This window comes from Leopardus geoffroyi, chromosome A2 (genome assembly GCF_018350155.1).
Source record: "Leopardus geoffroyi isolate Oge1 chromosome A2, O.geoffroyi_Oge1_pat1.0, whole genome shotgun sequence".
Lineage (NCBI taxonomy): Eukaryota > Metazoa > Chordata > Mammalia > Carnivora > Felidae > Leopardus > Leopardus geoffroyi.
The window spans coordinates 146,363,182-146,507,360 of NC_059331.1; the positions used below are offsets into that span (position 1 = coordinate 146,363,182).

The 144,179-nt window shown below is 42.6% G+C and overlaps 1 protein-coding gene across 5 annotated transcripts; it reads right to left on the reverse strand.

Annotated features, from left to right (window-relative positions):
* Nucleotides 1–14,443: 14,443 nt before the first annotated feature.
* UBE2H (ubiquitin conjugating enzyme E2 H) lies at nt 14,444–117,512 on the reverse strand. 5 transcript variants are annotated; one of them, XM_045495625.1, is made up of 8 exons: nt 116,993–117,508; nt 64,810–64,851; nt 60,250–60,326; nt 59,058–59,132; nt 39,735–39,774; nt 38,232–38,284; nt 23,304–23,432; nt 14,444–18,734 (listed from the first exon to the last, which is right to left on the reverse strand). In XM_045495625.1, the coding sequence occupies exons 1-8, from the start codon at nt 117,043–117,045 to the stop codon at nt 18,610–18,612; spliced, it is 594 nt and encodes a 197-aa protein (XP_045351581.1). In that variant the 5' UTR covers nt 117,046–117,508; the 3' UTR covers nt 14,444–18,609. The 5 variants fall into 5 exon arrangements, with proteins under 5 accessions (XP_045351581.1, XP_045351582.1, XP_045351583.1 ...); XM_045495626.1 differs by lacking the exons at nt 64,810–64,851; nt 116,993–117,508 and adding exons at nt 86,464–86,517; nt 86,596–86,648; XM_045495627.1 differs by lacking the exon at nt 64,810–64,851 and having other exon boundaries at nt 116,993–117,506.
* Nucleotides 117,513–144,179: the final 26,667 nt, after the last annotated feature.

The window sequence follows — 144,179 nt, forward strand, 5'->3', positions numbered from 1 at the left end:
TTCCAGTGCTTAATTTTTCCTTTTTTTTTTTTTTTTTTTTAAGAGAGAGAGAGAGAGAGAGAGAGAGAGTGCCTGCGCACACATGTGCAAGCCGGGGAGGGGCAGAGAGGGGAACAGAGGGTCTGAAGCGGGCTCTGTGCTGACAGCAGAGAGCTGATGCAGGGCTTGAACTCGCGAACTGTGAGATCATGACCTGAGCCGAAGTCTAGGACGCTTAAGCACCCGAGCTACCCACATGCCCCAACAATTCAGTGATTTTTAGTATATTCACAAAGTCAGGCAATTGTGACCAGTATCTAGTTTTATTTAAAAAAATTTTTTAAAGTAGGCTCCATGTTCAACACGGGGCCCCAACTCACTACCCCAAGATCAAGAGTCACAAGGCTCTACCACCTGAGCCAGCAACTGATGACCAGTATCTAGTTTTAGAACATTTTTATCACCCCCTAAAACACCTCTTATCCATTGATAGTCATCTCCCACTGCCCCCTCAACCCAGCCCCTGATGACCACTAACCTACTTTCTGTCCCTATGGATCTGCCTGTTCTGGACATTTCATTACGATATGTGGCCTTTTGTGGTCTGGCTTCTTTCCTCAGCACAATATTTGCAAGTTTCATCCATGTCGTAGCATGCGGCAATATCTCATTCTTTTTCACATCTGATACTATTCCACTGCATGAATATATATCACATGTGGTCCTTCCTTTCACCAGCTGATGGACGTTTGAGTTGTTTCTGCTTATGCGCTATTATAAATAATGCTGCTGTGAACATTCCTTCTGAGTTTTTATGTGAACACGTTTTCATTTCTCCTGGGTATACATCTAGGCGTGGACTTACTGGAACAATAAGGTTAAGCGTAACTCTGTGCTTAACCTTTTGAGGGACTGCCAGGCTGTTTTCCAAAGTGGTTACAACATTTTACATTCCCACCAACCGCTGCCTGAGGGCTCCCTCTGCTTGACCAACACTAGTTATTGCCCACCTTTTCTTTCTTTCTTTCTTTCTTTCTTTCTTTCTTTCTTTCTTTCTTCTTTCTTTCTTTCTTTCTTTCCTTCCTTCTTTCTTTTTTTTCTTTCTTCTTTCTTTCTTTCTTTCTTTTCTTTCTCTCTTTCTTTCTTCTTTCTTTTCTTTCTTTCTTTCTTTCTTTCTTCTTTCTTTCCTTCTTTCTTTCCTTCTTTCCTTCTTTCTTTATTTCTTTCTTCTTTCTTTCTCTTCTTTCTTTCTTTCCTTCTTTCTCTTCTTTCTTTTCTTTTTTCCTTCCTTCTTTCTTTCTTTCTTTCTTTCTTTCCTTCTTTCTTTATTTCTTTTCTTTCTTTCCTTTCTTTCTTTCAAATGTTTATTTTGGGGACAGCACAAGCTGGGGAGGAGCAAAGAGTGGGGACAGAAGATCCAAAGTCAAAGTCGAAGTCTGAAGCTCAAAGACTGAGCCACCCAGACGCCCCACCCACCTTTTCTATTAGAGCCTCTACGGCCATTCTCCCAGTTATGAGTGGTATCTTATGGTTTTCATATGCATTTCCCTAATGACTCATGATGTTGAGCGTATTTTCATGTCCTTATTGGTCATTTGCATGTCTTCTTTGGAGAAATGTCTAATCAAGTCTTTGCCCACTTTTAAATTAGGTTATTTATCTTTTTTTTAATGTTTATTTATTTTTGAGAGAGAGCATTAGAGAGGGGCAGAAAGGGGGGAGGGGGACAGAAGATCCAAAGCGGACCTGCTGCTGTCAGTACAGCGTCCGTTTCGGATCTTCTGTGGGGCTCGAACTCACAAACTGCGAGATCATGATCTGAGCTGAAGTTGGACGCATAAACAACTGAGCCACAGACGCGTCCCAGGTTATTTGTCTTTTTATTGTCGGGTTATAACGGTTCTTTATATATTCTGGGCACTAAACCCCTATCAAATATATGATTTGCAAGCATTCCTCTCGTTCTGTGAGTTGTCTTTTCATTTTGGTAAAATCAAAACTTACTGAGATATAATTGACATGCAAAATTGTGTGAAGTGTCATTTTCTTTTGTGATGTCTTTATCTGGTTTTTGTATCATGATAATGTTGGCTTCATCAAATGAGTTGAGAAGTGTTTCCCTTCTTTACTATTTTTTGGTAAGAATTTTAAAAATTGGTATTAATTTCTCTTTTTTTTTTTTAAAGTGTATTTATTTATTTTGAGAGAGAGAGCACGCGCACATGAGAGAGAGTGAGGGAGGGAGGGGCAGAGAGAGAGAGGAGAGAGAATTCCAAGCAGGCTCCCTGCTGTCAGCACAGAGCTGGACAAAGGGCTCCATGTCAGGAATCATGAGATCTGACCTGAGCCGAAATCAAGAGTTGGATATTAACCAACTGAGCCACCCAGGCGCCTTATGTATCAATTTCTCTTTAAGTGCTTCATAGAATTCACCAGTGAAGCTGGTTGGACCTGAGCTTTACTTTGTGGGTATTTTTGTTTGTTTGTTTTATTTTGTTTAATGTTTATTTTTGAGAGAGAGAGAGACAGAGACAGAGACAGAGACAGAGCATAAACAGGGGAGGGGCAGAGAGAGAGGGAAACACAGAATCTGAAGCAGGCTCCAGGCTCTGAGCTGTCAGCTGTCAGGGCTGGAACCCACGAACCGGGTGATCCTGACCTGGGCCAAGAGTTGGATGCTTAACCGACTGAGCCACCCAGGTGTCCCTTGTGGGTGATTTTACAACGACCGTTTCAAGTCTTTTGTTTTAGGTCTGTTCAGATTTTTATTTCTTCTTGACGCAGTAGTTTGGGTCTTTTCAGGAATTTCTCCACTTCATCTAATGATCTAATTTGTTGTTGACAGTATTCCTTCCAAATCTTTTTTCTTTCTCTGAAGTCAATAGTAATGTCCCCTCTTTCATCTCTGATTTTAGTGATTTGACTCTACTCTCGAGTTTGCTCAGTTAATCTAGCTGCAAGTGTGTCCATTTTGTTGATCTTTCGAAGAACCGGCTTTTTTTAAGGATTTTATTTTTAAGTAATCCCTGTACTCACGTGGGGCTCGAACTTAGCCCTGAGATCAAGAGTCACATGCTCTTTCTACTGAGCCAGCCAAGCGCCCCAAAAGAACCAACTTGTGTGGGTGATTTTCTCTACGATTTTTCCATTGTCTGTATCATTACTTTCGGCTCTAATCTTTATTATTTCCTTCTGTTTGCTTCGAGTTTAGCTTGCTCTTTTTTTCAGCGTTTTATGGTGGAAGCTCAGGTGATTGGTTTGAGATCGTTCTTCCTTTTTAACGTAGACATTTACAGCTAAAATTTTTCCTCTGAGTACTGCTTTACTACTTCTCGTAAGTTCCAGCATGTTGTGTCATCATGTTCATTCATCTTAAAAAATTTCCTAATTTCCCTTGTTATTTATTCTTTGATCCATTTGTTAGTTAGGAGAGTGTTGTTTAATTTTCACTATGTATCCATTTCCCAAATTTCTTTCTGTTATTAATTTTTAATTTTTGTTATTATTTTTAAATGTTTACTTGTTTCTTGAGAGAGAGAGAGAAACAGAGAGCGAGCAGGGGAGGGGCAGAGACAGAGAGAGACACAGAATTTGGAGCAGGCTCCAGGCTCCGAGCTGTCAGCACAGAGCCCGACGTGGGGCTTGAACCCATGAACCGTGAGATCACGACCCCGGCCAAAGTTGGACACTTAACCAACTGAGCCACTCATGCGCCCTTCTGTTATTAATTTTTAAAATTCACTATATTGTGATTGGAGGGCATGCAATTTTAATCCTCTTAAATTTATGAAGGCTGTTTTACAGCCTAGTCTGTGGGCTACCCTTGACAATGTTCCGCGTACATTTGAGGAGAATCTGTGTTCGGCTGTTGTTGGCTGGGGGCTCTATTGATGGCTGATAGGTCTGGTTGGTTTATAGTGTTGTTAAAGTCCTCTACTTCCGTGTGGATCTTCTGCCTTCTTATTCTACCCCTTATGGAAAGAGGAGTATTGAAGTCGCCAACTGTTACTGTCAAATCGTCTCTTTCCCCCTTCATTTCTGTTCGTTTTTTTTCCCTTCACGTTATCGCCTTCTGATGGATGGACTCTTTTATCATTGCAAAATGTCCCTCGTTATCTCTAGTAACATGTTTTGTTTGAAAGTCTGTTTTGTTCACGAACAAGCAAAGGGACAGGGCACCTGGGCGGCTCTGTCATTTAAGTGACCGACTCTTGATTTCAGCTCAGGTCATGGTCTCGTGGTTCCTGGGATTGAGCCTTTTGCGTCAGACTCTGTGCTCACAGGGTGGAGCCTGCTTCAGACTCTCTCCCTCTCTCTCTGCCCCTCCCCTGCTCAAATGCTCGCCCGCGCTCTCTTTCCCTCTCTTTCAAAATAAATAAATAAGTAAACATGAAAAAAAGGCAAAGGGGAAAAAAATCAGAGAGAGAGAGACAACCCAAGACACAGACTCTTAATTACAGAGAACAAACCGATGGTGACCAGAGGGGAGGTGGGGGGGGGGGGGTAGGTGATGGGGATTAAGGAGAGCGAGCACTTATGATGAGCCTCAGGTGATATACGGAAGTGCTCAATCACTATGCTGTATGCCTGAAACCAACTTAACACCGCAGGTCAACCAACTGGAATTAAAATAAGAACTTAACAAAAATAAAGTCTATTTTGTCTGATATTAACAGAGTCACTCTGGGGCGCCTGGGTGGCGCAGTCGGTTAAGCGTCCGACTTCAGCCAGGTCACGATCTCGCGGTCCGTGAGTTCGAGCCCCGCGTCAGGCTCTGGGCTGATGGCTCAGAGCCTGGAGCCTGTTTCCGATTCTGTGTCTCCCTCTCTCTCTGCCCCTCCCCCGTTCATGCTCTGTCTCTCTCTGTCCCAAAAATAAATAAACGTTGAAAAAAAATATTAAAAAAAAAAAAAAAAAAAAACAGAGTCACTCTAGTTTTCTTTCGGTTGCTGCTTGCATGATGTATCTTTTCCCTTGCTTTTCTTTTTTTTTTTTTTTTCAACGTTTATTTATTTTTGGGACAGAGAGAGACAGAGCATGAATGGGGGAGGGGCAGAGAGAGAGGGAAACACAGAATCGGAAACAGGCTCCAGGCTCTGAGCCATCAGCCCAGAGCCTGACGCGGGGCTCGAACCCACAGACCGCGAGATCGTGACCTGGCTGAAGTCGGACGCTTAACCGACTGCGCCACCCAGGCGCCCCTCCCTTGCTTTTCAACCTGTTTGTATCTTTGAATCCTAGTGTGTTTCCTGTCGATGGTATATAGTTGGCCTTTGTTCGGTTCACGTTTAAAAGAGGGACGTTACGCTGGTTAGAAGCTCCACGTGCACGGGTAAGCTTGACAGTCGGTGGCCTTTCCCACTTGTGATCTAACTGGGCCATTTCACTGGGAGGCTCCCAGTGTTCGTGTCTTTGGGCTCCTTCCTCTTGAGAGTGTGTGTTCATGGAGGAATCCTCCCATTTTCTGCCTGGATCCAACAAGCTGCTGGGCTTCGGGGGGGGGGGGCTGAGGGGAGGAAAAAGGGGGAGGTTCAGTTCCGTATGTTAACTTTCACTTACGCCCTGGTTTTCAGTACAGCGATTTCCCCTCAGCTGTGCTTGTAACCCCCTGGTTTGCTCTCTCCCTCGGCAAAACCCTCTGATCTGTCCAGTGGAAAGGGCCAGCCGCCTGGGGGGACAGAACTAGGGACGCGATCTCAAGCTCTCCGTGTCCAACACTTCCAACCCTGTCTCCTTTTACAGCCTTCAGTCACTCCCAAGATCAAAAGGGACCTGGAGCCACCAGCCATGGGTGGGGAGCGGCGTGCGGCTCTGAAGTGCCAATTGGGTCGCTTGTTCATTTCCCTCCCTTCTGGCTCAGGAACAGGGTTTTGATGAGACAAGGTCCATGTTGTTGTTTTGTTTTGCTTTGAATCTATCATATGAGTTACCATGCTGACACGTCTTTTCCAGTTTCCAACAATGTTGTTGTGTTCTTCTTCTTTGCTGTCTACACTTCCTTTTTTTTTTGTTCCTGTGGTTATGGCCCTTCCCCCTTCTGTGACCCTTATACTCTCATTTTTAGGGGCTTTGGTAGGGAGTGAGTTAACTTGTATGACCGCTTGGTCATCTTAATGGGAGGCCATCCTCTTCTATATAAGGCTTTGGCTTAAACCTATTCTTTTTGCTGCATTTTCAGAATTCTGTCTTCTAAGACTCAGGGAATGGCTTCTAAGAAAATGGCTTCTAAGCAGACACGGTAACCTCGGGCTTGTAACTGCACCTTCTAGTTTCCTCACCTGAATAATGGAGGTGCGTATCAGTCAGGATTCTTGAGTGCAAATGACAGAAAGCCAGCATGATCTGGCTTCAATAAAAACGGGGCTTCATGTTCTCATCTAAAGGAAAAGTCTAGGGGCAGCTGGGTGGTTCAGTCAGTTCAGCGTCCGACTTCAGCTCAGTTCATGATCTCCCAGTTCGTGGGTTCAAGCCCCGCGTTGGGCTCTGTGTTGACAGCTCAGAGACTGGAGTCTGCTTCAGATTCTGTGTCTCCTGTCTCTGCCCCTCTCTCGTTCGTGCTCTGTCTCTCGCTCAAAAATAAACATTAAAAATTTTTTTTATGAATGAATGAATGAGTGAATGAAAAGTCCAGGGAGGAGGTTCTTAGGCAGGCTGTCTAGCCTTGTTCCAGGCTCACCTCCTACCAGCTCGGCAACCCTAGAGGGAAACGTATCTGTTCGTCAGTGGTCTGTGCAGAAATCCCGGTCCTGGGCTCCTCCTGGAACTCAGAGCAGGATGTCTGACTGGCGGCAGGGTCAAAGGGGCCCACGTTGGAGGGAGGGGGGGAAGAAGGAGTTAGCTTCCAAAAACCACATGGAAGAGAGTGAGCAAGGAGGGGTAGACCCTGCCAAGGAGCATGGTGGGACTGATTCCAGAAGGAGAAGGAACAGATGCTGGGCAGGTGAAAGTAACAGGTGTCTACTGCAGGGAGATCACACCAGCCTCACAGACTTGACGTGAATTAAAACCCTCAGCTCAGGGGTGCCTGGGTGGCTCAGTCGGTTAAGCGTCCGACTTCGGCTTAGGTCATGATCTCACGGTCCGTGAGTTCAAGCCCCGCGTTGGGCTCTGGGCTGACTGCTCAGAGCCTGGAGCCTGTTTCAGATTCTGTGTCTCCCTCTCTCTCTGACCCTCCCCCGTTCATGCTCTGTCTCTCTCTGTCTCAAAAATAAATAAACGTTAAAAAAAAAAAATTAAAAAAAAAAAAAGGAAAAAAAAAAAAAACCCAGCTCGATGCTGGGAACCTTCAAACATTAGTTGTTGCGGTTGCTGTCATTGTCACTGTGCACGGGAGACTTTGTGACTTGGCATTTTATCCTTAAGAACGAATTCCTGGGGCACCTGGGTGGCTCAGTCGGTTAAGCATCCGACTCTTGGTTTCAGCTCAGGCCATGACCTCCTGGTTCATGAGTTCAAGCCCGCTGTTAGCCTCTGCGCTGACCGTGCGGGGCCTGCTTGGGATTCTCCCCCTCTCTCTGCCCGTCCCCCACTCGTGCTGTCTCTGTCTCTCTCCAAATAGATAAATAAACTAAAAACAAAACAAAACAAGAACAAAAACCGAATTCCTTGCCGGGGCCAGGAAGAGGCATGGAGTTGTAGTTTCCTCCAGCCCCTGAGACAGGCAGTGTCTCCTCTTACCACATTCGCCTCGTCCCCTTATCAAGTAAAGCCAAGGCCCTGTTCCAACCTGCCACCTATGGGTCTCCTATCCTGGCGTCATTACGTGGAGCGTGGGGGTCCTTCAATTCACGCTGTCTGCTCAAATAAATCATAAACTGCTGGGGACGAGGGCCTGGATCTCACACGCCTTTGGTTCTGCCCCCTTCCTCTCAGGCCTATAATGCAAATCTGGGCATTCAGCAGGATCCAGGAAGTGCCAGGCAACCGAGGAGGCTACTGGTACCACGGCCTAGAGGACAGGTCGCAAGCCTGTCGGAGGATACCAGATCATGGAACATTCGGACAATCTCTGTCAGTTAGGAATTGAGCTTAATTGCTAGTGACTGGCGGAGACTGTGTGTGCCCCCAAAGCCATCCTCCACTATTTTTTCATAACAGAACACCAATGTTTTAGAACCCCGGTTTTAAAAATATAAATCTCAATACTTTTACTTCATAGCAGGACTTTAAAGGAAATTTTATAACCTATTCAAAAATCCCTTCCCCTCCCACCCTTGGATTATTATTGTTTTTCTCGGGGGGGTGTATGTGTGTGTGTGTGTGTGTGTGTGTGTGTGTGTTTAAGAGAGAGAAAGAGAGAGAGAGAGTGCGCATGAGTGGGGGAAGGGAAGAGAGAGAGGGAGAAAGACTCCCAAGCAGGCTCCAAGCTGTCAGCACAGAGCCTGATGTGGGGCTCGATTTCGTGAACTGTGAGATCATGACCTGAGCAGAAATCAAGAGTTGGACACCTAGCCAACTGAGCCACCCAGGCGCCCCTTCCCTTGGATTATTGTGAAACAAATCCAGACATCATATCATTTCATCCATAAAGTCAGTATGTAAAGGTGGTCTTTGAACACACACACACACACACACACACACACACACGCAGCATAAAACACGATACCTTTATCACCCATAAAAAAGCAACGATGACTTCATGATAATTTCTTCATCATATATCCATTCATTGTTTACATTTCTCCAGTTGTCTCCTAATTTAAGAGCTGACTTGTTCCAACAGTTTCTAAATATACAAGATCCATACATTGTATCAGCAGAATCCCAATTTTACTCAAGGGGGGAGGGGGGGGTAATACAGAATATTAGACATCTATGTCCGTGTAACTAATTACACACCAAACTTAGAAGCTTAATACAATTGATCATCTGTTTCCGTTTCTGGGGGTCAGGAATCTGGGATTCCAGAAGCCTGAGCTGCAGTCATTACCAGCTTGCGTGAGTCTGTAGGAGCCGCTGGTTCAGGGCTTCAATTCCCAGCCATGTGGGTCTCTCTCTAGGGCAGCTCAAAGCCTATCTGGACTCAAGACTGAACGAGGCAGCAAGGGAGAGTGCACTCAATGCAGAAGCTGCTGTCTTCCACTCAGTCTCAGGACGGAAAACCCCCTTGGCTGTTTTACCCGTCGTGCCCTTGTGCTCCACCCCCCATCCCTCTTGCCTAGCTGCCCTGCCTCCCCACCCCACCCCCCCCCCCCCACTCGCCCCCGTGTCCCTCCCCGCCCAGCTCTCTTGCTTCTGGAGAACACGTCAGGTCCCCATCCGCTTCCCTGTCTCCCTCTCTCTGTTTCTCCTCTGTACCCTTGCTATGCCTCTGATGCCGGACATGGCCCCAAGCCACCATTCAACCTCCCTTCCCACCACGACCTCCAGGCCAGCCAGAATCCTTCACCTTCCCCTCTGACCCGCTCCCCACTCCCCTCCTCTCCGCCCCTGGGCAGACTCCTGGCCTCTCTCCTACCTGGACTGCCCAGCCCCCTTCTCCCTTAATACTGTTCCTTCCCGTCCAGCCAGGCCCTGATCAAGCCCCCTCCTCCAGGAAGCCCCTCCCTGTGGTCTGTGGTGCTTTCAGGACTTTTAGTGCACCTTGCCTGAAAGTTGGGTTGGGGAGGCGGGGTCAGGAGGGATGAGCCGCCTCCCCCTGCCCCGGACTTTGCGGTGGGCTTGGTAGAGGGGCTGGCACAGAGGTAGTGAGCGTGTAGGCTCCGGCTCCCTTTCCGTCCTGGGGGCTCTTTTCCCAGAGGGATCACATGGAAGAGGTCTACCGCCCTCTTCTCTGGTTTCCCACCCGCAGAACGGGGGTCCTGGCTCCCGCTGGGACTTCATCTTTCCCACGTGATGCAGAGAGGAAGGATTGTGAGGTGCATGCAGGGTGGCCTTGTTCTGGCCCGACTGTCCCGAGGCGGCCGGGTCTCCAGAGTCCCTCAGCTCCTCTCCTTTTCCAAATCTTGTCGTACAGCCTCCTCGGAATTCTGGGGCCCCATTTTGACCTTCCAACAAGCCCCTGCTTGCTTCTGCAGCCACTTCTGTCGCTGGCCACCCCGGCCGAGGACGCGGTCAGGCTGAGAGGCCGTGTCTCCGGAGATGGGCACGGAAGGTCAAGGCCGGTGACTCTGGGTGGGGCCGCTTCCCCGGGCTCGGCGTTCGCTGGCCTCGGGGTTTTCTCTCCCGCAGCTGCCGGGCCCCGCGGGCGGGGCGGAGGGTCTCCGGCGGGAGAGACGCCCCAGGCCCCCGGGGCCAGCCCCGCCCGGCTCGGGGGGCTCACGCGCCGAGGGCTGGGGCAGCCCGGGAGCTCGGGGGCTGCCGCGCGAGGCTCCGGCGCCCCCTGGTGTCCGAGGCAGGGACGGCCGCCGCGCAAGATGGCCGGGGGTGGGCCACGCCTCTCTCCGCGCGCCCTAGATCCTTCGCCCCGCCGACCCCGGGAAGAGCCCTCCCGACTCCTGGGTGGGCCACTTCCGTTTCCGCAGACGACGGCCGGGATCCCCCGAGTGCGTGCGGCGGGGAGCTCGCGGGCTCCAGGCTGCACGCGCGGCTGGGCCTCGGGGGTCCGCCCCCCCCCCCACCTCGACGGCCCAGCTGCACCGACGAACTGGGTGCGCTTCCCGCCCCTCCGAGCCCCTCCGAGCGGAACGGCCTCTGCGGAGTGGGAGCGTCTGGGTTCTGTCCCCATTCCCAGTAACTGTCGCTCCGGTGATTTATTTGCTTCGCCAAGAAGTTGCTGCTCTACCTAGAGGCTTCCAGGGCTTGCGCTGCCCAGTAGGCAGCCACGAGCCGCGTGTGGCTATTGAGCCCTTGAAGAGTGGCAACCGAAGACACCGATTCTTCATCTTATTTAGTTTCAATTACATTTAAAAACGAGCCGTGTAAAATTTTTCCGTAACGCAACTGTGTCTTGGTAGGATGACGTGCCCCCTTTAAATGTCGAAAATGCAGTATCCAAATTGAGATGCGCTGGGTACACTGCACACTGGATTTCAGAGTTCGTGCAAAAATGAGAACGCTGAATATTCATTTTTAAGTAGTAATTACACACTGAAATATTTCGGATATGTTGAGGTAAATAGAACATTAATTTTACCTTGTTTTATTTATTTTTTAATTTTTTTTTTTTTTTAACATTTATTTATTTTTGAGACAGAGAGGGACAGAGCATGAACGGGGGAGGGTCAGAGAGAGAGGGAGACACAGAATCGGAAACAGGCTCCAGGCTCTGGGCAGTCAGCACAGAGCCCGACGTGGGGCTGGAACTCACGGACCATGAGATCATGACCTGAGCCGAAGTCGGACGCTCAACCGACTGAGCCACCCAGGCGCCCCTAATTTTACCTTGTTTTAAAAGAAATACCGCTACTAGGAAGTTTTGTGGGGTTTTCTTTTGTTTTTGTTTTTTTAATGGTTGAGAGAGAGCGCAAACAGGGAAGGCCAGAGAGAGGAAGAGGGAGAATCTCAAGCAGGCTCTGCCCTGTCAGAGCCCGAGGAGGGGGGCCTGAACTCACAAACCGACCAGCTACCCAGGCGCCCTTAGGAAGTTTTAAATTGTGTCCCTGGCATTCTAATTCTATATTTGCTCTAGGGAGTGGGTTGGGCTAACTTGGCGTTTTGCATATTGTGACTCCTTGGCAGCCCCAGTGAACCGTGGGCATGTGTGTGGGCAAAGACCTGACCTTCAGGACCCAAGCCCGTGGGAGTGATCCCTTGACAGAAATCGCAGCGTTAGGCTCACTGGGTCAACCTGGAGGCATCTCACAGGGGCCCCCAATGGTGGGAGGAGGCTCACACAGACACTGGTGCCCACGGTCCCCACGGGTGTGGCACCAGGCTTGGCACAGTGTGAACACACGGAAAGAATACTCGCTTAGGGCCTCAAGACTTGGCCAGCATTGCTTGGGCCACTCGCTATCTGTGTGCTTGTCTCTTGGTGCCTCACAAGCAGCTCCTGTGAAACGGGGCCAAGTCCGGGTCTACTTCCCTAGGGGCTCCCAAGGCCAGGGGGAGGCTCGTAAGGGAAAGCCCTCTTCAGCCAAGGCTGAGGTCACCATTATCTTTGCGTTATCGCCGGAGGAAGGCTTTATGGAAGACTTTCACACGTTTCTGGAATGATTTGTTACCAGGACACAATTCTTTTGAAATCTTTAGAACTGCGTCTTTAAAAGCTTCGTTCCACACATTTTAAGTGCGTATTAATGGACTAGAGCAGGCACTTGATTCACTGTTTATAGAACTGAAGAGAACAGAATCTGGGCTGAAGCTTCTTAAAGGGAGCTGCTTGTTGTGTTCTTAGCTGGGAGGGGCCACAGGAAGTGAAGCGAGCGAGACCCAAAGGTTCCTTCTCCTGGTTAATCATCAATGGTTGGCCAGCCAGGAGGGCCATTTCTCTTGTAGGGAGCCCAAGTCTGACCCTGCCTGCCCTGGCCACTTGACATCAGGTCCTAGGAGCCGAAGGGAAATATCCCTGTATCTTTAGCCTACCATTAAATCCCTTGTCAGGGCAACCCTTCAGTTCTAAGAAGTTCTGAATGCACAAACCCTACACGAGGCACAGGGGAGCAGGGCTGGCCCCAGGTGGATCATGCTGGGTTCATCTGGGGATCTGGCTCTCCGAGAAGCCTGTGGTCGCCTCATAAACAAGTCTGCTCAGTCTATCAGGCGGCTCCGGGAACTCTGCAGAGCCAGGGATTGTGGGATCCACAAAAACTTTCTTTGCCCTGGTTCCGGATGGGGAGCAAGAAATACCAGGGTCTAGAGTCACGGGAACTCATTCCCTGGGATAGAAAGCAGGCTTCTGAGATGGCAAGAGAATTTAAGGGGATAAAAAGTTCTGGGGCTCTGAGCCCACAGTTCTTTTCTAGGACAATATACCTCAGAAAGCCTGGGTCCCCCATCCCAGGAAAGGGGTAATGCCTTAGGCAGGCAGTGGAAAGCCAGCTGCTGCCTGGGAAACAGCTGGGCTGGGCTAGACTGAGGCAGAGGCAAGAGTGGCACTGGGTGAGATTACTGGGGAACAAGGGAGGGACCCAAACCCCAGCAAGTGCACTGAGACGCCTCAGGGAGTTTTTAAAGCAGCTCCCTTGTGTGAGGATAGACTAGACCGTTCATAGGACCGATACATCTCTTACTTCTCCTTTCAAGTGAAAATGGATGTTCTAAACTCCCAAAGAAAGCCGTTTGGGTCCCCAAACTGTCTGATCTTGAAACATCAGTGTTTCATGGGTTGCCAGAATATCCTCTCAGGACACCATATCCCGATATATTGTAACCATATCCGTATTGTTTCAGAGACTGGATGGAATTCTGAGTTGCAGACGGGTGGGAGTCAGAACTTACCAGTTGAGGCTCATTTTAAAAACGAACCGGAGGCCAGGCCGGCAGAGCTCAGAGACCCCGGAGCTAGTGACTGAAAAGGCGGGACGGGAACTCAGAGCACTGGTTGACCCACTACACCCGGCTGAGGGGTCAGTGAGCATCACCTACAAACCTGTGGAATGTTTTGCTTCTGAGCACTGGAGGCATGTTGAGGGCTTCCTTGTCCCAGGAGAGCTTAGTGTGCTTACTCCCAGCAGAGCACCATTCCTAGGTGGCCTTACCCTCCCTCTCCCAGGCAGATATAAAGCTCGACCTACTGGAGAACACATTAGGATTCAGTGAGGAATAAAACTTTTCTGGGGAAAGTGAGGAAGCAGAAGAAAACAGAAGAGGGCTGGGGGAGTAAAAGCATGTGACCAAGTCTTCCCTTTGTCTTAAATCCGGCACAAGACCATTTTCCGGGAGACTAGGCAACATCGCCACCTGGTGGCCATTGAGGGCGCATGCTTTAGAAAGGAGTAGAAATGCTGAGCCAGGGCTCCCCTTCTGATGCAAAACCCACCGTGCCCACTCTTCCCTCACCCCTTGGAGGGGGGGGGTTCAGTGGCACTTGGCACAGCGGGGCACCTGTTTAGGCAGCAGGAAGCTACAGTGCCTGTGAACTCCAGGCCAAGTGGGCACCCTTCACTCGGCATTAGCTGACAGTGTCTAGAAGGTTTGGGCTGACCAGCAAAATGGAAGCCATGCGTGCTGATCCACATGAGGGCAGGTGGGGTCTTTTAGGCTCCAAGACCTTCGAGAAGACATGGCCTTTCAAGGCCTTCAAGGCTGTGAAGAAGCCTCACAGCCAGCCCTGTTTGTAGTCATCAGTCACCTGCCACTCCAGGTACTGAGGACTCCGGAGGTGGGGGCCTCCTACTGTCTATAAAGGCGACACTCCTTTCCCAAACTAATCCAGTCATCTGCCTGTGTAAGAGCTTCTCAGTCAATGGCGGGGGGTAGGTGGGGGGGGGGGGGAGCTTCTCAGTAAAAAAAAAAAAAAGAAAAAAAAAAAAGGAAAAAGAAAAGCCAACTTCTGCTGCTCAGTCATCAGATGAACAGGGAGAGTGTTTTTAAAAGTAGTCACGGAGGCTATTATCTTATTGATCAAAGTCCAGCCATTTGCCAAGGTATATACACATTTTATTTAAAAAAGTTTACAGTTTTCATTATACACAACTATTAAGAGGTTATAGTCAGAGGAGGCATTTGTCCTGTTGACAGAAGTGCCCGCTAGATCATCACAATGCAAGGAAAAAGGTGGAAGGGAGGAGATAGGGCAAGGAAAAAAAAATAAGCGATAAAAAGCTTAGATTTCAATTAAGGGCTGGTAAGTCCCTTTTATCTCTTCAAGTATCACACAATATGTACCAAATACAATCAGTAAATAATGGCCATTTCTTCCCAAGCCCACAGCCAAGACAGTATTTGCTGAATGGAGTCCTGGCCCCTCCTCAGGTTGCGTGGAGAACCTGAACAGCCGAGGGCCGCTAACTCCCCCTCCCCAAGGGGCCTCCACGCCAATCCCTGACAGAACCACCAAGGTGTTCAGTGGCCAGAGAAATGCAGGTCTTTGCGCCCAATCAGAAAGGATTTGATTTTAGTCAAGGCGGCTATGAACCCGGTTAGGAAGTTGATGAAATAAAAAAGAACTCTTGCTAACTTTTGTTAATGGCTTTCACTCTTCTAATTGAGTCCCTAGAACATAGAAGGGCCGTCTGCCATTCAAAATCAAACACCAGTTCCCAGAAAGCTGGGGTCTAGAAACTTCACCCATGAAGGCTAGCAGAGGACCTGTCTTTCATGATTCTCAGCCATCATAACAGGAGGCCTAATAAAAAGCAAGTGTCAGGCCAAGGCCGACCAGGGCTTGAGAGAGCATTTCGAGGGGAGACACTCCTCAGGAGCCTAGATCAGCCGGTTGGCAATGAGAACGGCTTCTCAAGTGGAACAACGTTAGGTACTGGAGACAGATACGGCAACTTCTGGTAACGATCTCACTAGTATAAAATGCTGGTTGAAACCGCACAGGAACCTCAGGGAGGGCGAGAAGGTTGAAAACACACGAGCAAACTGCCAGCATCCAGCTTGGCTACCACTGAATGCAACCCACCAGGCCCCCGCGCTGGGGTTGCAGGACGGCAGCGGTCACGTGCTGCGGGCTGCGGCCACCTCGCTCGTCGCTTTTGGCGCGAGCTTGAGCTCAGCCATTTGAACAGGGGCAAAGGATGGCTTGCGCTGGTCAAACCACAAGGTAAGACTTCAAAATGAACCATGGGTACGCTAAGAAAGGGAGGGAACCTGCCAGAAGCAACTCCGACCTACCACCACCACCTTTAAAAGCAGTAATGTTCAGCCTTTCTGAGGGGCTCTGGGTGCTTTTCTGAGCATTATGATGGGAAACCTGGAAAAGCTTTTGGTGCTGTGACACCCCCTGCCTTACGGCATCTCATCTATTACTGGGGGCCCAGAGTCCTGATTCACAGCCAGGCCTCCTCCTAGCTCCCGCTGTACCTAGAAGCATGGTCTCTGCCTCCAGCCTCCCTCTCCCAGGTACAGGAAGGGACAAAAGTTAGCATAGAAAGGGATTCTGTCCGACTTATCAAAAACCGGTTTCTCAGAGGAGAGGGAAAGCCCCACACAGAGCCCAAAACATGCACGGGACCAAGGTGAGTGCCCAGAAAGGACAGATTTGCACAGAATGAGAGGGTACAGCGTGATTTGGGTAGCAATTCCAGGAGCCTCCTTGTGCTAACAGGGAGCCTCATCACATCTTCATCAGACAGACTTGGATGGACAAACACACACGCACACATGCTACAGCCATGCTACACTCAGATCTGCTCCTTAAGCCCTGCAACCTCCCCAACACGTCTTCGTCTGAGAATTCCACACCACCAGGCTCCCAGTGCCAGAGCGCTCCGTCGGCGGGGAGCTGTGATGTCTTTTTATTCGAGAAAAGCGGATCTAGTTGGGGAGCAGAGCTGTGGCTCACACACATTCCCCTAAACTTGGCTCTACTAGCTTGTTTTTTGTTTTTTTTGACAAGATTAAAAGTAATTATTATCTGGACATTATTTTTTTTGAAAGGTAATTAGAACACTATTGTTTATACAATATTGAAAAAATACAATTTTTTATTGTTTGAACTCAAATCACCACCCAGCACTTTAAAGCCTACCCTAAGTCGCACCTACAATTTAAACGGTTATAGCACAAGCAAGCTGCTAATTCAGCAGGTAAGCAGGTTAGTGCCAGCAGAGACCCTCCCTCCCCCAAAGTAATGAGAAGACAACGCGCTAGAAAAGAGTTAAAGCACACCATTCCATGTTAAATAGTTAACACTACCCCTCCAACAAGCCACAAATGCTAGATAGATAACTCAGTACGGTTAACTAACCACAGCCCTACATAACTGCACTTTAAAAAAAATTTCTTTTTTAAGGAAACCTTTTGCTTCATGCCCGTAATTAACATAAGTAAATTCTTTGTCTTTTATTTAGGAAAATAATCATGCTAAGAGCAAGTTGTACTTTATATAGCTTTTTAAAGAAAAGACTGATTGTGCTTTTTGAATAAAAAAAGATAGGGTATCTTCCAACCTCACTGACTCAAACCTTGTGAAATAGTTAGCACTTCTAAACTAAGACACACATCAGAAAAAAAAACCATCCCGGTGGGACACTCAAAAATTGTCTTGAGAAAGTTTTAGGATTGGCTAATTCTGCTATTGTCCTATTGGTTGTGGCAAAAAAGGGATACAGACTTGCTGTCTAAAGTTCTCCAAATTCAGCAGGCAACACTCCTGTTTGAAGAAAACCCTGCCGGCAACCTGGACCTATGGTTAGCTGAGCAAACATTTGATTAGCAGGCATTTTCAACGGTCTGATTTCCTCTTAACGCTTACAGGAGAGAACATTTTCCTCCTTCAAAACCTGTTCTACCACATCGCATTTCCGAATCTTCCCTCCTATCCAGTCACACTCTGAAAACAGCGTTTTTTTTTTCCCATGCAGAGTCACTCTGGGTACAAGGACCTTTATTTGTTCCAATTATTACTCATTTTAAATTTAGAATGTGTGTTGGGTCTAAAATACCCATTTCCCACTCCCACAAGCAGATGATGACCAGGCTGCTGCCAAGAGCGGCAGCAGAAGAGAAAACAAACCCAAAACATGAACGAGAGCACCCAGGAGTCACAGCCACCGGACGGGTCTTCTTGCCGAGTCTAATGGTCCACTGAGTGGCTGCCCAAGGAGGAGGCCATCTCTTGGTGAAGATTAAATTTGCACCTTGTCTAAGCACGATTCACACACACACACACACACACACACACACACCAAAAAAAAAAAAAAAAAAAAAAGCCCCAACCACAACAACAACATAAAAACACCCACAACCACCCTCCACTTTAAAGCTCTCAGTCCAGGGTAGCAGTCCCAAAGTGGCCAACAGGATGGGGATGTGACTCTGCACGTGTTGGATGAGACGAAACAACTTCTCTTCTCCTCCTGTCCTGTCCTCTCAAAAAGGTATGGATTATAAGCTCTACCCCCAAGAAAAAGAATCAGGTTCAGAAAACACTTCCAAAAGGTTCTCCAAAGCAAAACACTTGCGGCTGCGGGGCCTGGTAGCGAGAAGGGCAGGAATCTACATATAAAAATGTACTTAAAATCCAGAGTCAAAAAATTGTTGTTAGGTTTCAATACTCCAATTAGCTCCCTGTTTTAAACTGTTACTCCGCGGAAACGGGGCCACCGAGGCTTCCCGGGAAGGAGCGGCTGGGGATCTGCCGTGGCGGCTCTAGGCGATCCCACGGCAGGTGCAGGCCTTCCTCCCCGCCCAGTTCCTCCCGACCGTTTTTGAAAAAGCGCTATATTCTAGCTTCACGTCCAAGAGCTGGTTGGTTTGGTTTGTTTCTTTGGAACCATCAGTAAAAGAAGCCACTTTTTCCTGTTATTTTTACTCACGTCTATCTATCAGAGCGGCTGTTTCTTTCGACAGTTCAGTAGCACACAGGCTGACTTGGCCAAATGGACTTATGAATGCATGCATTCGGACCGCATATTGCTACCAAAATGGAATGTGGGGATATGCTATGCACCTCAGGTTGAGAAATGACCAGGAAATCAAGATCTAAAGGGTGATATATAATATATATATATCAATGCTATTATTCATAAAAACCTTGTTTAGTAATAAAAAAAATTGCTTTGTTTAAATATGAATATTATAGTCTGCTTCTCATGGTTAGGAAATAATAGTCTTTCTGAAAAGCAGGTGCTTTTTCTACTACAACTCCATATCCTGGGCCTCATCTTCCGAAAAGTCAGACATCGAACTCTCCGACGAGCTGTCACCGGTGCCCTCTTCCTGCTCTTTCAGTGCCTCCTCCGTCGCGTATTTCTGGATGTACTCTGCACAGAGGGCGGGGAGAAAGAAAACACAGGGGTAGTGAGCGGGCAGCCGCGCGCTTCAGTGACCCCCAAACTGGCAAAGTCCCAGGGAAGTCTGAGCTTTCCTTACCTGCCAGGGGGCGGGGGGAAGAAAAGAGGCCAGTTATTATGGTCACTAAAAACTAAAGGGAAAATCCCTCGGAAGGCGTCTTTGGAGTTCGTGCGTTCTGCCCCCTTAGTAAGGGAGGCAAAGCAGAAACCTGACTTGCAGAAATCTGAATCTCCATCCTAGGACTCCCTTGGGCCATCACCTCCCAGGTGGACGTGTACAAGGCAGCCGGCCACCCTGGGTCTTGGCCGCAGGGCACGGGAGAGCCGGCAGACATCTGGGATGGTGTCGGTGCGAACCGGCCTCCGGTTCTGCTGCCGGGGCGCCCTCGTTCTTGCCTTGTTGGGGTGTCCACGTGCTTGCACTCCTCCAAACTTGCAGAACTGGGGAAACGTGAACCTCACGCTTTCTCTTTATCTCCGTGTTAATAAAACTATTCACCTCCCAGGTAGAACAGGACTAGGTATGATTCCATGGTAATTTATGAGGAAATCCCCCATCATTTTTAGACTTGCAGTTATATAATTATAGTCAGCCCAAATCTATTATTTTAAGAATAGATTTTAGTCTAAACAGATCCTGCCTGTCAGGTTTTTGAAGCAGCTGGTAAAACAGTCTCTCAATCTGCTCAGGAATGAGCTGCTATCTGGAGACACGGCTCACCCGAGTGACTTTATCATCTACTATTTACCTGAAGATTTATGCTGCTGTAGTCTAGGCTGAATCTGCTGGCTGAAAATTTTAAGAGCTGCTGAACAAGCAAACAAACTTGTCCCTAAAAACTCGAAGTGCACACTGTTTTTAAGTAAATAGCTCACACATGATACGAAGAGACAAGACAGAACCCTGTTCAGAATGCCAGCAGGAGAGAAACACATCCTCACGTCCTTATGCTTTGTTTTTCTTCCTACGGAGTTGCAGGGATATAGCACGAGAGGAAGAGAAGGAAATTTGAATAATGTAATGCAGGGGCCTAGCGAGGAGTATTTTTTTATATTTTTAAAGGGTTGTTTAAAAAGAAAAAAAAGAATGCGTGACAGAGACTCTATGTGGCCAAATCTGGCCCTATTTACAGAAAAAGTCTGCGGACTTCTGACTTAGAGCCCTACGGATTCCTCATAATGAAGCTTGATGGGGAGATGAGGTTTCAAAAGCTCCTGACTAGGTAAGAACTTACCTTATCTTTTAGGCAGAGAGAATGGTTTATTAGTCTTAGAAATTTTATTTTTACCCTCTAGTGGGTCAGTTCCTTTGCTTCATTTGTAGAAAGCAGTGGCTGCGCTTTGACATTGTTGACACTGTAACGTGATACTTATTAGCTCTCTTCAGTATATTCAAGGGAACAAATATGTTTTAAGTGCTTACTAGGTCAAGGCCTTTCAGGAGATAGAAAAATGGAAGAGCAAGGTCAGTGATGAGCAGGAGACAAAGACGCAGATAAAAGCAGTTTGCTGCCAAGTGCCATCGGAGAGAAGCCTGGAGGAAGGGGCTCCAGCCTCTGAGAGCCAGGAAGGCAGGCACGCGTGCGCTGACCCTTGAGGGAACTGTCAGCTGCAGCGAAGGAGACACCATTCCAGGGGGGAAGCACAGGGGAGAAGGAAGTGGCTGGGATGGTAAAACGCAACACTGAGAACTACACTTGTAGCTGAAGCACATAAGGCAAAATGTATAGGTCTTGTAATAGGCTGTATGGTGGGTATATGGTTAAGTTACTCTGTTCCATTTTTGTTTTTTTTTTGTAGGGTTGAAACTTCCCTGAAATAGGGTATACTGTAATATGTACTGTAATAATAGATAGTTGGGTATCTGAAACTCATCCAATTTGATGGTCACATATTGATACATTTAGGAGTGCAGGCACAGATGTAGATCACACAGAGTGAGAGAGAGCCCTGAACAGCAGGCCAAGATGCCACGCAGTCAAGGTTTTAAGCAGAAAGTGCCCCATCTTTAGACAGCTCCACTGGTGCCCGTCTGTCCTACAGGCAGTTCATATTTACCTGATAAAAAAGCATCAACTATATATGAATGCTGACTAATATCCATGGTAAGAAAGGTTACATACCCTGACCTCTAAGGCTAGGCATGGAAATGTCTGGTAAGGCAGCCTGGGAGAGAGGTCACATCTAGGCACACTTTTGGAAATCGTCTACTTGGAGGGAAGTATCTACAGCTGTGAAGGGTGAATTAGCTCCCCAAGTGGTGACTGAGGATGAGAGAGGGCTGAAGAACTGGATCTTAAGAGAATGACCATGTGTAGGAATGGAATGAGAAAAGTTGTCAGGAAGGGAAGGGACAAAATACCAAAGCTGCAGAGAAGTCAGGATAACGGGTCTTTTTTTTTTTTTTTTAATTTTTTTTTTTTAATGTTTTTATTTATTTTTGCGACAGAGAGAGACAGAACATGAGCAGGGGAGGGCCAGAGAGAGAGGAAGACACAGAATTGGAAGCAGGCTCCAGGCTCTGAGCTGTCAGCACAGAGCCCGATGCGGGGCTCGAACTCACAGACTGTGAGATCATGACCTGAGCCGAAGTCGGACGCTCCATCGACGAGCCACCCAGGCGCCCCAGGATAATGGGTCTTAAGAAGGGTCCAAATGACTAGGAAGAAATGAGTTCACAGATTACCAGTAGAGGAGGGAACACAAACTAGACCTCAGGGGTTTAGGGCAAGGGAGAGAGAACTTTGAAAAAGGCTTCTGAAACGGGGGTGCCTCTGATAGGCTAGGGGTGGAGGAAACCCAGGAGGAAGAGGAAGACCAACAGGCTGGGGGCCAGAGGAGTGAGTCTAAGCAATTAGGATAGTTCTTCTAGCCCTGATTTTCAGATTACGAAGGAAGACAAATGATAGCCAACACTGACATTTCAGCAAGCTAAAATGCCCTAAAAGCTAGAGCTTGTCATTCTGAAATAAAAATGTAAATCAGGTTTCTTTTGTAACTGGAACTACAGCGGGTTTGTACTAAAACAGGAATGGTGCTAAAGTGCTGAGGCACAATGAATGTACGAACCATAGAAATCCGCTCCACACCGAGGTATCTGTGGGTTGCAGACACGGTTAAGTGATTCCTATGCCATAATTTTAATAGAGTCTCATAATAGAATTTTATCTGCTTGAAACGGACTGCTCTTTTTTCCTTGAAATACAGGTTTATTTGGCTTTACAGATACTTTGCTACATAAATTAGATTTTAATTTGCAAAATACTTGAGAATTAATTGGTGTAGATTTATTTCTGTTTTATCTCAACAAAAGTACCAAACAATACCCGACAGAGATCAGAGCAGGAGGAGAAAACAAAGAAAAGGTAAGCTATTGTTCAAAAAACAGCCTCAAACGCACCTGTCTCATACCTACACGGTGTAGAGTGAAGGCCTATATAGTCCAGGCTCTTATAAACTGTTTCTACTGCCACCTCTTGCAGACGGACCTCACAGGGGACACACAATTGGCAGGAGGTGACATTCCGAACTGCTATACAGACGGGCAAGTCACGCTCAAAATTAGGTGATACCAAAGCCTGCCATCTGGTTAAAGAGCAGGCCTACTTTCATGGACTCTGAATTCCTTCCCTTTCGGGGGGGGGGGGGGGGGGGGGGCGGGGCGGGCGGGGGGGACTTTATCTAGACTCTTCACTATGAAGGTTCTCAAGCACACAGTGAGGTAAAAACGAACACCAGAAAACCTCTGTGGGGTTTTAGAGGTTCTTTCGAAACTGTAAGTTCGTTTCCGTGAACGTCACGTCTTATTAGCAGGTAAGCTGTTTAACCAAGAGGAAGCGGGGTTTTACCTCCTGAAGGATGAGCAAGCTAGAGCTACTGCCACTGGTACCTTTCTAACTCAAAGAGCACATTTCAAGTTTTACTAGAAAACTGGGTCCTGGGGCCAGGTATCTGCAGCAGATAAGAAATGGGCCCAGATGTAAAGTCTCCAAAGTCAAAGAAAACTAGTATGGGGCCAAGAAAAGAAGCCAGTTGGGTCTTCTTAATTCAATATGTAAAATTATACCAAAAAAAAAAAAAAAAGTATAAGGATAAAGTTGGCGTTTCTCAACTTCCAGTTAACTGCTTTCCTAAGGGGCCAGGATGACACTGTCTGGAAACAAATGTGAGGTTATGCCTTTCAGTTAATACTTAACTATCCAGTCCAACTTTCTAATTTTACAAGACAAGAGGAAGCAAATGAAGGCCGAAGTTCTTTTGCACGGGTATCCACAGGGATTTCTGGCAGCGCCCAACACGTGCCTCCTGCTTTCTCATCCTCCCTTCTGCGCTCTCTCTCCTCTTCCTCCTTGCTGGGACCTTCAGCCTCCAGAGGTGTCCATGACCCTCGGAACTGTAGGGGCTAGTGAGCTCTGCTCCAACCCCCAGATGGCAGTCTCTTTTTAGGCCTGTTTCAGTAACTAAGGGCTCTTCTTTTAATGATCTCAAAGCCCTAAAGACAGAACTTCTGTCTCCAGTTGAAACCATTTGCCTTCTTACCTTTAATTTTCTGCTTGTATTCTTCTGGTCGATGGAGGTACATGGCTGCAGCATCACCATTGAGAGGATCTATGGGGTTGGGATAGGCCAACAACTGGGGCAGGAAGGACTCAAATATATTGGTAAGATCTGAAAAAACAAACAGAAATATGTCACGCATAGAAAAAACAAGTTCTCCTAAATTTACTTGAATTCAGTAGTCAAAACTGCTTATCTTCCTAAATAACCGTATCGAAGTTTTCCATAAAAGTGTGCTCTGTTATACATATGACCTATATCACATATTCCTTTCAATACCAATTGAAAACATTTTAATTTCATTTTAATTTGAAGAATCAGAAAAAAGGTATACCTGATATTCGCTTTCAAAGGCAATTGTCCCAATTCTAATTCACTCCACATTTTAAACCAAGAATTCAGAAATAGTACATTTGTTTAATTAAAATGTGTGTCCCCATACTCAACATTCTTACAAAATGAGTATCTCTTAATATCGCCTTTTTCGACAGCTTTGAAAATCCCCGCTCTGAAAAGTATTCAAGCACCAGATCTTACAAAGAATTTTATACGCCTTGACGTTTAATTCAATTCTCATCAGCTTTAATGGACATAAATATAACCAGGTTTTTTTTTTTTATAACCAGTTTTTCAATTATTCTGGCTGATGAAGGCAGGAACCTACATAGACCACTTAAAATCATAGATAATTGTAAGACAGAGAAATATCAATTTATTGAATTTATTAACAATCATTTTAGTAAACATTTATTGACTCCCGTCTTGCCACGTGCAGCACAAGGTGGCGGGTATACACATGACATTTACACACACAGCAAAGTCAACAAGAGCCCTGCAGTCACAGTGTTTTATAAAGGGAACAGGCCTTGTAAACCTGTGAAATAAACCACACGTTCCCGCCACTTCGGTGATGCTATGACTCCAGTCCATTTGCTCCTCAGTTCACAGACCGTGAAGTGTGGATCTTAGAGCTTCCAGCTCTCTGCCCTGCGCCAGCTCCTGTGCCACGTTTGGTAGAGAAATTTCTCTTTCTGGAGGGAATGCTAAAGTATAGCATAAAAACTACTCTTTCATTTATTCTGCTCTTTTCACGTATTTTCTTTCCCTTTAGAGTGAGCACTCTTATGCAGTATTTTAAATGAGCGTTTGGTCAAAGCCAAATCACTTTAGATTAGTGGTTCTCAGCCAGCGAGGATTTGGCGTCTGGAGAAAAATCTGGTTGTCACATCTGGATGGGGGAGGAGGACAGGTGATGCCACCAGCACTCATGGACAGAGGCAGGGCTGCTGCTAAACATACTACAATGTACAGGACATCCCTTTACAACAAATAATTATCTGAGCCAAAATGTCAACAGTGTTGGGTTGCCTGGGTGGCTCAGTCAGTTAAGCATCCAACTTCAGCTCAGGTCATGATCTGACGGTTCGAGAGTTCAAGCCCCCTTTCAGGCTCTGTGCTGACAGCTTAGAGCCTGAAGCCTCCTTCAGATCTGTGTCTCCCTCTCTCTCTGCCCCTCCCCCACTTGCTCTCTTTCTCTCTCTCTCAAAAATAAATATAAAAAATATATATATATTTTTTAATGTCAACGGTGCTGAGGTTGAGAAATCCTGGTCTAGATAAAAGGGGTTGACAAACTTTTTCATAAAGGGCCAAAGTAAATACTTCAGACTCTGGGGGCCACATTAAGTCTCTGTTGTAACTATTCAACACTTAGCTCTACCACTGTGGCTCAAGAGCAGCCACAGACAATAGGTAAACAAATGGGTGTGGCGGTGTTCCAATAAAACTTCATATACAAAAACCAGGCTGCCAATGTTTGTCATCCTCTGCTTTAGAAAACCCTATGAATAAGGGACAACTCTTCCTTGTCAGCGTAAGGCTTCCTAACAGAGTGAGCAGTTGGGAGGATAAGCTAGAGCCACACTATTTAACAGAACTTTCTACAATAATGAAAATGTCCTGTATCTGCGCTGTCCAATATGGTAGCTGCTAGCCACATGTGGCTGTTGAGGCACTGTGGCTGGTGGGACTGAAGAACTGAATTTTTATTTCATTCTAGTTAATTGAAATTTATAGAACTACACATGACTAGTAGACCCCACACTGGACAGTTCAGGTATCGATAGTGATGTCAAGGACAGTCCCAGGACAGTTAGCACAGTGTTGCTCCCGGGGAGCAGGTATTGACAGAGCACGTTCATCTTGAACCCCAAGTTATGGGGCCTTGGTATTACTATATGGACTGGAGCTATGTCACCTTCAATAGACTAACTTCCCAAAGAACAGCGTTATTATAAGATTCTCCGATACCAGGAAATGAGTGCAGAGATTCCTAGTCAAAAGAGCAAAACAGAAATAATCTTTCAAGGTAACCCCAATCACCTGCAATAAGGTTTTCCCTGTTATCTTACTTACAATTTTTTTTTTTTAAAAAGGAAGCAACAACAAAAAAAGGAAGCAACATCAACATAGTCAATAAACCAACTGAAAACTACTCAAAGCTCAAAGGCTGATAGAGAAATAGAGGAAAATAGAGAATTAAAAATAGAGGAAAATATTTATGCTGTAATGATGGAAGGAAAAAGTCCATAAAATGGCATTTGTCTAGAACTGGAAGTATGTACAGTACATATAATAAAAGTATTTAAAAAAGTCATCTTAAGGCAATAGGCTTACAACTTCTACTTTCACACTTCAAGTGACACTTTGCTTTTTTACCTTTAAAACGGCATTTTCCTATAAACGTGTCCTTTCTACTTTTGCACGTTTGAAATGTTTAAATAAAACACAAGTCTAAAAATTAAGGTAAATAAATTCTGAAGAAAAAACAAGGTGTGGAAGTTTTACAAACTGAACACGATCCCAGAGAAGAGTTAACAAGAGTTACATCAACACTAATAATAGTAACAGGAATGGTAGCAGCCAGTGTGCTTACAAGCCAGGCCCTGGTAAACACTTCACACGTACACTCTTAGTTTCGCTGCAGCCAAAGAGCTAATTACCATCTCCATTCTGCATATGGGGAAACTGCGGCACAAAGAGGTTATGCAACTTGTCCAAAGAGCAGATATCAAACCTGGGCTTATCTACCATGCTGCCTTTGTCGGTAGATGAAATGAACGCTGTCTAAATTTTCATGACGGCACGAGCTACCACATCTGGGCATTCAAACTGCATATCCTCAGAGATGGCCACCCCCTACCTCAAAGTGTTGTTCCGTTCTCACAAGTTCAAGGCCAGTAGAATGATCTGAGCAGAGAATGTTAAGGCATTTCTGTGGCTGAACTGTCTGATACTTCACAGAAGCAACGTGCTTGTTTTCAAGTAGCTCAATCACAGAAAAGTAGCCCACGGCTCTTCACGGATATCCGCATGTGGTGACCTGGGAGGTCTCCTGTCGCATCGTCATTATAGGTGCTACTCAAAAAGGTTAGCAGCTGGGGTGCTTGGGTGGCTCAGCAGGTGGTGTGTCCGACTCTTGGTTTAGGCTCAGGTCACGGTCCCAGGGTCGTGGAATCGAGCCCCATGTTAGGCTCCACGCTGATCATGGAGCCTGCTGAAGATTCTCTCTCCCTGCCTCTCCCTTTGCCCCTCTCCCCTGCTCCCCCCATGCTCTTGCTTTAAAATTTAAAAAAAGGTTATATATATATAATATAAAGATTAGCAGCTGAATATTCCTATCAACAACAAAAACCTTAAAAAAAGTGTATTTTTATTCTCTTTAAGTAACTTCCAGAAGTGCTTTAGGACTTGAGAAATATGGCAGACAACATGTTTCATAACTAGGTGTTTTATGTGTTCCAGGAAGGGATTTTTACACCCTTTCCCCACTACTTTTAAGTTTCTCAAGCTACCAATAAGTGGCTCTGCCTAGGTATTTGTTCCCAACAAGTAAAAGAACCCTCAATTATTTGTTCTACCTTCCTGCGTTCTCCTGTCCTCCTGCATTAACACAGTTCTGATCCATTTTACAGATGTGCTGAGTCACACCTGTAAAACAGAAGAGCAGAAAAGGAAAAGTACACAGCCCATTCCAGGCAAAGAGGGCAGATTGTAAAGACCAGGATGCTGTGGCTATGGGCATTTTAAAGTAGTAACACGACCCTGAAAGTGGCCGACAGAGTGATTACTATTGAGAGGGTCCTCCCCCACAAAACATCTCTACCAAATTGCAGATAAAAATGGTCTTTCAAGATAAATACTGGCAGAAAAGACCTAAACTACAAACCAAGAGTGAAACAAAGATACTCATCTTTGGAAAAATCCATCATAAAATGAATATTTTCCCCTAGAATTTAATAATAATAATAATAATTATTATTATTATTATAATAATCAATAACAGTTCAAAATCTTTTCAAAAAAAATTAATCTTGGGGCGACTGGCTGGCTCAGTCGGTTAAGCGGCCGACTTCGCCTCAGGTCACGATCTCTTGGTCCATGAGTTCAAGCCCCGCGTCGGGCCCTGTGCTGACAGTTCAGAGCCTGGAGCCTGTTTCAGATTCTGTGTCTCCCTCTCTCTGACCCTCCCCTGTTCATGCTCTGTCTCTCCCTGTCTCAAAAATAAATAAAACGTTAAGAAAAAAAATGAAAAAAAATTAATCTTCTACTTTTTGAAAGGGAGAGAGCCAGACACAGGTTACGCAGTATAGAGATTATAGTCAGCTGGCTCCATTATTGGCTGCCTTAATTTTTCAAGGAAATCCAAAGATCCCAGAGAAGTATTTTTTTTTTAAGTTTATTTAGAGAGCACATGAGTGAGTAGGGGAGGGGCAGAGGGAGAGGGAGAGAGAGAATCCTAAGCAGGCTCCACACTGTTAGCACAGAGCCCAATGTGGGGCTCGATCTCATGGACCAGGAGATCATGACCTGAACCAATATCAAGAGTCAGATGCTTAACCCACTGAGCCACCTTGAAAAGTATGGTTTTTGATGAGCTTTGGACTAAATCAGCATTTATAAAAATGCAGTCCATTAAGACAGATTCTTCAGCCTGATCTTAGAGTAACAATATTAGAATACTCAGTCCTCAGTTTAGGCACTTAAACTAGTAATTTATATTCATATTTAATTTTTAAAAACACTCAAATCATACTGATCTCTCATCAAAAGAAGCACCATTTACCCCCTTCGGTCCAGAGCAATGGTTCCTAGGTAAGTCTAGGTCCTGGCTGTTTGTCCATCAGAATTACCTGTGGAGTTTTTTCAAAACATGCATGCTGAGACCTCATACCTACCCCATGGACCCTGACTTAGGATAGGCTCGCATCCGTGTGTATGGAAATGCATAGCCAGGAAACACTACCTACACTATATACCCATATCCATAGAGAACAAATGGGAAGAGGGCCCTCTGCGTGTGGTTTCTCCGAAAATATTCAGGGCTCTCAGCTAAGTTGCTCAGGAGGCTCTAGTGGAACCACTCCCTGACCCTTTCAAGCATTCCTTCCTGCACACTGCTGTCACTGTCACTTCCTCCAGGTGGAGGTATTCTGAACTAACGGTTAGAGAGAGTGGATCCATTTTAGAGGGGCAAGAAAGGGCTGCTTTAGAGCAGAAGAGGCAGCGATGTGTATCACCTAACACACTGTGGACATCGGGTAGACTAGTAAATTCCATTAGACCAGACGCTCTCCAGCAAAATGGCAAACCACAGATGGAAAACCTACAAGACCACAAGCCTAATCTCAGGCCTTCCACTGACTTGTTCTTTGACCTCGGGCAGGTCTCTTCCTCTCTGCATCTCAGTTTCTTCATCTGCAAAAAGGGAAGTATAATACTGCAGTTCCTCACAAGGAAGGATTACACATCACTAAAAAGGGCTGTAGAATAGGCTTCATAGGGCATCAAAGGACTAGACTAAAATATTTCTAAAAATACGCCACCTTCTTAGAGTAGAAATTTCAGCTACCTGTATCCCTCAAGGAATACATGTCAATTAAAATGAGTCACACAGGGGGAAAAAAAAGGCACCAATGGTTAAAGTAAAGCCACCCTACTCCAGGTGACTCACAAAAAGACAGTATATGACTTAGAAGAGAAAACACAGGAGGGGATGAATCACATATCATGTTTTATTCTTGGCTGTTTACAAACCAGTGACCAAAAGTTATTTCTTCTTCCTCTATTTCCTCTGAACATTAAAATGAAAACTTTGGTCAAGCATGCTGCTATCTTCAGGTTAAAACCCTGTGGATGCCCAAAGCTTGATGTGGTCTGGCCCACCAGGAACTAGAATTGCCAGGCAGGCAGTTCCCCCAGAGACATTAACTTGCCTAATACTCATTTGTTTTGTAGCTTTAACACCCAAAATGCTGTAACTTAGAAAGCACCATGAATATACACGCACAGTCATGACTAGGTGTCGAGAATCATCAAAGCCACTCCCCCTCTCCTCACAGGCCACCTATCCCTCTCCCCCCTTTTGTAATCTACGCCTTGTCTCCCACATGCCCAAAGCCCTTTTAAAGACCTTTTAAAGCCAAATAACATACAGAAATAAAAATCTGCTCGGAAAGACATCATTCATTTGCACAGCAGTGTGAACTCTGAGGTGTTTGTAATTTTGGAAGTAGCTCCATATATGCTTACTCGGGGAAGCTCATCATCTTGCAATTTTAAAGAAACAAGTCTGTGCTGGTAACTACCAAATCTTTCTAATCAGCCCTTTATATTTCTGGTCTTATCAAACTTGATATGCCTGAAATTACTTCCCAGAAAACTTAATCTTTTTTTCCTGATACCTAAGTAGACTCTAACACCCTTGTCCCTAAGGCTGCAGACCCCCAGAAGGACTTTGGTTATGCCTTTTCCTCCTTTATTCCATGTACTACTCATGTATTCGGGCAGTTTTCCAGACTCGCTACCTGTCTAAAAACGGCTCTGGTTCTTCTGTTTTCCCTGGTGGGCAACTACACCAAGTCCATTGTAGCATTCCACCCCAGATCAGGGCAACCACCCTCCTCGGTGGCTTTCCAGGCTCCAAACTCTTGCTCTGTAACCAAAGAAGCTTCCTTAAAACAATCACTCAGGTCATTTCCCATCAAGATCAAGTCCCTCTTGTTTTCTTTCCAAACTCTTCATATTCCAGAAGCATGCTATCCAAACAAACTTAGAGTTCATTGGTCCCCTCCCCTCTGATGGAGGATCTCTGGCTTCTCAAGTTGAAATTCACTGTGTTAACCACAACTCCTTACAGTATTTATCTGTCCCATAATTCAACAGCGCGGAGGGCTGAGAAGAAGAAAATAAAAGTTCCACTCACAATTAGAGGTAAAAATGTGGAGAAAAATCACAAATTGTTGATTCTAGTGGGTTAGAACTAATGATTCTCTAGGACTTACACAGATCTCTGTCCATGGACTTTCAGCCATTATGGTTGAAGCTAATGGCTAAATAGTTGAGATCAATGGAAAATTTCAACCATGTTATTCATATCCTTGATTTATTAGAGAAAACTAGCAGCCGACCTTTCAAAACCCCATTAATTGACTTTAGCTCATCTTACATGCAACTGTAGTTAATCCATCATAAACTGCTAAGCCAGTCATAAATTTATATGCATTCAGAGGAAAACCAACCATAAAATCCATTTCATTCAATTATTTTTTTGTAGGGGCGAGACGGTAACTACTATATGTATAAAAAATACATATAATGTACATGTAGTCATATTTTTATCAGACTGAAACAGGGCAGATAAGATCTCCAGATTTCTTTATTTAATAATTTGGGTTAACTGATAGATGTTAGCTAGCTAGCTCCTCAGAAGTTGGAATATTAATGATGGATTTTTAAATTTCTCCTGCTTACAGTCTGTGAACACTAAAAAACGTAAAATTCTACCCTCACAAACAAAGAGGAGTCAGAAACCTATAAACTTCTTCAACCTGAGGAACGGCATTTCTTAGGCTCAAGCAGTAGTTCTATGTGCAGGACTTGGTAAGCAGGGACCGTAAAAGGTGACAGACATCTTGAGGAAAACTTCAAAAATGCTGCTCAGGAGGAGTGCCCTCAGATAGGTAGGTGGACTTAAAGAAGAAATGGCTTTGAGATTAAAAATAATATTCTCTAGGGGCGCCTGGGTGGCTCGGTCGGTTGAGTGTCCGACTTCAGCTCAGGTCACGATCTCACGGTCCGTGAGTTCGAGCCCCGCGTCGGGCTCTGTGCTGACAGCTCAAAGCCTGGAGCCTGTTTCAGATTCTGTGTCTCCCTCTCTCTCTGCCCCTCCCCTGTTCATGCTCTCTCTCTGTCTCAAAAATAAATAAACGTTAAAAAAAAAATTTTTTTTAAATAATAATATTCTCTAAAGAACTAATTCAAATCCCACTTCAGTGAGGAAAACCTATTCCTGCAGCTGTTCTGAGGGCACACACACGGCGAGCAGAAGCAGACCACCCCACAAAGACTTCCTGTGGTGCCGTGGCACAGGACCAGCTGGCCACAAGGCTTGCCACACCACACTTGGTTTACTGAATGCTGACACGCTGCTAACGGAATCATATATCAAGCCACCAATCTGCTGGAGGATGAATTCAAGAATGTATCCAATTACTTCACCGAGAGGGTCTCCTGTGTTTATGTGGATAAAATATATAAAAGGTCTGAATTCATCAGATTTACAAATGTTCTCGAGTTAGTCCATGGGGATCTTTTAAAGACAGAATAAGGTCTTATGAAGAGGGTCATGCAAGCAAAAAGCCAAACGCTTCCCTCCTCACACCTTTCAAAAAAAAAAAAAAAAGTGCAATTAGTAGGAATAACAATTAATGAACAAAAAATTTTTGCAATACGATACACTGAATCTCACCAGTGGTAGCATTATAATTTTTAAGTATTCCAAAGTAAAAACAGGTATTTTGGTTATATGTTGGAAAGGGCAACGTCAAAGACATAGGGAACTAAACCCTGGACGAACACCAGATACGTTCCACTAAGTGCCAGATCGCCAGGCCACCAACCAGAGGTGTGTAGTTACAGAACATGGAACGTTTTGTGGCACGCTGCCAGACTTAGAAAAATCATCTCCCGTCCACTGCAGTTCCCTCCCCCAGCGTACTTAAACTGTAGACATCTACAGAAGAACATGAACACTGCTAGAGATCGGAAGGAAGAAAACAGGTTCCTGTTCACCAGAGACACGTCCTTTGTTGCCATGTCGGTCTCAAACACTTTCCGCCTTACTCGGGTGCTCTTTAGAGGGTTCATCCTAATTCCAACCTGGTAGGACCCTGCTTACCTTAAAAGACTGCCAGCTGAAACAGTAATAGGATTTGTTATTTTCAGAAATGAGGGCAATTAATGTATAATTAGCTAGCTGGTATTCTTACAGTCACACCAAAACTCATTTTTAAAGTTTTTAATTACTAGATAATAATTTAGTTTGTCTTTGAGGTCAGGAGCAAAGATATCTTCATGCAATTACAAGATAAGTGGCCACACATGGCAAAGACTACCTCCATGCAGTGATCACAAGCAAATGAAGAGAAAACAAATCTGTATCATCACGACTGGGCCCTAAAACTGAAGCCTCAAAAAAGCTAGAACATAGCTGTGTCTCTCTGGAAGGGCCACAGCCTGGCTCATGTCCTACCCTCTGCAAAGCCTGACCACTCCATGATCCTGATACCACCACTGAACACGAATGTGGGTTTTTTAAGGAGTTTCTGCAAGTTTTTAAATTCAATTCTTAAATTCTGTGCATAGTTAATTAATCTCTTGGGCCACATACCAACACCACATCTGAATATCTCCAAGCAGACAGACAGAGGAGGTAGACCATGGAGCTAGCTAAGCACTGTTGAAGCCATCAAATACCAAACTCGGCATGTTTCTTTATCTCCTACAGTTGACATTTCCCCCACAGCACTGGAAAGAAACTGCTCTACCTGGCCTCTAAGAGACTTACAATGACATCCAGCTGTTGCAAAGGCAGGATGATGTTTATGATTCCACCATGGACAGATCAATACTGAGTTCTCAAGCCTGTTCTCAAATGTTAGTTGTTGGCCAATCATCCATGCAGACAAATGCATGTATCTCTTGTCTGCGTAGCTACATTAAAGTGGCTAGAAAACGCAGTTAGCAAGCACTAGTGAACACAAAGCATTATTTTGAGACACAGTTACCTTTAGCCAGAATTTTAATTGTTTGGAAAGATTCACAGGCTACCTGACTGAAAAGAGGGATGGAATAAATATTTCCAGCAGGAGAAAGCTTAAATTCATTAGGCCCACAGTATAGTACTATTAAATAAACTTATAGTTTAAAATTGTTCTAAATGCTTAGGAAAAGAAACTTCGTTTCTCTTGTCTATTTTTAATCTCAAAGTCCCTGAAGTACTCCTTTTGTTGTAGGCAACTTCATTTGTCTGTGATTGACTCCCCAGACGACTCTAGGGGAAGTAATTTCCCAAATGTTGATTTTTCTCACCAGCAAAATTAGAGGAGTATCCAGTCCATTGGCTAGCAACCCTAAAGGTGAGAAAGAATAAAATTGTAAACTGCCCAATTTTATAAGAAAATTGTCTTTGACCTTACTTGTCCACAACTTAATCCACAAAATAAGTCATTTACCAAGTCAGTTGAGAAATGAGTAAAATTAAACCGGAGAGAAACACAACTGACAGAGGTCAAGAATGCATGGCCCAGAACGGTGGGAAAGAAATTAAAGCTGAATTGCAGTGGCGGTACCGGGGCCTCCAAGAGTGTGGGTAGAAAAGCCAACTGTGGATAAAACATATTTGGGAAAAAGGGAAACTGGAAAATAGTAGGAATGCTTAAAAAGCTACCTGTGGCTTAATGAACTTTCCTTCCATCAATTTTTAAAATTACAGTTGTTTCTGAAACTAAAATTCAGATCCCCTTGGCTGCATTTTAAATTTTCCAGAGCTTTTATCATTGTGTCTGGAAGAGCAGGAAGGGATACAAAAAAAGAAAGCAAGAAAAAGATGTTATCACACAGGAAATCAAAACGAATCAATTTTGTGATGGCATCTGCTACTCTCCTCTTAATGGCACAAGAGTAACAATAGTAACTTCATACTCAGTGACTTCATATGATGACAAGCATCTTTAGGAAATTAACCATATTACCCACTATAATTAGCTCTCTTGCAAGGTTAAATAATAAAAAATTGAAAATTACTGGGTGATTACACTATAATCACACCAATTCTAAGTTTCTGAATGAACAAACTGCACGGAAACTTGGCAAAGGGAAACAAATGACAATAGAGGCCATGAGTCAAAATGGGCTACCAGAAATCAATGGTCTTTTTTTTGGGGGGGTGGGGGGACGAGAGGATTAAATCTGCTGGAAACAAGAACACTGACTGGTAGCAGGTTACGAGAAGTGTAAATCTGAAATTTCAACTGGGAAGTGCTGTTATACTACAAATATGTACATCCATTGCACAGTGCATGCCTTGGGGCAAAGTTAATTGCAGGAAATTTCACAAGTCACTCCCTGCTCCGTACTATATTATATGGTAGAGGTGTTGAGACAAGTTTTGGTTGCCAGGCTAAGCCTTTTGGTTTTCAGCTGAATATTTGTATTAACATGCCAACTTTCTCCTATTAGTTGTTTTATATTAAATTAGGTTTTTTGTCCTTTGAACTAAGATTCTCTCAAGAATCACAGCAGGAAACGGAATGACTCCAAATTTACCAATTGTAGACTAACCTCCAATGCCAGAGTCTTTAGCAGTTTGTAATAAAAATTTAGTTCACATTTCAGGGATCAGGAAGGTCTAAAAGAAACTTCAAGGTCATCGGTGCCAATCATTACTATGTACTTTTACAATAAATTGTAATTACCTGCTCCTAAAACTGCCCATGAAAGAAATGTTGAATCTTCTTGAGGAGCAGTTTCGGTCTGAGCAAAATGTCAGAACAATTCTCCCATGCTGAGTACATTTTTGACTACACTCACTCCTTCATGGGTCCCTGCACTTATCTACAGTGTTAGTGTTCTCCATGTTCATATGTTACAGAACACTTAATGATAACTTATACACATGTAAGAGGGAAATAAAAGTTCACTTTGACCAATGTAATTTAATCCTTGTTACTAAGTGCTTCACCAAGTAATGCTTTACACCAACATTCCATACATGTGATGAAATAAATCTTAAGTCACGTTGGGCTTCTGCTTCCAAATCTGCTCTGAACTTCAAACACCCTCTGGTAGGAAAGTAAAATGGTACGACCACTTTGGAAAATAGTCTGTCACTTCCTCAAAGGTTTGCCCAGAGTTACCATGTCACTCAGCAGTTCTACTCCTAGGTACACACCCAAGAAAAATGAAAACATATGCCCGCATAGAAACTTTTGTGCACGAACATTTACATAGGCATTATTCAAAACAGCTGAATGGTAGAAACAACCCAAATGTCCATCATCTGACAAATGGATAAAGACGTAATAGCTGGGGCGCCTGGGTGGCGCCGTCGGTTAAGCGTCCGACTTCAGCCAGGTCACGGTCTCGCGGTCCGTGAGTTCGAGCCCCGCGTCAGGCTCTGGGCTGATGGCTCAGAGCCTGGAGCCTGTTTCCGATTCTGTGTCTCCCTCTCTCTCTGCCCCTCCCCCGTTCATGCTCTGTCTCTCTCTGTCCCAAAAATAAATAAAAACGTTGAAAAAAAAAATTTAAAAAAAAAAAAAAAAAAAAAAAAAGACGTAATAGCTGTAAAATGGAGTATTATCTGGCCATGAAAGGTATGAAGTACTGATTCGTGCTACAACATGGATGAATCTTAAAAACATTACGTGAACTCAAAAAAGCCAGTCACAAAAGACAACATATCATAGATTCCATTATAAAAATTCCAGAATAGGCAAATCTGTAGAGACAAAAAGTAGATCAGTCATTACCTAGGGTTCGGGGAGGAAGGTTAAGGGGATGAGGGGGTGACAGCTGAAGGGTATGGGTTTTTTTTTTGTTTGTTTTGTTTTTAAGGTGAAGAAAATCTTCTTTGACAAGAATGTGGTGATGGCTGTACGTAATTGTGACTTTGTTTAAAAACTATCAAATTACATGCTCTAAATGGGTGAATATCATGTATGTGAGTTATAATTCAATAAGCTGTTGTTTTTCAAAAATCTGTTCTGAGATGTGAAGTACCTGAGAATCAGCAAATCTCTTCCACAAAGCTTTTCTGGTCAACAGTAAAAGAATTAGTTGAAGTCCAATTTACTTTACTGTAATTGGAACCAGCTCGTAGTATTTTGTTATGTACATTTCTAAAATGTGAATGCAGTTTAAGAAAATACATCATTACATCAGCTATTCCAGGCAGTCTGCCATGAGACATTTTTACCAAAAACACATCTTGAAAGGAATCCATTTAACCAACCTCAGAGTATATGTTCTTTCTTGTTGCCTCATCTCCTCATAAGCCGTTGTATCCCTAAAATTCTCATGTTTCACAGTACTAGGCGTGATTAATTCAGTCAATAATTCCACAAATATCTGAACCCTTATTGTACACCAGGCACTGTTTCAGGCACTTGTATACATGTGTGTACACACACAGCCCCTGCTCTTGTGGAGCTTACAGTCTAATAAGATAAACGATAAACAAATGCTGGCTTTAAACACAGGTTTTTAAAACAGGCTGCTATGCTATGGAGGAACGTTGTTTTAGATGGAGTAGCTAGGAAAGGAGGCTTCTCTGAGAGATGATTGAGGTGAGAAAAGAAGGTGCCAGCCATACAAAGACCAGGGAGGGTAACTCCAGACAGAGGAAATGATTCTTAAATGGCAGAATCAGGAGGAGAAAACACGAAAGAAGGATTAACTGTGTGCTGCTGGTGACCAGCCTTCCACTGTGAGTCTCATGCACCGTCCTAGTACAGGGATGTCTGGCAAAGAAGTCTGCAGACTGTGGCTGGAATAAAAAAGTCTCCTAATTCTTCAGTAAGAAAGGCTCCCTCCGGTCAAGCCCTGCCTAAGGTGACTTTCTTGAACCTCTTGGGGACTGTGTGTTGCCTGCACCACTGACTCTTTCACCGCATATGGGTACGAGGCTCTGCTAGGGAGTGCTGGGACACGGACAGCAGACGTGCACCCCAGAGACCCCTATGACTGGAAACAATCTAGTGGCACAAAAAAGTAGGCATGAACGACACACACAGATAAGAAGTAAAAATGGGCCACAAAAAGCTATCAAATGTAGGGGTGTGCAGGGATCAATTGCAGCTGGAGCATCAGGGGAAGCCTCACGGGGTGGGGAGGGGGGCACGAGAGCAGAGAGGCCCATGGCGCCTGACAACCTGGACACGTGGGGGAATACAGACTGATCTGTTGTATCCCTAATTAACTTACATAGATTTCCACATATTTGTAGCTCCCCAACCAAGTTACAAGCTCAGGCAGAAAGGGCCTGATATTCCTTACATATCTCTGTGATGCTGAGCATTGTACTGCATAAAGCTGTGCAATTCACAGGTTGGTTCACTATAAGAGAGGAGATGTTGATTTCAGCACTGAGGCAAGGCTTCATAATGAGGTTTTGGCCTTCAAAACAGAGGACTCCCCAAACCTGTTAATGCACCATCTCACTTCACAGGGATATTGCTAGGAGTTTTCCCAAAAGTCAAAGGGATTACAGGTAAACATGTATACAATGTGCTTCTGAACACACACATATGTTTACATGTTTATTTGTATGTCTGCATATGTACATCACTATACCTTAAGTTCAAAATCTCACAAGATTATTTTAAACTTCCGTTGCTAAGTCAAAGTTTGTACTTGAGAGAAAATATTTTTTTCACTGATCAAACATTCCCATCCAGGCCCTCTTAATCCCTTCCCATTCCCAACAAAACATCTTAAACCAAAGAAAAGGCAAACAACATTTTTTAGGCAGTGTCTCAACATCTCTAAAAAATATTCCATGGCCAAACTCACCATAGAGAGCTGTCCAAGTTTGATTAATTACATCTAGACACACAGTTCCTGACCTGAAACAGATGGAAAGAATGGCATTTTTTTAAAAATTAGAAAGCTAGTTGCATGTACCTGGCAACTAATTTTATTTATCAAGAATAGTACGAAAGAAAGAAAGAAAGAAAGAAAGAAAGAAAGAAAGAAAGAAAGAAAGAAAAGAAGGAAGGAAGGAAGGAAGGAAGGAAGGAAGGAAGGAAGGAAGGAAGGAAGGAAGGAAAAAACATCCCAATTAGGGAAGTATGATGAAGAGCAGAATATATACAAAGTCTTACTGTTTCCTTAGAGATTAAAAGGAAAAATCAGCAAGTATACAACGGTGAAATCAGACAACACCTTCACCAGGTGATTGGAATTAACACTGGCAACCAGGGGCAGACAAACCTGTGTACCTCCTCAGTAGCCTGAGGACACAATTACACTTTGTGGTTTTCTGGTCTTAAGTACATATTCTGAATCTAATGATGAGGAAACATATCAGACAACCCCAAATTGAGGGATGGTCTTTAAAATAACCGATCTATATTCTTTTTTAAAATGTCAACTTTATAAAAGCTGAGGAACAATTCCAGATTAAAGTATTTTAAAGAAACGTGTAATTAAAGTAGTTTAAGGAAACAAGTAAATGCAATACATGATCACGGACTGGATATTTTACTTACGGGGGGAAAAATAAGTGCCAAAAAGGTACACCGCTGGAATGTGGCAGTAGATTAAAACTGACACTCAATTCCTGAACCTAGCGAGTACACTGTGCTTATGTAACAAAACATCTTTGTTGTTAGGATGACTGATACACACAAGTATAAAAAGGCAGTAGGGCATGATGTGTGTATACAACCTACTCACACAGAGTTCAGAATACCTCGTGTGTGTGTGTGTGTGTGTGTGTGTGTGTGTGTGTGTAACAGCAAAATTTAGCCACAAGACTGCAGAACAAAAAAAGCATGTATTGTAAACAGCATCAGAAATACACAATAGGAGGCACATTTTAAAATATCACTAATAAAATATTAGAAGGAAAGAAAGGGTACGTAAGACTCATTAACTGAAATGAAACCACAGTCATTCATGTTTGCTTTACTCTCAAGAACTAAGAAACACTTTAAGGGCTGAAAATAGTGAATCTGTATACAGAAAACTTAGATCTCTGAATTGTGTCTATGCAAAGAGAAAAGAGATGTGGAATATTACACATGCTAGCTGGGTATCAGGGGGAATAAAGGACCTACTCACGGCAATGGGAAAACTAAGCAGCCCAACAGCAGAATGTGCACTAAAGTGGTTTAAAATATCATATCCCTGGGACTCTATAGTTTAAGTGACCATATGGTCCTCTCTGTTGATAACATCTAGAAAGATAATTGAGGCGCTTTTTTTTTTTTTTTTAAATAATGGAGAGAGAGAGATGAATGCTAGTAAGGGCAGTTGCTGCTAAGATTTAAACATTTTTAAATAGTTACTTACGCTTCATCAATGTTGGGATGGAAAATTTTATTCATGAATCCTGTAAAAAGAGATGTTAATTAGCAGCAAAAAGTATCCAGAGAACAATTCGTTTTAAAGTATTTTAGTACTGGAAACAATTTCATTATTAGAAAAAGGTGATGATACCCATAACTCATTACTTTTAATCTTAGATGTTTGGTTACTGTTAATACTATATGATCTGACAGTGTCACTTACTTAAAACACAGGGTTCTATGAGAGTTCTATTAAAAAACAATGAGCAAACTTTGAAAGCAATGCAGCTTCTTATCCAAAATAATCATTAAGAGAAATTGTTTTCTGAGCTATGTATGAAGGTACTTGCGAAGAAAATTTGTAGTTCTAAGTGGGTTATACCTAGTACTGATTACTTTTATCAGCAAGTTAAGAAAGCTACCCTGACTTCCCGCCCAAGTTTTATTGTTCAGTCTCTAAATTTGGAGGTTCTGCATTTAAACTTCTCCTTCTGAAGCTCAGTTACCGGTATCATACCACCACACTGGGTGCGGAACATGAATGAAGCTGTTGAAACACTAAAGGAATACCGCTACCAAACCACAAAGGATTTCATCACAGTGACCAAAATATTTAACTTTAGTCTACTCATTCCAGGAAACCCAGTTTTGACTAAAATTGGGGCAACCAAGAAATGAGGCAAGGAATTAAAAGAGAAATCTGTAAGATGGCTGTATCTGTCAGGGATTCAAGTTTTTTGATATATCCCTAGAAGAACAAGTAGAGACTAACAAAAGTAAGTAGGGACTTATAAAGAGTTTATTTTTAAGCAATCTCCACACCCAACGTGGTGCTCAAACTCACAACCCTGAGATCAAGAATCGCATGTGTTACTGACTGAGTCGGCCAGGCGCCCCTAGACTTTAACATATATATTGACGTTTAAATTCCAAGGAGAAATTAGTTTTAGTCTAATTAAAACCAGTGACTGAATCAGTTTGTATATATGCAAATGACAATACGCGAAAGCAGAGGTCCACTGTCAGAGCCATCATTTTATCCTCCATATCAAGACTTTATTCCATTCCATACTTTTGATAAACTGAAGTTCCCTACTGAAGTGACTATCATTGTGTCCCTCTCAATCCCACCCTCCCTCACCCCCACCTCGTATGTTTCTCTTTCCCTCATTCACAATGTATTCGGTCAACACCTACGTGTCAGGCACTGTGCTTGTTCAGGGTATGAGATAAGTAAGGCAGTACACTGTTCTCCTGGACGTCAGCGCAGCACTGAGACAAGACACAAGGAAGCAAGTGCAATATGCACAAAGAACGGACACAGCTGGAGGGAAAGAGGAAGGTACCAGGAGAGATGCAGAGAAGTGGCATCAGAGGAGGATCCTCAGGGACGAGTTCCAACAAAGGTCATTACCTGGGAAAATCTAACAACTTCTCTAGACTTAGAAAACGGGGTTAATAGTACAAAATTCCAGGTATTCCATAGTCTTCACTTGCTCTAGTCACTCTAATACTAACTACGTTTCTACTTTTTTTAATTGTTTTTACATTTTTTTGTGTTGGAATGGCTTCATGTTCTTACTGCTGTTGAGAGCTCAAGCAATGTTTAAATTACTCTAATGCAAAAAGAAATGCCTTGTGTCCAATTACTATTTCATATTAATTTTTCATTAAGGAAATAAGATGCTTCCAAGTCTAGATTTAAGAAGTCTGTGTTTACTGAAGAGATTAAACTAAGCCAATACAAACGTTCATGTCTTAATGTTAAGAGGATAAAAATTCTGTATGACCCTAGAAAAACACTAATAAATGTGTTCAAGAAGACCCATGAGGATATTCATTGCAGCTTTATTTATAAAAGCCAAAACCCTAATGCAATCCTATCAAAAGGGACTATGGGAACTGTAGTAATATCCACATGTTGGGAGTCCGATAAAGCCAAGGTAATGAACTAGATCAGTAAGTATCAACTTGGATAGATCCATCGCTAAGGGGAGAAAAAAAAAAGCTGTATGAATTTACAGCATGATAACATTTAGATGAACTAAAACAAAGCAACACTACATATCTCTATGGTAACAAGTATAGAAAACTGTACTGAAGCAACATATATACTAAACTTAAAAAGTAATTATTTCAGTGAGGGTGCAGGGTCAAGGTCATGGTGGGAACAGGGAACAGAATGGGAATGGTGATTAAAGATGAATCTATCTGTAACACTATATTCCTTTTAAAAAGAGATAAAGAGAGAAAGTATTTGTATTTTTTTTTTTTTTCAAAGTCTGCACATAGGAAACTGGAAGCAAACATCTACAACTGTTAACAGCACTTAATTCTTTGTGGTGGGAATATTTTCTCCATTACACTTTTCAGATTACATCACTACCCCCACCCCCATCCTGTACCAGAAATGGGATCACAGCAATGTAAAAAATAGAAGGAAACAATCAAGTGTCAACAGTAGTCAACTTTGAGAGACTCCCACATTCTATTATTCTCCTGAATTTCCAAAATTTCTATACTGTGTAATTTTAATAATTGAAAAAAAACCTTAACAATTGAGAAAAAAATGTTAAAAAATTAAAAATGTAGGAAACACTTTTTTTTTTTTTTTTACATTTATTTATTTTTTTGAGAGACATAGAGAGACAGAACACAAGTTGGGGAGGGGCAGAGAGAGAAGGAGACACAGAATCCGAAGCAGGCTCTGGGCTCCGGGCTGTCAGCACAGAGCCTGACGCAGGGTTCGAACTCACAGACTGTGAGATCATGACCTGAGCCGAAGTCGGACGCTTAACCGACTAAGCCAATCAGGCACCCCAATGTAGGAAACATTCTAAAGTGGACCAAATTATACACAGGTTATCCAGTGCTGAACCATTTTTAAGGAGGAAGGTCACTAAAATCAACTATTTAATTTTCTCTCAAATCTTAAACACTTTTCTGTTTAAATATTACAAGTTCAATACAAAAAAAAAAATCAAAAGATCTTCAGATTATAAGACATATGGTCCTCAAGATTAGTTACATACAGGAATATACTGCTATTACAACTGCCAAGAACCTTTCTGATGAGTGGGAAACAATGTTTAGCCACTAGATGGTTTAATTCAAGAGAGTTGTTCTATTATGTGAAAAGTATTTTGGCTTGAAGCTACAACAAAGAACTCACAATTCATTCTTGATGCTGAAAATCCTGCTTCTGCTAGATGTCTCCTAAGTAACACCTCGTAAAGCAACATGTATGGCAGAGGTCCCCAGTGCTACAGGTAAGAATCACCTGGAGAGCTCTTTAAAAACAAGTGCTCCGCTAGAATGTGGCAAGTGTTATGGAGGAAGAACAGCAGAGAAGGGGACTCAGGACAGGAATGCTTGGGTGGGAGCTGCAATTTTAAATGGGATTGGCAGGGAGGGCCTTATGGAGAAGCGGACAATCGGAAGGAGTGAAGGAGGTAAGGGAGGAATCATTCAGTATCTAGGGGAAGAGTGTCTATATAACACGAACAGCCAAGTGCAAAATGCATCAGGAGCTCAGCAAAGGGAGTATGAGGAGACCAGCAAAGGGAGTGGTGAGGCTGAAGCGTGATGAATAAGGAGAAGCCTAGAAGTGAGGTCAGAGAGGTGAGGAGCATTTGTGGGCCCTTTCAAGGATGCTGATTTCCATTCTGAGTGAGGTGGGAAGCCAGAGACTATGCTAGAATGGTGTTACATACAATCCCTCCTTAAGATTTTTTGTTGGTTTTTAACACAAGCCTTATCTCCGGGCAGGGGGGAGGGGGTGGGGGCTAATAAGGGAACAGCTCAGTAAGGTCACAGCACCAGCACATCAGTGCTGGGGACAGAACAAAGGTCCCGAGCAAAATGAGTGAGCTGTGTTCTGCTTTAGAATGTTTCCTACATTTATAATTTTTTTTTAACTTGAAGGTTTTTTTTTTTCAATTATTAAAATTCACAATGCAGAAATTTTGGAAAGTCAGAAGAGTGAGAACGGAACTTCAACAATTTCATGTCATAGGAACCTCAAAGGTGTAAGTTGAGAAAATAGCTAGAGTCAAAAGAGATTTAAATGTTTACCAAAAACGGTCTCTGAAAGATTAAAGTGCCTCCCTTCTGGTACAAGGCCCAGAGATCCCATTTGGAATCAATACAGCTTCCACACTGTTTTCAATTAAGTCGAAATTCTGGCTTGGTTGAATCCAAGAGTACATAACAGGGAGGGCCAAAAAGGACTCAGTAAACATACTCTTAGTAACAAATGGGTTGGGGGTGCCTCGGTGGCTCTGTCGGTTAAGCATCCAATTTTGGCTCAGGTCATGATCTCACAGTTGGTGAGTTCGAGGCCCATGTCGGGCTCTCTGCTATCAGCACAGAGCTTTGGATCCTCTGTCTACCTCCCGCCCCACTCATGCACATGTACTCTCTCTCTCTCTCAAAAATAAACAAGGAAAGAAGGAAGGAAAGAAGAAAGAAAAAGAAATGGGTTGGAGCCCAGACCCCAGTGCCCCTGCTAAGTATAAAACATCATCTAAGCTCTGAGACAGAGGGCAAAATCAGACTGGAAAAAGAAAAGTATTAACAGGGGCTTGAGGTCTAGTCCCAACCCTGCTAGTAACTGCAGACCTTGGGAAGGTCCCTTCACTTCTCAGCCTGTTCCTTTACCTGAAATAGCTAGACTGTATGATCTCCAAAACCTCCATTCTTATTCTGTTTATAAAGGAACTATCAGCACTAAAAATCTAGGATTTAATAACAATGGCCAGAGCTCTGACAACAGAGGACTTTAGAGGAAATGTCTAAAGTTAAGTCCATAAAGGAAATTAATTCTGCAGGGCACATTTTTAGGTACAGAAATATTCTAGAGAATACAAAGCTAACAACATGCTAAAATACCACAAAGAGACACAGAATCCACTGACTGGTCCAAAGTAGGCAGAAACAGTTTATACCTTTGCCTTTGAGGAACAAGTTTAACCAGACCAATTCTGCCCAAAAAACAATCTCCAGACTACAACGATCTCTTCCAATACCAGGCATTTTCAATGGTTAGAAAAATACCCAAAGTAAGTAAACAGAACGGAGTATATATCCTTTAACATTTGCTCTTGGACAAGCTGTGGGCAGTATTTCTGGCAAAGTCCTTTACACGCTGAACGATGATGGCAACAATAGCACTTCTGGACGAGGAGGGGAGGAGACACAGAAAGAACAGGCCAGGAATTCAGAGAAGGAACATTCTCAGGACTCAGCGTGTTTGCCCTGGCATGTCCTCCTTCCTTTTGGCAATGCGATCACCACACTAACGAATACGTCTGCGACAAGAGAATTTTCCCAACGCTTGTTTCCATTCAACCAGGAACTAGCTTGAAGATATTTTAAGAAAACATATTTTGAAAACTGCTTTTGTGAAAACATGATAGGCGGAAGCAAGTCATTTTTAATCTACATGATTTAAGATTTTATTCACAACCAGACATTTTCTAATGATATATATATTTCAGTGATTTGACCAGATAAAATCCACAACTCCTTCAAATCTCTGAGACAATTATCCTCTGGCACGACCCAACACTTATAAAAGGGAAGGCAACAGGATCAAACGTTTGGCTAAAAAGCTCACCACCTCTGTCCTCTATGTTTTAGCAGAGGGGAATGAGGTGATTTATAATTCTGGAGGAGGAATCCAAATCATGCTTAGTTGATGTGAAAAACTGCATTATCTCATAAAATGAGAGATTATTAAAAAGGAAAAATATGCCACGCTTTAGCTTGTGACACTCCCAATACTCAACTGTTCTAGACTAACACATCTTTTGACCCATAGGCTAATAGGCAGAGGAAGTAAATAACATCATGCCGAGTCATGCTGAAAACCGGTGTTTATTTCAGCCCGTTTCTGTGTCTAATCCCAGCAGGGGATCTGTATAAAGTTGTACACGCTTTCCAGTAACTTCAGATACTGGGGTCAATATGTAAATAAAGGTGGCAAAAATTAATCACCTTTGTTTTACTTGTGAGGATATTTTTAATGATCAAATGTGTGGACACAATGAAATACCTAGGTCCAGTCATCTATACAGAAATTTCCTTCAGAATAATCTTGAGAAATGAGAGGTCCGACAAGTGACTCATGAAACAAGGTAAATCCACCCTAAGGTGAGGAGGTGAAAAACGCCGAAGGCAAAAATAGAGGAGCTCCATTCCAGGGATAAAATGAGCTGGGACTGCAGACGGCTAAGGCGGCTGTGGCTGATGCAATTTAATTACGAGTTTATGAATCCCTGTGAGAAAAGGGTAAGTGAAAACATTAAGCCATTCTGATATTCCGTCTTCATGATAGATGCCCACACAAGGTAGACCACTCAGAACCAACCTGATGGATTCGTTTCTTAGGCAGATATAATTGTTTCGAATCTATTTATTAAAGACTGGATCTTATCACTCCTAGCAGCATCTCGGACTGTACATTTTTTAAGGGTAGTAACTTGGATCTCCATTCCTAGCATGCAGGAGGCGACCAGGGTTGGGATGTTCCAGCTAAAAGAGGGGTGGGGGGTGGCGCTGCTGCTGGCTTCACCAGTGACGGCCATGCCGCCAGCTCTGTGCATTAGCGCACACTCAGAGATTTTCATCTTACCTCAGACGGCCAGGCCCAGCCTGTGGCAGCCCGCACCCAGGCAGAGGCCTCTTCCGAGAGCCGAGCCTTTCCTACTCAGGAGAGATGGACCTGGGCCGGTCTCTTCTTGGGTGAGGAACCCAGCAAGGAGCTCACTCTCAATGCCCTGTGTCATGGGAACTTCTGAACTGATCCTGTGTGTGTTCAGGAGATCTAAACTCAACAAGGGGTCGTCTTTTCTGTTTCTTCCTTTCTCTCTGATAATATGGAATCTGAGGGATGGGCTGGATGGATAAGAAGAGTTCATTTATAACTAAGAAAAGGTGAAGTGTTATCCTTCAACAGCCTAACCCTGCTACCAACCTAGCAGCCTACCAAAACCTGCGAGCCTTAAATCTACTCTCCTGTAGTTTCATTTGCGGAAGACTGTAACGCTCTCTTTCCTGTCTCCACAGGGTCTCTTTCACTCTCCTGATCATTCATATAACCACACTGTCTGAATCTGGAGGACTCTGTTCTCATGGTCATTACTCCCTGCCTCAGTAGAGGCAGTATAGAACACAGTTGGCCACTCTTCTTAAATAAAGTCGTGGTTAAAAGATCAGACTCCAGTCACACGGCCCAAGTTTCACTCTGCAAGCCTCAAGCAAGTTAAGAGTCACTGAATCTCTTTGCCTTTGTTATGAATAAAGCTAAGTTAAATTTTGGTATCTGCACATCATAGGACTGTTATGAAGATTAAATGAGTATATGTATAGCATTTGACCAGCAACTGGCACACAGTAAGTACTCAACGTTATTATAAGCCTCATGAGCTCAGGCAAGTAATTTCACCTCACTCTCCTCATCCTAAAGATGAAAGTATCTGCCCCTACCTACTCCTCTCTCAATCCTTTAGAAGTGTCCAGAGCATTAGAGTATATTTTGATTAGTGGGTATTAGGCTTCCTATAACCCCATCACACTGGAAATAGAAAATACAGGTACTCTAACATTTATCATGAAGAAGACCATTCTAATTGCATTTGGTTTGGGGGGAAAAGACCAGACTGGAAACCAGAAGGCAGACTCTGCAATCAGTTAGTAGTCAGTCATTTATCTCCACCTTCCTGAGTCTCAGTTTTACTATCCTTAAACTGAGACAACTGGATGATATCATCTTTGACGTTCCTTCTAGCATTATGTTTTCACCAACACCAGAAATATGAACAAACCTTAAATTGTGGTGAACAAGCTTTTCAAAGGGAACTAAGACACTACTCTTACTTGTTTTTAAAAGGATCGCAGTTTAACTAAAGAGGAAGCCAAAAATACATGTTTTCATTACGATAACAATCCAAAAAGGAGGAAAGGAGTTAATGCCAAAAAGATGTCAGAATAACCAGCTCAAAAGCTACAGGTCAGCTACTATAATTAAAGTAGGAACTAACCTAAAGAGTAAGCTAGATGGAATTATTATGTAGCAAATGGAAAGATTCTCTAATAACGAATTGCCAAAGGCAGAATTGAGACTGACATAAGCCAGCTTCTAGAAGGAAATGGACAAATCTTCTGACAGAAGCAAGCATGTACAAAGGCAAGGTTCCCCTTAGAGGTGGCCTGGGGGAGGGAAAGCCAACTACTATTTTTACTCTGGCTAATAGCAAGATGAAGGTCAATGAATTTAAATATTATAGACTGCCAACAGGAGGTGTTTCATTTAACAGGGCCGATATGACCACTGGCTTCTTCCATTACTGAGAACTTTAGCACCTGGCGTCCAAGTCTCTTTCTTGTCATTTTTAGTGACATTATCACCCACACAGATCACACTCCTGACACCCTGTCTTCTCAATCCCTGAAGCTTCTTCTCAGTGACTTTTCCTCTATCACATCTCATTCACACTCCCATCACACTCCCAGGACATACCTGGGATTTGTCATCTTATAAACAGCTTCACCTCCAAAATCACAGACCACCCCCACCCACCACAGTCCCTAAGAACTCTAATCCACTGACCCTCCCTTTTCTTCCCACCCACCAGCCCTCCTATCTTCACTCCTCTCCTTGCTTAATTTAAGATTTGAGGCGCCTGGATGGCTCAGTCGGTTAAGCATCCGACTTCAGTTCAGGTCATGATCTCGCAGTTCATGGGTTCGAGCCCCGCATCGGGTTCTGTGCTGACAGTTCAGAGCCTGGAACCTGCTTTGGATTCTGGGTCTCCTATTCTCTCTGCCCCTCCCCCACTCACACTCTGTCTTTCAAAAAAAATAAACGTTAAAAAAAAAAAAGATTTAAGACTCATTGCCATCATTGCTTTGCAGCAACCTTCTGCAAACCCCATGCACTCTCTCCTCAGAAATACCCATCTGCAACTGGAGGAAACCAATCATTCATATTCGCTGTACTTGGACTTGAAGGTGTCACTAAACACTGATTCATTCATCTACTCCCTCACCTCAGTACAGAGCAGGCAATGTACCAGGCCCTGAGGTGGGGAGAAGGAATGTTTAGCAGAACAGACCCAGGGTCTGCCTTCATGGAGTTTATATCTACTGGGCTGGCAGGGAGGAAAGACATTATGCAAATGCACCAACTTTAAAAAGTATGCTCAATAACCTTTTGTGGATTCAACATCACAGATAATTTTCCTTTCTCCTTTCACTAGTAGCCTGTCCCCGATTCTCCAACGGCTTGTGCATTTTCCTCATTATTCTATAAATCTCCAGTCCCCTTTGCTCCTCTATTTCTCACTTTGACTTAAAAGCTCTGCCTATTTTGAGAGGATGGGGGCTGGTGGGCAGGATCTCTCACTCTCCCCATCAAAATCCTCCCTGCACACACGCTAATTTTTCCTGCCTCAAGAGCTCATTCAAATGTTTAAGGTCTTCCTACTGTCTCAAAGGCACTGTGCCTTCAATCCTCATCCTGATGCCCAGCATCACCAAGCTTTCCCTCTTTTCTAGACAACTGCCCCTACAATGAGCACATCAACAACCTTCAGAATCTCCCATTTCAGAAGTAAAAACTGAAACCTTCCTTTTATCTCCGCCCGCCATTTGCGTGCCCTCCTTCACACAGCCAAATTTCTTCAAGGCAATGGTTTATAGACACGAGAGTTTCTCAATGTTGGCACCTGTTCCAAACCACCAGTATTTCTACTCTTCCCCTATAACAATACAGTGATCACGAAAACCTGCTTAAAACCTTTCAATGATTTTTCCATTGCATTAAAAAGAAAACTCATGCTGGGGCATGTGGGTGTTTCAGTCGGTTGGTTATACACGCGACTCTTGGTTTCGGCTCAGGTCATGATCTTGCGGTTTCATGGGTTCGAGCCCCACGTCGGGCGCCGTGCTGGCAGCTTGGAGCTTGCTTGGCATTCTCTCTCTCCTCCTCAATCTGTCCCTCCCCCACTCACATTGTCTTGGTCTCTCTCTCAAAATAATTACAAATACATTTTTTAAAAATTCTCTAAAAAATAAAATAAAACCAAGACTCAAGCCTTTAATCTCACCTACAAAGCCCTATGGGACCTGACCCTGCATGCCACTTGGAGCCTCTCTCTTATTTCACTGCTCACCCAGTCTCCCAGCCTTATTCCTCTTCCTTGAGCATGCTAAGCTCCTATCTGCCTCAGGGCCTTTCTGCTCACAATTTCTTCTGCCTAGAATGCCCTCATCCCTGATCTTGGAGGATCAGGGCTGGGGTTTTTTGTTTTTGTTTTTTCCTTTTCATTTAAACCTTAAGCTTGGGGCACCCAGGTGGCTCAGTCGGTTGGGCGGACCACTTCAGCCCAGGTCATGATCCCCGCACTTCGTGGGTTCCAGCCCTGTGTCGGGCTCTGTGCTGACAGCTCAGAGCCTGGAGCCTGCTTCAGATTCTGTGTCTCCCTCTCTCTCTGCCCCTCCCCTGCTTCCACGCTCTCAAAAATAAATAAACATTTAAAAAAAAACCCTAAACCTCAAGCTTAAGTTTGTCTGAGAAACCCTTCCTGAACACCTAATCTAAGATATCCATATGTCAATTTCACCACATCAATCTCTGCATAAAGCTATCAGACATTTTAATTTTTTGCTTCATCTTTTTTCCTCAAAGAATTTGTTCAACCTCTGTTCCCCTGGCACCTGGAATAATGAATGCCCTGCATATATTCGGTATCTAGTAAATTTGTGAAGCTGATTAGAAAAAAATGGTATAAAAATGTATCAGTTTTCCGAGAAAGTAAATTCTGCTTCAGCTGCCAGACATATTCTTTAAAAAAAAAAAAAATCCACCCTGGAAAATTTCATTTTCAGAACAGCAGTAAAAAGAGAGCTTTTAACAATGGCTTACATTCTCATAGCATTATCTAAAAAAAAACTTTTATGAAACTTTCCTGCTAGAACCTTGTTTCTCTCTACTGGAATTCAAAAGACATAGATCGCTACATAGTAGCAATTATGTATCTTCTTGAGACAGAAACCAAATTCAAAACCACAGTCATGAAAGCCAAGAAGAAAGGAGGTGATGGAATTTTGCTTCCTTGGTCTCAGAATTCATTGTTTGTGAAAATGCAGTGGTCCAAACAGGCCTCTGTTAAATAACTAACCCCCAAACCTTTCAGAAATGACTCTACTCCAAATCCTCGTCCACCCCTGACAACACTGCTCCCTTAGCTTCCTCGCTAGCTCCCAGGAGGTAATTATACAATGTTTCCAGCCAGGAAGGTACACAACGAAATGGTAAATATTCTAAACTCTGTATTTTAGTCATACCCTATTATAAAATTCCATTCCAAAAATATTGTGATGTAATTTCTGGCCATAGTGAAATAAAATTTTACAATGCCGGAGGTGTCTGGTATTCTGACAATGAAAAAGGTTAAATCACTTTCCTTAATCGCTGGCAAGGTAAAAAGAATAAGGTGCACTGATCATCAGAGTATCTTCTGATTAAGAACCTATGGTAGACTGGGAGATTCAGAAAGTACTCTGACAGGTTATCTAATCTAGTTTCCCTTGAAGTAGGAAGATCTAAACTGCTCTATTGAGAGGATACCCGACCTAGCAGTAAAGGCCACTGGTAGAGCTCAATACAGTATTCCAGCTACTGTTAATTGCCCATGACCTTTCCTTTTTGTCTCCATTTACGGATATGGGTTTGGCTAGCTCTTGCTATATGCCCACTGACATCAAATTCCATTGCACAACGAGAGTGGTTTTTTTCCCTGACCATTCTATCAACATTAAGCAAATTATTAAACCACTCCCTCCAGAATCTTGTTCTCAATCAACCATTTCTCTTACTCTGCTTTGGCATAATCAAATTTGCAATCCAGACACACAGTACATGCAGCCTGCTCCTGTGAGAGTCTTCCTCACTGTTAAGATGGATATGTATATAGATAGTGTTTCAAAAGTTAGTTTCTAGACTTGTTAGGTGGATGTTAAAACAGTGTTCTATTTGTAAAAAGTATAAATGAAAAAAAAATTTTTTAAATACAAACAATGGGGTGCCTGGGTGGCTCAGCTGGTTAAGCGTCTGACTCTTGATTGAAGGTTATTTACAAAAGACTCTAAAATACTCTACAGTTCTCTCTGAAATTAGTAGAATGAAGTTTTATTAATATACTACCCAGTAATCATTTAAAAATATAAAGGCCAAATTCTTCATTTTCTCTTGAATGCTACTGTTTAAGTAGCTATGGTGTGATGGAGACTACTGTAGATCCTGAAGGAGACTTCATGATATTTTCAAGACCTTTAGAGGTGGAAAGACTTAAATCTAACATTTTATGCCTGTATTTTATTAGAAGACATAATCCTCCCCACCCCCCCCCCCGGCTTAAGTTTATCAAAAATGTTATTATTTATGAGTTATGAAACAGGAATCTTTTTTGGTTCATAGGAGAAAAATGGAGCAAGGGGAAACACATGTGAAAGAGTCAGATTGGAAAGAGAAGTAGGTAAGAATTGTTAGAGGTAGCAGCCCAAGAAAAGGGAGAAAAGGGAAAGAAAGAAAAGGAGTGAAAAAGAGTTTTGTGTAAAGGTGTAAAGATAGTACCCAAGATGGTATAAACTAAATTATAAGCAGAAAAACAGAGAGAACGGTATGTAACCCTTATACACACACATAATTAAAATTGAAAGGAAATAAGAAAGGAAACTGGTGGAAACTTGGGGGCCAGCAGGGCCTTAGCAAGCTACCAGGTGAGAATTCTGGCCAAGGATATAATGGCTTTCTAGAACAAAAGACAGGAAAAAGTATAGACGCAGACAGGACATCTGAAAGACATGCATTTGCCATATGTTTAAAAATATAAACTTTTAGGGGCGCCTGGGTGGCTCAGTTGGTTATGCATCCAACTCTTGATTTCAGCTCAGGTCATGATGGCACGGTTCATGGGCTTGAGCCCCATGTTGGGCTCCACAGTGACAGAGCAGAGCCTGCTTGGGATTCTCTCTCTGGCCTTCCCTGACTCGCACATGCGTGTTCTCTCTCAAAATAAATAAAGAAAAACTTATATAAAAAAAATATATATATATATATATTACATATAAATAATTTATATATGATATATATAATTCATATATATATAGTATAAAGGAACTTACTATTATTTAGAAGTTATAGAAAAATGTTTTTAATCCCTTTTTTAAGTTTTTTTTTTTTTTTTTTTGAGAGAGTGAGAGAGAGTGAGCATGAGAGGGGGAAGGGCAGAGAAAGAAGGAAAGAGAATAAATCCCAAACAGGCTCCATGCTGTCAGTGCAGAGCCCAATGTGGGGCTCAAACTCACAAACCATGAGATCATGACGTGAGTCTAAATCAAGAGTTGGCCTCTTAACCAACTGAGTCACTCAGGCACCCCCCAAAACGTTTTTAATCCCTTTTATAGCCATGGATAACTGTAACAATATTTTGGCATTCATACTTGGAATTTCATGGAAAAAATTAGAGTTAATGCTATACAAGATTACCATTTTCCTGTGTGTTCCTTTAAAGACAGAGTTAAAACATTAGTCATGACTAAAGCATTTTGTCCATTAAGACGTACCATAATTTAACTACTTTATGATCTACTGGGTCATTTAGATTGCTTCAAACTTTTTAAAATAAACGTTTTTAAAGTAACACTGCAATTTGCATACTTACACATTAGTTTTAGTGCACAATTCTGAATCTTAGGATAATTTAAGTAAAATCACTCAAAGAATATAAAATCTTCAATTAGTATATACTAAGTTGGCTATATCATAATACCTTTGCCAACAATGCTTAACCTGCCAATGTGTTAAGTCCTGTATCTCTCATTTTAAGTTTATTTTGAGAGAGAGAGAGAGAGAGAGGGAGAAACAAAAACAAGAGAACGAGTTGGGGAGGGGGTAGAAAGGGAGAGAGAGAATCCCAGGTGGGTTTGACTCTGTGCTATCAGCACACGGGGCTCTCTCTCACAACCGACCTTGAGATCGTGACCTGACCTAAAAATCAAGACTTGGACGATTGACCACTTAACCAACTGGGCTACCCAGGCACCCCCTCACCTTTTTTTTTTTTTTTTTTAAATATTTTTAATGTTTATTTATTTTTGAGACAGAGAGAGACAGAGCATGAACGGGGGAGGGGCAGAGAGAGAGGGAGACACAGAATCTGAAGCAGGCTCCAGGCTCTGAGCCATCAGCCCAGAGCCCGACGCGGGGCTCGAACTCACGGACCGCGAGATCATGACCCGAGCTGAAGTCAGATGCTTAACCGACTGAGCCACCCAGGCGCCCCCCTCTCACTTTTTTAATAAGCATTCTCTGCAGTAGACATAAAACCATTTTGTACCCTACGCTTATTGGTTACTTTTGAATTTTTATTCAAAGCTGCTCTATTTTACCCTCTTTAAACGGCATCACTCATCTTTATTTCACCCCCTCATCAACTACAAGTCTGTTTCCTTTGGTAAAAACATTCTCTTAATAGACGAGCACATGCTGGAAACTGAATCTAGAGAAATATGGCATACTCTCTGTAGCAACTTCTCTGCAAAAAAACCTAAAATCTTCATGGACTGGGGATTACTTGGGGTTTTGAAACAGTGTTCTAAACTCCTTATGCACACCTTCACATCTCTGAAGCTCTGTAAAAACTGTATTCTCAAAAAAGAAACTCACCTTTCTTGTAAAAGCCTATCTTTTCCATACACTCTCTCTCAGCCACTAACCCACACCTCTCCTAAAAAGCAATCAAGTGTTGTCACTAAAGTCTATGCAATATTTTATTTATATTGACCTTCTAAATAGTGAGAGCCTTACATGATCTTCCTAATTGCCTAGTAGAATGCCATCTATCCTGAGTATTTAGCATATTGGTCAATATCAAACATGCAGAGTTCATTTAACTCCATGATCTCATTTTTTAGAAGAACAACAGTTGAGTATCAGTCTCATGGTCAAGGAGAATGAGGGCCAGAAGTACTCTTTCCTGATATCCACACCACTGATCAAGCACACTCTCCTAACTCTACACAGTTGGCGACTAAGCATTCTAGGAATGTTTCTGAATGAAAAATACAAAAAGTCTGAACTTTCAAATAAATCTGAACTTCAAGATTCTGAGCCTGGGTGGCTCAGTCGGTTATGCGTCCAACTACGATCAGGCCATGATTTCGCGTTCCGTGAGTTCGAGCCCGGGGTCAGGCTCTGTGCTGACAGCTCAGAGCCTCGAGCCTGCTTTGGATTCTGTGTCTCCCTCTCTCTCTCTGCCCCTCCCCTGCTGACACTGTCTCCCTCTCTCTCAAAAATAAATAAAACATTAAACATTTTTTTAAAATTCAAATATGATTTATTTCAAAGCAGTCTCTCTGGAAAGCTATGCAAATACTTACTTCAATGATGTTACAACTGATTAGGAGTTTTATAAATTCTCTTTGAAAGTGCTGTTAGGGCCAGCTCACAAGAAAATCATAATTCTTAAGCCAATTTCATAATCATATATCATTTTACACTCCGATTGATGTTACTCAGTTTTTCCATCATCTTATTCTGTGAAATTAAATGATCTTTAGCCATCTCAAAAATTTATATCCAGCCTCAAAGCATCAAGATGATTTCATAAACATCATTGCTTATGATACTCAAAGAGAATATAAAATTCCAAAAGACCAGCTTAAGATGATGGCATTTAAAAAGTCAGTTCATAACCTGCTTATATTCCTTCTATATATATTGTCTGTTTATATTCCTTCTCTTCCAAAGATAATTTGAGATAGCTTTATTGCTATTTTCAAAAAAAACCAACACTTATATAATGATATAAATTGTTTTCAAAGAACATTTTTACTTATAACTCAGGCAATCATGTAACTTCTGAAAAACTCTCTAAAACTTATTTTTATTAATGTTTTATTTATTTTTGAGAGAGATACAGAATATGAGTGGGGAGAGAGCAGAAAGAGAGACACACAGAATCTGAAGCAGGCTCCAGGCTCTGAGCTGTCAGCACAGAGCCCCATGCGGGGCTCGAACTCACGAACCGTGAGATCATGACCTGAGCCAAATTTGGACGCTCAACCCACTGAGCCACCCAGGTACCCCTCTCTAAAATTTATTTAAAGGATACTCTGAAAGATAAGTATGTCAAATTATATTGAATATAAACTTAAATGTGCATAGAAAACTGTCTTAAAGTACATATACCAGGATGTAATGATGATATCCATTGAGGGACAGGATTATGAGACATTTTTAATTTTTCTTTATTTTTGGTCACCTGGACCTTCTTACATTCATACTAAGAATATGGAGCATTTATACAATCAATCAATCAGTCAATCAATCAACCAATTGGGGCACCTGGGTGGCTCAGCTAGTTGAGTGTCAGATTCTTGATTTCGGCTCAGGTCATGATCTCACAGTTTGTGAGATTGAACTCCAGTCGGGCTCTGCACTGACAGCATGGAACCTGCTTGGGATTCTCTCTCAATCTCAATCTCTCTCTCTCTCTCTCTCTGTCTGCCCCTCACCCACATGCATGCATGCTTTCTCTCAAAATAAATAAACATTTACAAAAAATCAATAAATACCAAACATATATATATAAATTTTTTTTTTTTTAACATTCCAGGATCTAAGCATTAAGGATGCTTAATCCTGCATATCTTAATATTTAAGAGCTCAAAATTTGGCTCAGGAAGAAGGGTATGCCTGCCTAGATACTACAGAGGCAGGGTTTAAAAAGAACCTTAAGTCTGGGTTTATCTCATCTCCTTGCCCTTCTGCATAATTCTACAACTATCTATACAACTCAAAAAGGAAACCTGGCCTATTCTAAATGAGCTACTACCTCTCAAAATGTTTAAGGCAAATTCAACAATTACATTGCCGATGACCTGAAAATGGGTCACCACACACAACTGATTATAACTCCCTTATGCAATCCTTCCTTTGGAGGAAACAAACACAGCTTGTACAAATATTTCAACTAGACCTACTTCCCTAAGAGAAGATGGTACACATCTGTAAGCATTACCAAGTTCTAAAAGCGCACAGCAAGGCAAAGGAAAAATTATGAAGAAGTTGAATCAGCCTAGTCATTTGTCCCAAGCAATTTCATATTACATCATTAATTTAAGAAAGTACATAGGCTTCTATTGCGTCATTAGTTAATAAACAAACCAGGCCAAGTTAAGACATTTTTACTTTGAAAGTTATGATGAAACAGATTATCTGGAAAAATAAGATAAGGTATGAGAAATAACTACGTTTCTACAGGATATGTAATTGTTTTCTATAGTTGCCTGTTAAACAGCTATACTATTTTCTTTCTAACTAGGAATTTAGGGCTCAAAACTATATCCAGCATGCTTTTAGTCTTTAAGCAAACAGACACTTATGAAATATATCTGAATGAATTTATATGGTGTGGACATTCCACATGTAAAGATTTGAAGATCATACCACTCAACTACACACAAGTTCGGATGCCTGTATCAAAAGAAGAGATGAATGGGGGACAGGCAACCACAAGGTGAAAGAAAAGCCCTCCCAAACTGAGTAACACCACATTCCATCTCCCTGGGATGGAACTAGGAAGGGGTGCTGCCCCAACTATACGGGCATTAAATCAGATATACTTGGGGATTATCTCAAAAATGCAACACCTCACAGCTCCCTTCCTATTTCACCATCTGAGAACCCTACACCTCAGAGGCCCTTGTAGCAAGAGGGAAATTTCCAATTCAATCATTCATAAAGTATCTTCTCCCTCCCTGAGTTTAGAAAAATCAGCCCAGAGACCTTAAAAGGAAATCACCAATTTATTCTTAAAATGAACACCGAGAGTTCCCAGCCTAAGAAGGAGTTATAGGTGCTCTGCAGTGTTTTTAAGGCACAAAGCTTGAGAGCAGGAAGTAGCTAGATGGTGCGGGAGAAGCCGCTGCGTTTGAATGAAAATTAGTCTGTAACGATCCTATCTTTTTCACATTACTTATCCTAGACAGAAAGGTGGGAGCCTAGAATCAAAACATAAAGCTTAGGATGTCTTTGGTCCACCTCTTTGGGGGAGGGGGGCGGAGAAAGAAAACTTTTGTTGAAGGGTGGGCATGGTGTGTGGTATCTAAACTCCAAGAGACCTAGCATTACTTCCAGAAACAAGCCCATAGCAGTAGCAAGATGTATGAACTCTGGCAATCTGAACATGAGGATCAGTGTGACTATCAAAAAATATATAATATATTCCAATTTTATTTTTTTCTTTCCTAAAATTGGTCAATATTTTAGAATATTTCAAAATCATCTTTAGAATGAAAATTTTAAAACCTAGGTTAAATTAGCTGAGTTACTACCATTACACCATCTCAAAATTTTTACAAGTGTCAACCTTCAGGGCACCCAGGTGGCTCAGTCAGTTAAGCGTCCGACTCTTGATTTCGGCTCAGGTCATGATATCACGGTTCATCAGTTCAAGCCCTACATTGGGCTCTGCGCTAACAGTGTGGAGCCTGCTTGGGATTCTCTCTCTCCCCCTCTCTCTGGCCCTCCCCCACTTATACTCTCTCTCTCTATCTCTCTCAAAATAAGTAACTTAAAAAAAAAGTGTCAACCTTCAATCCAATATACATCTTTAGCATCTGATGCTAAAACGCCTAAATTGTCACTAAGTGCCTTAATGGGGGTGCCGGGTTAATAATATCACCAATTAGGGCAGAAAGAAGATGAAGGTGAAGAAAAAGTACCTCTTTATACAATCCCACTGAGGCTCCTACTCTACTCTCTTCAGCTGCTCAGGGGGCTAAAACGATGAGGAGTGGAGAGAACGGAAAAGGGTGATTTCACTGCTAGGTACCCAGAGTTGGAGTGAACAAAAAGCAAAGGAGGATCTAAAGAGGATTTTTAAATGACAGAATTAGAATAGACACTACATAACATTAACTCCAATAATCTAGCAATTAAAATGAGACTTAAGACATGTTTATTATTTTGCTACTTAGCCTGAATGGACAGTGGGCCTTTAAGATTATTTAATCTTACCCTGACAGAAAAATCTAGAGTTATGATCATTACAATCATGCAAAGGGTTCATTTCACCATCTTCTGTCACACTAGGAAGTCCCACAGAAAGTCACTAATTAATTAACCAAAGCCCAAAAAGGAAAAATTCAGTTAAGTAACCATTTCTGGAATTATCTCCCATAAAATGTAGGCTTTTTTTCCCTCTTTTTCTCTTTGATTTCAAAACTCTCTAATGAGACAAATTGAGTAGTTACATACCTATAGATGGAGATTTGAAAGGGTATTTATCAGGAAGATCCACTCTAACTTTCCATACTCCACCTTCATATGGTGCTGAAATACAAGCAAAAATGTTAAACATTGTAACTGTGTGTTTCCACATTAAAAAACAAATCTGAGTAAAGGTGAAACATTAAATCCTAATCTCTTTCGAAAACCTTGTAAATTAATTCCTTCAAGAGTCAGGGACCCCATAATTAGTGCTATTAATATGTTCAGATTAAAATACTTTTCTTTTTAAAAAAAAATTTTTTTTTTAACGTTTATTTGTTTTTGAGACAGAGGGAGACAGAGCATGAATGGGGGAGGGTCAGAGAGAGGGAGACACAGAATCCGAAACAGGCTCCAGGCTCTGAGCTGTCAGCACAGAGCGCGACGCGGGGCTCGAACTCACGGGCTGTGAGATCATGACCTGAGCTGAAGTCGGCCGCTTAACCGACTGAGCCACCCAGGTGCCGCTAAAATACTTTTCTTTAACAGATCTAGAGTTGTGGGCACTGGGATGGCTCAGTTGGCTAAACGTCTGACTTTGACTCAGGTCACGATCTCATGGCTCGTGGGTTTGTGGGTTTGAGCCCTGCATCAGGCTCTGTGTTGACAGCTCAGAGCCTGGAGCCTGCTTCACATTCTGTGTCTCCCTCTCTCTCTCTCTGCCCCTCCCTGGCTCTTGATTGGTCCCTCTCTCTACCAAAAATAAATAAATATTAAGAAATATATATTTTTTAAAGATCTAGACTTGGAAAATAAGCAAAGACTCATTTCTCCCCTACATTTACCTGATTCTGTAAAGTATTAAGCACTATTCAATTAATTGGTAAATAACAGCCTCCTATTTCAATCTACCCTGTTGACCACCCCTAAGCAAACCCAAAAACAGAAATAGAAAAAATACATGAAACTTTCCCCCAAACCATCCACTGAGTAGCCACTCATTAAAAAATAAATAAACAAGAGTATTCACAATTCATGTTTAATACTGTCGCATGGAGATAAAAAGAGAAAAGCATATAAAGAGTTATGATAAAAGCAAGACTGCCTCACTGGTTCTACAGTTGCATTAAATTTACTGTTCAAATACTACCCCGCCACCACCTGTCACTGATATTCTCATTACTTATTAAGGAGTAGAGAAAAAAGAAAAAGACGAGCGCACATCAACATGTGTACTTACTTCCTTGTGGTCCATAAAACTTCACTACAAATTCATTGAGTCCTCCCAGGATCGTAACCTCATGCTTACTCTCAATGCTAAGGCAGAAGGTAAAGGAAAGTACACAGGCTTTATATTACCTAGAACTAAAGATGATATCCCCAAGATATGCTATGTAAAGTGTTACCAACATATGATATGAAACTGACAATATAAAATATACATAGTCATTCTGGTCACTTAGAAGGCAATATATACTCTTGTGAAAAGAAAGGGAATGAGCTTTAGATTCAGAGGCTGGAGTTCAAATCCCAGGACCGCCATTTGCTGGTTTTGCGGGCCCATGCAGAATAACATGAACTCACTCTTTGACAACCAGGAAACATCACTTCATAGAATTTCTGTAAGGACTGAATGGGTCAAATATGTCAAATGTGTAAGACTGCATTTTGTATGTACATAATGTATATGTATATACAATACATAATGTATACTGGATATAATGCATGTACATAATGTATATACATAAATGAAAAACAGGCACTTAGTTTTAGTTTTTCTCTCCTCTGTGAGCTCTCTTTCCCAACCTACTCCCAGTGACCCTTTAACATAAACTCCATTATTCCCTTTAGTCAAATTCAAATACTCAGCATAGCACTGATTCTCCTAAACTATAAATGCTGTGCTCCTAAAATTATGGATTTACTAATAAGCCAAGTCCCCACCCGTTCTCCTCCTGGCTTGGAGAATAATCAAATAATTAGTGATGCCACCTTGCTAACAAGTACTGTTAAATGCAAAAGACCAGCAAAAATATTTAAAAAAACAAAAACCAAAATGTTGTCTGTAGTATTTCCTTTCACCTATGCTTTCTCTCCCTTCCAAATCTCTCTGCCCCTTAGACTGGCCTCTGGGTTCGGGTGCATGACAGGGCTCTCCTCACAGGAGCAACACTTCTGTGGTCTCTTCCTCAAAAACTTGCCTGTCCCTGAGACTCTCAGCTCTTTTAGGTACTAATATTCAGCTACAGGAACCAAACCAACCCGAATCAGAAAAGAGAGCTACTGGTTTAATATGTACCTGTTTTATGTTTCTGTTTTGTAGTTCAAACAAATAATGACTCAGGCATTTTAGGTGCTGGGCTTTGGAGGGCCCTCAAATCTCACAATGAAATTAAACAACAACTAAACCCCTAACAACCAGTTATGATAAACTGGTCTTATCTTTCTCCCTCAGCAATGCCAATTACATTTTAATTACATGTACTATTATACAAAGGGAAAGAACTGAAAGAAATGTAAAAACATTCTCTTATATAAAGAAATATGGTCTTTTTAAAAGATTTGAAATTACATATTTGGCTTTCTTATTTTGTGGTCCTACGGGCCACAAAACAGAGGGGCTGGGTGTATTTTTGGGAAAGTGCCTTGCTGAAGAGCCTTGAACAATCTCCGCTGAAGACATGTAACAAGACAATTTAGTTTATGCTACTTTGATCTCATTCTTTTCTAAATGAAAACTATTTTAATAACATGCACACTGAAAGGACTCAAATAGTATCCGCATTGTAAAATGGGCTTCATTTCTCGCTTGGTCAAATGAGACATTCATGGATGCTTTGGGGTAAATTCTACCTGACTAGTCACCTTCTGTCACCTGGCAAAATATTCCAAAGCTAATGCTTATGTAATAAATAAATGTACAACAGGTTTAAATTGTCTTAAAACAAACAAAAGAGCCAAAAGAGCACCTTGTGTTGTAAGTTAAACCTAGTTACAATAAACAAAATTAAACAGAATAAAGCCCTTGAAGGAAACAGACTTTTTAAAAAATAATCTTGGGGGCTCCTGGGTGGCTCAGTAGGTTAAGCATCTGACTTCAGCTGTGCTGACAGCTCAGAGCCTGGAGCCTGCTTCAGATTCTGTGTCTCCCTCTCTCTCCGCCTCTCCCCCACTTGTGCCCTCTCTCAAAAATAAACACTTAAAAATAAAAAAATAATCTCGGGGCAAAAAGGCTTTCCTAAGAATGACACCAAAGCCAGAAACCAGAAAGGAAAAGATTAGCAGATACAAGCACAAACACACATGTAAAACTTTTGTATTGTAAAAGACAAAAAAATAGGTATGTATATGTTTTTTTAAGCAGGCATCAAGCCCGGCATGGAGCCGAACGCAGGGCTTGAACTCATGACCCAGAATCAAGACCTGAGGGAAAATGAGACTCAACTGACTGAACCACCCAGGCGCCCCATAAAAGGCAAAATTAAAACAAAGGACAACCTAGGAAGGAAAAAAAACTATAGCATATGACCAAAAAGTGTGAATTAAAATATATAAGGTTATTACAAAGCAATAAGAAACATGAGAAACACCTTGACAAAGAAAAGACAAGAACAGCCAAGAAAACTGAATGAGCATAATTAAGCTAAAAAAATGTCAACTCATTAGTTTAAAAATCACACATTTTCCACTCTTTTCCACTATACACTGATAAAGACGAAAGAGCTGATGAAAACCTCGTGTTCAGTGGAATACAAATTAGTATTCCTGAGGGTAAATTTAAAACTATATTCCAAAACTCAAACTGCATTTATCTTTTATTCAAATTTCCCTTTTATGAAGTTATTTTATAAAAAAAATAACCAGAAACTGCTGGTGGGAGCATGACACAGTTTCAACCACCCTGGAAAACCGCTGGCATGGTAAAGCTCCACACATGCACCCTCCCAATAGTCAGGTATAGCCGTGATCACCAAAACACAGGTTCAAGGATGCTCACGGTGCTACTTACAAATCCAAAAATTAGGTTACAACCCAGAGACTCCCCAATAATAAAAAGGACTTACGGTTGTCACCCAACAGAATACTGCACAGCAATAAAAAATGAATTGCAACATGTTAAGTGCATGAGTCTCCCAGATAGGACAGTGACAGAAACCAGATACCAAAGAGTAGACACAATATGATTCCAGCCATACACATTTCAAAGAGACTAAATAAATCAACGGTGTCAGACATCAGGATAGTAGCTACCCTAGTGGAGACTGTGAGCACCGGGAAGTGGTTTGAGGGGGATTTCTGGGGTGCTGATTAAACCATTACTGTTTCATTTACCACTGAGTTACAAAAACGATTTTTCATATATATATGCTATTGTCTAACCCAAAGTTTACTGAAAGTAAGTCAAAGTATATCTGAAACGTGCAAATATGTTTACTGGAATATGTGAAATTTATAAATGGAAATTAGGGGTGCCTGGGTGGCTCAGATGCTTAGGCGTCCAACTCTCTTATTTCACTAGTGTTTACTGATGCCCTCTCCCCACCCAGAGCTCTTCCAATGTATGTTTCTGCTCAGCTTGGGGTATCCAGTAGTAGTCAACTGAATAAAGTAGTACAGATAAAGATATCCCAGTCATTAAACAAAACCAAATAAATTCACAAGGATAATGAAAGAATAGAGTAAGGCAGAAATTTAAATGAGTTTAACAAAAGAAGTCATAAACTAATTTTTTTAAATATAAAAATCTGTAGAAGCAGCATTCCTCATTAGCCAGAACTAACTTGCTATGAGTAGCACTGATTAAAATATTTATTTTTGAGAGAGAGAGGGAGAATGTGTGTGTGTGGGGGGGGGTGCGGCGAAGAGAGAGGGAGACTCAGAATCAGAAGCAGGCTCCAGGCTCTAACCTGTCAGCACAGAGCCCGACGAGGGGCTGGAACCCACAAATCGTGTGATTATGACCTGAGCCAAAGTTGGACGCTCAACCGACTGAGCCACTCAGGTGCCCCTGACAGCAATTACTCTTAATCACTTAAAATTCTGTTATCCACATGGATGGCTCTTCTAGAAAACTGAGATCATTTCTATCCTTTACATGGCTGCAATAAATCTGGGTTTCTTCCATTTTGTGACCTGTTTGAGAGTTAGCCCATGCTTTTATCTACTCTCCAAAGAGTCATGTTAAAATGAGATTAGAAATCAATGCTCCGGGGACGCCTGAGTGGCTCACTTGGTTGAGCACCCAACTTCAGCTCAGGTCATGAGGTCGCGATTGGTGAGTTCAAGCCCTGTGTTGGGCTCGTCTGTTGTCAGCATATAGCCCGCTTTGGATCCTCTGCACCCTTCTCTCTCTGCCCCTTCCCTGCCTGTGCGCGCGCGCGCGCTCTCTCTCTCTCTCTCTCTCTCAAAAATTAAAAATAAACATTAAAAAAAATTTTTTTAAGGAAATCAATGCTCCAAGACTCCCCTTTCCCACAATCCCTGGTATGGTCTTCCACGTCAGATATACTGGCTCTGTCTTTAGTTACACATTATTAGTGAATTAGAGTTCTTAGAGTCCATTTCATATGAAAAGCTCAAGTAAGCTGAATGAAACCTTTAAAACTCCTACCAAGTTGGTAAAACGAAGAAGCTGTGCTAAATTTATGCTGCCTTGGAATGGTACAGACAACTAAATCAGATGGAAAAAAAGAATTTAAGTTTAGTTGAAAGAAAAACACTGCATTAAAAATAAGCCATTTCATCACCATGAATGACTGACTTGCCCACAAAAAATATAAAATTACTTGACTGCTGTTACCATGTGTGTTTATGGTAGAGGCCGCGAGTTTCTTTCTCCTCTCTGCTGCAAAGTCAAGGGCAAGGAAGGCAAATGAGAAGGCAGGTTACAATGACAAAAATAATGATCTATTTCTGATCAGGCTAGTAGACTGGCAGGAGCTCACTAGAAGGTTTCTTCATTACTTTCTCAGTTTCAAAGCTTAAAAGCAGAAAATAACCTTCAGATACTGTTCTGGTAAAAATATGTTAAACAAACGCATAAAGCCACATTTTACTCACCTCTGATCTAAGCTGTTCGCAAAATACTGCGTTTTACTTACTTAGCATTTCACTATTAAGTACTATCAGCATTTTTGGTAGAATAATGATTAACATTCCCAGGAACCCAAGTTCATTTCACTTTTAAAATGCCAGCCACCCACCCCCTTATTTCCCCTGAATGGCATTATGATTACACAATCTAATATTTAAAGGTTAATGCCAAACTGTCAAGAGATAACTGACATTCTTGGCAAAACGTGTCTATCGGGATTTTAGAAATGATTTTTATATAGTTCTGGAATTTTCCAGAAAGAGAGCCAAGGGCTAAAAGCCTGTGCCACAGGATTGACCTTAACAGGTCAAAGACCTAGGAATCAGACAGCATTGTTTCCTAAGTTTACTGATAATGAGCTTATAAAATAAATGAGGGTGGCCTCCCTGAGCTGTGTCCATGGAAGTAAGGGACTGGGGTGAAGAATGTGCTTCTGTACAGAAAGTAGAAGCAATCTGTGTGGCTTTCTCTATATATGTTCAGACCAGTCTATTTCCAACCCTCCTTGAGATTAATCACATTCTGTAAGTTGAAGAAACTTGCCAACCTTTATTTACTACCTGGTATTCTTAATAAAAACACAGCATGTCTTGTGAACCCATTAATGTGCAAAATATCACAAAAATAATATTGGGTTATGTTTATAGAGAATCCTCCTTTAGGGATGTACACTGAAATATTTACTAACTAAGCTATATGATGTCTAGAATTTGCCTTAAAATAACCCAGTATGGGCAGAGTTAGGAAAGGGGTACAGAAGAAATGGTGGAAGCCTTGAGGTAGGAATTACTGAATCTGAATGATGGGTGCCTGGAGGGGGGAGCAGTCACCACATTGTTCTTTTATGTTTGAAATTTTCCATAAGAAAAGTTCTTTCTCAAAAGCTTATGAAGAGGGGGCGGGGCACCTGGGTGGCTCAATCGGTTATGCATCTGATTTTTCTTTCAGCTCAGCACATGATCTCACAGTTCATGGGCTTGAGCCCCACGTCAGGCTCTGTGCTGGCAGTGCAGAGCCTGCTTGAGATTCTCTGTCTCCCCCGCTCTCTGCCTCTCCCCTTCTCGTGTGCGCTCTCTCCGCCCCCGTCAAAATAAACAAACATTTAAAGGAAAAAAAAAAAAAAAAAGCAAGCTTATGAAACAATCCAACATTTTTTCCTGAGGTCCAGTACTTAGTCTGAGGAAGAAAAAGGCAGCAAATGATCCAGTACGTAAAAGAACAAAGACTTCTTATCGAAAGAGAAGAATACTCTGCCAAGGTAGCAACTCAACAAGTGACATTCTAGATGAATGAAATTCTAAAGGATGTCTAAGAAAAATCCAATCACTCAGAAGGAATATGAGCATAGCTTTTGCATACCTATGACAAATAGCCTCTGGGCAATAATTACTTATACCATAAACAAAGGTACATCTGTAAAGAAAAATGGTCATGTACAACAGCAGAGGTTCCTGGGTGAGATAAAAGTTTAAATTAAAAAAAAAAAAAGGCTTTTAAAGGTTTGTATTCTTTTTATTAGGAGAGGGGAGGACTTTTACAGAAAAGAGAAATAATGAAAACAAATAAAAGCTATCAAGAAAATAAGCATGGGGAAAAGGATGAAAGGCAGTAACAGGGAAGGAAAAAGCCTTCTGCCAATGATGAAATAAAATATAAACAATAAGGGCATATTTTATCATTTATCTCAATAATACAATGTCAAGAGCAATCAACAAAACAATATGCAGGTGTCGTATTTCCTAAACTCAGACGATTTTATTCCCTGTATCACCCTCCAAAATATTTTAAGCTTTCCACATGAAGTGACAGGAATCTATTGTGCTGAGCTATGGAGAATATACTGTTAGCATCTATTAAATCCACAAAAGATCACAGGCTTTATTTCTGTTAAAAAGTTGGTTTACTGGGGCGCCTGGGTGGCGCAGTCGGTTAAGCGTCCGACTTCAGCCAGGTCACAATCTCGCGGTCCGGGAGTTCGAGCCCCGCGTCAGGCTCTGGGCTGATGGCTCAGAGCCTGGAGCCTGTTTCCGATTCTGTGTCTCCCTCTCTCTCTGCCCCTCCCCCGTTCATGCTCTGTCTCTCTCTGTCCCAAAAATAAATAAACGTTGAAAAAAAAAAAAAAAGTTGGTTTACTAAATATTCTACACACCAGAGCCATAAGGCAAACACAAACTACTCTTGGACGAACCTGCTTAAAATTCAGCAAGGGAACAGAAGATCTGTACGTTAAAGAGTAAAGGTAAAAAAGGGTTGCACCAAGTGCTACTAGGGTCTACAGAAATAGATTTCTTCTAGTTTGCAGGTATAGACAGAGATGGATTTACACAGGGCTTAAGAACAGTATGGGATTTGGAGGTGTAGAGGTGGGAGAGGCATTTAAAACAAAACCAGAAAAGCACAGGATATGTCCACAGAATGGGGACCACTATGTTTTTATTGTGATGAGTAGACCATGGGGAGTGTAAGAAAGTAAGCCAAGATCAGATTATCAATGGCCCCAAAGTATGGATTTTATACGGTGAACAGAGACAGTTTGTATTCCTAGGCACAGTGAATGCAACTGTGCTTTACACAAAGCTACCGGAGCTGTGGTGTGTAGGACTGGCTGAAGGGGTGATAAACAGTTAAAGCAAAAGAGCAGAAAAGAAACATTCAAGGCCTCAACTAAGGTAACAGCCATGGGAATGATGGGAGAGATTAGAGAGACTTCTCAGGCTTTGCAACTGACTAGACACAGCATAGCTGATAGAAAGCAGCTCCAGTGCTGCTAGAGTATCTCATTTTCGTGGGAAACCAAAAAACCAGATTTCTAAGTCAATCTCATTTCTAAATGTAAACAGAGCACATGTGCCCCAATGTCTCTCAGTGAAGCTTTCTGGGATCATTCTACTTACAACCACAGGCTGCTACATTCCCAGCAACTAATTAACATACTATGTATTTTACTTTATCTCTTGTCTCCTACTACACAATGCAAACTTCGAAGGACAAGGATTCTCTGGTTTGTTCACTGCTGCATTCTTAGAACCTAGAAGAGTGCCTGGCACGTAGTAGGGACTCAATCAATACTATATAAAATGAACATATGAAGTTGCAAGACAGGCATGACCTGAAACTGCCAATCTGAGGTCTGACTATAGTTTTAGCCTTGTCGGACAGCAGAGGTGATACTATTAATGGCAAGGTGGAACACAGGACAGAAGGGACAAATTTTTTATGGAAGATGCTAAGTTCGGTTTTGAACACACAAAATTTGAAGTATAAATGGATAAACCAAGCAACGATAAGCAGATGAACACTTGTGATTTAAAAAGTCCCCTTGGGGTCCCTGGGTGGCTCAGTCGGTTAAGCTTCCAACTTTCCTCTTCGGCTCAGGTCATGATCTCACAGTTTGAGTTTGAGCCTCGCATCGAGCCTCACATAGGGCTCTGTGCTGATAGCTTGGGGCTCATGCTCATGCTCTGTCTCTCAAAAATAAGTAAACAGTGAAAAAAAATTTTTTTAAGGAGTTATCTTGTAAATCACTTAACTCTCAGCTTATTTCCCAATCTTTAAAAAAAGGGGGGGGGGCAGTGGGTGACTGAGGAGGGATTTCTACCTCATTCACAGGATTGTTGAAGATGAAATGAAATAAAATACCTACAAAGAAAGGTACCTGGCCCAGTATCTGACACAACAGGAATTCAAATTTTGGGGTGGGGGGTGGGGGAGGAGGGGCAGAGGGAGAGAGAACCTCAATACAGGGCTCGATCCCAGGACCCTGGGATCATGAGCAGAGCTGATATCAAGAGTCGTACGCTCAACCGACTGAGCCACTCAGGCACCTCAGGAATTCAATTTTTTTTTAATGTAAAAAATATACAAAACTGACTAGAGATTAGTTTCCACAGAACTAAAGTTTACTTAAGCAAAATCTTTTTTAATATCTAAAAAATTAAGTTTTCGGGGCGCCTGGGTGGAGCAGTCGGTTAAGCATCCGACTTCAGCCAGGTCACGATCTCGCGGTCCGTGAGTTCGAGCCCCGCGTCGGGCTCTGGGCTGATGGCTCAGAGCCTGGAGCCTGTTTCTGATTCTGTGTCTCCCTCTCTCTCTGCCCCTCCCCCGTTCATGTTCTGTCTCTCTCTGTCCCAAAAATAAATAAACGTTGAAAAAAAAAAATTAAAAAAAAAAAAAATTAAGTTTTCTTCTACATTCTTGAGAATACTAAAACAAAACAAACATCCTTTCTTGATGTTTTCATTATGAATAATGGTTGCTATATGGCACCACAAAATACAATGACGTCATCTGGAACTAACAAGCCATATGCTTATTTTGTGAAATAGAAACTTCCCATACTGTTATGGAGGCATTGGCAGGTTCTTTTCCTAAGTTTTTTTAAGTAATCTCTACCCCCAACATGGGGCTCAAACTCACAACCCCAAGATCAAGAGCCACATACTCTTCTCATGGATCCAGCTAGGCATCCCCCTTGGTTTGTTTTTAGCTATGTTTGAGAGCTGTTAGTGGGCTACCATCCTTTAAAATGTTATCTATGGTGGTTACCAAAATCAGATAACCAAAGTTTATGAACTTTTAATTTTTTTTAATTTTAAAAATTTTTTTTAAGTAGGCATGGAAGCCAATGCGGGGCTTAAACTCATGACCCTGAGGATCAAGACCTGAGCTGAGATCAACAGTCAGATGCTTAACCTACTGATCCACCCAGGTGCCCCCATAAAATTTAATTAAGAAAAAAAAATTCTAAAAAAGACATTCTCCAATAAATAAAATACACTTAAAAAATTTTTTTATGTTTATTCATTTTTGAAAGACAGAGAGAGACAAAGCACAAGCAGGAGTGGGTCAGAGAGAAAGGGGGACACGGAATCTGAAGCAGGATCCAGGCTCCGAGCCGTCAGCACCAGAGCCCCAATGCGGGGGCTCGAACTCATGAACTGCGAGATCACGACCTGAGCCGAAGTCAGATGCTCAGCCGATGAGCCACCCAGGTGCCCCAATATACTTTTCCAGTTGTTTGTTTGCAGGTTTACAACTAAATTAGTTGACTGTAACTGCCAGAAACCTAAGTGATTGAGTGATCACTTATTTAAAAACAGTCTTTTCAAAATAAGTATGTATTCTCCAGAAGCTTGTAAAGCAAAAAACTTTGACAACTTACTAGGATATACTGAATATTTAAAGATACTTTATCTAAGGGGTAAAAGGTAGCATGTACTATTTTTTTAGGTAGCATGTGTTTCAAAAATTTTACATAGTCAAAAATGTCAATGGGTAATAACAAGGTTAAACAGCAAGCATGTTCATTACCACCCAGCAGACTATAAATCACACTAGCCTTAGAAGAGATTTTTTTTCCCTCAAGTGTTATGCTTTCATTTAAAGCTTCCATGTCAGAAACCAAAGTAAACACTGGCAAGATCTAAGTAAATGTTATTTTTTTTAATGGGAAAATCATCATAACTTAGCTTTTCCTGGATGCATTATTCGGCTTCCAGAGTTCCAAATAATAAAGTAAAAGATTCCAAAGAAAAATTAAAAGTCATAAGTCACAGAAAATAATTCTTTCAAATAGATTTTAGAAAAGGGAAATATATCAGAAAGACATACAGGAAATCTAAGCCCCACTCCACCCCCCACAAAAAGGTTTTATAAAGCAGACCTATAGGGGCACCTGGGTGGCTCAGTCGGTTAAGCGACTGACTTCACCTCAGGTCATGATCTAGCGGTTCGTGAGTTCAAGCCCCGCATTGGGCTCTGGGCTGACAGCTCAGAGCCTGGAGCCCGTTTTGGATTCTGTATGTGTGTGTGCCTCTCTCTGACACCCCCTCACTCCCTGTTCACACTCTCTCTTTCCTTCAAAGATAAACACTAAAAAATAAAGCAGACCTATAAAGCCCAATAGAAAAGCAAAGGAAAATATGGAAAAATGATGCCATCCTGAGACCAAAAAAACCCCAGTCAAAACAAGTAAAATGGGGGCACCTCGGTGGCTCAGTCGGTTAAGGTGTCCAACTTTGGCTCAGGTCAGACCTGAGCTCATGGTTAGTGAGTCTGGGCCCCACATTGGGCTCTGCGCTGACAGCATAAGAGTCTGCTTGGGATTCTCTCCACACACACACCCCCACTGCGCCCCTACCCAACTTGTGCTCTCTCTCTCTCTGAAAATACATAAACCTAAAAGAAAACAAAAAACAGAAATAAAATACATACTTTCTAAGAAGCTCAAATTCCAGTTAAGCACTTCAAAATATTTAGAAGATTATTAATAAAATATAAATAGCTCTTTAAAAAACTCTACTGCTTTGCTATTTTATGGCAACTGTTCATTTTGTTTACTTTCAAAATAAAAGGTTATCAATAAAATATAAATAGCTCTTTAATAAACTTCACTGTTTTGCTATTCTGGCAACTGTGTATTTTGTTTACTTTTAATTAAAAATGCAGAAATCATATACATAAATTAACAATATATTAACTAAATAGTATATTAGTCTTAAATAAATCATAAGATTAATCAAAAGCTTAATTTTCATGATTTGTTATAGCTTGATTCAAAGATAAAATACACAGTATGTTAAAAAATAAATCATTTTCCCAGAGAATTGCTTATTATCTTAAGCATAAGGATATTATGGCTCTTTAAGAAAATGTCCCTATTTTTAAGAGGGACCAACTCATATATGTAGTTGTTAATGACAACAATGTCTGGGATTTGCCCTAAAATATTTCAGAGAGAAGAAAACGAGAAGTGTGAGAAAGTCCTGATAACTGCAAAGTTTTAAGTGACAGAGACTCAGTGAACTCATCTTTCATTTTGTGCACACTTGAAAAATTTCATAATAAAACAAAATTATTTACTTTTATTTAATTTCCAATACCTACCATTTCCTCTTCTTCCTTTTTTAAATCAGAAGATTGTATATATTTAGCTACACTCTACCTCTCTGGAAGGTTGACATGCACTGTGAGGGAACTAGTCAAACATCCATATACTTAGAATAGAGCTTTGAACTGTGGAGCAAAAATGAGGACTTAAAAGATTCTCGAGACAGAAGACACCCCAGAGACATCAAGTTCACAATGAAAATCCTTAAAAACTTTTCCAGAAAAATGGTTTAAAAAACGATTTTTAGAAAAAATTTAGGAGTAGGACACATTAAAAGATACTGGTACCTAATCACAACTTCCATCTTTCCTGTTTTCAGTTTGGAGGCAGATGAAACCACTATCCACATGTCAGAGAAGCTAACAGAAAGAACCCTGTCATTCCAAAGGCAGACTACCTAATCACAGGAGGCTGGAGGAGAAAAACAAATGAATCACAACCTTAAGGATGACAATAGCACCTGAACTTGAAAACTTTGTGAAGTCAAAGACAACATGTAATTTCCCCATAAATGATACAGAAACATGCAAATAGTCCAGGGGCCCTCTGCAAAATCCTCATGCAACTATCTATTTAAAAAAACATGCTATCGGGGCGCCTGGGTGGCGCAGTCGGTTAAGCGTCCGACTTCAGCCAGGTCACGATCTCGCGGTCAGTGAGTTCGAGCCCTGCGTCGGGCTCTGGGCTGATGGCTCAGAGCCTGGAGCCTGCTTCTGATTCTGTGTCTCCCTCTCTCTCTGCCCCTCCCCCGTTCATGCTCTGTCTCTCTCTGTCCCCCCAAAAATAAATAAACGTTGAAAAAAAAAAATTTTTAAAAAAAACATGCTATCTCCCCTTCTGGGCTGTATGCTTCTTCAATGTGCCATCAACAGTCCCTAGGTCATAGTGGGAGGGGCTTCTCAGTAAGTATTATTAAGCTAAATTTAATATGGCTTTATGCAGTATCTTTGGCATTTCATGCTTCCAATGTTCTTCTCTTCTCTGAACATCTTTGAAAACTTTACTTCCTTTGTTTTCGATACAGTAGAGCAGTTTTTACCCTAATACTTGACACGTAGACTACAATATCACTCAATGAAAACAGAATTGTTTAATAATCCCTACCCACAGACATACTTAATCAAAGCATATGTGAATCATTTACAGTAAGCAGTGACTTTCTTTTTTTTTTTTTTTTTTTGAAGTAAGCTCTATGGCCAACATGGGGCTTAAACTCATTACCCTGAGATCAGGAGTCGCATGCTCTACTGAGCCAGCCAGGTGCCTCAGCAGTGACTTTTTTTTTTCTTTAATGTTTATTTTTGACAGACAAAGAGAGCACAAGGGGCGGGGGGAGGGCAGAGAGAGAGGATTCTTCAAACTCACCAACTGTGAGATCATGACCTAAGCCAAAGTCGGACACTTAACAGACTGAACCACCTAGGCGCCCCTCCAGCAGTGACATTTTTAAAGGAAATATATTCTTTGCCACTCTCCAAGTGACATATAGTATATTACAACTGCAAAGTGTTGTATAAAAATTAACAAATACAAGCAGTGGTACCCATTCTACAGATGAAGATTATAGAAAAGTGAAAAACAATGGATCACAGAAAACGAGCAGAAAGAGATTTTAGGCATGCGGTCATTCTTTTTTTTTTTTTTTTTTTAATGTTTATTTATTTTGAGAAAGAAAATGCGCGTGTGTGCATGTGGGTGGGGTGCAGAGATCGGGGAGAGAGAATCCCAGGCAGGCTCTGTGCTGTCGGTGCAGAGCCCGACTCAGGGCTCTATCTCACGAACCAAACTGTGGTATCAAGACCTGAGCCAAAACCAAGAATTGGACAGTCCCGGGTGCCCCCAACCTTTCCTTTTTATGAAGCAGTCAACACATCTCAAAGTCATGGAGCTACTTATGGAAAGATCCACGTCCATAACCCAGGCCACGACTCTTCCTCCTTTCCTTCTCCATACTGTCTAATTATGCGTTTGTGTCTCTAGAGACCAAGAATCCCCCACAGTAATTTTACAACATCAATAATCTCAAGAATTTCTTAAAGCAAGTTCTTTGAAATTCAAATATAAATGCCTATAAACCCAAAGGGAAGGGGGAAAAGAACACACATGCACGTACAAACCATTAGTTTGCCATTATAAATCATTGCTCTAAAGCTCTGGTCAGAAGGACCTCTTGATTCCCTAGTTCTTTTCCAGAACATGAAGGACCAACACCTGCTGTCCACTTTGCAACCCCACATTCATTAGGCATAGCAGGTGTCAAATATTAGTAACACCTTAACCTCGATTTCATAAAAATTAAATGAGGGAAGACAGCGGCACAAACTCAGGCTTTTTAAAGCAATACACATATAAAGAGATAAGTAACAGGTTTGGGGCGCCTGGGTGGCTCAGTCAGTTGAGCGCCCAACTTCGGCTCAGGTCATAATCTCACAGTTCATAGGTTCGAGCCTCGTGTCGGGCTCTGTGCTGACAGCTCAGAGCCTGGTGCCTGCTTCAGATTTTGTGTGTGTGTGTGTGTGTGTGTGTGTGTGTGTGTGTGTGTGTGTGTGTATCTCTCTCTCTCTCTCTGCCCCTCCCCTCTCCCCTGCTCACACTCTGTCTCTCTATCGAAAATAAACACAGGGGTGCCTGGGTGGCTCAGTCAGGCGGCTGAGCATCTGACTTTAGCTCAGGCCATGATCTCACAGCTCACAAGTTCAAGCCCCGCCTCGGGCTCTGTGCTGACAGCTCAGAGCCTGGATCCTTCTTTGGATTCTGTGTCTCCCTCTCTCTCTGCCCCTCCCCCACTCACACTCTGCCTCTCAAAAACCAAACATCAAAAAAATTTTTTTAAAAAGAAAAAGAAATAAACATTAAAAAAAACTTTTTTAATTGATTATCAGGTACAATTAAGAGGTATGGAAGTGATAAGTAAGGATAGGGAAGCTAGTCTAATAATTTAAAGTAAAAAAGTTTGAGTATTAAATATGCATAAACAGTAAGAGAATAAAAGCTGTATTGTTATGAGTCCAGGAAGGAAATTAAAAATCAAATTTCTCACAAGGCGTGCTTCCTGAATAATTAAACAATGTGAAAAAAAAATCAAATATAGCAAAACAAGAGAAAACAAACTTAGACACAACAGTGGGTGTATATATAGAAGAAAATCTGGCATTGAAAAGGTGACAAAACTATGAAGTTTCCCTCTCTCATGTTTGTACCACGGGGCCAAACAGGACTGATAGGTTCAGGTGCCACACCACAGGGCAGAGTGCTGTTCCGAGTGCACCTCTCAATACAACTGAATAACCTCCTCTGGTGAAGCACTGACTCGTAGGCCTTTTCCCTAAACTGTCTTTTAAAATGTGAGCGGGGCCCAACGTGGCCTTCCCATCCCCTAATCCGCTGGTCTCACTGCCCAGATATACCAGTTTATTTTATAATATACACATTCATATCATCACAGACACACAAGGGTAAACTGTTGTGTAAACACCTCTCTCCATGGAATACGTGGAGGACAACTTGATCAGTACACAGAGATCTAAGCCATCCCCCCTTTTAATGCTCGCACGGTATCAAAGTACCATAATTTAATCATCCATTAGTGAACTGGTAGTTTATGGTCAGCTTTTTGCTACCACAACGTCACAAAGAACACTCCGGTACCTGCCTGTTGCTATAGTTTTTCAAGTTTCTGTTTGTAGTTTCTACCAGTGGGACTTCGGGGTCAAAGGGATATATACCTAATTCTGATAAATGTCCTTCAAAAAGACTGCCTCCAGCTACTTTCTAACCATCATCGTAAGAGCCAACCTGGTTTCCTCACACCCTCACCAACACTGGCATTAACGCTTTTACAGTGAAACAAAATTCATTATCTTTAAACACTACCCCAAACGCCATCTGTAGCTCAAATTGCCCAGGGCTCTTGTTCTCTCATGCTGTTCACCAACTCAACTGCAACCCTGGCTGGGTCACCCAAGGGAAAAAGATCCACTCTACTGACCTTACTTCTTGCCTAACACGGCACCTTCATGTGAGGATGGCCCTTCAGGATTTATGAACAAGAACGCACTAAGACGTGAAACACCCTTGGTTAGCTATCTCAAAGACCAGACTAGCCAATTAAATCTCACTTAACCCATAAGACAGATTAACTCCAGAACCCGGGCATGAAAAGGTGAAAGGAAGGGAAGAGTTTAGCCTGACATGGCATCATTTAATTAAATGACAGGAATAGTATCTTACCTACTTCTCTAAATATACAAAACATTTGCACTTCTATATCTATGCCCCAAATAGAATGTGAGGTTAATTTCTTATTTCGAGGGTAGACCTGATATTTTAAATATCTCCTTTTACCAAACTACTTTCGCTCTCACAGCATACAAAATAATAAATACTTAGGGCGCCTGGGTGGCTCAGTGGGTTGGGTGTCCGACTTCACTCAGGTCATGCATGATCTTGCGGCTCGTGGGTTCGAGCTCCACATTAGGCTCTCTGCTGTCAGCACAGAGCCCGCTTTGGATCCTGTCTCCCTCTCTCTCTGCCCTTCCCCCGCTCATGCTCTCTCCCTCTCTTAAAAATAAATGAACATTAAAAAAAATAATGAATACTCACAAAAGATTTATACAGATTTACACAAAATCTCAGTAAAAGATACTTAACATTATATGAAATAAAGTTAAATCTCTAATTTATTAGAAGCCATAGTTTACTCTTGACTCCTTAAAACAAGAGATCTAATAGGAAATAATTCAAACATATAAAATGGTACTTATTTTCCATATATCTACATATTATTTGATTTTCTGGTTACAAATATTATCAAAAGACTTTCTCACTATAGAATATCAGGATTTTCACCTTACCCCCACATTCCCTCTCCCTATCCATGGAACAAATGTATAACACCACTGTTGATCAAACTAACATTCTGAGATTACATTATTAAGGACCATGTAAATATTACTCACTGCAGAGACATATAGTGTTGTATGACCAGGTTTTTTCTTTTCAGTATTTTTTTCCCAAGGAAATAATGACTGCCTTAAAAAATTAAGCAAACAAGAAACCAATATATCTATCATTAATCTGTCCCTCAACTCTGACAGAACTGTCTCAACAGGTTTAAACACATCAAGACGAATATTCATATTTGAATGTATTCCCCTCCCGAATTTACTTTTCTCACTCTTTGGCTCGATTGGGTAACATGTACTCCAATCCCTAAGCATTTGCTGGCTAGGTGGCAAAGGAAGGTGACTCATGAATATACTGGTTGACAGAAGGAAGCCAGAAAGGGATCAATTCCTGACTGCAATGTGCCCAGCAGTAATTAAGAATTTCTCTGTGAAAAAGGAACCACTAACATCACTTTAAAATAAATAGAAAATATTCAACATTTGCACTATCTAGACGTAAAATCCAGGACTGCAGAATCACGTGTTAGAGACAGAACACCAAGGAAGTCCTAAGGCCCAGTCACCTCTCTACTACTTAGTGTCACAAAAATCACCCGGTTTCAGAGCTACCCTACCCCAGAAGAAGAGGGCTTTTTTTTTTCCCCAAGAACAGAGACTTCACAAGAAAATAAGTTCAGAATTCTAGTGGTTAGAGGAGTGGACTCACTAATGTGCATCCCAGCTTGATCATTTACTTGCCAAACGGTCTCAGGCAGGTCACTTAAACCTCTGTGTGCCTTGGTTTTCCTGATGTAAAAAAGGAGTATAGTAAATACAAGATTAAGGCAAGGCTCAGTATTTGCTATTATTAATATTCCAAAAGCCGTATCTGCAGCTTTCACAGGACACACCTACAATCTAGTCCGCCCTGGTTACTAAGACACAAAACTGAAGTTACATCTCTTGCATCTCAAGTGTTAAATACACAAGTGACATCTCACATGTAAATGCTTAGGCCCTTATTATATTGATGTCAGCAATTACTAATGACGGGCTTATTAACCTATAACTTGTTCCCCAAATGGCATTCTGCCCAACTTCTATGCCGGTGCGGCCCCTTCCCAATTTTTTAAATTGCTACTTCCCCTTTTTAGACACATGTATTCACAGCTATCTCGGTTAGCACTCAAATAGGCTGAGTACTGTTCTAAGCCTTTTGTACTAACTCAGAACCCTCACAACAGCCAGGAGACAAGTTATTATTACAAAGACCTATTCGTACCACATTCTTCCTCTCTGCCTTTCCAGCCACACTGGTCTTCTTTCATTTCCTGAAACACAACCAGCTCTCCCCCTCCTCAGCGTCTTTGCAATGGCTACTTCTCCCGGCTGGCCCTGACTCCTCTGTGTCTACAGACAGCTTGCTTCCTCTGAGTATCCTTTATGGTGCGTCTCAAACGCCACTTCCTCAGATACCTTTCTGATCACCTGGATTACACACTCCAACAGACCCCCAGTTATTCTCTACTTATGTCCATTTCCTTGTAGGTCTTATCAAAAGTACTACTTTGTTTAAAACCTCCCTCACCTCCAACAGAATTCAAGTTCCAAGAGGGCAGGAACCTTATCTGACTTGTTCTCTGCCTGGCAAAAATGAGTGCTCAACAAATTCTAGCTAAAGGAATAACGTGAAAAAATAAAAATAAATGAATAATATGAATGGGTGCCAGGCACTACGCTAGACAGTGGGATCTGAAAATTAGAGGGTATCTGCCCTCAGATAGCTCAGGCTTTAGTAGGAAACTAACAAGCAAGCAATTACCAGTGAGTATTACCATAAGAGTTACCCAGAGGATGCAAAGGAGGCTTAAAGAAGGTGCTCCTAACCCAGGAGGGTGGGAAGGGAAAGGCTGTTTTCAGGAGGTAGTGACGCCAGCTGAACCCAAGGGGAGATTAGTCCTTTGTTCTTATGTGGTGGCTGTAGGAAGTTTTGTCCAAACATGTGAAATTAAGATGGCCTCCAAAGCTCAACTCAGTATCAGCACATAATGACCAGGAAGAAAGGTGTGCAAGCCATCTGAAGGAGCCAAACTGAATGTATTTATATATATAAAGAAAAAGGTATCAACAGAAAGGGTCAGCCCTCTCTCAAAATAAATAAATAAACATCGAAAAGTTTTGAAAAAAAAAAAAGGGGGGGTGCCTGGGTGGCTCAGTTGATTAAGTGTCTGACTCTTGATTTCGGCCTAGATCATGATCTCACTTGTTTTTTTGGGTTTTTTTTTTAATGTTTTATTTTTGAGAGACAGATCCAAGTTGGGGAGAGGCAGAGAGAAAGGGAGACACAGAATCCAAAACCAGCTCCAAGCTGTCAACACAGAGCCTGACATGGGACTGGAACTTACCAACTGTAAGATCATGACCTGAGCCCAAGTCGGACGCTTAAATCTTTGAGCCACCCAGGTGCCCTTGATCTCACTTCTTTGGATCGAGCCCCATGTTGGGCTCTGTACTGGCAGCCTGGAGCCTGCTTGGGGTGTGCTTGCTCTCGCTTGCTCTCTCTCTCTTTCTCTCTCTCTCTCTCTCTCTCCCTTTCCACCCTCCCCCCCCAAAATAAACACTTTTTTTTTAATTTTTAAAAATTAAAAAAGAAAAGAAAAGAAAGGGTCAGCCCTACAAGCACTGTGGGAAAAAATAGAGAAAAAGGCTGGCAGGGGCCACTGAGCAGGGGAGCAGGAGCCTTTGCTCATAAAAATGAGTTTTCTGGTCATAAGGGATCTATTATGAGATGACAGCACCATTAAATTATGAGAAGCCATTAAACATTTGACTCATCTCATTGTTTTTGTTCTGATTCCTTCTCAGATCATCTTTTAGTTATGGTATGGGCTCCTAGCGATGTCTACCTACAGGGAGAGAACACACTGGTGCACACTGTAAATTACATATACAGGCTTTCCAATTTTACCTTTAAGATTCATGAGCTTGGTAATCTGATGCCAGGGAAATGGATCTGCTCTTAGTTCACAAGTTATGTACTGGGAGGTAGGAAGCCCCTCTCCCAACAAAGGATGAGGCAAGCATGACTTCAAACAAAAGAAAAACGTTTAGGCTTTAAGAAAAACATTTGACGTGAATCTGACCTTTCAGAAGGTGAAGGAAGAGGGCCTAGCCAAAGAGGATTCTAATGTTTTAGACCTGAGTTATCTGGGCGTGGCGATAGGATTCAGCAAGAGAGCAAGAGCAATCTGAGAGACACAAAGAATCACAGGGGGTGTTCTATTCAAGACATGTTAAATCTGCAATCTCCCAAGGGTGGTCTGGTGGAGATATCCTTTGGCCGTTCAAGACTACAACTCAAGAGACCAGGAATTTTAAAATTTTGGAGACACTTGTATTAGGACAACAGGTGAAATCACCCAAGAATAGTGTGTCTCCTAACAAGAGATAATGACCAACTGTGGAACCTAAGTACATCCAGTATTTAAAGGACAGAAGAGGAACCTGCGTAGAGACAGGCATCTAGAATTGTTCTACACACTTGTTGGATGCTGATTCAACGTCGTATTTCAACAATTGCATATGCAATTTTTTACAGATAAAGTACAAATTAAAAACAAACAAACAAACAAACAACAATTTGCTTATAGCAAAGTCACTGAAAAAGACACAAAAGTTCTTTCAGAATACCATAATATGGCTTCCTGGGACAGGAAGGAAATCAAGGAGATACACCCTCTTGACTTCTTACCAATACTTCAAAAAGTGAAATAAAGCTTGTTGAAAGGAACAAAGAACGTTCTTTTGGGACCTACTTTAAAATGTTTAAATCTTGCCAAGAGTTCAAAGTCCATGATGCTAACCACCTTTGAATGAATTTTCAAGGCAAAGATAAAAGCTCCAATGTGTACTTTAATCACTAAGGTTGGTTTTGAGAAACATTACTACACACACACACGCTCTGTAACAAGGCAAACCTTCATTCTGTAAGAGGTCTAGGATACAGCACAGTATCATTCTCCCCAACGGTGTCTCTGAGTGTGTTTGTGACTCACTGAGTTGAAAAGTTTGTCATAAGAACCACTTACTGTTTTTCTGAGCAATGCCAAATGCTAAAAATTGAGCTGTACTAAACTTCCTACCCTATCATACTTGACAACTTTGTTGGAGAAGAACAAACTACTCTATAAAAAACCTGGGATTTCAATACAAGTTGCAAAGTTAAGTGCCAAATAATGGTATGATAGGTCAAATGAGGCAGTCATCACTAAAGCCTGGACTGCATAAGAAGAAAATGGGGTGGAAACCAGACTTTTAAAGAAAGGCAAGACAGTCAAGATAAGAAGCAACGTGAGGTAACAGGAGTATTGCAAGCAGATAGAGATATGAGCAAAGGCACAGATGATACAGGAACTGTGCCAGGAACCAGCTGGTCAGTCTTTTTGGAGGAGTAAGAGATTAATTTAGCCAGGCAATAGTCAATAAGGCCAGAGAAGTAGACAAGAAGACGGTAGAGAGCCAGACCACAGAATGCTGAACTTTATCCTATGGACGGTACAAGGCCGCGATGGTTTTATGCACAGGTGGGTGGTGCGTGCAAAGCAAGGTTCTGGAAAAATGTATCTGGCAACTGTGTACAGAAGAGGTAATAAGGTATCATGGTTGTGGTGAAAGTATACATATGTCAAAACTCAAACTGCACACCTGAAATTACTGAATTTTACTGTACATAAATCATACATCAATAAGGCCAATTAAAAAAAAAACAAACAAAGGACAAAGGTAAAGACAGGAATGAAATTAAGTATTAAAAAAATCCAGGCTGGTTTAAAAAAAAAATCCAGGCTATAAAATTCTGGACATTCAATCGATGAGGTTAATTCAGCAGTGTGCAGAAGCCAGCTGACTGTACGCATTTCTTCCCAACTGTAAGTTCAGTGACATCACATCTGTGGTCTGAAACCAGCCATGGTGGAGTACTTGCACTTCAGAAATCAGCAAATGCTACGCATCAAGGCTTTATCCCCCCAGGGCAGTTGTTCAACATTCGCCAGCACACCACTGTGTCATTTCTATACAAGGTCTAGTATGAATATGGCACTAAATGAAGAGTCAGTCCCTCAACATTTTCTTCTAATTCAAAATAATGACATAGTTTTGAAGCACCATCTCTCAGTCTTATGCTCAGCAGATGGTTACCAAAAAAGTGTTAGATTTAAGAGCCTAACATTTTATTAGTTTGAAGAACTAAAGCATGCCTACGAATTAAGATAGAAACCTTTGTCTGCATCTCTCAATCAAGGTTTTCTAGCTATTATGTGGTTCCCCTGGGACAAACACCAATTGATGATGATAATGCACAAAAAATTCCAGCATTCACTCCATTATAGGAAAGGCTAATTGCATGGGCCTATTATTGGAATATGCTTTCCTAGTTTAAACTAGCTGCATTTCAATAGAGTAAAGAGCATTTTCTAGAGAAACCCTACCGTGAAAAGATGAACTTTTGTCTTAACAACTTTAGTTTCAAAAACTATTCACTTATAGATGCCGATTTCACATCTCTGAAGCAAAATGGCTCATTTGTTATGTAGATTACCAAGCAATCACTTAAGAATAAAGAGGTTTCCTCTTTAGAAGCTCCAGCTAACTATCTGCACAGGCTGAATCTCAAAACCAGCCAAGTATACTTCTAAATATGACAGCAAATAACTGTTTGAATCTTTGTGATTTCACTGCACAGACATACAAGTGTGCACCTCCTTCCCATTATCCGACCCACCTTCCAGGGCCAACCTGATGTTCCTCCCCCCAAAAGGCTGCCTTTATAGAGCGCCTGGGTATCTATCTGCAATGGTAAGAAGTCAGGGTATCAGAGGCAGGCACAGCAAGAGGGACAGCATAATGATCTGTAATGGTCTGATTCCATGAGTCCTTACTTTGGTAACAGACTTACATTTTGTTCCAAAAGTTAAGTCCATTACTTAATTCAGAATGTATTTCTTTATGAATAAAAGCCAACTTAATTCACTTGTAGCTGAAGTACACGATTTTACTTTGGAACATTAATCCCCATCTATACCAATGTTTCTACTAGGAAGTACAAATGCATTCAGGGTTCTAAACTGAGACGCTAACATCTTCATTGTGCGGTCCTTATTGCACCCAAAGCCCCCATCTAAGAAGGAGGGAAATAAGACAAAAGAATTATCAATGAAGAACTATGAAATATAAGGAGCAGGGAGAAAATGACAGGGGAAGAAATGACTGGAAACATGAGGAAAATCTGTAAGAATCACCAGGGTATTAACATGCCCTGCCCCACAGAGAAGTGGGGGTGTAGGGAGGGTGGTAGGTATTCAGCAGACACGTATACTTTGATGAAGAGCCCCATGAGTTCTGATCTCCACTCCAAATGAAGAACCATAGCTCTCAGGAGTGAGCTGCCGGGCCATGAAGAGCATACAAGGATCAGTTCCAAGCCCCAGGCCTGTATACCCAGCATTTTTTGCACTAGAGACCCTAGCCCAACGGTTTTTCCTTTCGCTACTTTCCTTAGGCTTTTAATTCCCCTGGAAGAGTAAAAATAAGGACACCCCAGAAAGAAAGAAAAGTGTACCTGTGGCCCTACCTCTTTACTGATATTGCCCATTCTTCAAAATGTCCAAGCCCAGGTATACAGTGTACAGTTCTAACAGCTGGGGACAAAGGTACATAAAAGACACAGGATCTACCCTCCAGGGAGCAGCCTGTGTGTGGGGGCGGGGGTAGTCAGTGTGGGGGGTTGAAGCTACAAGCACAGAGCTGATTATAAAGCGTAACTGCTCATGGGGAAAGCAAAGAATGCTACTGGAGCACACACAAGACAGGAAAAGCACCTAAGGTAGATACAGAGATGGGCATGGGAGCTCCAGGAAGGCTCAGAAGAAAATGCAATGCATGAGGTGAATACTAAAGGATAAAGGCAAGCGAGCCAGAAGAAGGGACCATGCACAACAGTCAGCCACTCCCCTCTGGAAGGCTGGTCACCTGCAGGATGGGTGCAGTCCTACATCTTGGACCCTCACTGTAGGCAGGCATTACCCGTCCCTATCAAAAGGACCTTCTATACCCAGGTTGGGCTTTAAACCACAGGCACTGAAGAGCAACTAAGGGGTTTCCAGCAGGAAGTGGCAAGATCGGATATTCTGAAAACAGGATCACTCCAGCAGCAAAATGAAAGGCAGACTGGAAGGAGGGAGACTAGACACAGGGAGCTCTGAAGCTGTGGGGTGATCTGCAACAGCCCAGGTGGATCATGAGGGCCTGAATTAAGCAGTGGTGGTAGGGATGGGGGGGGGGGGGTAGGCAGAGAGAGTAAAGATGTCAAGAAGGCAGAATAAGGAGTAAAGGGATGACATTCAGGTTTCCCACTTGGGTAATAGCTGAGTGAAAACACACACACACACACACACACACACACACAAAATCATGGTCTGACTTTAGAGGATATAATACAGAAATCAAAAGCAGACATGTTAAAGTTTTAGGGGCCCGTTGGGATATTCTTGAAGAGAAGTTTGAAAGGCAGGAAGCTGTACCAATCTAGAGTCTGGGAAACAGCTCAACTGAAGATGTAAACACCTGAGTCATTTTATGGTAAAAGATTTGTAATCTGCAAAGACTGAGCATGAAGCCTATGGAATAATCAACCTTTAATCAATCTATGTCAACCTACAGAGAGAGATGTAGGACGAAGGCAGGGATTTACAGTGAAACAGAACTAAGTATGTTTCTTTAGTCCATGGGTCCACCACCTATGGCATCGTCGGTTTTCATAAATAAAGATTTATTGTACCGTGCCAAGGTGATCTATTTATGTTTTTTGGGTTTGTTTGTTTGTTTTTGAGAAAGAGTGTGCATGCACCTGCACGAGCAGGGAAGGAGCAGTGGGAGAGAGAGAATCTTAAGCAGGCTCCACACGCAGTCCAGAGCCCGATGTGGGGCTCGATCTCACGACAGATCATCGCCTGAGCCGAAATCAAGAGCCCTATGCTTTAATCAACTGAACCACCCAGGCGTTCCCATTTACATATTATTGATGGCTGCTTCTGTGCTGGGACAGCTGAGTTAAGTAGTTGGGGGAAAAAAAACCGTAATAGTCCACAAAGTCTAAATTGCTATTTGGCCTTTTATAGGATATCTATGATTTGCCCACCCTTCCTTTAGTCAATAACTCTTGGGCAAAGTCCATTCCACTTCCTACCTCAGTTTCTCCATTTGAAAAACAAAAAGTACATTACGTTTAACTGCAAAAAGAACTTAAACGGCTCATGAATATTGTTAATTTCAAAGCCATTCATCAAAATGTATGCTCAACCCTTAAAATACTTTGTGCAACACAACCAACTGTGTTTTCAATTAAAGTCAAGGTTTTAGGGGTGCCTGGGTGGCTCAGTCGGTTAACTGTTTGACTTCGGCTCAGGTCATGATCTCACGATTCGAGAGTTTGAGCCCCGCATCGGTCTCTGTGCTGACAGCTCAGAGCCTGGAGCCTGCTTTGGATTCTGTGTCTCCCTCTCTCTCTCTCTCTCTGCCCCTCCCCTGCTCATGCTCTCTCTCTCAAAAATAAACAAACATTGAAAAAAATTCTTTTTAATAAAAAATAAAGTCAAGGTTTTAAAGTATATAAAAATTTACAAAAGATCATTTGAGGATACAGTATTTGAATTACAAGGCAATTTACTGGTTTACATGTGACTACAAAATAAAGGGAATCCCAATCTTAACCTAAAACCCAATTCAGAATGTTACACCACAGTCTACTCCAGAAAGCATTCACCTCTACAAGAATCTTTGATAATGGAAGAGATGCACCATAAAGCAGATTAAACCACTGCCATCATTTTTTGGTCACCTACCATGTCCAGATAACTATGCTGAGCACCTAATGCCTGTTTGTCTCATTCAAGCCCTACAATGAGGGCACCCAGACATTTTACAGATGAGGAAACTAAGCCTTAGAAAAGAGCTTCATCTCACATCACCTAGTAGAGAGTGAATGGGAGAACCAATAACTGGTCCAGCCATAATCAGAACCAAGTCTGCCCTCAGAGGCTCCGTGCTCACCCTCAAATCCATACTTTATAAATGTGTTACTTGTACCAAGGGAGATAACATCTGCAAAGAGACAAATGGAATCTGGAAACAAGTAGGAACACATATCTGCTTCTCTTCTTCCTCAGAACTCAGAGTAGGTCTCAGAACGGCCTTTGGTATCACAGGCGTAAGAAGGTGAAACATATCAACTGTCCCAAAGGGTTCTGGCCTCGGAACCACAACCAGGTTCAGCACTCACTGCCAGCAGAGAATGTATTCCAGTTTCCACGCCATCACCTCACAAATGAACTTTTTAAACAACCCCCTCTATAAACTGAGAGCAGCTAGCACCAGAAATAAAAAGATCTTAGTAAATCAGATATTACAGTAATGTACTCTAAGAGGTAATACAATACACTCAGTGGAAAGAACACAGGCTTTCGCTTCAAACTGACCCGGGTTTCAATTCTGGGTTCAACACTAGCCTTCTTTATGACCGTAACTTACCTTCTGCGAGTCGTCTCCCTTGGGAAAAGAAGACCACCTTCCTTTCCACATGGTCTGCCGAAATAGCACTGTTATGTTGACTTTAATGGGTTTAGAGTCAGCCCGAGTTTATCACCCAGCCCTGCAACTTACTTGGCATGAGACTGAGGCCTAAGCTTCAGGTTTCTCATCTGTAAAACAGGAAAAATGACAACAGGATCTACCTCTTGGGGTATTTTGAGGATTAAGATATCTAAAGTGCTAACAGCACAGTGCCTGGCACACAGTAAGCACTCTAAGTGGCTTTTTATCAGTTTAAGTTACAGACCAAGTGACAACTCAACCTCACACCTTCCTAGAACTGATCTTTTAGGGGAAACAGCATCCCTCCCTCAGGCTATGAAATTAACTTTTATAGCTTTAAAGGAGTGGTAGAAACATATTTCCAAAAAAAAAAAACAAAAAAAAAAAAAACACACACACACAGTGCCTTGGCTCCATTTTGTTAAATGGCGGGAAGTTTTCTCATTTCTTGCCTCAAACTTCAAAAAAAAAAAAAAAAAATTAAATAATCCTACTGGTGCTTTCAGGCAGACAACGCCCTTACCCTCTAAACTGAACAAGATCATTTTCCCCCACATATGGTTTTCAGAGCACCAGGAAGAAACACTGGAAAGGCATCTGCTGAGAAGCAGAACTTTAACGCTTTGTAAAACAGTCTGCCTGCACCTGTGGCCAAAGCACAAGCAAACAGACTAAGCAACCCAGACTCCAGTCTGCCTGTCTTGCAAAAAATCCCCCGTCCCCAACATGTAGTCATGTTTGAGCCTCACCCCCCCACCTCAAAAGTCACAAAAATACTGAATTCCAGTATTAGTTCTGGATTTAGAAACATATCAAAGGCAATGCAAAAACAACCTATAATAAAAAAATTCCTTGTCCTTGGCCAGCCTCCTAAGTCCATCCAGCTAAAATGTGCCTTTCACCCCAGGTTCAATCATTAATGACATGACAGAAGAAATTCACAAATCTCTCTCTCTCACAAGGCTTTCTCAGATGCACGTTTTTGGTTTATAGGTCTTCAGCTTTTTTGTATAGGTGGATAATCACATTTATTTAGTCCAAAGCCCTAATATCCTAAACACAAACTTTTAGCAGGTACTATAACTGGCTTATAGAAGTCTTCTGCCATTAAACATATCCAGTTCAGGGTGCCTGGGTGGGTCAGTCGGTTAAGCATTCAACTTCTGCTCAGGTCATGATCTCATGGTTCCTGGGCTTGAGCCCCATGTCGGGCTCAGTGCTGACAGCTCCGAGCCTAGAGCCTGCTTCACATTCTGTGTCTCCCTCTCTCTCTGCTCCTCCCCTGCTTGCTTGCTCTCTCTCTCTCTCTCTCAAAAATAAACATTAAAAAAATATATATCCAGTTCAAGGAATTTAAGAAAAATAGGAAAAGTCTTTTGATACAGCACTGGCTTCATCTACCACAGAAATCAACATGCTTAGCTTATATAGACCTTAACAGATTTGCGCTTTTTAAAAAATTTTTTCTTTAATGTTTATTTTTGAGGAAGAGAGACAGAGCATGAGCAGGGGAGGGGCACGGAGAGAGAGGGAGACACAGAATCTGAAACAGGCTCAGGTTCTGAGCTATCAGCACAGAGCCCAACGCAGGGCTCGAACACACAAACCGTGAGATCATGACCTGGGCCAAAGTCAGACGCTTAACCGACTTGAGCCACCCAGGCGCCCCAAACAGATTTGCTTTAAATTTCTCAATCATTTGCTATAGAATCATAACAAGTGATTAATGTTTTGTGCTTGCTTCTCATTTTTTAAAAACCATTCATCAGAGTGCCCGGGTGGCTCAGTTGGTTGAACACCTGACTTTGGCTCAGGTCATGATTTCACGATTTGTGAGTTCCAGCTCACTGCTTGGTCAGCACGGAGCCCACTTCAGATCCTCTGTCCCCCGCCCCCCCCCCCCTTTCCCCACTGGCATGTTCTCTCTTAAAAATAAACATTAAAAAAGAATTTATCTATGCTCAAGTTCTAGAAGAATTGAAAGAAAGAAAGAAAGAAAGAAAGAAAGAAAGAAAGAAAGAAAGAAAGAAAGAAAGAAAGAGAAAGAAAGAAAGAAAAGAAAAGAAAAGAAAAGAAAAGAAAAGAAAAGAAAAGAAAAGAAAAGAAAAGAAAAGAAAGAAAATAAATCCCTATCAAAAATCGAATTCAGGACAAGAAGCATCCTCTCCAACACTATGCAACAGTCTAGGTCCAGACTTGCAAGCCTTACTTTTGTTTTGAAAGCTAAAGGGAAGGAAAGTAGTTTTTCTGTTTTAGCTTTCATTCCTGGGGAAATGGAAATAGATGCAGGGCTTCAAGGTTATACAGTACACACAGAGAACATCCTGTCCACTTGCCTAACACACTGGTAGCATGCTCACAGCTAATGGTCAAACCACCTGCAAAAGTCTCATTTGCTCAGTCCCACATGTTGCCCACAAATTCAAGATTATGCTGTTTCATTTTGTTTATTTTAGAACAGTCACCTTGTATCCAACTGATCCAGCCCACATCTGCTGCCAACCTGTTAACAAGTATTACATCTGCTAAAGGCAGGAAGTAAATAGAACACTTCCAGCCCCTACCCTAATAGCAGACCCTCTACCCCTACTCCTGCACCTGCTAAACTGTGTGTGTGTGTTGTCTGTATGTGTGTTGGAGGCTGTGGGTGGATGACAGGAGATGACAAGGCTGACAGTACGCACACTGTGGGGGTTTCTGAGAGGAAAGGTCACAGGCAGGAATATTGGGCAATACAAACTTGTCCAGTTCTTTTAATCCCAGGTATGCTCCTCCCTGAAATAAATCCTTAGCTAATAAAAAGACTTTTAGAGATATCACAGAGGGGTGTGGGTGATTTTAAAGCATCAAGTAGCTAGGAAAGAAAACTACAACTTTGAACTGTAAGGTTTAGAAGAGTTCTTTTTAAAAATCTACCTGCATATGATTTTCCTAAATTAAAAATAGTATCTATGCAGTATTCCATGTTGCCCCCTGCATCTCAACGAACATACCTTTGAGTACTCTCCTTAAAACAAACCCAAGTGTGGGATTTATTACCAAGAGCTAAAACCAAACACACACACCAACGACCATTACTATTCTGTGCTATACATTTAACGTTTCTTCTCTGAAGGCACTGCGAGTTTCAGAATCCTGCAACTACCTCCAACCTGGTCTCTAAAACTGCTTCTATTTAAATTGGGTGCTGATCAGCCTCAATTTTCAGGCCTTAAAGCAAGACAAATGCTCCCATTAAAAAGGACTGGCAGAGGGACACATGATGGCTGGCTCAGTCAGTAGAGTATGCAACTCTTGATCTTGGGGGGCCTGAGTTCAAGCCTCACACTGGCATGGAGCTTTAAAAAAAAAAAAAAAAAAAAAAAGACTGGCAGCTCAGGAATGCCAAAAGTGGCAAGACCCCAAAGAGAGGGCTCATACCATACCTTTACACACACACACACAGTTGAGTAACGAGAGCCACTCAAGCTCTCTACATGAGGTTCTTACAACTGTATTCATACTTGCTGTGATGTATAGCAAGAGACGCAAAGATCAAAAATATCCTCATGAAAGACGTCCAAAAACACAAATTCTTAAAATTACCAACCCTGTATAAACCTACACCTATTCCGATTTGATGATAGAAAGAAAATACCCATTAGACCATCTGCTGTGCCTCTTAAAAGCAAGAAGGCATGGATGAGAGCAAATGTATTCAGTGCTAGGCTACAATTATTTCTATTTTGGAAAGTAAATGACCAACCCCAGTTCAAAGGAAAAATATCAATTTGTTATCTGCGTGTTTCAAAAGGGCAGTAATAAATAAGAGCCAAACTAATGAGTCTGAAACTGAAATTAAAACAATAGCTCAACTGACCATAATTTTAAAATACCAAAACCCATTTATAGACTTAACAACAACAAAAAAAAATTCTCCTGTTGGGGTCCTGGGTGACTTGGTTGAGCGTCAGACTTCGGCTCAGGTCATGATCTCACAGTTCGTGAGTTCAAGCCCCATATCGGACTCTTTGTTGTCAGCACAGGGCCCACTTTGGATCCTGTCCCTCTCTCTCTATGCCTCTCCCCTGCTTGTGTGTGTGCATGCATGCGCTATCTCAAAAATAAAACATAAAAAAAAAAATCTGTTAATACCCCCACTTAAAACCTTCACCAATGCCTCTCAGTGCCTGCAGAACACAATTCCCTCAGCCCCCCACACGTCTGCAGAGTCTTTGCTTGTGCCTTGGCCTCCCCAATCCAGGAACTCTGTGCACATTCATGATGGGCTTTTATAGCTCTATGCCTTTGCCTAGTTCCCTCTTCTCCCTCCAAAATGTCCTTCAAGTCTGTATGCTGTCCGAAAATGCCTACTCATCTTTCAAGACCAAGGTCAAGCTTCACCTCTCGTAAGAGCCACGTTTCCAAGTGGGCTGCGCGTTACTCCCTCCTCTATGTCACTCTGTCATTCAAGGGCTGACAAAGTTCACCTCTCTCTCCTAGAACAGAGGAGCTATGTCTTGCTTTTCATGGTAGCACCCTTACTGCTTTGCAAGGGCCTCACAGAGAAAAGGCACTCAAAATATTTGGTTAGAAAACAGACTAAGACGACAATGGGATACCATTTCACATCCATCACATTAGCAAATACTAAAAAAGCTAGACAAGTGTTGGTATGGATATGAACAAACAGGAGGCCTCAAATGCTGTTGACGGAAATGTAGTTTTTTGGTACAACCACTTTAAAGAGTAACTTTTTTGGGGTACCCGAGTGGCTCAGTTGGTTAAGCGTCCGACTTTGGCTCACATCATGATCTCACAGTTTGTGGGTTTGAGCCCTGCGTCAGGCTCTGTGCTGATTGCTCAGAGCCTGGAGCCTGCTTTGGATTGTGTCTCCCTCTCTCTCTGCCCCTCCCCTGCTCGCTCTGTCTCAAAAATAAACAAACATTAAAAAAAATTTTTTTTAAATAAAGAGTAACTTTTTCATCTCTAGCAAAGCTGAAGACACGCACCATTAAGACCAGCAATTATATGGGGCACCTGGGTGGCTCAGTTGGTTAAGTGTCTGACTTCGGTTCAGGTCATGATCTCACCGTTCGTGGGTATGACCCCCACGTTGGGCTCTGTGTTGACAGGTCGGAGCCTGGAGCCTGCTTCAGATTCTGTCTCCCGCTCTCTCTGCCCCTCCCCTGCTCATGCTCTCTCAAAAATAAATAAATATTAAAAACAAAAAAAAAAGCAATTTTGCTTCAGGTTATATACATTAGGTCATTATTTGTCAAATGTGGGTCCTGATCAGCACTTTTTACAATGAGGGGATAGATACATTATTTCAAGGATGCGTCTCTTGTATGGCTAAGGATTTCTTCAGGGTAAATATTTTTTAAATTATTTTATTTTTATAGAACTACAGCTTCCATTATATCTGTGCATGTATGTGCGCACGCTGGGTCTCAATGTAAAATACATTTCTTATTATGTCTAATGAACAAAAGAGCCTGAAAAATCTTGCCCTACTGCCCTACAGAAACACATATGTGCTCAAAATGACATTCATAAATGTTGTTTACAGCACTATATATAATGGCAAAAAATTGAAAGTAACCTAAATGCACATCAACAAATAAGGAAAATATGGTATATGCATGTAACTTTTTTTTTTTTAATTTTTTTTTTTCAACGTTTATTTATTTTTGGGACAGAGAGAGACAGAGCATGAACGGGGGAGGGGCAGAGAGAGAGGGAGACACAGAATCGGAAACAGGCTCCAGGCTCTGAGCCATCAGCCCAGAGCCCGACGCGGGGCTCGAACTCACGGACCGCGAGATCGTGACCTGGCTGAAGTCGGACGCTTAACCGACTGCGCCACCCAGGCGCCCCTGCATGTAACTTTTATAAATGAGGTACAGCTACTTCTATCAGTATCAACAAATCTTAAAAATACGGAACTAAAATGTATGCTACTATTTATTTAAACACGCAAAGCAATGACAAATATTACTTATGGATATGCACATATACATAAGAAAGTAAAAAAAAAATGAGGGGAAAGAGAATTGAAGAAAGTTGCAACTTCTAGTTCATGAAGAGGAGGAGGGGAGAGGAATCGTGGAGGACTACACAGAGGCTTCAATTTAACTACAGGTCTTCTCTCTTTTTAAAAAATAAAATTTCTGGGGCACCTGGGTGGCTCAGTCGGTTAAGGGTCTGACTCGATTTTGGCTCAGATCGTGATCTCATGGTTGTGAGATTGACCCTGGCATCAGGCTCCACTCTAGGCATGGAGCCTGTTTAAGATTTCTCCCTTCCTCCTCCTTCTGCCGCTCTCCCACTTGTGTGTGCTCTCTCAAAAAAAAAATAAATAATAAATAAAATACAAAAAAAATTTTTAAATGTCTGCAACAAATACGGCAAAATGTTAAGATCTGACAAAACAGTAAATGGATGCTGTTCTATTATCAGCAAGATTTCTTCCTATTTCTTGTGGTGCTCAAAATATCTCATCATCCAAAAAATATTTTTAGGGGTGGCTGGATGGCTCCGTCAGTTAAGCGTCCAACTTCTGCTCAGGTCATAATCCCTCAGTCCATGTGTTCGAGCCCCGCATCAGGCTCTGTGCTGACAGTTCGAAGCCTAGAGCCTGCTTCAGATTCTGTGTCCGTCTGTCTGTCCGTCTGTCTCCCTCCCTCCCTCTCTCTCCAAAAAAAAGAAAAAGAAAAAAAAGAAAAACTCTAAAAGCTTAATTTATAAGTTATTAGAATGTGTGAAAAACATTTTCCCCACTAGGATAACATGAGTTTTAAAGCAATTTTTGCAGAACTTTGTCTTTCTAATACTGTTTAGAGTAAGAGCATGTGCTTTCATACTCTGAAAATGGATAAACAATCTCATCACTTCAATATTTCCTCTATGGAAAAATTACATGATACCAGTGGAATTGGTGTTAACATTCTCTGGTGTGATAATGGTACTGAACTTACACAGGAAAAGTCCTTACTCTTTGAAGATGTATGTTCAAGTATTTTAGGTAAAAGTGTCATGACTTTTGCAACTTACTTGGAAAAGGCTCAACTAAAAACATATATGATAAAGGAAATATGACAAAATGTTTATTGAGTCTACATGGAAGATCTACAGGTATTCACTTATTTTATTCTTTCCACTTTCACGTATCTGAGATTTTTCATAGTAAACTATAAAGAAAATTTTCCAGTGAATATCTGTTGAACAAAAACCATAATGCCGATGTGATGCAATTCTATCTACATTACCCTTACCAACTAACTTCCAGAATAAAATGAAGTTTTATCTGCTTCTGTAGTTTTACTCATAAAAATGTGGCAGCTGAAAGAAAAAGATCTACAATATGGCAAGTTAAAGGCCTACCATATTTTAACCAGTAAATATTATTGCCGACCTGCAATATTGGTTCTGCAATATTATTGAATCATAACCTAAAGTAGCTTGAACAAGCTTAGACACTTTTTATGTGATTAAAAGTTATGCAGTAATTTGAAAAAAATCATAAAACTGATAACCAATTTCCTTAATCACATTTCCAATAAGCCAAACTTCAGTAAAAGGCTCTATAACTTAATACCTCGTTCTTGTCTATAATGAGCTAAAAAACCCCAATTACAAACATCCGAGGTGACTGATATTAGATAGAACTGGTTTTAAAACATGGAAACAATCTGAAATCTATTGTTCAAAACACCAGGGATCAGGGAACAAAGAAGGGAGAGAAATGTACTGGCTTGAAATTAAACTGTTTCAGAGAATTCTAACAAGGGCCTTGTCCCATTTACTAAACCATACTGCCTTTCAAGATGTACTCTACATACAAAATGAAACTGAAACACGACACGGGTAAACCACAAGTCCCCTTCTCCTAAAACAGACAGGGAACAGATACAACTCACCCCACTGGACAAAACCAGAAGGCATTCTTAATTTGGCAGCTCCCCATGACCAGACAAGGATTATAAGATCTTGCTTTAATTCTACCATCTGTAATAATGGTAACAACTCATTTATTCATAGTTAGTCGAAGCGTGACTTAAACATGGTAAGCCAAGCATTTGAATTTTTAGGTAAGCAGTCAACACTGAATAATATTTTAATAACTGTTCTTTTGAGAATACTTCAACTAATTCCAAGGATCCATTTCTAGAAATGAAAGGACAACAACTGTTACTGGCCTAAGACAGGAGCTTCTCCTACTCAAACTTAACATTGATGCAGGTTTCTAAACACGAAGCAAAATTTTATCGCAGAAAGTCAGAAATGAAGATGTCAAGGTTTTCTACTTTACACTTCTAAAAAGCCCTAGGAAAAATTCAAACCAAGAAAGTAGTAAGCTGCAGAACTTATTTTTATAATACATATCTATAAAGATAAGATTCAAACTAAGATTTAAAATTTGTCATAAAGCTATTTTTTTTTTTAACGTTCATTCATTTTTGAGAGACAGAACATGAACGGGCGAGGGGCAGAGAGAAGGAGACACAGAATCTGAAGCAGGCTCCAGGCTCTGAGCTGTCAGCACAGAGCCGAACTCACAGACCGTGAGATCATGACCTGAGCTGAAGTCGGACGCTTAACCAACTGAGCCACCCAAGGTCCCTCATAAAGCTATTTTCAACTCTCTATTCCCTAGAAGGCAATGCCAGGTATACACATGGCTGTGAAGATCTTTCATATGTTACATATATACACACAATAAGTTACATGCAAAATGGCTATACAGATAAAAATCACAATATTCAAGTTGTAAAAACTTAGGACCCTCTAAGCCAACTCCTTACTCGATATGTAAGGAAACAGATACCCAAGAAGGAAGTGAAAGGCACAAGGCCTTGCAGCACTGAGCAGCAGAGAAAGCGAAGGGCGAGAACACTGGATGGTCTGCCAGGCAGTTTTCTTTCATCCTAACATGCTGCCCTCCTCTACACCAACCTCCCAAATTAGGTCTTGAGTTCAAGTTTGAAGATAAACTGTAAGTGAGAAGAGACAAGTGAATGGTTTGTCTTCTCCCTTAATGCCCCAGCATAAATAATTTTATCATGTAACCCAGTCTTCCAGCAAAGCAAAACCTGTAAGACATGTGATAAAGGTAAGAAATAACATTTATAAACCAAAATTCAAGGCATGGGAAGCCAAGCCTGAATGATAATGCTCCCAAATATGTAAATGAAAGAAAAAAAAAAAAAAAACCCTTATCGTTCATTGTGGCAACACTGCTGGTTATCCAACCCAGTATCTATTCTTTCTTCTTTCTTTTTCTTTTTTTAACTTATTTCTACACCCAAAGTGGGGCTTGATCTCCCAACTCATGGGTTCGAGCCCTGAGTTGGGCTCTGTGCTGACAGCTCCGAGCCTGGAGCCTACTTCAGATTCTGTGTCTCCTTCTCTCTCTGCTCTTCCCCTGCTCAAACTCTGTCTCTCCTTCAAAAATAAGTAAACATTAAAAAAATTTTTTTAACTAAAATCTTGGGGTGCCTGGGTGGCTCAGTCAGTTGGGCATCTTGGTTTTGACTCGGGTTATCAGCTCATGGTTCTTGGCTTTGAGCCCTCTGTTGGGCTCTGCACGGACAGTGCAGAACCTGCTTGGGATTCTCTTTCTCTCTCTCTCCCTCTCTCTGTTCCTCCTCCTGCTTGTGCTCTCCCTCAAAATAAATACTTAAAAAAAAAAGAATATTTAAAAACTAAAAATAAAAAAATCTTTAAAAAATGGGTGCCTGTGTTATTTATTTGTATATCTTTATATCTCCATGTTATGGTCCTTTTTGTTTTTATACAGAATTAAATAGAAGCGCAAAGTTAGTAACAGAATCTAATAATTCAGCTTTTTTTTTTTTTTTAATTTTTTTTTTTCAACGTTTATTTATTTTTGGGACAGAGAGAGACAGAGCATGAATGGGGGAGGGGCAGAGAGAGAGGGAGACACAGAATCGGAAACAGGCTCCAGGCTCTGAGCCATCAGCCCAGAGCCTGACACGGGGCTCGAACTCACGGACCGCGAGATCGTGACCTGGCTGAAGTCGGACGCTTAACCACTGCGCCACCCAGGCGCCCCTAATAATTCAGCTCTTAATAGACCTCTTCAAGACAACAGAAATTGCTCTAAAGATACAGAAATGAGCATCCGTACTTCCCAGGTCCTCATAAGACCACACAGAATAAATATTAACAGTGCTCAGGTTCAGAATAATAGAAGCCAAAGGTAAACTTACAACTTCTTCAAGCCTCAGTGTGGTATTGGTAAATTTTAAATTTTTTCAATTAAAAGAAATGTTTGAAATCTTTTAATTCTGGGGTGGCTCAGTTGGTTAAGCATCTAACTCTTGATGTCGGCTCAGGTCTCACAGTTTACAAGTTCAAGCCCCATGTCGACAATCACCTGCTTGGGATTCTCTTCCTATTCCTCTCTCGCTGCCCCTCCCCCGCCAAAACAAACTTTAAAAAAATAATTTTTTAATCCTGTTACTCTTCATTTTCTAAGAGCTACACAGTACAACCTCCTTTACCTGCTTTACAACAGAAATGGGAATAACTCAATACTCACCATTATGTTTCTATCAACAATATGATTAAATAGAAAAAAAAAAAGCTTTGCATATAAAAAAAACTTATATCACATTTTACACTTTATTTTAAAAGACTGAATTCTGGCAATAGAGTCTAGTCTTCTCACTTGAAATAAAGATAACTGCTTTATGAATGGGATATTCTAACAATGGACCTATTGTCAACTGCCCAGAGTCAGCTCAGGGCCTGATAAAATAAAATTTAATGTAACCTATCCTGTAGCCCAAGAAGTAAACTGCTGTCTAATGTTTCCTCAGCTCCAAACAAAAAATGCAACGACAAAAAAAAGTGCTGCCTTATTTCATCATATCGACAATACACCATTATTTCATGACACCAAGAAAGAAAAAAGCTGACAAACACTACCAACTGAAAGCCATCTCCATTTCAAAGATGTGGAGATGTAGGAAAAAAGTCTTAGAATCTATATAACATGGTGTAAACCCTGGCATTCTTTACTAACATGAAAACACTTGCCATCTTCATGTTACACCAATTCCCCTTCAAGGCTAAATGTGTATTTACTTACCTGCTTTACTATATACTTCAATTCAATCTGATTTGAATATTTGATTAAAGAATCTAGTATTATGCCAACACTACATTAGGTACAAATAAAGCACATCCTATTACAACAACATGACAACTTCTCTTCATACATTTGTGAAGGCAGTTCTCAAACTGTCTGGTCTTAGCCCCCTTCACACTTAAAAAAAAAAAAAAAAAAAAAAAAAAAAAAAAAATCAATGACCCCAGGGGCACCTGGGTGGCTCATTCGGCTGAGCGTCTAACTTCAGGTTATGATCTCACAGTCGGGAGTTCAAGCCCCACATCGGGCTCTCTGTTATCAGCACAGAGCCTGCTTTGGCTCCTGTCTCTCCCTTGCTCTGCACTTCCCCTGCTCATGCTCCCTCTCTCAAAAATAATTAAAACCATTAAAAAAAAAAAAAAATCGATGACCCCAAAGAGCTTTTGTATGGATATTTACCATTTTGAAATTAAAACATCAATTCATTTAAAATAATAAATTTTACACATTATAAATATATCATTTTTATGAAAAATAATTTCCAAAACAAAAAAAATTTAGCAAATTTCTTTAATATCTGGCTTAACAGAAGTGGGCTGGATTGTCCTATGTGCTTCTGCATTAAATCTGGTACATTTTGAATGTAGTTAGAAAAAAGACGAGTAGTTTAATAGACTTTTCAGATCATACCGACATTTTCCACTGATACTACACCAAAACTTGACAAGTGGGTAGTTTCCTAAAGGCCAACTGCAATGTGGAATCTGGAACGGTACCAATGAACTTTTCATACTGTTAAAGTCCACTGGTCTACCTTGAATTTTTAGTGAATCTTTTTTACCCAAGCATGATTTTCTATCATCCACTGGCCATGTGGAAAATACTGGTTCACAAACTTATACGGATCTTCCTAATGTTGACACATTTCATTACACAATATCAAAAAATCACATTTGTTAATATCACCACTAATCTCATCAGAAATGTAAGTATTAAACAACTGTCAAGCATGTGGCTGATAACAAGCTACCCAAAATTCTAATTTTTGGTTTAAGGCTTATATTTTATCATTTTATCATGTATCATTTTATATACTAGCAGTTTTCCTTGGAGTGATGGGCTCGCTTTTTTTGGAGAAAATGCCTGGATCAAGTATCTACTTTCAAGTACAAATGGCATTCCATAAAAAAACAGCTAGTTCGGTTGCCAACTCAAAATCACCTAAGTTGTTTTTTCTAGAAACCACCACCATACTTTCAATATGCAGGAAAGAGGTTTCTCATTTCATCACACAGAATATTAAAAGACACATAATTGAGGGTCAAAATTTACTAATGATCTTTACTCCTGATCAAGGACATGCTCAAGTGAACCTGCCTTTTTTTAACCACAGGCTTGTGGTGAAAGGCATGTTGATGATGACCACAGTTTGAGTAAGATCTGCTTCTCTCCAGCATGATTTCTGTACATAGGTTTCTGATTTTCCATACAGGTGCCAAAGTTTAGTCTAAATCAACCCAAGGACTTGGCAAAAACCTGTAGTGGATGTGTGTATTTTTTTTTTTAAGTTTATTTTGAGAGAGAGAGAGAGCAAGGGAGGGGCAAAGTGAGAGAGGGAAAGAGAGAATTCCAAGCAGGCTCCACACTGTCAGTGCAGAGCTTGACGTGGGGCTTGATCTCACTAACCTGAGATCATGACTTGAGCCAAAATCAAGAGTCTGACACTTAACCGACTGAGCCACCCAGGCATCCCACCTGTAGTAGATTATGTATCAAAATTCACTTAACAGGTGTTTTCTGAGCACCTACTTCATACGCAAAGTTAAATGTATGCCAAAGGGACAAAAGCATGAGAAACTCTCATTGGCTCAGGACCCATCATTCCTCTAGGACCTCAGCATTTCCAGTCAATCTGTGTAGCCCAAGATTTTTTATCCATAAAAAGTGAGCCACAAGGATGCGTGAGCGGCTCAGTCGGTTAAGCAGCCTACTTTGGCTCAGGTCACGATCTCACAGTTCATGAGTTTGAGCCCCACGTTAGGCTCTGGAGCCTGCTGCAGATCCTGTGTCTCCCTCCTTCTCTGCCCCTCCCTGGCTCATGCTATCTCTCAAAAATAAACAAACACACACACACATACACAAATTAAAACCAAAAAAAGTGAGCCATAACATCGCAAAGCAAGGATGCTACAAAAATTGACTGAAATGTACCAGAAAGAGGGGTGCCTGGTGTGCCTCAGTCAGTTAAAGCATCCAACTTCGGCTCAGGTCATGATCTCACAGTTCGTGAGTTCAAGCCCCACATGAAGCTCTACTTTGGACTCTGTGTCTCCCTCTCTCTCTACCCATCCCTGGCTCATGCTCAGTCTGTCTCTCTCTCAAATAAATGAACATTAAAACATGTATATATATATATATATGCATATATACATGAGAAATAGCACATTATAGAACAAGTATCAAGGGTCAAGAAAGATACAGCTGAGGACAGAATGGGCCAGAAGTATAAAATTTAACTAGTCACTACTAAGGAACTTAAAAAAAAAAAAAATACAAAGGTGAATTTGGAAAATAAGGAACCACTAGAATAGTATTATCTCTCCACTAAAAATGGTTCACCAAGGTGAATAGACAAACTGTGATACACCCAGACAATGGAGCATTATTTGGCACTAAAAAGAAATGAGCTATTAGGCCATAAAATGACACAATGGAAACTTAAATCCGTATTACTAAGTGAAAGAAACCAATCTGAAAAGCCTACCTCCTGTATGATTCTAACTATATGACATTTTAGAAAAGGCAAAATTATGAAAACAATAAAAAGATAACTGGCTGCCAGGTGTTAGGGGAGAGAGGAATGAATAGGTGGAACACAGAATTTTCAGGGCAGTGAAAATACTGTGTAGGATACCATAATGATGGATATAAATCATCACACATATGTCCAAGCACATAGCTATACAATGCTAAGATGAATTCTGATGTAAACTACAGACTTTGGGTGATAATGATGTGTCAATGCGAATTAATCAACTGAAACAAATGTACCACTCTGGCAGAGGATGTTGACAATGGGGGAGGCTGTTCATGAGTGGGGCCAGAGGGACACAGGAAATCTCTACCTTCTCAATTTTGCTATGAGCCTAAAACTACTCTAAAAAAGTAAGTCTTGATTGCTTCTTGTTTTCTTGTAAAGGCCCACCGGGTACACAAACTTAAGAAAGTGAGCAAAGGAAACAAATATAAAAGAACCAGTTCAACATCTGGCACAGAGTCATCAAAGCAGTAAGATGGCCCTAAAGCTCCACACTACTGATTCTTAGCACCTACATGACATCCAAGTGCTAGCATTATTTAAGGCCAAAGGTCTAAAAGCACACCACCGGGGTTACTAAACCAATAAACAGCTGATTATAAACACTTCTGGCTTATTTACCACACAAAAGCCCAGGCGTCCCCATAAGTTGATACATAAATTCTGAACTGTCCTCTACAATCTCAAAGAATGTATAACTATTTATTACTACTATGTTTATAACTAGCAAGATATTTTCCATTAATATTCAATTTCTACTTTCTTCCTCGCTATTTTCAAGGAAGCCCCTGAGAGAGATACTTTGGCTTAACTTTTTAGCCCAGAAACCAAATGGGTTTGGCCAAATTTTAGTATCTCACTATTACTTTTCCAGAGGTCACTTACCCAAGAGCCTCAACTATAAATATACTCTGTTCAAGAAAAGAAATGCATTTTATATACTTTTATGACTTTCATCATCTGTCAGTGTTATTGCTAGAGAGAAAGGAGAAAGTGGCAAATACATCAACCAAAATAAAACTATACCAGGGGCACCTGGGTGGCTCAGTCGGTTAAGCATCCAACTCTTGATTTCGGCTCAGGTCATGATCTCATGATGTATGAGTTCAAGCCCCGTGTCGGGCTCAGTGCTGACAGTGCTTGGGATTCTCTCCCTCTCTCTCTGCCCCTCCCCTGCATATTCTCTCTCTCAAAGTAAGTAAACTTGAAAACTTTTTTAACTACACCAAATACTGTCTAAGTAAAATGAGTTTTCTCATTTAAAGGAGGAAGTTTTGGGGCGCATGGGTGGCTCAGTCGGTTAAGCATGCAACTTTGGCTCAGGCCATGATCTCATGGTTCATGGGTTCGAGCCCCACATTGGGCTCTGTGCTGACAGCTGAGAGGCTGCAGCCTGCTTCAGATTCTGTGTCTCCCTCTCTCTGTTCCTCCCCTGCTCGCGCGCTGTCTCTCTCTTTCTCAAAAATGAAAGAAAGAAAGAAAGAAAGAAAGAAAGAAAGAAAGAAAGAAAGAAAGAAAGAAAAGAAAAGAAAGAAAAGAAAGAAAGAAAAGAAAAGAAAAAGAGAGGAAGGAAGGAAGGAAGGAAGGAATAAAGGAAGAAAGAAAGAGAAGGGGGGAGGGAGGGAGGGAAAGAAGCTTCAGGGCACCTGGGTGACTCAGTTGAGCATCTGACTTCAGCTCAGGTCATGATCTCACAGTTCGTGGGTTTGAGCCCCGCATCAGGCTCTGTGCTGACAGTGTAGTGCCTGCTTGGGGTTTTCTGTCTCTGTCTGTCTCTGCCCCTCTCCCACTTATACTCTCTCTCAATATACATAAACTTAAAAAAATAATAATAATAAAAAAATGAAATAAAGGGGTAAGCTTCAATTGTTCAGGAAATTCTGCAATAAAGAAAAAGTGAAATTCAAAACAGTTAATCTTCCCATAACTGAATTTCTGGTTAAAACTGACAACTACAATTATATCAAGATTTTCCCTGAAACTACAAATAGAACTGCTAAAAAGAAAAAAAACAAAGACATCAAAATGGTGAAAAATTCATTCCTTTTAGAATAAAATGTTTCTACAAGCCAAAATAATGATCTGCTGCTAGAATTAGTGGTTGATAAGAATATATTCTTCTCTCTTAAAAGTTAATTATATAACTGATTAATAACAAGAAGCTATGCAGAATGTCATGGCATTTTATCAGTACTCCACCCTAAATCCCCTTTCTGGTCTAAAACTCTATTATAGAATTCCTTGACATAGGAAGCTTTTAACTAATACCTTTTCAGTTCACTCTAAGTTTATCTTTATTTTCACCTATAAAAGTTATTATAGATCTAAAAAGAGCCAAATGTACAGAGTTAAACTTGCCATGCAAATTGTTAAATAAACAAATCCACCAAACCTGTGTGCTCCCAGACCACATCCTCATACATTTACATCCCATTTCGTTTCCAAAAGCCTGTACCAATTTACACTTCATTCAAAATCAAATGTAACTTCTGAACAAAACCTAACAACTTAGATTAACGCACTAATACATTATAATCAAAAACAAGGAGCAGGAGGATGGCGGTGGTAAAGGAGGACCTCGTCCCACGAACACAACGAGGTAACTATCAAATCATCCTTAACACCCCAGAAACTGACCCGAAGACTGACGAACAAACTCCACAACTAAAGGGAGAGAAGACACCACACTGAAGAAGGAATTTGAATAAAAAATTAAGTTTTAAAAAGTCAAAAACAGGGGCGCCTGGGTGGCGCAGTTGGTTAAGCGTCCGACTTCAGCCAGGTCACGATCTTGCGGTCCGGGAGTTCGAGCCCCGCGTCAGGCTCTGGGCTGATGGCTCAGAGCCTGGAGCCTGTTTCCGATTCTGTGTCTCCCTCTCTCTCTGCCCCTCCCCCATTCATGCTCTGTCTCTCTCTGTCCCAAAAATAAATAAACGTTGGAAAAAAAAAAAAAAAAGTCAAAAACAGTAACTCCTTCCAGGAGTAGAACCCCCCCCTCCCCCTGGCGCTCCTTAAATGTCAGCTACACTTAGTGACTATCTTCCAAGGAATAGAATACTGAAGGAAAAATAGTAACTTTACAGTGGAAGCACCTGGCAAGCACCACTAAGGCCCAGTGGACCAAGCTCAACATCACCTGCGAGGTCATGAGGCATGAGGACAGATGTATGCCCCTCACACCCCCCATGTGTGATGAGAAGGGCACTTCACCTCCGTGGTATTCCTTCCAAAACCCCAGAATGAGCTTGGCCAATTTTAAGTACCTTTACTATCACGAGGTCTAATGATGAGAGGAAAACAAATCAGATAAACTGAAATTAAGGAATACTCCAAAAACCACCTGACCAGTACTCCCAAACTGTCAATGTTACGTGAAACAAGAAATAAGTGAGCAACTGTCACAGACTAGAGAATACGAAGGAGACATGACCACTGTATGTAATGTATCCTGGATTGAACCCTGGAACGGAAAAGAACATCGGTGGAAAAACTGGTGAAATCTGAATAAAGCCTGAAGTTTAGTTTATAGTAATACACCAACCAATAATGGCTCCTAGTTTTGACACGTTCCATTGGAACACAAAGCAGCACAGGGGTAACTGGAACTGAGTGAACAGAAACTCTCTGTAGTATGTTTGCAACTTTTCTGTAAATCAAAAATTAAAAGTTTATCTAAAAAAATGTAAAAGCTATCAAACATCAAGGCAAAAACAGCAGAAAATGAGAAAGGCTCATTACTTCCCAAGCTTTCTTTCATCTCAAGTTTTAAAAAATTAAGCGTCCAAAGTTTTTACACATGCTTAGCTGTCTGGAGACTCATAATTGGAATTACTGTAATACGGAGCAAAACTGATCCATTCCAGACACCGAGAGTTTAAATATCAATAAAAATGTTGGCAACTGGGGTGCTTGGCTGGCTCAGTCAGAAAAGCACGAGACTCTTGATCTTGGGGTCATGAGTTCAAGCCCCATGTTGGATACAGAGATTTTTTTTTTTTTTAATGTTTGTTTATTTTTAGGACAGAAAGACAGAGCAAGAGCGGGGGAGGGGCAGAGAGAAGGGGAGACACGATCCGAAGCAGGGTCCAGGCTCCCAGCTGTCAGCACAGAGCCCAACGCAGAGCTCGAACCCAGCAACCATGAGATCATGACCTGAGCCAAAGTTGGACATTTAACCGACTCAGCCACCCAGGAGCCCCTAGAGATTACTTTTAAAAAAATGTGAGCAACTGAATTTTCTGTGAAAGATATCTTCAAAATATCTAGAAAGCAATTAAAGAAATAACAATACAATATTTAAATGCTTAAGTACTGAACTGTGTCAAACTCTGATGGGATCCCATCCTGGCTCCGGGCATATCCTTTTACTCAAGCATATTCCCATTCCCCCAATTTACCTTTTAAAAACCAAAATATAGGGGCGCCTGGGAGGCTCAGTTGGTTACGCGTCACGACCTCACGGTTGGTGAGTTCAAGCCCTGCATGGGGCTCTGCACTGACAGTATGGAGCCTGCTTGGTTCGCTCTCTCCTCTCTCTGACCCTCCCTCATTCTCATTCTCATTCTCCCTCAAAATAAACTTTCACAAAAACTTTTAAAAAAATGTAAAAGCCAAAATATAATTTAGGTAATTAAATACATAAATTTTGAAAGGAACGGCATGCTGTCATTCTATGCTGATCAAAGCTTCTGTAAATCAGGCACTATTACATGGCTTATATTATTTTTTTTAATTATTGACAGGTAACATACAATTCAGATACCTCAAAAATATAAAATGTAATGCCATCTAATCTACTATTGTAAAAACACAGCAGAACATTCATATTAAAACTTAGTGTCATTTTTCATTCTTTAGGACTCTTGCATTCCTAAATGGGATTAGAGAGGGCATTAGGCTATACTGTTTTAATTCTATCTTTCACATAATAAATGTGACTACTAAGTAGCAAAACTGAATTAAAAGTCAGGAATGGAAAGTAGACTCCTAATTTCAACTCTGGCTTCTATTTCTGACATCAATAATAAAAACAAAGTTACCAGAGTTTACTCTCTAAATTCGAAGCAATACAGCCAAGAATTAGTATTTCTCAAACTATTACTTAAAGCCACAAAGGATACTGCCTAGAAATAATACAATTATTCATTTCAACTCAAAGAGCCCTTATATTCAGAAAGCAACCATTGCTTTGTAGTACTATTATTTGAATTCCAGGTTTTCTCCAAGTAGAAGAACATGCTAAAATCTATCTAAGTGTCATATCTACTGAAATTTAACTTTAATAAAATGTCATCAGAACGTCATAAGAGCTGACAAAACACTGTAGGAATGACTTTTGAGAAATAAAACAGCCAGAACTGACAGACTAAAATCCTTATGTTTTATCCAATGCATTCAAATAATAAGCCCAAATTTAAAAACATCCCAATCATACCCTATTTGTAATTCTAGAAACAACTGAATTACTAACTCTGCTTTCCCATTAAGCAAATAGAAAGAGAGGCATCTGTGTCAATTACGATAATCCAGTTCAAAGGCTTGTGCAGATAGACCCAGTCACCCCCCAAAAATGGACAATAAGCACAAGTAGACAAGGTATGTATTTCCTTAGCCATTCTTTGAATCACAAGATGCAAAGAAGCTAGAACTAAATCCAGAGAATAAGCTCCCACAGGGGTAGGGGACTATCCCCATTTACCTTGCCTGGAGAGGACAGGAGGATGTGGGTGATAAAGACCTCTAGATTTCCTACCTTGAGGAAATAGAGTCAGCACTTTCTGAATCTCAGAAACACTGACCAGTTTGTATAAAGCCAGCTTAGAAACACCAAATTCTTCAGAGGCAAGGAGAGACCAGGCCCTTTGAAGTATAAGAGCACAAAATTCAGGTGTTAAGTTCCATTGTGTCTGACTTCATTGAGCAGGGTTAAGGCAAATCTAAGGCATAGCCTATTTTATGTTCAGAGGATACATAGCAAAGTTGTAAACTACTATGTATTTTTAGCTTAAGTTCTAGTGTGATAAATAACTGCCAAACCGCACGAAGTGAACTAGGCCAAGTATACTCTAATTTCCAAACTCCTAGAAAAAAAAGGACCTGGCTTCACTACTACTTTCACTTAAGCTTGAATGTAAGATACTGTAAAGGGTCTGGAAATACCTTCTCTTCAAAGGTTTCTTTGTGTGATTTCCTGCCCGGGTATTTAACTTTATTTGATTTCTAGAAATCAGTTCAAACTATAAGCTAGGAACACCACCAGAAAAAGAAAACACATATAAATTAAAATATATGAAATGAAATTAGTCTTGATGAGCCACTAATAGTCTTCCTGACATATCATAGTTTACAGGTTATAAAACTCTTAGCTAAATCTCAAAGGAAAAGCCACATTAATCACTAAAAGAAAGAACATGGTACCTAACTATTCTAACTAAAGAGCCTACAGAAAGACAGAAGCAAATAAGTGTTCTCAACTACATAAGTGATGCAATACGGGTATACTCACATACATGTCATCTGATAATCTAAGACCACATTCAAGACCTGCCTTTCTTAACTGCCAGGAGAAATGGGCAGCAATCCAGACAATCAGACTAAAGAACACACTCAAAGGTCTATTTCCTCTCTTTCTTCCACCCATAAAACAAATCTGACTTAAAAGTATTTTGTTTTTGCTTCTAATCTCTAAGGATACAAACAGGGAGGCAAAAAATAGTTGTTTTCTCTTTATTCGTTACGAAGATGGTGGCTGTAGTTGGTAAAATTAACAGATTTAATCACGTCAAATTGTCTTGCCAAAATCAGTGATTTGTTATCAAACATGTGTTATGTTCTATACATTTTAATATACTTTGAATATGCGAATGTGAATATAATGTGTAATAAAGCCCCCAAATCTCCAAGATCTACATCATGGGATGATTTCATTGTAGAAGCCTTAGTTTAAATTAGTGATCTGACCAAGTACCAATTCACAGCTGTGGGACCATATATAAAGGCCATATAAAACTGACCCTTTGTTAATGAAAAAAAGTAAACCGTTTCTTTACTTTGGAGTAAAACAAAAAGGGTTATGTAGTTTCAGGCTTTGTTGCCAGGGAGACTTACTAACTTATATACAGGTTCAGATAAATAGCAAAAGGGTACTAAACATTCAGTAGTCTGTAAGACCATAAAACAATATAACCAACTATATTACACCCAGTGATCTCTTAACGAACACAATTCTACCTGAATCATCTTTCCACCGGTAACCACAATGGAAAATGTTTCCCCAAATACGTGTTATTTTTTAAAATTAATCAACCTTCCTGAAACTATGTAATATAACATCAACCGACTTAAAAGCAATATCCGGATAACCAGTTACACTGGCACCATTTGGACAAAACAGCTCAATTTATTTTCACTAAGCAGAGTAGTAACCCAATTGCTTCTGAGGTAACACGAACCAGGCACACTCTGTATCTTATTTTCTATTTATATTACCTCAACTAAGATTTTACAATCCAAGAAACCCTGAAAAGTGTACGTGATAAAAACACGATACATGGGAAAAGAAACGTTTTGCCCAAAGCTAAAGAGAAAATGCATAGCTTACAACAATAACAATTTCCCATGTAGAGAATATCTCTTACTTTTTATCCATAATGCCTCGCTAAAAGTGGTTTACAAGTTAGAAACCAAGCAGTTGAACGAAAGACGTAAGATTCCATTCCCAGTCAATTAAACAATATTCTAAATCCCTAACTATGGTTCCTCCAAGTGCTACAGCCCAGGTACCTGCTGTGGGCCCGGACTCACCAGCCGTGTCTGTCTTTCCAGGGGATGACAAAGTCCAGCCAAGCCTCTCCCCTTCATACGGGTTTCCTACTCCTCCCCGACTTCTCCGCAGGATCAGGTCAAAAGATCAGCAGCACCTGTTTAAACCTCCTACCTCAAGCCCTGGATGCCTAAAAAGCGGAGGAAAGCAAAAGGGATCCTTCAACCGCATATAGCTGCCCTGTGGGGCTTTCCACCACCTGGCTCTAGAGGTGCCAGCCACGGCAGCCAGCGCGAGCACCAGCCTGCAAACAACCAGACACCCTGCGCAAGCATCTGGTGAGGTGCAGAGAAGAAGCTACAAGAGTACTTGCCCAGAAAGCGTAACATTCTCCTAAAACGGGATACCCCACCCCACCGGAGAATCACTAACGTAACCACAGTCTCTCAAAAGTACACGCTGACTTTTCTGTGTTTTCAAAAGGTTTCCACAGTGCGCTTCAATTACATTTTGGCAATCCGAAAATAATTCTCTAACATACATACATGCTCAGAGCACCATCCTGGCGTCTGACAACTAAACTAAAGGTCTACGCGCTGAATAAATCGTCATTGACTCCCACCTGAAAGAAGCATAAACCAGGAGGTGGTCTTTTTTCTTGTTAGGCAAGTTAAAGTTCAAAGTGCGAGGAATATGTTAATTGTGTACGCAACACGCATAAACACCTATAAATTCAAATGCTTGTAATTTATCAGAAAGAGTGTGATGACAACCACTACAAACCAACGTCAAATTTTCTCATAGCAATGTCCATCAACCTATCAAATAACTCATATGGAACATCAAAAACTTAAAACACAAAAACCTATTTTGTTAAAAAAACTAACTTAAAAAACTAACTTTAAACTAACTTAAAAAAAATTCCAGGAAAACATATTAAGTAAGGGATACCCTAACTCTTAGAATCTGTTTTCAGTTCCGCCACGGAGTTGCCAATGGTTTCTGAATTTAGTCCATATGAAAACTGAAGATACTATTCAGACCTCAACAGAGCCCTACATAAGTATTTGTAAGCTGCTATAAATGTAATTGGAAGTGCTAAGCAAAACTAGTGTATAAAAAAAATCTTATCAATACTTTACAAAAAGAAAAGGGTACCATCAACAAAAAGTGTGCTTATCTTTTCAGAAAAGCAAAGAGTCTTACTAGCAAATGCAAAAATAAGTTCTTTGTGACCGTAATTCCTGAAGTACCATGTCAAAGGGCCACAAAATTTTCACAATGAAAATTTAATTCACTAATTTTGAATGGAGGAGAGGGAAAAACAGTTACTAAACTAGCCTTGACAGAGTAAGGTAAGAAATCAGTGCTTTCAAATCATGCTATTTAATGGGATTCCTTTAAAATACATGTCTCAAAAAAATAAATAAGTAAATAAAAAATAAATAAAAATAAAAATAAATACATGTTTCATGTCACAATCTTAATGTATGTGAAATACAGACAATCAGTCAAAGTTAAATGCAGGCTATCTGTTAAAAAGTTAAGCACCTATACCTACCCCATGATTCAGCTATTCCATTCCTATGTTTACCCAAAAGAAAAGAAAACATCCATAGCAGCTTTGTTTGTAATAGCTCCAAACTGGAAATAACCCAAACGCCCATGAAGAGGAAAATGTAAGTAAACAAATTGTGGTATAGCTTTACAATGACATACTACTCAGCAATAAAAAGAACATGGTAAATCTCAAAATATGATGAAAGAATTCATATAGAAGTACATACTCTAGGGGCGTTTAAGTGGCTCAGTTGGTTAAGAATCCAACTCTTGATTTCAGCTCAGGTCATGACCTCACTATTCAGGAGATCAAGCCCTGCATCAGGCTCTGTGCTAAGAGCACTGAACTTGGTTGGGATTCTCTCTCTTCCTCTTTATCTGCCCCTCCCCTACTTTTTCTCTCACACAAAATAAATAAACAAACTTAAAAAAAAAAAATAAAGAGGGTTTCTTATGGGAACACATAATTGGGTCACTTAAAAAAAAAAAAAGAACTTACTCTATAATTACCTTTATATAACATTCTAGAAAATGCAAAATAATCTATAGTGACAGAAACCAAATCAATGGTTGATTGTGATGATAGGCTTCATGGGTGAGATTTCTGTCAAAACTTATCTCATTTATCATTTTTAAATATATGCAGTTATTTTATATTATACCTCAATGAAAAGCAGAAGGAAACAAATTCAAGATATCCCAACTAATTCTGTAGCTCTTGCCAGTCAGATCTAATCATGAATGTATATATTTAATATACCAACTCACAGTAGGCACTTTGGCAAGTACAAAAGTGTCCCTAATTTAAGGATCGCCATTATCACTCACACACAGACACACCCACCCACCCACCCACACACACACACACCATATAAAACAAAGAGATCAGAATTCATTTGTCATCACTAGGACAGGTTGATTGCTTCACTGCTGAAATCACACCAACTAAAACACAACAGAACAAAATGAGAGCAGAGTGAGTGTGGGGCCCCAAGATTTTTAATTAAATATTTTAATTCAAATGGTTACCTTCTTTGATCTAGAAGAAAACAGAAATAATCCACAAGTACAAGAAAAGCCTATGTACAAGATGTTAATTTCAATCTTATCACAGACAAAATGCCAAAGAATTAAATCAGTGGCATGGGCACGGAATGGCATATTACATGATCTATTCATTATGTTTGATATTTTTAATTGAGGGGAAGGGGGAAGCTGCAAAAACTATTAAGCAAAAACAGAGCACATACATACAAGATGATCAACAGGTTGAAAATAATATATGGGGGAGAGGGGGAGACAGATAAGAAAAAACACCATCATGTTAATATTTGAGGACAATGGTTCTTAAGCTGTGGTCCCTATTGTGGACCAACAGCATCAAGATCATCTGGGAACCTGTTAGAAATGCAAGTTCTTGAGCCCCATTCTAGAACCACTGAATCAGACAACTCCAGGGCTAGTACCCCAGCACCTATTTCAACAAACCCTCCAGGTAATTAAGATCACACTAAAGTTTGAGAACCACTGTATAAAGGATAGGATTATGAGTGACTGTTTTCTTCCCCCTTTTGTAACCTATACTTTACTCAATTGTCTTACTACTTGCATGATCCAGTTAAGTTTTTTCATTAAAGTAGTTTACTAAAACGTACACTGTGGGTCTATAGTTAAGAAGCTATTATAGCATAAGCACTTTTGCAGGTCTGAATTGCAAGCCTAAAAAAATCCAATGATTCTTGGGGCACCTGGCTGGCTCAGTCAGTGGAGCATACGACTCCTGATCTCGGGGGTTGTGAGTTTGAGTCCCATGCTGGGTGTCGAGATTACTTTAAAATAAAATCTTTAAAAAAAAAATCCAATGATTCTTAGAACCATCAAATCTGTTAAGAGTGAACAAGATACGGGGGCGCCTGGGTGGCGCAGTCGGTTAAGCGTCCGACTTCAGCCAGGTCACGATCTCGCGGTCCGTGAGTTCGAGCCCCGCGTCGGGCTCTGGGCTGATGGCTCAGAGCCTGGAGCCTGTTTCCGATTCTGTGTCTCCCTCTCTCTCTGCCCCTCTCCCGTTCATGCTCTGTCTCTCTCTGTCCCAAAAATAAATAAACGTTGAAAAAAAAAATTTTTTTAGTGAACAAGATACTAAATATTACATATATTTGTATACATACGTATACACGTGTATACACACACACACACAATACAGGTCAAGGTACTAGGGAAATTGCACAACACTAGGAAAACAACAAATCCAGGTGTTTCTAACACATGCATACAAACAGGGTTAAGGGACTTTTATGGGTCACATCTGCAAAAGATTTTTCTCCCCTAAAAGCTGAATTTTCAGGCTTGTGTGTAATTTACTAGAACTGCACTGCAGGACTCTGATGTTCTGAAGCTGTGAATGCTTACTCATGTAGGTTCCTGCTTAACAAAAATAAGTACCAGTATGTTATATTTGTCACCAAAATCTAGGCAGAGAAGACAAATTCAGAACACTGGGAGTTGCCAAACCTTTAATTTCTAGCTTAAAGACCATAAAGCTGTTCCACCTTCCACCTCAACATCTCACAAAAACAGAGTCCACAGGAAATAAAAGCAAAACACAGGTTCTCTCAACTGACACTGGAGCTAGTTAAAAGATTACAGAATCGTCTATACTCTGAGCACAAATTAAAGAGTAACAAAGACTACTAATTTAGGGATAGAATAATTACTGATTAACAACAAAATACCAAAGCTGATGTCAAAGGGTTAAGCATTTGAATGTTTTTGTTTCCATTTTCTTTTAACATCTACCTTTTAAATAATAGGAATATAGCACCCCATACATCCCATTGCATAAAATTCACTTTTTAATCTTTCTTCTCCTTGAAGTCAATTCTGAAAGTAAATACAAGTTATTCAAAAAGCTGATACATACAATGCTGACCTACTATAAACAGCTCTACTTTGGTTTTGTTTTTTTTTTTTTTTTTTAATTGTTTAACTGGTTACATAAGCATCATGACCACCCACACTGAATTTTTCACTACTAACCCCCTAGCACCTAGCACCAAACCTGGCATGAAGTGGGTGCTCAAACATTTTAGGGGGATGAACTTGTTACTGAAAGCTTCTGAAACCCTAAAGCAGACACCCTGCATTCTGTAAGGTTTCACTAAATGCTGCTAATGAATTTAGTAAGAGTCACTGCCCCTTTCTATCACTCTTCAAGCTTTTGTAGGGAAAACTTACATTTGTACCATACTTTTGAATCCCTGCATGAGTCATTTAAGTACATTTAAAGTGGCGGCATATCCTATTTTAAGTTACCACAACTCCCTCTGAAAAAGGAAATCTTTGAAAACTTAGTATTATAAAGTAAATTCCAAAATCTCACACCAATAACAAATACAGTGCATGCCAAGTCCCCATTATTATCAGATTCACTTTTCTGACTTAACCCTGAACACTTATTTCTTGTACTCTGAGAGGTCAGGTTTTTCCTCTTTTTCACCCCTTGAAAATACACTTAATCCTGTAACACCACTCACAAGGCGTCCCCAGCCTCTACTTCTTTTGTATATAAACACTCTGGTCACACACTCCATCAGCTGTTTGGTAGCTCCACCCCTCCTCCTTTTCCGGGTAGTAACAGAGCAGCCAATGAGCTGTGAGGAGCTGTGCCTGAGGCCTTTTCCCTGCATACGCTTTTCCAAAACAAGCAGCTCCAGCCTTCAGCAGGGGCCACTGGTTCACAGATAAAAGGATCACCAGGCTGTGCAACAGGGTGAGACGAGTAACCCCCACCAACAAGGAAACCCGTGTAATCTGAGCTGTTTGTTCCTCCACCAGGGAGAACTTAAACCGATATTCCTTTAGGGCAAATCACGCTTTAAGGTCACCAGAGTCCCAGTTCTCAGACAATCTAAATAATCAGCCTGGGTTTGGGTTTGAGATGGAAACCTTAACGCTTGCCAGGCTGGGAACAGCACGGTATCACCAATCTACCTGACTTTGCAAACAAATGGCCACACTATTCATGACCATACCACAGGATCTGGGCTGACTGTAAGTTTTTTGATTGGGACAAATTCCTACAGGACCCAGAAGTCAGTACATCAGTTTCTAGGCTCCTGGAGAGGTTTGCACAACCCTCAGCAAAGGATCAGAACAGAAACAATGAATGAGTCAGAGTTTCAGAACATAATCGCCCAGCAGATTATTAAGTGCATCGGTGCAAAACACTCACTCCCTGCATAACTTGAGAGTCAGCTCTCCTCCTACCAACCCGTCACAAAAGAAATTGCACCGACTCCAAACAACAACCAGAGACAGTGTTTCGGAAAGAACCTAGCTAGGTGGTGGAAAGCAGTGGCCAATTAGTTCCACATCCCCTTCTCTCCCTACCCCCACACCACTACTTTCCTACTATTATAGGTTCCCTGCCAAGCTGTAAATCGTGGTGGCATAATTACACTCAGGAGACATCCAAAAATGGGCTGAAACAGGAGATTGCAATGAAACCAGCTATTGGCCTCCATACCAAAGAAATCATCAAGGGGCACTGAGGGGCAAAAAGCAAGTACATTCCTTCAGACCTTCTCTACTTCCTCTCCACCATCTTTCATTTTCAACCCCGGCCCTTTCACACAACTGTACTAGTTTTAATAGTGGGTTGGGAAATTTTTCCTTAAATTTTTGCTAAATATACCTTGCTCAAAAATTATGGGCTCCATTTGGGCCTACTAATGTGAATTCAACAGAGAAAAGAGGCCACAAAATCTCTCACCCCCACCACACACATGCACACACAAAAGGAAATACAAAAATTTTAACTTCCAAACTACGTTAGACCAGAAAATAACAAACATGAAACAAAGATAACCTCTGGCTTTTAAGTCCCGAGACTGTTGTCCTCCTATCTCAGAGATCTATGATTTTAAAGCGCCTCTGCTTTCTTTTGTCAGAAAGGAGGAAGGTGGGGAAAGAACAGAAGGCCAATGCATCTTTGCCTTTCTTCATCTTCTACTAAAAATAAGCTATGAAATAAGCCACTTAGGGGAAGAAAAAAGAGAAAGACACCCTGCTGTTCTTTGTCTGTTTTCCTCTCCCTCTCCACCCCCCACACCCCGACTCCTAAATGCGGTAATCATTCTAGATGCCACAACTACTAAATGAACAAAAGGCACTGTATGGAAAAGGCATCAGGTCAAGTTAGGCCTCACCCTTTATCCTCAATCTTCTAAAAATGTATATATATAATTTGAGACACTGACATTGATCAAAAACAGCTGGAATTCTCTCTCCACCTCCATCCCAATTAAACATTAGGTAGAAATTTGCATTAGGTGTGACAGTAACTCTCAATTCAGGATAAAAATAACTCAGATGCTGCCACCATGTCATTTCCTAGTTTCTAAACAAAAATAAAACCCGAAACTGCTTTGTGTAAAATGAACACACAGCCATAGTTACAAGTTTTCCTGCAACATTATGAAAAGCCAACATTACTGGTATCATTCACACGTTTACAAAACTTAATCACAGCCACAAACAGCTCAGGAAGAGTCAATTTCACTTGCGCCTAGACATGTATTTGGAACATATATTTTATTATTTGCCCCTCTCTGTAATCCCCCTTCCCACCACCCCAAAATTCTGAACTTCAAATACTAAAACTTAGTAGTTTTATCTACTGTTCCTAATTTCTGGCTAAGTTTTCCCGAGTGAGGAGAAAACACCCTATTCTTGAAAAGATTATGAAAAAAAAAAAAAAATCTCTTGCCCAGGCAACTTCTGTCCCATCCCCCACTTCTAAACCAAATACAAAAACTACTTTTTAAAAAACTTCTGAGAATTCCATAACTCAGTATTTGACAATAATCATCAATCTCTAAAAAGAGGAAAAATGTTCAATCAAAAACAGTAACAAATAAAAGGAAGAAAGAAGGAATTCACCTGAAGAATCTAGCCAAACAACTTGAGTTATATAAACAAAACCCTGCAACAGGGGGAAATGGTGGGGGGATGGGGGTGAGGGAGAAAGAGAAGCAGAAGACAGGACTTTTTAACTGCGTTTCACACACCACCACTCCCCATCCCCAGTTCCCCTTCTCCCCAGGGATTAGGTGCTCAGAACACTGGGCTCGTTTCCTCTCTCTCCCCCAACCCTCTAAATTACCCCTCAAAAATTTTCTCCATTTGTCACAGGAACCTTCGCGAATTTCTCTAGCTGGTCACGAAATAATCAGTCTGGACTCCAACCAAAACCTCTGCCTGAAGGGCCCTTATCAGTTATAGCTTTCCCACTCACTGCTACCTCCAGAGTACATAAAGTTGGGGGGTGGGGTGGAATAAAAGGTGTCACTTGGTAAAATCAGGGCAGTTATTCCCCCAAGAACCTTACCCTCATAGACAGAGTTTGCTTAAGTGGCTACTACAGGGGCTATTTTGTCAAGGAGATCCTCTTTCTCTCCCTCCTCCAGCTGTCATATCCACAATATGGAGGGTGGCTTATGGAGGGCCTGGGGGTCCTCACTGCATACAACTATGGGTGGGACAGGCTTTGTCAGTGAAAAGAAAAACCGTGGGGTTCTTCTAGGGACCAGAGAGCTTAACAGGGGTCTCTGATTTAAAACACTCAGAGCTCTTTATTACAAGAGGGGGCACTGAGCAGACTACTCTTCCTAATATAGAAAGGAATTAGGGATAAAGGAGGTCACTTGAGTTACCCCAGTTCAAGAAGCACAGTGAGTGGAGGGAATGGAGGCATCTCAAGAAAGGAAGAAAGGCTTCACTCTCGGGAATTTCTATCACGAGTCCCTAAATCCAGAGCGAGCAAACAGGAGAGACCCTGAGGTGGACATGGTGATAAAGAGAGGTAGCTGGTCCTGCAAAAAAAACAAAAACAAAAACAAAAACAAAAACAAAACAAAAAAAAAAAAAAAACACGTCGTCTTGGGAATCCAAACGTCGTGGAGGAGAGTCACGGGCAAAGGGGGTGCAGAACAGCGAGAAACAACGCACGTTTCGGGGTGCTGCAGATAAAGGGGGAGCTGGAAAGGCTCTCGGCTCCTGGGAGGTGCCAAGGAGCCGCCGTAGGCACTGGGGGGAGGGAGGAGAGGAAGGGAGCCTCGAACAGTGGCCTGGAGTGCCCCAGGGCCCCTGCTTGGGTTTCAGGGGTGCCCTGGGCTTCCTCACACAGCCCCCCCCCCGACAGCCCGAATCCCCCCTCCACGAAGGATACAGCTTGACCACGTCCGTGTCCATCCGCCTCTTGCCCGGACTGGGGGATGACATGGTGTCGCCGCTGCCTCCCCGTCGCCTGCGCCGCCGCCGCCTCTCTCCTTTCCTCGGCCCGTCTATCACGGGCCCCGGGCCCCGGCTCTGAGGAGCCCGCGGCCGCGCCGGCTCCTCGGTGGAGGTGGCAACACCCCCGCGATCCTGTCCGGTCCCGTCAGCCGCCGCCGCCGCCGCCCCCCGCACGGGGGAACACCGGGCACTGTCCGGCCGAGTGGGGGTGGGGACCCCGCGGCGCCCGGCTCGGGCTGCCCCTCTCCGGCTGTGGGTTCCGCCGCGGCCCGGCCCCGGCGCTACTCTGCGCCGCGCGTCGCTCCCTCCTGCCTGCTCTAGCTCGCTCGCCTGCTCGCCCGCTCACCCTCTCGCCGGCTCCCTAGCAGCCTCCACGACAAGCGGACGACTCCTGCTTAGTCGGCCTCTCTACCCCAGCCTCGCTCTGGGCGCCGTGACGTCACCTCTGTGACGTCATCTGCGGGGCGGGCCCGGCTGGCGAAAGGGGTGGGGCGCCGCCGCCGCGGCGTGGACTTTCCCGGGGGGTTCTGGGAGATGTAGTTCCTCTTTCTCCTGCCCTCACAGCCCTGTGCCCCCTCCCCCAAGTCCCCCGCACGCTTAATCGCTCAACTGCCAGTGACGTTATCATCATCACAAACGATAATAGTAAATAATGGCAATATTATTACATTTGTGTGTTTTAGTGTAATAAACTTCCTTCTCACATACACTGTTAAAAGGCTGTTTATTTGATTTGAGGTGGCAATTCCTTGGATAGGCACCAAAATCGGAAATTCCCACACCAGCAGGTTCTCTGCCCTCTGCTCCCTTCTTGGATGGAGAGAATCTGTCTGCAGCGATTGTAGACGACAGCAAGGTTTCCTCAGAACTTGCAAACCTTCCACATGGAAAGGGCCACTACTTCAAGGATTAGAATGGAGGCAGCGAGCTGGCAAGACCAGAAATAATTTGGTACGAGCATCCTTACCCCACGGAGTATGAGGTAATTTCACAGAGGGAAAGACTGATAGAAGCTGAAACACCCCCAATGTGCTGTAGTTCAAAGGACAGCGATTGTTCTGCCCTCCGAACTGCTATACTAACCCTGTATACTCTGTGATTCGTCCAATAAATATTTATGGAGCACCTACTATGGTGTGAAATCACCCTGCCGGACATGAGGGTATCACGGTGAACTAAGAAAGACGTTAAATTTACGCAGTCCTCCCGATATGGTCGGTGGGTGTAGTGTGTCAGCATCACCTGGGAACTTGTTAGAAATTCAGGCTAAAGCTTCACCTCAGACCTACTGCATTAGAATTTGCAGCTTAACAAGGTCCCCAGGTGATTCCTGTGTGCGGGGAAGTTTGAGAGTCACTGCTCTACAAAGCACTCTACAAAGAAGCCGTATGGAACCCAGGAGTCGACCAGGCAAAGGGAGCAGGAGTGATCTAGGCATCTCCTATGTTTATATCACATTTTTGCTGCCATCTACTGTATTTTCAAAAATTTGTATCTATTCCCTTGTTCCTATGAATACACTGGTACTGTGTCAGACCCCGTGCTGTGAGTTGGGTCTCCTTACATTAACCTCACACACACACACACACACACACACACACACACACACACACACCCCTGAGGCAGCAGCAATCAGCTAAAATTGAACATTCTTTACTCCGATCATTTCATTCCTCCAAAGGACTAGTTGTTTGTGTGCATGTGCTAAATGTACGTAACATAAAATTCTCCATTTGAACTACTTTGAAGCGCACAATTCAGTGTATTAAACACATTCACAATGTTGAGCAACCATCACTACTCTCCCTTTCCAGAACTTTTTCATCATCTCAAGCAGAAACTCCATACCCATTTAACAACAAATCCTCATTCATTCTCCACTCCCCCCCCCCGCCCCGCCCCCAGCCCCTGCTAACCTCTACTCCACTTTGTGAAAAAGTCAGGCTATTTTAACTGCTTCCGAAAGGGATACGTTGGTCTTTCTGACTGCACATAGCAATTCTGTCAGAGGGAGGACCTATCTGAAGGAGATTTCTAACCCCCTTCAGGTGACCACTTTGGTTTCGTTGTCGTTGTTCTTTTTTAAATGTTTATTTTGTATTTATTTTTGAGAGAGGGAGAGACTGTGTGCACGCCGTGGGGAGGAGGGGCAAGGGCGGGGGTGGGGGTTGGGGAATGGAGGATCCTAAGCGAGCTCTGTGCTGCCTGAGCCACCCAGGAGCCCCATGTGACCACTTTGTTAAAGGGAGGGAAGGATGGGGCAGAAATTATTCCTGACTGTCTCCTCCAGGCTCTCCAGGCTCCTGCGGCTACCACTTCCTCTCCCAGCACTGCTCCTCACTCTCCTTCACCTGAGTCACCCCCTACTCACATGCTAAGGCAGCTGTTCTCAACCTTTGGTGCACTTCAGAATCACCTGGGGAGCTCGTTAAGCTCACAAATGTCCAGGCCCCACCACCAGGGACTCTGATTCAGAAGGTCTAGGGCGAGGCTTGGATGTCCCTATCTTTAGCAAGCTCCCCAGATGATTCTGATGCAGGCCAAAGTTTAAGAACCACTGCTTGAAAATTCCAACAGGCACCAACGCTTTCAAAACACCTGCCCGGACCCCTCTAGGTGGGTCCTGTGCTTTCATAATATCCTATGCAAATAAGGATGTTTCCTCCCCATGGGAGAGCAAGGCTCCGAGGCAGGCTCAGAGGACCCAAAGTGTTTCCAGAACAGAAAGAACAGGTCAAGGATGGGACTCTTGAGAAAGAAGGGCACGGTGTGGATCTAGAAATTATCCCCGGTGGGCTTTAATTTTTACAGATGCCATACACTGCTGTGATCTAAGCAGGAAACAAAAATCATCAGAGACGTGTTTAGAGAAATTTGTTCTGGACAACCCTGGAGAAGGTGGGGCTGCTCTACCTAGAAACGCAATGGAAATTTAGCCCTCTGAGCACTCCCTGAAAAGCAATCACTTGGAGGAGAATTATTGTCTAGCAAGTGTCTTAGCTCTGGGTTACTCAGGACAGACCTGCCCATCCCTAGCCCTTAATTATGACTCAGTTAATTGCAGATATCCTCCCAGATCCTCAGTGTTCTCATCTGTAAAATGTGGCTCATAATACCCTACCCACTTGAGTAGGTTGATGGAGTAAATGGAGAAGATGAATGTGAAAGCCCCTTGTAAACTATAAATTGCTTTTCATAGAGGTAATGTGAAGTGTTGATTATAAGATGTAATATATTATTTGTGGTGCTATTATTATATTATTAATTTCAACCCCCCTCCATTTGCCCCACTCCTTATGCACTGTATATCATTTAAGGAGAAAGGCATTCACTTTTTTTTTCTTTTGGGGTCTGTTCGTTTGTTTTTTCTTGAAGATGTCATAGTGCCAATTCCTTCACCTTTGTGGTGAAGGTATGGTCACAATTTTAGGACACACCTTTTCTCTCTGGGCGTTTTGCCATTTGCTCCTTCATAAATCCATTTCCTCCATTCTGACTTCCTCCCCTCTCCCCCGCTGCAACCCTCCCATCATCTTTCCAGAGCTTCAAAAGACTCTGGAATCTGCCCTTGACCAGGTGGGTTCGAAAGGTAGCTCCTGAGTTGTGCCAAATGACAGCCTTTGTTTGACTTATTTTTGGCTTACAAAACCTGGAGCTCCTCTCGAGCAAAGTGTTTGTGCTCGCCTTTTTACCCAATGTTTTAGCTATTCAGAATGTCAATAATTTACTCTAAGACAACGCTGGGGCCCGGGAGTATCTGTTTATGTATGTGCACACACATGGCAGTGTGCTGGAATGAACCGTGTTTTTCCTTATCAGGTATAACCAGGGTGCCACGAGGGAACAGCTGTCCAGCCTGCCTGACTCACCAGTGTTGCAATCTGGGAAATGTATTTGGGGCCTGTTTATCTCTCCCCAGGGCAGGACCAAGCTTGACCAATGGAGCCTTCGATCTCAGGAGCAGCTTCTCGAAGGCAAGCAAACAAGTTTGGAGAGAATATGCTGCTTTGAGCCAGACACTAAGAGGGAGCAAGAGGAAAGCTATCATTTGATGGACTGAGTAGACCACAGCCCCAGAGCTGCTCTATCTCCAAAGGTACCTGTTAACACAAGAGCTCTAAAACCAAAGTAAGTTCATCACTGTCCCCACGAAATGTGAAAATCCCTCCAATAAGGCCTCCTGATTCCATTTGACCATTTCTGTTGGGAAATAGGTTTGTTTGGAGCTGGCACTCTTGGCATCTGAGTTCACAGGTCCGGAACCCTCTAGAAGGCAATAATATCAACAGTTTCCTTGCTGCTGTGGAAATGAAAGCTTAAAAATCATTTCAAGGGGCGCCTGGCTGGCTCGGTCGCTTGATCTCAGGGTCGTGAGTTTGAGCCCCATGCTGGGTGTAGAAATTACTTAAAAATAAAGAAACTTAATCATTTCAAGCCATCTCCATGTAACCCTGTTACAATTTGTCCCCACAGAAGCAGTCAGGGGTTGCTCAGGAACATGCAGGCCAGACGGCAGCGAGGACAGAAAGATTTCATCTGCGCTATCATTGCCAAGGGTTGTTTTGTTCACTACCTGTGGCAACAGGCTCCTTGGACGAACACCAATCCCCCCAAAGCAGCATGATTCAGAGTGAGCATGGAACTTCGAGACAGATAACCCCTTCCAGTCCCAGGCGCACACACACACCCTAATGCCGAGGCTCAAGGAAGGAGCAAGATTGTAAATTATTTACACCTCCATCCAGGGAGCTCTCACCTGGGCCCTCTTTGGAGCCTTTGTTTTGCCATTCGTGGCCTCCTGTGTTTCCTTGGCAGCTTCCTTATCTCCCTGATCTGGAAATGCTGGAGGCTCCAGACTCAGCCCTCGGCTCTCTGCTCTTCTTTTTCTATATTTAATCCCTGTCTCAGCTTCAATGGCTGTGCAGACCCTGACTCCCCAGTGTACATTTCTGATTGGAGCCCAGCCCCTGAACTGCAGACATATACATACAGTCGTCTATTTGACATCTCCTCCGGTCCCAAAGTAAACTGTGATGCCATCCCTACCTCTCTCTCACATAGTTTTCCCCATTCGGTAAATGGCAGCTATTAATTTGAAATATATGACATTGCTAAAATGTTTTCATGTTTTTATTTATTTCTGAGAGAGAAAGATTGAGCAGGGCAGGGGCAGAGAGAGAGAGGGAGACAAAGAATCTAAAGCGGGCTCTGCCCTGACAGTGTGGGGCTCCAACCCTCGAACAGTGAGACAATGACCTGAGCCTAAGTTGGACGCTCAATTGACTGAGTCACCCAGGCACCCCTTGTGTTTTTTTTAAACTTATTTATTTTGAGAGAGGGAGAGAGAGCACAGGTGCACAGGGGAGGGGTCAGAGGGGGAGGGGCAGAGAGGGAGGGAGAAAGAGAGAGGGAGGGAGAGAGAATCCCAAGCAGGCTCCGTGCTATCAGCACAGAACCTGACACGGGGCTCCATCCTGTGAATCCTGAAATCATGACCTGAGCCGAAACCAAGAGTCAGACTCTTAACCACCTGAGCCACAGGCACCCGTATGAAACTGCCATTTTTAAAGAACCGTCAGGGGGCCTTGAATGGCTCAATCTGACTCTTGGTTTCGGCTCAGGTCATGATCTCATGGTTGGTGGGATCAAGCCCCATGATCAAGCCCCATGGGATCAAGCTCTTGTTGGCAGTGAGGAGCCTGCTTGGGATTCTCTGTCTCTCTCTCTCTCTCTCTCTCTCTCTCTGTGCTTTCCCCAATCATGCTGTCTCTGTCTGTCTCCAAATAAATAAATAAATAAATAAATAAATAAATTTAAAGCTAAGAACAGCCAATCATTGGCCACTTCATTTGGCTCAACCTAATACAACATCCTTCCAGTTGCTCAGGCCAAAGAGTTGGGACTACCATTCTTGACCCCTCTCTTTCTCTAACACCCCACATTCAATCTATCAGGAAATCCTGTTGGATGTGCTAGGAAATACATCCAGAATCTTTTTCCCACCATCTCTAGCAAACCATCATCCTTACTACAATTGTTTTCCAACGGATCTCCTCTCTTCAACTCCCGAATTCATTCATACAGAAGCCAGTGATCCTTTTAAACCATAAATGGACTCTTGTCTCCTCACTGTTCAAAGACTTCCCATTTCACCCTATGTCAAAGCCAAAGCCAAAGGCTTCCAAGGCCTTACAGGAGCTGCCCCTACCCTTTCCCCTCACCTCTGTCTAGCCTTCTTGCTCTTCCTCAAATACACCAGGCATGCTCTTGCCCCAGGGCCTTTCTATTTGCCACTCTTTCCATCTAAAACATTCTTCACTTTGGGGTGCCTGGGTGGCTCAGTCGGTTAAGCGCCCCACTTCGGCTCAGGTCATGATCTCACGGTTTGTGGGTTCGAGCCCTGCGTCGGGCTCTATGCTGACAGCTCTGAGCCCAGAGCCTGCTTCCGATTCTGTGTCTCGCTCTCTCTCTGCCCCTTCCCCACTCATGCTCTGTTTTTCTCCGTCTCTCAAAAATGAATAAACGTTAAAAAAAAATTAAAAATAAATAAACATTAAAAAACTTGTTTTAAACATTCTTCACTTAGATAAACAGATTACTTGTTCCTTCATCTCCTTTAGGTCTCTGCAGAAATGTCACCTACTCTGTCGAACCTTCTTTAAGCACCCTATTTCAAACTGCAGTCCCAACTCCACCCCGGTCCCTCGTCTTCTCCTTCTCTGTTTAGCTTTTCTCCCTGGGGTTTACCAACACCTCACATATGACGTACCGTGGTTTAACTTAGCTATCTGTTTATCTTCTCTCTCCACCAGAATGTAAACTCTGAAGACAAGGATTTTGTCTGTTGCATTTACTGCTCTACAGCCAATGCCTAGAAGAGCATGTGGGACACAGTCAATGCTCAAATGCTGAATGAATACAAGGAAAAAAGGAAGACTCGCTGAAAAGGCAACAAAATATTGACAGCGTAAAGCGGTCCCTTGGAAGCTCACAAAGTTAGTCCTTCCTAATGTTCTCTGTAGAGTGGCATGAAACCTTACATACTGAGCACCTGCTCTGTGCCAGGCACGGTGCCAGGGCATGTTACTTAGAACCTAACAGCCTGGCAGGACCGATGTTATTTGCCTATTTTAGGGATGAAGAGCCTCAGGTTCAAGGAAGTTCAGTAATTTGCCCGAGGTCACACAGCCAGTAAATGGCAGCATCGGGATTCAAATCCAGGCCCCCAACTTCAAAGCCCGTGCCACTTGCAATCGGGCTGTCCCACTCTGTTTGTTAATTGCTTCATTTGTTGACGCTGATGAACTCATTACTTCGAAGGCCCGGCCCAAATTCTACCTCCTCTGTGACCATGAAGGTTTCCAGGCCTTTCTGAAAGGAGTTTAGCTTAGAAAAGAAAAGAAAGAGGGGCGCCTGGGTGGCTCAGTCGGTTAAGTGTCCGACTTTGGTTCAGGTCATGATCTCACAGTTTGTGGGTTTGAGCCCTGCATGGGGCTAGGTGCTGACAGCTCAGAGCCTGGAGCCTGCTTTGGATCCTGTGTCTCCCTCTCTCTCTTCGCCTCCCCTGCTTGTGCTCTCTCTCAAAAATAAAAAAAAAAACTTTTTTTAAATCTAATTCAGCCCAAGTCACTCCCCACTCACAGTCCTTCAGTGGGTCATCCTTAAACTCAGAATAAAATCTCAATTCTGTGCCCTCTGTAATGCTGTATAATCTAGGCTTAGGCTACATTTTCAACCTCATTTCCTGCCTCCCCCGTATCCCCTCAGACATTCTGTTGCTTATATCCCTGGACACCAAACTGGTTTCTACTTCAGGGCCTCTGACCTGGCTGTTCCAGCTTCCTGGAATGCTCTTCTCATACATCCTAAAGGGCAACTCCCTCCTTTCTGCAATGAGGTCTTTATTCAGACGTCCTGTCCTTAAAGAGGCCCTTCCTTCACCACTCTGTGTTAAAAAGTGTACCCCTTACTTTTCTCTCCTTACCTTGCTTTAGTTTTTTGGTAATATTTTTAGATTTTAATTTTGGAAATGTTCGAATATGCTGAAAAAAATGGAGGCAGTAATACAACGATCACCCAAATACCCACCATCCAGATGTAACAACCGTTAACATTTTGCCATATTTGCTTTATCTGCTTGAAGGGGTGTGTGTGTGTGTGTGTGTGTGTGTGTGTGTGTGTGTGTGTGTGTGAAATGTCTTTTTTTTTTATTTTTTTTGCTAAACCTTTTGAAAATAACCTTCAGACACTATGACACTTCAGCCCTGTATACTTCAGCATATATACCCTATAAATAAGGACATTTTCCTTTATAACCATATTATTATTCTACCTAAGAAAATGAGCAATGATTCCCTAATTACCATCTAATTTTCAGTCCATAATCAGATTTTTAAAAATAAATCTCTTTCTTGGGGGCACCTGGGTGGCTCAGTCGGTGAAGTATCTGACTCTTGGTTTCAGCTCAGGTCACATGATCTCACAGTTCATGGGATCGAGCCCTGAGTCGGGCTCTGGGCTGACAGCACAGAATCTGCTTGGGATTCTCTCTCTCTCCACCCCCCCCCTTTCTCTGCCCCTCCCCTGCTTGTTCTCTCTCTCTCTCTCTCTCAAAATAAATAAATAAACTTTAAAAAATAAAGTAAAAATAAATCTTTTTTCTTGATGTATAGTTGACACACAGTATTATATTAGTTTCAAGTATACTACACAGTGATTCAACAATTACATACATTATGAAATACCACGAAAACTGTGGTGACCATCTGATAATCAGATGTTCTTAGCTGTCCCCTCTATGGCAGGTTTTTTTTTTTTTTTTGAGCCAGAATCCTTGAAGATTCATTATAATGTATTTTGATTTATATGCCTTTCATCAGAGGACAGTTGGGAAATTATATTTTACATGTATAGCTCTTTCGGGTCTCTGCCCTCCTATATCCTCTGCCTCACCCCTACTCCCATTTCTGTGCTATGTACACAATAGGCAGTTAATAAATAATTGGTAATGACTAGCTGAAACGTCCTACTCCTTCACACAAAAACTTGTATGCAAACGTTTATAAGCAACATTAGTCTTAATACCAAGAAGTGGAAACAACCTTGGGTTGTTGATGAATGGATGAATTGATGAATGAATAAATAAAATGTAGTCTACCTAGTATGGTGGAATATTATTCAGCAATAAAAAGAAATGAAACACTGCGACACGCTCTGCCATGAATGAGCCTTGTAGATATTTTGCAAAGAGAAGCCAGTCACAAAAGACCACATGTTGTATGATTGCTTTTTTTTCTTTTTAAGATTTTATTTTTAAGTAATCTCTACACCCAACATGGGGCTTGAACTCACAACGCCGAGATCAAGAATCGCACGCTCCACTAAGCCTAACAGGTATGCCCCTGTGTGATTCCTTTTATACCAAATGTTTAGAATAGGCCTCTCCATAGAGAAAGAAAATAGATTGACAGTTGCCTAGGGTTGGGGAGAAGAGGAAGAATGGAGGGTGTCCACTAAGGGGTGCAGTGTTTCCTTTTAAGGTGATGGAAATGTTCTAAACTTAATTGTGGTGACGATTGCACGGCTCTGTGAATATACCAAAAAACATTAAAGCATACACTTTGAAGGGATTGTATGGTATGTGAATTAGCTTAATAAAGGTATTATTAAAACCAAAGCAAAAACGAAACGGTCCTATTCTTCCTTGTTGTTCCAGATCACAGCAGGAACAGATGTTGACCAAACATCCTCTTGCCTCCTCTCCCATCTTCTCCCCTCCTCTGGACTCTCCTTCCCTTTGAACATGGCAGAGGTGTTGACGACTGGAGATACGGAAGCTTCACCTGCTTTGGTGGAATGGCCTTTTATCTTCTAGTCTATTGACCAAGAAGAACCTCAACTTTTCCTTACACTAGAGTTACTACGTTGTCCTCTCTGGGGCCAAGTCCTGTTTTGTCTCATCAGATGTGGGACTAGCCCTTCCCCCCCAGACCGTGGCGCTATTGCAGGTCAAGGGCAAACACAGCTGCCCATCTGAGACCATCTATGGGAGTCAAGAGCAGCCTTGCCAGGTTCCATGTGTACACAGCACTTCCATTTTGTGGGTGTCATGTGGTTGGAGTGGCTGTCAGTGTCCAGGCCAAGTTCCCTACCGCACTGTGTGCAGGAACTGTCTGATTCGTCTTTTCGTATTGTCTGTGCCTAAAACAGACATTTGCACTTAAAAGGCAGAAAGTGTGGAGTCAGGCTTCCCATACCCACTGTTCCAATCTGGTTCTCTGGGAAAGAATGGGGAGGCTCTGACCCTGAGGGAATTGGCCTCAAAATCTGGGGTTCTGAATTCCAATCCCAGATGTTATGGGGCAGCTGGGGAATTCATCTGCTTACCCCTCATAGACTGGGAGGCGGGGGAACTGGTTAATTCCAGCAGGGTTGCATTTATGATAGTTTACATCGAATCAGGAACTTAACAACTGTGTGGTGAAGGGACTTAACCAGATTCTTCGTACTCCTCTCAATGCCAGCCAGGTATCTTGTGCTAACTTTGCTGGAGGACAAATGGAGTTACACTAGGGGAATGTGAGATGTATGGATTTGCTCAGTTGACCAAAGGAAAAGAAAGCTAACATGAGAAACCGGGCCTCCTGGTCCCTTTTCCTCCCTAAATTTGTCTCCTCTGATTTCTCCCAATGTCTCCAGAGGCAATTTGGTTTCCTCAGGGTATACTGGCTGCCTTGGCCTTACTCCAGTGGTCACAGGGCAAAGGATTCAGGAAATGTGCCCTCAGCTGACCGGCCCGTGATGGCAGGCAGGGGAAGAGAGGATTGTTACCAAATTATACCTCGATTGGCATGATTCATTCACATTCTACTTGGTTAAAAATAACCATTTTGCAATTTGTACATACATCAAAGCACTATGTTGTACATCTGAAACTAACATGTTATGCGTCAGTTATAGCTCAAAAAAGCATACGTCGATTTCTGTGTGCATAAATAAAAAGATATGCATCGGATATATATTTTTAAAAATTGAGGGGCACCTGGGTGGCGCAGTCGGTTAAGCGTCCGACTTCAGCCAGGTCACGATCTCGCGGTCTGTGAGTTCGAGCCCCGCGTCGGGCTCTGGGCTGATGGCTCGGAGCCTGGAGCCTGTTTCCAATTCTGTGTCTCCCTCTCTCTCTGCCCCTCCCCCGTTCATGCTCTGTCTCTCTCTGTCCCAAAAATAAATAAACGTTGAAAAAAAAAAATTAAAAAAAAAAAAATTGAAAAGTTAAAAAAATTAAAAACATAGAAAAATAAAAAATTTGGGGGCACCTGGGTGGCTCAGTCGGTTGAGCGTCCAACTTCGGCTCAGGTCACAATCTCGCAGCTTGTGTGTTCGAGTCCCTCGTCGAGCTCTGTGCTGACAGCTCAGAGCCTGGAGCCTGCTTCGGATTCTGTGTCTCCCTCTCTCTCTGACCCTCCCCCGTTCATGCTCTGTCTCTCTCTGCCTCAAAAATAAATAAGCGTTAGAAAAAAAAATTAAAAATAAATAAATAAAAACCCAAAAATGAATAAACATTAAAAAAAAATTTTTTAACTGAAAAGTTTTGTACTTGAAAGGACACATCAAGAAAGCATTTGTAAACATATATCTGATAAGTTTCTCCTATCCAGAATGTATACAATTCAAAAATAAGGAGACAACCCAATTTTAACAACGGGCAGAGCATCTGAATAGAAATTTCTCCATGGCCAAGAAGCACATGAAAAGATGCTCCACATCAGTTGTCATAAGGGAAATGCACATCAAAGTCACACTGAGGCACCTTTCACTTCTCACCCGCTAGGCTGGCTGTAGTCAGAAAGGCAGACAGGAAGTATTGGTGAGGCCATGTAGAAACTAGAATCCTCGGGGCGCCTGGGTGGCTCAGTCGGTTAAGCGTCCGACTTGGGCTCAGGTCATGATTTCGCGGTCCGTGAGTTCGAGCCCCGCGTCGGGCTCTGTGCTGACAGCTCAGAGCCTGGAGCCCGTTTCAGATTCTGTGTCTCCCTCTCTCTGACCCTCCCCCATTCATGCTCTGTCTCTCTCTGTCTCAAAAATAAATAAACATTAAAAAAAAAAAAAAAAAGAAACCAAAATCCTCATTCAGAGCTGGCGGGAAGGTAAATGGTACAGCCACTTTGGAAAACAGTCTGGAAGTTCCTCAAAATGCTAGACAGAGAGTTAAGGTATGACACAGCACTGCCGTTCCTGCGTACGTGCGCAAGAGGACTGAAAACATAAGACTTGCGCATGCGTGTTCGCAGGAACGTTATTCATAATGGCCAAAAAGTTGAAACCACCCAAATGCCCACGAACTGATGAATGGAAAAAAGTAATGTGCTACATCCACCCAACGGAAGATTAATCAGCCCTAAAAAGGAATCAAGTTCTAATACATGCAACTACATGGATGAACCCTGAGCACAGGTGAAGCGAAGGAAGCCAGGCACGGCCGCAGACTGATTCCACGTATCCGAAACGTGCTGAATACGCAAATTTATAGAGACAGAAAGTAGTTTCCTGGGCTGGGGGAGGGAGAAATGAAAAGTGAATGCTGGTGGGTAATGGGCTGTCTTTTGGGGGTAACGATGTTCTAAAGGTTTTTTTTATATTTATTTTTATTTTATTTTATTTTTTTATTAAAAAAAATTTTTTTTAACGTTTATTTATTTTTGAGACAGAGAGAGACAGAGCATGAACGGGGGAGGGTCAGAGAGAGGGAGACAGAATCTGAAACAGGCTCCAGGCTCTGAGCTGTCAGCACAGAGCCCGACACGGGGCTCGAACTCACGGACTGCGAGATCACGACCTGAGCCACCCAGGCGCCCCATGTTCTAAAGTTTATTATGCTGCTGGTTGCACAACCTTGTGCTTATACTAAAACCATTGAATTGTACATTTTGAAAGAGTGAATTTTACGATATGGGAATTATATCTCAATAAATAGTAATAATATCATACACAGCTTGGGGGAAAAAAAAAAAAAAAGAAAGAAAATGATGGTCTTCCCCTGCCACGTTTCTGGCTGCCTGGTTGGCGGCGGGGCCGGTGACCCAGGCCTTCTGTAGGGTTGCACATCCAGCTCAGACTTGCAAGGCCTCTGGGCCCTTGCAGACAGTCGGATTATTTCCTCATGAGGAGAGAGCACAAGAAGCCTCTCAATTCACATCCTTTTTTGTTTTTAACCAGGGCTTATCAAAGTTGCAGTCACAGGACACCTGACTGCTCAGAGCCTCAGGGTCCTGAGCGAATCCAAAATCAAGACAGTTTTCTTCTAAGTTCATGTTCCAGACGCAGTTGATACATCTTCTAGATTGGCTAAGCCCCACCCCTTCCCAAGCCATCTTGCCTCATCTTGCCCAGCTTCCCAGCTGGAGAGGCTGCCGCACTGACTTCTTTCAGTGGCCCTAGGGTCACAGCTGCTGCCATTGCTCTATCCTGCTCAGGCGCTGTGTCAATCTCCCCTCGGGAGGGAGGGCACAGCAGCTCGGCACCCAAGTCCAGCGCAACCTGACTCCAGGAGCCTCTGGCTTCCCCCGCAGCTGCTCCGAGGGGCCCATACAATCCAGACACAGGAAGTTAACACCTATGGGGTAAACACTGACCAGAAAGGGACACTGCCCGTTGCCTGCCCTGCTTCTCTCTCCCCGCCGGCCGACTCTTCTAATATTTGGAGATACCCCAAGTGACTGGGCAACAACCATTGTGATTTTTCTTGCGAGGCCCTAGCCAGCTTGATAATACGTGACCTCATTATTTGATTTCCTTCTTTCTCTGTTCCTCACTCTTGAGGCCCTGGGCTTGCAACCTCCCCGGTGAAACATTAACCCTTAAGCTTTGCCTCAAGCTCTGTTTTCCAGGAAGCAGAGACAGACAAACTACACATTTACTTGAGAGTAAAGGGTTTATAAACCCTCAAATGCTCTTTAGGCTATTTTCATCACCCTGCATTCCTACCTTGCCCCATTAAATAGAAACGTCTGCTGGCTTCTCTGGGGGGGGGGGGGGGGGGGTGAGACTCGTACTGGAAAAATCACATTAATCCTTCTGATCTCCTGCACTCCATGGGGTGAGCCACTCACTAGTCCTTGGCAGAAAGGATTGGGGGTGTTTGCCCTGCGGTAATCCAGATGCTTTGCTGAAGACTGTAAGTTTAGTTTAGGGAATTAAAAATAGGAAGCTCATTTGGATGTAGGTACCAGCTCCATTTTTTTTTTCAAGCGGGCTTTCTCAGTAATAAAGCCCCACTTTCATCTCAATTTATCTGATTCCCAAGCCCTGTTCTCATTTGGTTCAGAAGCTGTGGCAGTTGGGGAGGATATTCTTACGAGTATTATAATAATGATAATGAGCCCTCAGACTCCCCACTGGCTAGAATAGATCTCTAAAGAACACCACAGGGTGCCTGGGTGGCTCAGTGGGTTGGTTAAGCGTCCGACTCTTGGTTTCCACTCAGGTCATGATCTCACAGTTTGTGAGATCGAGCCCCCGAGCCCCCGCATGGGGCTCCGAGCTGCGTGTGGAGCCTGCTTGGGATTCTCTCTCTCTCTCACCTCCCCATACCCCTCTTCCCCATTCTCTTTTTCTCTCTCTCCCTTGCTCCCCTCTCTCTCTCAAAAAAAAAAAAAGATTAAATAATAATTAAAAAGAAAGAAGGAAGAAAGGAAGGAAGGAAAGAAGGAGAGAAAGAAATAACATGGGATCTTCTGTGGCCCAGCACAGGCTGCCTCTAGCCCATGGCTCTCCCGGTGTAGTCCAGGCATAGCAGGCAAGCAGGGACTTCAGAAGAAATGACACTGGTAATAGGGATGACAATGTCACGTTAAAATGGCCATATTTTGCTTGGGCCATAATTTAAAATGTGTTCACAATATTTAAGGTACACAGTTTACGTCATCATTGTCTCACCGACAGACATACCTTCTATCTATTCGTTCTAGGGATTTGTTATTGTTATTGTTGTTATTATTATTGTTGTTGTTATTCTTTTTAGTGGTGAGGGTCCAAGTGTCAGATTGGGGATTCCTAATGGTGTGCATGATGTGGGTGACAGATGTGGGGAGGAAAGATGGACCCCCACGGCCCTGGAGCAGCTGGCTCCTAGTGGCTGGACCAAGCCTTCCACATTGGTTTATCCTTTGTGTCATATAAATAAAACGGTTTACCATGACACGAACTGTGACATGTGCCATGGTCTGTGCTATGACGTGAAAAAGTCTGAGAAGCATTGAAATAAGTCGTGCTCTTACTGTATTTTTCTTTCCCTTATTTTTTAATGTTTATTATTTTTTATCTTTATTTTTTTGAGAGAGAGAGAGAGGGAGAGAGGGCTCAAGTGAGGGAGGGGCAGAGAGGGAGAGAAGTGGGGCTCACCTGCAGCGTAAATCGTGCTTTTTTTTTTTAATGTTTATTTACTTTTTTAATTTTTTTTAACATTTATTTATTTTTTGAGACAGAGAGAGAGAGAGAGCATGAATAGGGGAGGGTCAGAGAAAGAGGGAGACACAGAATCCGAAACAGGCTCCAGGCTCCGAGCTGTCAGCCCAGAGCCCAACGCGGGGCTCGAACCCACGGACCGTGAGATCATGACCTGAGCAATGTCAGATGCTCAACCGACTGAGCCACCCAGGCGACCCAATGTTTATTTACTTTTGAGAGAGAGAGAGAGAGAGCATGAGCAGGGGACGGGCAGAGAGAGACATACACACAGAATCCGAAGCAGGCTTCAGGCTCCGAGCTGTCAGCACAGAGCCCAACGTGGGGCTCGAACCCGCTAACCGTGAGATCATGACCTGAGCCGAAGCTGGATGCTTAACCGACTGAGCCACCCAGGTGCCCCTAAATCATGCTTTTGATAAGGGATATTTTGGTCCCCCTGAAGTGGCCTGCTAAACTGGGGGTGCCTGGGTGGCTCAGTCAGCTAAGCATCCGACTTCTGTTCAGGTCATGATCTCGTGGCTCATGAGTTCCTGAGTTCGTGCCCTGCATGGGGCTCTCTGCTGTCAGCACGGATCCCGCCTAGGTTCCTACCTCCCTCTCTCTCTGCCCCTCCCCACCTCATGCTTCTCTCTGTCTCAAAAATAAATCAAAACATTAAATAAAAAAACCTAAAAAAATTACATCAGTAATTGGGAATTACTGCCGTAAGCAGCAGGTCAGAGGAATGTTTGTTGAATGAATCAGTGAGTCAATGAAATGGAATGAAGACAACCTATGTCTTCCTGTGCTCTCTCAATGGAGAAATATGTGGGAAAGAAATCTGATTTATCTGAGGAGAGAGATCATTTGGCACAGGGCGACAAGGGAAAATAAGAGGCCAGGCCAGAGGAACGACAAGCGAATGTCCTGAGTTTTTCCCCTCCGGGCTTTCCACTCCAGTCCCTAAAAGATCTTTCTGCCTTTTCCTTCATTATTTGTATCTCTTTGCCCTAGAAATAACACACAGGCTCTGGCTCTGGTGAGGCCACTCTGGTGGCCGTGAGGCCATTTTTCTTCTCCTCCTGACTCTAAATAGATTACCCTGGCTTCCCCAGGAGGCCCCCGGCAGCGTTCACCTCCTCCTCACCCCCCCCCCCCCCCCATACAGGTGCCTGTGCCTTTGTTTCCTGCTCTGTCGGCCTCTGGGCTGCCTGAATTTTCAACTCCTGAAAAGGAAACTCTTTTTGGTATTCATTGTCACTGAATAAAGACAGGAAACGCTCTTGCTGCGTCCAAGGATCCCAGTACGTGATACATTGTCTAAACTAGCACCTTGCCCAAGATTTTTGACCAGTGCCCAAGAAGATAGAAACATCCAACATCTTCTACCCAGGAGCTTCTGAAACACACCCAGGGTCTCAGACCCACCTGCCGGGCCTCTTCCTACAAGCAAGACGGGTTACCAGTTGGGTACAACACTTTGCCCCGTCCAGACCCAGCAGGGACTGGTCTATCATCCCCATTCCCTTTCCACACTCCTGACTTCTCGGTTACCCCCAATATCTCACATATTCCTCCCTCACCTCGAAAAGGAGGAAAGGTATGCAGTAGCTGTTGGGAATACCAGTCTTTAGGGCAGGGAGGGTGCCGCACAAAGTCCCCAGAGGCCTCTCTGCTTGCTCTGGCCCCAGACGCTTCATTTCCCCCCCGCTTCAGCTTCCCTCCCCCGCTCCCCAGCTAGTCTCAGAGCTATTTGCTTCCTCCTGGGGCCCAAAAGGAGGCCTGCTAGGCCTGTGTGGTTCACCTCTGTGCCTGCCTCTGCTCCCTCAGAGGGAGGGTGAGGGTGACCAAGGCTAGGGGAGCAGCTGTTTTCAAGGGGTGCCGCAGGCCCCTCAAAGCTTAGTTAACCAAATACCTGCCCCTACCTCGCAGGCCCACAGTTCCTCAAATGGAAACAAAGAGAAAAGGGAGCCGGGCAGGAAAAGGGAAGAAAAATTTAGAATTTAAAACTCAACCATAGCTACTTGTAGACCTGAAATTATTATTTTTCATTTGTAATAATCTTTTTCTGATTTAAAAGTAATATCTTCTGGGGCGCCTAGCTGGCTCAGACGGCAGAGTTTGTGACTCTTGATCTCTGGGCTGTGTGAGCCTCCCATTGGGTGTAGAGGTTACTTAAAAAATAGAAAGATAGGGGCGCCTGGGTGGCTCAGTCGGTTGAGCGGCCGACCTCGGCTCAGGTCATGATCACGCGGTCCATGAGTTCAAGCCCTGCGTCGGCCTCTGTGCTGACAGCTCGGAGCCTGGAGCCTGCTTCGGATTCTGTGTCTCCCTCTCTCTCTCTCTCTGACCCTCCCCTGCTCATGCTCTGTCTCCCTCTCTCTCTCTCAAAAATAAATAAACATTAAAAAATTTTTTTTTGAAATAGAAAGATAGATGGGGCATCTGGGTGGCTCAGTTGGTTAAAGAGTCCAACTTCGGCTCAGGTCATGATCTCATGGTCCATGAGTTTGAGCCCCACCTGGGGCTCTGTGTCTCCCTCTCTCTCTGCCCCTCCCCCACTCATGCTCTGTCTCTCTCTCTCTCTCTCTCTCTCTTTTTCTCTCTCTCTCAAAAATAAACATTAAAAAATTTTTTTTAAAATAGAATGAGAGAAAGAGAGAGAGAGAGGGAGGGAGGAAGGAAGGAAGGAAGGAAGGAAGAAAAATATAATATCCTCCCAGTGGGGAAAACTTAGAACATGTAAAGAAAATAACAGTCATCCATAATTCCATGTCCCAGAGACACATGTCTTAATATTTGGTATATTTTCATTTTTATGTTTACATACTTTTACATAATTGAAGTGTATCGTATATATGAGTTTGTATCAAATTTTTTCACTTACTAAATCATGTGTGCCTGCTCCTATCATTGTTTTTAGCTATTGCAAACGATCCCATCATGTGGATGTACCATCGTGTATTTAGCTGTTTATCGATTTATGGATGCTACTGCCTCCCTCTCTTTCTTGTTATAATTAACACTGCATGCTTGTATACCATGCTCTAATTTTTAAAAATTTCTTAGGATGGGGCGCCTGGGTGGCTCAGTAAATTAAGCGTCTGACTTCAGCTCAGGTCATGATCTCACGGTCCGTGAGTTTGAGCCCAGCATTGGGCTCTGTGCTGAGAGCTCAGCGTCTGGAGCCTGCTTCAGATTCTGTGTCTCCCTCTCTCTCTGCCCCTTCCCTGCTCACGCTCTGTCTCTCTCTCTCTCTCTCAAAAAATAAACATTTAAAAACTAAAAAAAAAAAATTAAAATTTCTTAGGATATATTCCAGATAAAGTGGAGCTCCTGGGCAAAAGGTGTGAACTTGATTTTCAGAAGGTTGTATAGCCGCCGTCAGTAATATTTAAATTTTTTTTATGTTTATTTATTTTTGAGAGAAAGAGAGAGAGAGAGAGTGGGGGAGGGGCAGAGAGAGAGGGAGACAGAGAATCCGAAGCACGCTTTGTGCTGTCACCACAGGGCCCGATGTGGGCCTCAGACCCACAAACTGTGAGATCATGACCTGAGACAAAGTCGGATGCTCCACTGACTGAGCCCCCCAGGCGCTCCCACCACGAGTAATTTGTAAATAAATCATGGACACCCCCTTCCCCCCAAAACTAACTTAACTTGGTTCATTAATAAGTTTGCCTTTCTGGGATGTCGAGGGAGGAAAGGAGACATCCTCTGAGACCTTCAGAATGTTGTGTTACAGCTGAATCCGTCTCTGGCCACGAATCAAGGCCACATGGAGTGTGGCCTGAGGCAAGGCCCTGGCCAGTACAGGAGACTAGAATATTTGCAGAGGGTCAATGTTCCTGATTGTCTTTGTGGAACTGATTGGTGAATATCCACCTATCTCATGGAACTAGAAGCTTCACAAGGGCGAACACCAGTCTCTCTTGCGGTAAGTTCCTACTGCCCAGCAGAGTCACTGGTGTGCATAGTCAAGGCCTCAATAACGACGTTTTTTTTAGGTGTTTATTTTTGACAGAGAGGCAGAGAGTGAGCGGGAGAGGAGCGGGGAGAGAGGGAAGGAGAGAATCCCAAGCAGGCTCTGCACTGTCAGCACGGAGCTCAACCTGGGGCTCGCGGTCACACACCGTGAGATCGTGACCTGAGCCAAAATCAAGAGCCCGGACGCTCAACCAACTGAGCCACCCAGGCGCCCGTCAGTAACAACTTGCTACGTAAATGCTTAAAGGATGGGGCATCTCACCTCCTTTTCATTCCGTGAAGGCCCGTGTCTAGATCACTAGCTCAGGCGGCCTTCCTTAGGAAGGCGTGCCTCAGTGGCACAGAGGCGTCCAACCCCACAATATTCGTGCCCACCCCCTTCCGGCTCTGTTCCGTTCCGTTCCGTTCCCCCACCCTTGCATTCTGTCTGTGCCAGGCACGCCGTGTCCTCACCACGACCTGATTCCTCACATCACCCCATCCGCGAGGAGGCCTCTGGTGCCAGGCCCACCAGGACTCACCCTCCCTCGTCATCCAAGTAGGACGACCTCACGTCTGACCTGAGTGTGGCTGTGCGGCACTGGAGGGGGCGAGTATTTCCGATGACGGTGTCAGAGTTTGCTTCCCACTGCATCCCAGCCATCTACCAGATCGGTAACTAAGTCAGGGAGAGAGAAGAAGAGAATCTACAGACGCGTTGGGTCCGACTTGTTTTGGAGAAATAAATGTTTGTTGGTTATTAGATACCTTCCTCTCGAGCTCTGCTGGGGTTTGATTGCTGTCCCTTGAGCTCCCCCCCCCCCACCACCACAGTTCGCTGGAATTAAATTTCTCTCACTGAGGGATAACAAAGTGTCTGCTCTCGAGATAGCTGAGTGCATTTCCAAGCCCTCCTCTGTTTCCAGGGAAGGGGAGGAGATACTGAGTCAGAAGATTATGCCAAGGAGCCCTCCTTTGGCTGCCTGCCTTCTGTAATGGAATAACCCTGTTTGCAGTGGTCAGCCGTGCTAAGAATGTTCATTTTCGGCCCGGGTAGAAACACTTCATCCCATGGTACCTTGGTCTCTGGGGCAGTGCTCATTCAGTTGTTTATTACTTGGTCTGTTTTCTTATTTTTTAATTTTTTTTTAATGTTTATTTTTGAGACAGAGTGAGACAGAGTATGAGTGGGGGAGGAGCAGAGAGAGAGAGGGAGACAGAGAATCCGAAGCAGGCTCCAGGCTCTGAGCTGTCAGCACAGAGCCCGACACAGGGCTTGAACCCACGAACCATAAGATCATGACCTGAGCCAAAGTCGGACGCTTAACCGACTGAGCCACCCAGGTTCCCCTGGTCTATTTTATTAATACCTTGAAGCCAAAGTTTTGATGGAGTAAGTTCAAAACAAAACAAAAACAATCATTCTACATAGACACAAGGAAACCAAGCAACCACCACCACCACCAACGAAAAACCTGTCCAATCACATAAATGGTCTTCCAGTGTTTTCCTTGGGTGAAAATTTTCCCCAAGAGGTCTGTATTTGATAAATTGTTAATTAACATGTTGGCTACCAATTGCCTGGAATCCGGAACATCAAGTCTACTGCGTAAACCTGGAACTGACCTTCACAAGCTGGCAAAGATTTGGCCAAATATGATAGAAAATTCCAGTACAAACTTTCAGCCTTATATAAAACTGTCCCCAGGGCACCTGGGTGGCTCAGTCAGTTGGGCGTCCGACTTCGGCTCAGGTCATGATCTCACCACCCGTGGGTTCAAGCCCCGCGTCGGGCTCTGTGCTGGCAGCTCAGAGCCTGGAGCCTGCTTCGGATTCTGTGTCTCCCTCTCTCTCTGCCCCTCTCCCACTCATGCTCTGTCTCTTTCTCTCAAAAATAAATAAACGTTAAAAAAATGTTTTTTTTAACTGTCCACAGTCTAGAAACACAAGCTGCAGTCATGCTCTGAGGATCAGGAGCTCTCTATTGGTAAAAGAGAATGCCAAACACAGACCTTGATATTTAAGCCTTGCAACGTGGCCGGTAACTACAATATTGTCCTGAAAGTTCTGAATTCCATGGGCAATTTTTTCACTTACCCAACATTTATTAAGCACTCATTTTGGGAATACAAAGATTTGTAATGAAGTGTCTGTCCTCGAGATATTTCCAAGACTATTAGGGAGACCGAAACATACATAACTATAGTACAGGTAAATCTGCTTTCTTTTTCTTTTTTCTTTTTCTCATCTTGGTTAGGATGAGATGTAAAAGCATGATCTACGTAGCAGAGCCATTTACTGAGAATCAACCTGTGTTTCTTTTTGTTACTGTGGATGCCTTAGAGGGAAGGAAAGGCATTTTCCCCCTCCCAGTATGGTAAAGTAGGCCCTTATAATCATTCCTGGGAAATCTTTACCTCTAGGAGGAGAGAATGGGAGGTGGTGTAATCTCCCATCCATGAGATTAGATTTTTTTTTAAGTTTGTTTATTTTGAGAGAGAACTCGCACGCGCGTATAAGCACAAGAGTGAGCCAGGGAAGGGCAGAGAGAGGGAGAGAGAGAGAATCCCAAGCAGCCTCTGCACTGTCAGCGTGGCGGGCCCAATATGGGGCTCGAACTCACAACCGTGAGATCGTGACCTGAGCCGAAATCAAGAGTAGGATGCTTAAGGGACTGAGCCACCCAGGCGCCCTGAAATGAGATTTTATTGTCTAAGAAAGGGGTGGTATGTTCAGGGAGTTGGAACGGGGCTGATGCTGGATTCCAGGAGACTCTCAAGGACTGGGAGGAAGAATTAGGTTCATTAGGGTTGTGGCTCCCGGGAGAGGGGTGGAGATGCTCAAACTCTGAGCAGGGAGCTGAACCAGGAGTCAGCAGGATCCCCTGGAACAGCGATGACAAAGACAGTCAGGGACGGGCCCGGAGCAGCAGGACTGGCTCACAGAACAGAAATGGCAGAGCCAACCGGGGTCTCTCTCTGTTGGAGGACCAGGAATCTGGGGCCCCCCTTCGGACCACTGCAGGGTTGAGTGATGATCCAAAGGCGTGGAACCCACCTCTGGAACAATTGCTATCAAACTCCTCTCCAATCCAGACAGGTGGGCTTGGGGTGGTTCTAATTCACATCAAAAACATTTTTTGAAGAGTAACATCAGGGGTGCCTGGGTGGCTCAGCCAGTTGAGCATCCGACTCTTGATTTCAGCCCAGGTCACGATCTCACGGCTGTGAGTTGGAGCCCTGCATTGGGCTCCCCGCGCTAACAGTGTGGAGCCTGCTTGGGATTTTCTCTCTCTCCCTCTCTCTGCTCCTCCCTGACTCACGCTGTCTCTCTCTCTCTCTCTCTCTCTCTCTCTCTCTCTCTGCAAACAAACAAACAAAAAGTAACATCATTGACACCCTCACTGTTGTTGAACCGTTCATATCTGCGACACGTGTAGAATGCTCGGTGAGGAATTCAGGGACGGCTTCCTGGAGGGGGTGACCCTTTGGCTGAGAGTTAAAACATCTAAGTGAGCTAGGCTAAGGGAGGGATTCGGGTGGGGGAGAAAGAGGTGTTTTGGAAAGAAGAAGAAACCCAATTCAAGGGCAGGAGGGGAGACCATGGTGTGCTTAGAGAGAGCACAGCACGTGTTAGATGGGCTCCTGGCAGTTCAGTGTGGCTGGAGTGCAGGGAGGGAGGGGAGAGAGAAGAGGTTCTACATCCCAAATACCACAAGGTCTAGAGGTAGGTCAGGTAACCTCATGATTGCCCCCAAATCACTTCTCTCTCCTTCCTGAGAAACGCCACCTCCTCGAAGCATGAGCCATCAGCCGAGGGTGGCTGCCATCCCTTGGTAGCAGAAAGGACTGAGAACATAGTGTCCCTTTCCTTCAAGCTAGGATGACTCCAAAAATCCTTCTTCCTCCACACAGATGTGTGCTGAACTAAACCAGTGATGATCATCTTTTTCCCATGCTAGAGATTTCAAAATGGAATGTGATAACAATTTCTGACCTCTGAGATATAGAGGGGAGCCAGTGTGAGACTTCTGGGAAAGATTTCTTTGTTCTTAAAACACAGTGGAGGAAACAGTGCCCCCTCTTTTGTGAGATGTTGGTGAGTCTGCCTGTGACTCTGTATGTGGGTCAACCATCTCAGGGGCCATTTGAGAAGCCGGCTAAGGGGTGGGTTGACACATTGAGGATCTGAGAATCTGTCGCTCTGACCATCATTTCCTACTTGTCTTTTCTTTTTTTTTTTTTTTTTTTTAACATTTGTTCATTTTTGAGAGATGGAGAGAGACAGAGCATGAGTGCGGGAGGGGCAGGGAGAAGGGAAGACACAGAATCCGAAGCGGGCTCCAGGCCCCGAGCTGTCGGCACAGAGCCCGATGCGGAGGGCTTGAACCCACGGATCGCGAGATCATGACCTGAGCAGAAGTTGGACGCTTAGCCGACGGAGCCACCCAGGCGCCCCTACTTCCTACTTTTCTAGATCACTTGCTCTGGGACCTTCCACTCTATCGATTGTTCAGCCTCATCAGAGTAACACTACAGTGTCACCAGCCACACCCTTTTCAGGTCCTTGAGTCCTTCTTATCCACTTAGATTCCGTGGTCTATCGCTGTATTTGTGTGCTACATCTGCCATAACAAAATACCATAGACCAGGTGGCTTAAACAACAGAAGTTTAGTTTCTTATAGTTCTTGAGGCTGGAAGGTAAAGATCAAGGTGCCAGCATGGTTGATTTCATCAGAGGCCTCTCTTCATATGGTTGCTGCTTCTTCATACGGTCATCTCTCTGTGTCCTTTGTGTCTCTTCCTCTTATACAAACACCAACTGGATTGGATTAGGGCTCTATCCTAATGGCCTCATTTTAACTTAATCACCTCTTTAAAGATGTTATCTCTAAATATAGTTACCTTTTGAGGTCCTGGGGGCTGGGAGTTCAAAATATGGATTCGGGGAGGAGTTCAAAATACAGCTTCACAAGAGCACGTGACTCTTGATCTCGGGCTCTTGAGTTCAAGCCCCACGTTGGGCGTAGAGATTACTTCAATAAAGAAATATCTTTTTAAAGATGGATTCGGGGAGCATAATTCAGCCCTGAGCAATAACTATAGTGACTCTCTTACGTGCCTCACACAACACACTCCCTTGCTGCCTCTTCCACCATGGTGTTCACCTGGCAAAATCCAACTCTGGTTAGAATCCAACTGTGTCCCACTAAAAGACGTATTGGGCCAAATTGGGTTCCACTAAAAGATATATTGAATACGTGGATGTGACCTTATTTGGAGGTGTACTCAAATTAAGAAGAGGTCAGACTAGATTGGTGTGGGTCCTACTTCAGTGAGCGATATCCTGATAAACACAGGGGAATTTGGACACAGGACACAGGAGAGGTAAATGCCACGTGACCACAGAGACAAAGACTGGAGTGATGTCCCTGCCAAGCAATTCCAAAGATTGTCAGCAACCACTAGAAGCTAGGGAGAGGCAAGGAAGGGTCCTTCCCTGGAGCCTTTGATAGAGCATGGCCCTGCCGATACCTTCCAGACTTCTAGCTTCTAGAACTGTGAAAGAATACATTTCTGTTGTCTTAAGCCACTTGGTTTGTGATAACTGGGTATAGCGGTTCTAGGAAATGAACACAACGATTGCCCAATGACTCTGCATTTGCTCAGTCTAATGCCGTTCAAGCAAAACACAAGATCACGCTGATTAGATTCACTTTAAATTTTTGACAATTCCAGCGGGCCATCAGTACTACCCGGGCAGTATATTTACTCTCCCACTGTGTCCTTAAAACATTTATCATGCTCTCTGTCATGGCCACTATTGCTGCACAACTAATTAACCCAAACTTTAGTGGTTTAAAACCATCAAGTGAACTCAGACAACCTTCAAGTTTACATCTCTGACCCAACCTCTTCCTTCCTGGAGGTACAGACTTATATAGTGAACTAATTTCCTTCCTTCCTTTCAACATTTTCTTGGGTGCATGGATTTAATGGGTTGGGAGTTCAGGCGTAGTGAGGTTGGTTGTCTCTGCTCCACGATGTCTGGGGACTGAGCTAAAGACCCAGAGGCCAGGAGTGAATTGACAACTCACTTGGGACTGGAATCTTCCCATCCCTTGCGTGTCTGAGCCAGGGGTAGGATGACAATGGTTCAGAGATTAGGACTGCCGCCAGAGTGCCTGGACATGACTTCTTGATGGGGTTATGAGTTCTTTCCTTTACGGATTGTGCTTTTGGCCTAATATGTAAGACATCTTTGCCTAACCACATGGTATACTCTTTTTTTAAAAAAATTTAATGTTTATTTATTTTTGAGAGAGAGAGAGAGGCAGAGTGGGGGAAGAGAGGAGAGAGGGAGACACAGAATCTGAAACAGGTTCCAGGCTCAGAGCCTAATGCAAGGCTCGAACTCACAGACAGTGAGATCATGACCTGAGCTGAAGTTGGATGCTTAATTGATTGAGCCACCCAGGCACCCCTACATGGTATACTCTAGAGCTCAAATGTTTCCTTCTTACGCTGATTATAGCAGAAGTTTCAGCTGCCCTGGCAGATCAGTTCCTTGATATCTACCTGGAAGCCATTCAGAAATTTGTCAATGAGTGTATTAGCCTTCAATTCTCCATGTTAAATCATATTCTGCTGAAAACTGCTATAGTAACTTCCTGAAACTAACCCTTGACTGATAAACATCTTTTGTCTTCTCTCCTGAACAAAGGATGAATTGCCGTTGTTCCTAGGACCATCTCCAACATCTTTGCCCTTGATATCATTCCCTCTTTTTCTACTCAAACACCTTGCTCCTGCAGTTTACCCTCCCTCTCTGGCATCAGCGCTTTTCATCATGTTTGCCCCACCCCACTGGATCATTCCATCGGCATGTAGACACTCAGTAATGTCTTTGCTCTTGCAACAAAAACAGGCAAAGTGCTCTTCTAGCCACCACTCCTATTCTCTGTATAGCTGAAGCCCATCAGTCGTGTTACCTACATCTGTCTTCATTACACACACACACATACACACACACACACACACACACACACACACACATCATTGGTGTCTTTACTCCCATCAGCTATGGGCTCTGCCCCCACCACTGCACTGAAACCACGGCCTCCAGCTTGCCAAGGTCACAGTCAATTCCCAGCCCTCAACTTAGCCAAATGACACTGTTGATCATCCCCTCCTTAAAACTCCTTTATCACCTTTCAGGACACATCCTCTTCACGTCCTATGTCCCTCCACCTCTTCTGTTCTTGGCTTCTAAATATCAGGGTTCCCAGAGCTTGGTTCCTTGATTGTCCCAGGTGACTTCCTCCAGGCCCATGACCTTAACACCAAGTGTACTCAGATCATCTCCAAATTTTCACCTCTAACCCAGCCTCTTCCTGGGGTTCCAGGCTCATATGTTGCCTTTCTTTCTTTCTTTTTTCCTTCCTTCTTCTTTACTTTTCTTTTTATTATGGGAAGATTCAAACCTATAGAAAATAAAGAGAACAGCATGATAAACACCATGGTCCTAAGTGCTTTCTTGATATCTTGTCGTGGATTTTTTAAAAACTATTTATTTATTTTGGGAGAGAGAGAGAGAGAGAGAGAGAGAGTGTGTGAGTGGGGGAGGGACAGAGGATCTGAAGCAGGCTCCATGCTGATAGCAGAGAGCCTGACATGGGGCTCAAACTCATGAACCGTGAAGTTAGACACTC

Coding starts and splice junctions, on each gene's coding strand:
- UBE2H (XM_045495625.1), bottom strand. CDS start 117,045: ATGTCATCCCCCAGTCCGGGCAAGAGGCGGATGGACACGGACGTGGTC. Junction 60,327..64,809: donor CTCTACCATAAACACACATG/GTAACAGCAGTC, acceptor CTTCTGCCTTAG/CATTGAGAGTAAGCATGAGG. Junction 39,775..59,057: donor TTTCAAATCTCCATCTATAG/GTATGTAACTAC, acceptor CTCTTTTTACAG/GATTCATGAATAAAATTTTC.